At 33.3% G+C, this 118,766-nt stretch overlaps 4 protein-coding genes, 3 long non-coding RNA genes and 1 pseudogene across 29 annotated transcripts; 2 read left to right on the top strand and 6 right to left on the bottom strand.

Moving 5' to 3' along the window:
- Nucleotides 1-14,263: 14,263 nt before the first annotated feature.
- Nucleotides 14,264-15,651, top strand: LOC133668702 (uncharacterized). The gene is made up of 3 exons (XM_062088651.1): nt 14,264-14,383; nt 14,498-15,112; nt 15,469-15,651. The coding sequence occupies exons 1-3, from the start codon at nt 14,264-14,266 to the stop codon at nt 15,649-15,651; spliced, it is 918 nt and encodes a 305-aa protein (XP_061944635.1).
- A 7,514-nt stretch (nt 15,652-23,165) lies between these two features.
- Nucleotides 23,166-25,373, bottom strand: LOC133668701 (uncharacterized; annotated as a pseudogene).
- Nucleotides 25,374-41,893: 16,520 nt separating this feature from the next.
- LOC133668421 (uncharacterized) lies at nt 41,894-68,862 on the bottom strand. The gene is made up of 26 exons (XR_009833706.1): nt 67,994-68,862; nt 67,769-67,883; nt 67,626-67,661; nt 67,491-67,511; nt 67,123-67,380; nt 66,990-67,010; nt 66,853-66,878; nt 66,580-66,655; nt 66,349-66,505; nt 66,042-66,077; nt 65,415-65,449; nt 60,692-60,776; nt 58,968-60,179; nt 58,650-58,826; nt 58,334-58,543; nt 57,593-58,223; nt 56,682-57,482; nt 56,451-56,607; nt 56,144-56,179; nt 55,517-55,551; nt 47,475-48,802; nt 47,322-47,392; nt 45,196-45,285; nt 44,150-44,555; nt 42,573-43,879; nt 41,894-42,222 (listed from the first exon to the last, which is right to left on the bottom strand). It is a non-coding gene; the product is annotated as an uncharacterized LOC133668421 (long non-coding RNA).
- A 91-nt stretch (nt 68,863-68,953) lies between these two features.
- On the bottom strand, nt 68,954-85,841 carry LOC133668422 (uncharacterized). The gene is made up of 14 exons (XR_009833707.1): nt 85,666-85,841; nt 85,365-85,536; nt 84,863-85,254; nt 83,952-84,752; nt 83,721-83,877; nt 83,414-83,449; nt 77,218-82,821; nt 76,309-77,107; nt 76,078-76,234; nt 75,771-75,806; nt 69,720-75,178; nt 69,584-69,604; nt 69,264-69,440; nt 68,954-69,157 (listed from the first exon to the last, which is right to left on the bottom strand). It is a non-coding gene; the product is annotated as an uncharacterized LOC133668422 (long non-coding RNA).
- A 5,030-nt stretch (nt 85,842-90,871) lies between these two features.
- On the bottom strand, nt 90,872-109,732 carry LOC133668416 (uncharacterized). Of its 20 annotated transcripts, none has more exons than XR_009833693.1 (16): nt 109,497-109,729; nt 109,238-109,402; nt 109,003-109,110; nt 108,784-108,918; nt 108,591-108,659; nt 108,418-108,514; nt 108,220-108,322; nt 107,633-107,843; nt 106,739-106,852; nt 93,651-93,764; nt 92,829-93,005; nt 92,567-92,647; nt 91,697-92,369; nt 91,328-91,585; nt 91,195-91,215; nt 90,872-91,082 (listed from the first exon to the last, which is right to left on the bottom strand). XR_009833693.1 is itself a non-coding variant. In XM_062088252.1 (13 exons), exons 1-13 carry the CDS (start codon nt 109,638-109,640, stop codon nt 104,939-104,941), a joined length of 1,599 nt encoding a protein of 532 aa, XP_061944236.1. In that variant the 5' UTR covers nt 109,641-109,729; the 3' UTR covers nt 104,732-104,938. The 20 variants fall into 20 exon arrangements, 3 of the variants coding, with proteins under 3 accessions (XP_061944240.1, XP_061944236.1, XP_061944237.1); XR_009833699.1 differs by having other exon boundaries at nt 92,833-93,005; XR_009833697.1 differs by having other exon boundaries at nt 92,567-92,631; nt 92,833-93,005.
- On the bottom strand, nt 94,545-96,612 carry LOC133668420 (uncharacterized). Its single transcript, XR_009833705.1, has 7 exons — nt 96,402-96,612; nt 96,143-96,307; nt 95,914-96,021; nt 95,695-95,829; nt 95,502-95,570; nt 95,329-95,421; nt 94,545-94,755 (listed from the first exon to the last, which is right to left on the bottom strand). It is a non-coding gene; the product is annotated as an uncharacterized LOC133668420 (long non-coding RNA).
- LOC133668419 (phosphoglucan phosphatase LSF2, chloroplastic-like) lies at nt 100,800-104,189 on the top strand. Of its 2 annotated transcripts, none has more exons than XM_062088261.1 (5): nt 100,800-101,176; nt 102,388-102,593; nt 102,765-102,935; nt 103,162-103,374; nt 103,898-104,189. In XM_062088261.1, exons 1-4 carry the CDS (start codon nt 100,879-100,881, stop codon nt 103,363-103,365), a joined length of 879 nt encoding a protein of 292 aa, XP_061944245.1. In that variant the 5' UTR covers nt 100,800-100,878; the 3' UTR covers nt 103,366-103,374; nt 103,898-104,189. The 2 variants fall into 2 exon arrangements, with proteins under 2 accessions (XP_061944245.1, XP_061944244.1); XM_062088260.1 differs by having other exon boundaries at nt 100,801-101,176; nt 103,875-104,189.
- A 5,803-nt stretch (nt 109,733-115,535) lies between the features above and the next one.
- LOC133668417 (CBL-interacting protein kinase 18-like) lies at nt 115,536-118,652 on the bottom strand. 3 transcript variants are annotated; one of them, XM_062088258.1, is made up of 3 exons: nt 118,308-118,652; nt 118,071-118,124; nt 115,536-117,360 (listed from the first exon to the last, which is right to left on the bottom strand). In XM_062088258.1, exon 3 carries the CDS (start codon nt 117,032-117,034, stop codon nt 115,715-115,717), a length of 1,320 nt encoding a protein of 439 aa, XP_061944242.1. In that variant the 5' UTR covers nt 117,035-117,360; nt 118,071-118,124; nt 118,308-118,652; the 3' UTR covers nt 115,536-115,714. The 3 variants fall into 3 exon arrangements, with proteins under 3 accessions (XP_061944242.1, XP_061944241.1, XP_061944243.1); XM_062088257.1 differs by having other exon boundaries at nt 118,345-118,652; XM_062088259.1 differs by lacking the exon at nt 118,071-118,124 and having other exon boundaries at nt 118,345-118,652.
- Nucleotides 118,653-118,766: the final 114 nt, after the last annotated feature.

Here is a 118,766-nt window from a genome sequence, read left to right as displayed (position 1 = left end):
GAAAGGTGTGCAATATATAATTCCATGGGAGTTGTGCTTTCTTCTTTAATGTGATGTTGGATCCATTAATAATTTTTATGGTAAATATTATTTATGTGGAAGATGAGAGTACAATAAAATTAACCTTCTTTTCCCTTTCAAAAAAAGTTAAATTGATAACCTGTATCAAAATTTTTTGAAAGTAAAACAAAATAGTTTTAGAAAATTATGATGATGATGGTCAATTTTACTTAATTTTTTTTTAAAATCTTGTTTTAAAATTTTTGAAACCATAAAGAGAGAAAAAACTGCAGATGATACTATATATATGGTCCGTTGGATGGCTTCAAATCTTTAATGCAGGACTATTGAAACTGTTGTCATCAATTGAAAATCAATTTATATAAAAATCTGAAATTTTTATCATTATCATGGGTTTTTTTTTTTTACTTTCTTTCTTTGAAAAAATTATCATGCTCTTGATTACATTGAAGGAGCTTGTTAGAAACTTTCGTTGAAGTGTGGCATTTAGTAAGAATTTAATGTTTTATTATAAAAAAATATTAATAACATGGTTTAAAAAAATTATATCATGATCCATTAAGTTTATGAATTATGCTTTCTCTTGATGTATTAAATTAGCATACGTTTATTTAATACAAGGCATTTTATTTTTGAGCTCCTCAATAACAGGATCAATAAGGTTTAATTTATACAGTTTAGTTACCTTTAGTATCCAAAATATAGGATATAAAAATATATTCTTATGTGGTATTTTATATCAATATTGACCATAAAACTACAATTTTGAAGTAAGGGAAGATAACTAACTGCGACTGTAACTACAACATCAATCAATATATAATTTATAATAATGAAATAGATAAAATTATAAGTGTATTTTATGATTAAAACACATGAATTACTTACGTATCAATATATTTAAATTTTAACAAAATAATACTTTCTATATATTATAAAATTAACTTAGAATTTGGATCCTTTAAGTCACATATGTAAATAAAAAAAAATTAAACATTGATACCAAGTTAAAAGAAAAAAATTATGAGAAAAACTTTTAACTAAAATCTTGAATTATAGTTTCCTAGCATAAGTTTATTCTAAAGTATTTTTACTTAAGTTAATATCATAAAATTCGATTTAAGATGCATATTGAATATTTTTTAATAAAATGCAAAATAAAATAAAATGAAAATTATCTCTTAATTAAGATCCTTAAAGTCATTTAAATTTTATAATAGTACGTGGGTAGAGTTATGTATTATTTCAACCCTTATCACTTTGCAACTAAGTCCTTGTTCTTAATAAAATTACAAATCAAGTAATATAATAGTATTTTTTAAAAAAAAATTGACAATGATCAAGTATTTAAATTAATATATATCAATAAAATGAGAATATATATATATATATATATATATATATATATATATATATATGTATGTATGTATGTATGTATTAAGATTTCTATTATTTTTGTATTTTAGTTTTAGAATAGAAATTTTATAAATTCAATTTCAATTAATAATACAAAATTAAATATTGATACCAAGTTGAAATAGATAAAATGCTATAGAAAATATATAAAATTTGGGATTCACATTTTTAATTGATACGAGATATATATTACTATTCTTATTTAAAATTACTAAAAATAATACAAATAAACATAATTATAATAATTATAACAACACACACATGAAATTATGATAATATAATCAAATAATTAACTATATATAAATACTCGAAAAATCATATAACTAGTATATTGATAAGGCCATAACTTTCCTTCCTTCATTTATTTGCATGTTTGTATTTATACTCAATTTTTATCTTTATGGCATAATATTAATAACTTCTCTTTATTTTTTATTGATGAATTTTAATGATATAATTACATTAACTTATAACAACACACACATGAAATTATGATAATATATTCAAATAATTAACTATATATAAATACTCGAACAATCATATAACTAGTATATTGATAAGGCCATAACTTTCCTTCATCTATTTGCATGTTTGTATTTATACTCAATTTTTATCTTTATTGCATAATATTAATAACTTCTCTTTATTTTTTATTGATGAATTTTAATGATATAATTACATTAACTGCATATGGTACATTAAGTGGTATATCATTACTTGAAAGCTAATATATCACTAAAAATAAAATAAAATAAAATAGCTATCTAACTCACACTTTGCTACAGGTTATAAATTTTTTCCTCAGAAAAATATTGGGTATACAAGTTACTTGGATATGTTTTTTTCACATAAAAAATTAAAGTGTAAATTAAAAAGTTTATGCAAACATCTAATTAAATAAATCGATAACCTTTTATGTAAATAAACTAAAAAAAGTCATTAATAATTACAGAAAGAGAAATTGAAACAAATTAAGAGATGAAAATACATTAAGATATTCAATCACACAAAATGAGACATTTACTCGACCGTGTTCATTAAACTTATTTATTTAAATCAATAAAAGATAAATCCACACTATAAAAAACTCGTGACCTAAAAGATAACACAAATAAAACCGACTGAATAAATCAACACTCCAAAATAAAAGATTACGCAAGGCCAAACACATCATAAATATTATTTAAAAAATAAAGTTCATTTGTATATAAAAAAAATTATAGATGAATGAGAGTAATATCTTGAAAAATCAAACACAAACAAAACAATTAAAAAAACTTATATTTTAAAAAGGCATGCAAAACCGGTGATCTAGATCATACGCGCTACTTGAATGATGTAAATGTCACCACTTATTGGCATGTGCTCAACAAGTTCTAGTAATGTTTTTGATTAAAAAGTCAACATGAGAACACTAGTATTTTTACTGTTTACAAGTTTATGAAAAGTCAAAAAAGCCTTTGGTCCATAACTTTATGTTTTGTTGACTCCGGGAGTAAAATAATATTTTTACTATGAAAAAAAATAAAAAAGACCTAGACACCCCTATAACAATCTTTTAATGATCAACGAGTCAGTGAAGAAGATCAAAGTGCCCTCACCCTCAAGGTTTTTTTCCCTACTCAAGGGCAAAGAAATAATTTCACTATAGCAATCAACATTAAACTATATGTATAGTTACAATGAAAAATCCATGCCCTATAATGTTTTGGTTACTATATATATATATATATATATATATATATATATATATCAAATGATGGTATTTGATATTGTGGTCCAACCATATTTTTGAAAAAAACATTTAGCTTCAATTTTTTGTGTGTGTATTTACATCATTTTAATGTATTGATATAAAAAATAAATCTTGAAAAATAAAAAAATTATCTTGATATATTTTTAAATAAAAAATATTTTAAAAAATATCTACTATATTTCTAAATAATATAATATGTTTAAGGAGGTATTAGGGATTTTTTTTTTCTGTGGATGTTAATTTATATACCTAAAACTGATAAGAGTCTATTTGAAATTATGATTGAGGTTTATTTTCTCTCATCCAAAATTTTTAGCTTGTTTGGTTACAAAAGGTAATTGTGGTGCTTTGCATTTCAACCACATATAACATAAAAATACAAAGTGTTTGAAAATATAATAATAATTATTTTTTAAAATATATATTTTTTGAAAATATATTAAAATAATATTTTTTTTATTTTTTAAAAATTATTTTTAATATAAACACATCAAAATGATATATGAAAATACTAAAAAAATATTAATTTTAAAAAATAATTTTTTTTTTGAAACATGAAAATGAAACTTGTTCAAATGGTAGCTTCTCACGCGAAGGTTTGTGACTGCGTTTTGTCCTTGTCATTTGACCATTAAGAAACCACAAATCTTGACAAAAATAACCATTACAAGCAGTTGTTTGTCCAAAAACATAGATTTTATCGCTGATCTGCAAAAACCATGGTTATGCAAGCACCACCATAACCCCTTCCCTAAACTCATCTCCCGACTCTCACAGTTGAAACATGGAAAATGTAACTAATTCAACATTAGCTTGTTGAACTTCCTACCTTTATCATCTTTGGATTGATGTAATGAAATTGAACCCAACTGTTGGAATTTAAATAAATTCCCTTAAAGAAAATCGACGACTCTCTCTCTCTCCCCCCTATTATTTTTTCCTTGAAAATTATCGACATGTAACCTGTTTATACTTCTAATAACTCGCATCTCTTAACACAATTCCGACCCAATCATCCTAGGTTTCAAACCCACAAATATTATCACACCTATCAACCACAAAATTTATGATATACATTATATAACAAAATATCATTATAGAAAGATAAAAATATAAAAACACATACATTAAATATGGTTATATGAACTACAGAGTTAAGTTCATTTAATCAAGTTTAAACATTAATTATACAAATTAAGTTATACAAACATTTCAATGTTTACAAAATATAAGGGTATACTCCCTAGAACCTAGATTACAATAAGGGAACATAAGCTAGGATCTACTCCTGTCATGCATGCAATGGTCCTGAAACAAAATACATGTTATTGAAACATGAATATCACAATCAATATAACAACACGAATATCTAACAATTTAAAAACGGTAACAAGCATTCATAATTTTTTCACTACTCCCTTCTGATTTTAATTAGAATCTCTTCCTTGTTCAACTATTAATAACCATTCCCTCTCCTAACCTCCATTTCAGATTTTATAAGATCAATCATGATTATTTCTACTTAACACATTACTGATATCAATTTCATTGTTATCATCATCATCACCACGTAGGAGTCGATGCAAGATGATCCCCTTACCTGGGATCCAAACATACACTAAATGTATGCTAGCCAATACACGGTGATCCCCTTACTCGGGATCCTAACATACACTAAATGTATGTTAGTCCAAACATGGCGATCCCCTTACCAGGGATTCGTAACATACACTTAAATGTATGCTAGTTCATGCCTCAAATCACACTTCTTATATTTCCTTTGTCAGCGATAATTTCATCACTTGGCAATTCACACAATAACCTTTTACCTTGAATACACATATATTCAGTAATTCACATTTCACATCGGTAATATATTAAATCATGGAATTTAACTAGAAAGTATAAGTGCGATTCACCTACCTGCAATAGAAGCTCTACTTGTGCTCCCCTGCTGCTGCTGTTGCACCATGCCTGTGGTCCCTCCTGCAAATCACAGGTTTATCTCATAAATTTTCCTCACTCAAGGATATGTTTTATAATAACCATATCAACAGCCTATAACTCTTTCTTTCAGTCATTTCTTAATATTTTATGTTTTTCTCATTACACCTATTAATATTGTCGTTCTTTGTCCAACCATAGTTATCATTTATTTCTTTATAATTGAACTGTTTCTGTTTAAATCTTGAATTATTATTATCTAAACATTGAACTGTTATTGTTCGACCTCTCCTCAGATTTTAACTATATCTAGAGTTATAGAACTCCATTTCAAGCGAGATTGGTCTCGTTGGAAAGCTAAGACATAAGGCTAAAGTTCTTTGAAGGACGGAGAACCCAGTTCTGCCTCTAAGACAATTAAAATTGCTCATTAACAAACATTTGGACTGTTACTGTCCAACTGTTACTGTCCAACTGTTACTGTTTTGTTTTTGAACAATTACTGTTCGACCTCTCCTCAGATTTTTAACTATATCTAGAGTTATAAAACTCCTTTTCAAGCGAGATTGGTCTCGTTGGAAAGCTAAGACATGAGGCTCCGAGTTCTCTGAAGGAAGGAAAACCCAGTTCTGCCTCCAAGACAGTTAAAATTGCTTATCAACAACCATTTGGACCGTTACTGTCCAACCGTTACTATCTAGACATTGAAATTTTACTGTCCAACCGTTACTGTCTAGACATTAAACTGTTACTGTCCAACTGTTACTATCTAGACATTGAAATGTTACTATCCACTCTCCTCAGATTTTTAACTATATCTAGAGTTTAGAACTCCGTTGCAAGCGAAATTGGTCTCGTTGTAAAGTTAAGACATGAGGCTACAAGTTCTCAGAAGGAAGGAGAACCCAATTCTGCCGCTAAGATAGTCAAAATTGCTCATCAACGAACCAGACCTACTACCCTACAGGGTCTGTCATGACCCAGTCTCAGTTGGTGACCCATTGCTAGAGTTCTATAACTCCAAATTGAGCAAGATTAATTTTCTTAGTTAGTCAACATCCAAAACTACAATTTCTATGAAGGAACCTGATCCTAATTCCTTCATCCTACTACCCGAAATCCCTATGAAAGTCAAGAGATAAAACTGTCCAGATTCGTCAACCTTTCCATTTACACACAACACAAGAAGTTATTTAATTTAACAACTAATACTTTTTCCTCAATTCAAGTCTAAGAACTCTAATCTATAATTCAACATCCAGACATCAATTCATAATCGACTTTGAAACGAATCATAAAACCATGTTTAGAATACCTTACCCGGTACGAATCAAGGTTTCGATCTTCAACTCCCTTATTTTCTTTCTAATGACAGCTGGCCCTCCCCTCTTCTCTTCTTGTTTAAATTTTCTTGTTAATTCCTTGCCCACCAGTGTTTATTCTACCTATAACCCTTAATCTTGAATGGGTTCTTGAAATTTTGGTGTTTCTCTCTTGATTTGTAAAAATGGATACAAAAACTCCCTCTTTTCTTTCTTTACGATAGCTGCAGATTTTTGGTGAGAAGAGGAGTATATTCTTTAAGTGTATTCTTTTTGCCCCCATATCTTTTTAGTTTAGTTTATTTTCTTTAATTTAATCCAGCCTTGATTTTTCCTGGGATTTACAACTTATCTAGTTCTTAAGGCTGTCATTGAATTAAATTATTAGTGCGGACATTGTGGTTGTTTGATTGTTAAGGTTAGTTATACGGTGGATCTGTTAATTAACTAATGTTAATAAGAGATAAATATTCAGAATATAAATTGATGTTTCGTTTCTATAATCAGTTCTGATTTTCGTAGGTGGATGTGTGCTTGCGATCAAGGTTTGTTCTCTTGATAATTTTTTGATTTTATTTAATTTTGCTTGATAGTTTTTTGTTTTCTTTTGCTTTAGCCTAGATAATGTCCAACCCCTCCTAAATTGCAAATCATTTAGCATAAAAATCTGACTTGAACCTTCCTTATGGGATCGACCCCTTGCTTGCTCTATACTATCTTGTGTGTTGTGTTTCAAGCTAGGATAATTAATTTGTGTGACCGCGACATCACAACACGGTTGGATCAAAAGTTATAGTTCTTTGAAGCTGTTATTCTGGTTTGGCCCGACTGGACCTCCTCGTTGCCGAGTACTGAATGCATAACTACTCCAAGGAAAACATCCTTTCAAAACTCGTGTAAAATTTTGAGGGCAATCCAACAGTCAGATAAAAAATTATTGCCCTTTTGAGCCGTTACACAATGCTAGCTGACAAGACCTCCTCATCACCGAGTAGCGATTTCATATATACTATAAGAAAAACAGGCTATGGAAACTCTTGTAAAACTTTTTGCACGATACAACAGTCAAATAAAAAGTTATGGTCCTTTTGAGCTGTTACTCTAATATGGCCCGACGAGACTTCCTCGTCACCGAGTAGCGATTGCATAGCTACTCCAGGGAAAACGGCTTTCAAAAACTTGTGTAAGAATTTGAGGGTGATCCAATGGTCAGATCAAAAGTTATCACTCTTCTAAGCCGTTATTTAAGTTTGAATGACAAGGTATTCTCGTCACCGAGTATCGATTTCATAGTTACTACAAGGAAAACAGACTATGGAAACTTTTATAAAATTTTGAGCACGATCCAAATTGGTTTTATGTATTCATAGTAATGTAATAAATTCTCTTAAATATTGTTCCAAGATTTAAACAAAAGACTAACAAACCTTCTTAATATATCATCCGGTGAACTTCTCGAGATTAAAATCCTTTTTTTTTGGAATACAATAATGCACTCGGATACATACAAAATTGAAATTTAATCAGTAAAGTTACTTAATCGGTAAATTCAATTTGAAGTTTTTGTTTTGCTAGATTTTAAACAGATTAAATTTTTGCAGACGTGGGAAAATTGGAATAGCGGACCAAATTTAGATAAGCTGATAGATTCGACATTAAGGGCTGGCTCAAGAAATGAAATGTTGAGATGTATCCACGTTGGTTTACTATGTGTGCAGGAAAATGCACTTCATAGACCAAACATGGCTTCAGTTGTTATCATGCTAAGTTCTTACTCCATCACTCTTCCAGTACCTCAGAAGCCTGCATTGTTTGCTCACAGTACGGTACTGCCTGGGACAGCATCAACTTGGACCGAGTCTGATCAATCCCGAAGTGCATCTGTCCCATGTTCAATCAATGAGGCTTCAATCTCTGAACTCTACCCTCGGTAGAGTTTGCGGATGGAGGGTCCACCGTTAAGCATGCTATAATTTGTTCTGTATCTCAGGACTATTCTCTTGTTGCATTGCAATGCTTGAAGTGTTTGCCTTTTCCTTTATTTTTTTTTTGGATTGCTGAGATAAAAGCATTTTATAATATTATAATAAAGTGTTGGGAAGTTCGGGTTGTTTTTTAAAATGTTTTTCGGTCAAAAATATATTAAAATAATATATATTTTTTATTTTTTAAAATTTATTTTTAAGATAGTATAAAAAAACAATCAAAAAATATATAAAAAATATTTTTAACAAAATAAAAAAATTTGACTAACCTTTATTTGTGCCATATATATATATATATATATATATATATATATCTTTTACATAATTTCAGATATACTTTTATAGGCTAACCAGGGGTTTTCAAACTCAACTTTATATTAATTCATGTATTTTAATAGCAGATAGGAACTTCGGGCATAGAAGTTCGGAGTTCAACTTTTGGGGTATGGGGCTAGTGCTAGCTGGACCAGACGAACTCTTTAGAAGGGCCATTTTTATTGAGATGAGACAAGGAATACCCCATGGACTCGTCAAGTGATAATCCTTAACCCAAAGCCTGTATAATGACTGTGGGTTTCTCTAGGACTACATATGAGGCCCACAAAACCAAGCCCGCATGCAGATTCTTGGTCTGGCAGTTGGAATCGAGGAACAACATTAAAAATGATGGATCTTTTCATCGCAAGGGCTGTTCCAAGGAGAGATATATTGATAAGATTTTCACATCGGACCAAGAAAATGAAGCAGATAGACCTACCATGGCTTCAGTTTGTAGCAACTCTGTCGTTGTTCCACTACCATCAAGAACTTCGTATTTTATGCACTCTACCGTGGAGGAACAAACATCAAGGCCAGTACTAGATATTCTCTCGTGTACAGAACAACCTACATCAAACATCGAGGTCATTGACTAACCCTGAATCATCTCCATCAGGTCAATCTGGATGTGACCATCTCAAATTCTCCATTAATGAGCTCTCAATCACGGAGGTTACACCTCGATGAATGATGATTCTTGAGGATGAAGGTTTGCAATTTCTTCATCTTCTTTTGTAAACATTATAGGGCTTTATTTGGAACTTATGCTAGTCAATCCGAATAATCCCTTGCAATTTCATAGAATTTTCCATGTTGTCAACGTCCATCCCAAAGAAAAATGAATTTTAAAAAATTGAATATATCTTAGTAGAGTTTGACAAGAGAGGAATCAGTCTGGATAAATAGATTATTCATGAACTAGATTGTGCATCTAAATTCTCATTTAAAAACATTAAATAAGATTCATTTTTTAAAGTAATAATTGTTGAAACGGTTAGTTGTCAATGTTGGTCTAGTTTTTATGATTTGCTTAGTAGTTTGAATAATTCATAACAAATTGTTAGATTCCTAGTCACTTTCCAATTCCTCATCACTTACCATGTAAATAGGCATGAAAACACATGCACGACAGTTTATTTTCTTTTCTGTTCTCTTTGTAAGGATATATATATATATATATATATAGATGTTCAATAAAATAAGAAAACATCCTCCTAATTTGTTTGTGTTTACCTGAGAATTTCCCAAGTTCTTAACGATAATCAAGTGTATATGACTCAATCTAATTATATGAATTAGTATTCATAAAAAAAAAAAAAAATTTAAGTTTTGCTCTTTTTTCATTTTGATCCTCAAAGTTTTTTAGGATTTTTTTTTAATTTCATACTTTATTTTTTTTTAATTTCATCCTTCATTAGGTTTAATGGATATTGAACTTCATAATTTATTTTAATTTACTTTCTATAGAGTTATTCTAATCTAATGATTTAGGTCGCAAGTTTTGCGGGTTAGCTATATTGACTCATGTTATTTTTTGTTCTTTTTTTAGTTAATTTTTTTCTCAACTTCATCCTTCAACATTAAATTAATTGGAAATTAAGCTTCATAATTGTTTTTTATTTGCTTTCTATGGGGTTATCGTGGTCTTATAATTTAAGTTGCGAGTTTTACGGATTAATCGTGGTGACTCAGATCATTAAAATAAATTAATTCTTTTTTTTGTTATTTTTCTAATTAATTCTTTTCTAAACTTCATCCTTTCAAATTTGGTTGATTGAAAATTGAACTTCAAATTTATTTTTACATTTGTTTTCTAATGGGTTATCACATTTTTATAACCCAGATTGCGAGTTTTGTGGATTAACCAGGTTGACTAAGGTTTTTTATGATCCATTTTTTAATTGATTTTTTTTTAATTTCTTCCTTCAACATTGGATTGTTTTGAAATTGAACTTTATAATTTTTTTATTTGTTTTTTATGGAGTTATTTTGATCTCCTAACCCAGGTTTGGCAGGTTAATATAGGTTGACTTTGGTTATATTATTTTTCTTTTTTAATTGATTTTTTTTTTCAATTTAATCATACAATATTGAGTTAATTGAGAATTGAACTATATAATTTGTTATTTTTTATGGAATTATCTCAATCCCATGATCCGGGTTACAGATTTGATTGATTAACTTGAGTTGATTTGGATCAATCCAATATTTTTGTCTCAATATTTATATATTAAAAATATATATATTGTCTCAATATTTTTTTAGTCAAACTATGCTTTTAATTGTCATCTGGATTATTTTTAAACTTGCCCAGTTGATCGAGTCACATCAGATCAACCCCACATAATTAAATTTTTTTTTTATTAGAAAACACATTAGCAATACCTAAATATTTATTTCGGTTAAAAAAATTTATATGACCAGTATCAATCTATGATGATTAATTATGAAAAGAAAAAAAAATAGAAAAAGAAAAATTTGTCGTGGTCGGATTTGTTCACGGACCAAATTAGTCCCTTAAGACAGTAGGCTTCAAGGATACAAAAATACCATCTTAATCAGATCCCATCTCAACTTGGGCTAGAGGCGGGATCATGAATTTATACCAATAAATTATAAAAATAATCCCTCTTATATACAAAAGAATTAAATAGCCTCTCTATTTTGAAATATAATTAATTAGTCCCTTTTATTCATTTCAAGTTATTTTTCAATTTTTTATGTTGAGAAATAGAAAATTGAAAAAAATAAGCCAATGATATAGAAATAAAGATATTGTTTGAAACAAAATAACACTTAAATTAAATGTAATGAACACTATTGTCATAACCCATTTTTGGGTTCTTCCAAATTACATTTTTTTTCTTCTTTCTTAAAAAAAAAACATAACACTAAAACAGTGCCGTTCTTCTTCCCTACACATGCAGAGGCAGGGAAGAAGAAGATTTTAAATGTTTTTTTTCCACTCTCTCTCTCCATCCCACTTGCCCAGGAAACCCGGCATGACCTATACCCACACATACCATGCCACCATGATGGAAAACCAGGAGAGCCTTGCCCTGTGGACAGCCATGCTCCGCCCCTACCCTACGCCAAGACAGTGGCAGGGTAGCCACCTTACCCTGCTCTATGGCAGAGGTAAGGTGCCCCTCTCTTTGTGCACCTATAAATACAAAGAGGAGGGAAGGAAAAAGGAGAAAAAAAGAAAAGAAACGGTGGAGAAAACAAAAGAGAGCCGGTTGTTTTGAGTAGTTAGAAACAAAAAAAACTGGGGGGACGGATTTGGAAGAGAGGAGGAGAAGCAATATAAGGTGAGAGAGGAGGAAGAGTTGTTTGAAAGAGAGGAGGGAAAATGAAAGCATACGTGGGGAAGAGAAGAACATAGACTGATGGTCTCAGTATAGAGAAGAAGAAGGACCGTTCCTCACCCCTTGGGCGCCACCACCGTGTTTCCTTTCCACCGCCACAACAGCACCGCCATTCCACCACCATCAGCACTGCCAACGCCAACAAAACCAGAGAGGGAGAAGAAAAACAGGTCATAACAGAGAGGGAAGAAAAAACAGAGACCGCGGGCTCTGCACAGAGGAGGAGAAGAAAAGACAGCCGTGCCACTGCCTGGAATCATCGTCATTTCTCCTCCCAGCCGCTGCCCCGACCACCTTCCATCACCGTCAGAACATAAACGGGGAAGAACAGAACAAACGAGGGGGAGGGGCAGAGATAGCAGAAGGCAACAAGAAGAAGAAAAAAAACTGTAACAGCAGCATCACCCCTGGAACAATGCCCGACCGCCACCGCAAGCCGCCGTTAGCTCAGCTACCAGAGCACTTCCATTTCAGGTAACACTCTTCTCTGTCTTCTCGTCTTCTTGGTTGGTCTCTTGCATGCAGAGCGTGTACTGTTCACGTTTCTGCAGCAAGAGAAATAATTAACCGGTTACTGTGCATGAGCATAGTAACCGACCAATTATAATTACGTGGTTACTGTGCTTAGCAGAGTAACCATTATTTTGGTTATGGGCTGGAACATCAGCCCAGCCCACGCGGCTTGGCTGAGTCCAGCCCACAGTATATGGGTCGGGTTAGGCCCAACCCAGAATGGTTGGGCCAGGTCTGGCCCACTTTTTTTTTTAAAAGAAACATTTTAAAAAATATTTTTTGGAATTTTACAATGTTCTCATGTATTTTTTATGTCATTTTGATTAATATCAAGCAATATTTTTTTATGTTGCTAAAAATGAAAAATCCAATATTAACATATCCTTTTTTCGTCAAAACTTCAAAAATACAAAACAATTTGAAAAAAAAAAGTTTTATGCATACGGCCAAGTGTCCAAAAGCTAAAAAATCATATTGTGTTTTTCATACACAAAAAAACAATGTTTTAGCATGCAATTTTGATTTTAATAACCAGTTTATTAAAGTCAAGAGAACATTGGCCAAAATTTCAAAAACAATAAAAATTTTATTTTGTTTGTCTTTTAGTATCCGGGGTATGATATTACATGTAATACGTATTTCGGATATTAATTTTTTTTTCCAACGTTGGAACGGTTAGGTTCTACCCTATTAAGATAAGAACCTCCTTATTGAGGAGGGCTTTTCTTGATTCTTAGATAGATAGGACCAACAATTAGGAAACACGACCAAACCATAGATTTTGATCAGACAAATAAAACAATGGTGCTTACCTTAGGTAAGGTGTATTTGGGGTGCTAATACCTTCCCTTTACGCAACCAGTCTCCGTACCTGATCTCCGAGATCAGTTAAGGTTTTTAGTGACCATAATACTAGGTGGCGACTCCCATTCCATTTTTTTTCCACTAATAAAAGACAAGAATTCCCTGTCTCCCCATATGCTTCAGACACACACATTGAGTGTGGGTGGGCGATCGCCGTGACGCCGCACACGTGCGACAGAATGGCGACTCCACTGGGGACCTTGTGGACTAAGCTTTGTTTTTGTCTGATCATCGTGTTTTATTGTTTGGTTTTGTGTTATTGTTAATTTTCATTCTCATTTGCTCATATGCTTTAAATTTGTATATATTTATTCAAGCATTGTATAAAATTGTTTCATGCATCATTCACATTTTATGAGAGTTTATATTGAGAAAAACTTTAGGTTAAGTGGGGGACTAGCAGCTTACCTTATGACTTTTAGTCAATGTTTAAGTTTGTGTAAACCCCAACTCTCCGTTGAGTGCTTAGACTGGTAATGATTGGTGCATATGCCATCCCATTACCTACTGAGCCCCTACATTGCCTTCACGAGGGTGATCACTAGGACAGCAAGAGACCCTTTTTGAAACCAGGTAGAAAGCCACCCATCATGTAATGGCCCAAACCTATCCTTAGAGTATGAACTTCCTAATACACATCTACATACATTTGCATCGTACATATGCATCCATTCATTGTAAATAACATACATACATGCATTAGGTTGAAATATAGGCCCCCAAAGAGTCTACAACACCCGACTTCGAGCAAAAAACATGGAAGATGAAGAGCGTACTCATCGTGATGCCTATTTTCAAGAAGAGTTGGAGTCTCTGAAGACAAGTGTGGCTCGCCTCACTAGCTTACTCGAGCAAACACTGAGAAATACCTCTAGTGTAGGTCCTTCTAACTGACTGGTCACCTTTAATCAGATTCCAACAATAACTCAGCCCGAAAAAAGAATGAGTGAACATAGACAAGAGCCTCAACATAATCCAACATTTGTGCAGTCAACAACACCTACACCAGTCCCTGCAGTCATGGATGCATTTGCTAACGAGTCCCACAAGGCCAAGTCATCTGATAGCATTGATCAAGATAAGATGGAGGTGCTGGAAGCTAGAATCAGAGTAATTGAGGGGGTAGACTTATATGATCCAGTACGGGTAGCAGAGATGTGTCTGGTCCCAAATGTGGTTGTCCCAAAAAAGTTTCGTGTTCCGGAGTTCATCAAATATAGTGGAACACAATGCCCCATGACTCATCTCAAATCCTATTGCAATAAAATGACAGAAGTAGTACATGATGAAAAACTACTGATGCATTTTTTTAAAGATAGCTTAAGTGGGGCAACATTGAGCTGGTATATGAGATTGGACAACATAAAGATTCGGAGATGGAAAGACCCGGTGGATGTTTTTATCAAGCAGTACAAGTACAACATAGACATTGCTCTTGACGGAACCAACTTGTCCAATCTAGAGAAAAGGGACAAAGAAAGCATAAGGGAATATGCCCAAAGATGGCGAGAATCAGTTGCTCAAGTCCATCCTCCACTTTTGGACAAGGAGATGCTCACTTTATTTGCCAACATGCTTAAACACCATATTATAAGCATGCGATGGGTAGTTCGGCCCAGCAATTCACTGACGCTGTGGTAGTGTGTGAACGTATAGAGCAAGACATCAAGAGTGGTAGAATTTCTGCACCTACCAAGAAAAGAAGCTTAAAAAAGAAAGATGTCAACCATGTTGGAGACGACTATAAGGGCAGGAAAAACTCATCCCAAAACTACCATACTCCATCCCAAGTTGTCGACATCAAAAAACCTGAGCCCCAAAACTTTCAAGCCAAAAGCCAAATTAGAAATTACCTAAGGGTCCAAGAACAACTACCTCCATTACCGCTACCCTTGAATGAGATGTACCAGAAGTTATTAAGCATCGGGCATGTAGCTCTTGAACCTCTGACGCTGATACAGCCACCTTACCCTAGCTGGTACAAGCAAGAGCTCACTTGCGAATACCATGCTGGTGTCGCTGGACATAGTATCCATACTTGCAACACCTTCAAGAGAAAACTTTTGCAATTAATCAAGGCAGGGTGGATAGCATTGGAAGATGCTCCTAATATGAACACGAACCCTCTACCTAATCATGCTTGAAACGGTGGATCAGTAAAGGCACTAGAGGCAGAATGCTCATAAAGCACCAATGGTCAAGGTAAGGTGCGAAAAAGGTAGCATAAATTTTGAAGGACTCGAATTTTGACCACAGTTTTTGTCTCCACTGTCAATGAGACCTCTACAAGAGCTGTTGTGGGAAGAAGATTTATGAAAATAGAAGGATGAAGCCTGCCCTATTATTATATCTTGTTTGATCATTTTTGCTTCAACCTATTTCAGTTTTGTTGGTAATTTTGGCTTATAATACCACAAGATTTTCTTTGTCAAATGAGCCTTTCTTGTTAATAAGATCATGTGTTTTCCTGTGTTCGTGACATGCCTTTCTTTTTTGTTATTGTTTCATACAAATAACACATTGAGCATAACCTTTAAACATGGAACCATTGCATCAAAAATCATTTGGTGTGTTTCCCTTCTCTTCCAAAACTATACATGATCTCACCTGTTCACAAAGATTTTTTAGGAATTCAAAGTTTTTTGATATGAGACAAAAATCATATTGGTGTTTATCCAAAACAAACAAGTTTTGAAAATTCAAGTGATTTCTTAGAAAGGTAAACCATACACCTAGAAAACCCGAAAAAAAACACACACCATGAAGTGACTCCAAAAGCTGAGTTTTATTTGAATGAATAATGAGAACTCACGTTGCATGCTCGTATGAAAGCAAGACTTACCGATCCTAAATGCATGCATTTGAGATGAAGAAAGGCCATCTTGGATAATCCTTTCACGAAGCTAAAAATATATCCTTTGCTGTCCTTTTTGAGCCTAGTAATGTTTTTGGAAATAACCTTGACTAGGATCACACCCCATACTGGGGGGCAAGTGCGAGAGAAAAAACCTCAACGATTGAAAGTGCCCAAACAATACTAGGGGGCATAAAAGAAAATTCTCAATCATCAAAGCTGCCTATGCAAAGCTGAGGCATGATAAAAAAAATCCAAAAGATCCAAAAGGTTTGAGCTTCTCATAAAAACAACTGAGGTGATTATGCTCAACCAAACAAAATGAAGAAAATAAAGAGAAAGAGCCCAAACCCGACACCAGGGGACATGGAAAACCATTTTGGAAAGAAATTCAAAAGAAAAAGGTCAGGAAACAAGCACAAGTGATCCTTAGTCTTAAAATCCCTTAAACACCTTTTGAGCTTGTAAATGTCATTTTTCTTCATAACCAATAGCCCAAGCCTATATTACGTGCCTAATCAAGCCCTTTCTGATCAAAGGCTAGCAATCTGGATTGGTAGGTAGTGCTTTCTCATGCGAACCAAATCAATATTCATGCAAATAAAATGAATGCCTTGAACACTAGTTCTTTGAAACTCTCAAATTAAATCTTAAACCTTTTTGACCAACCAAATGTCACTTCATATTTTTCACCAAAATCAAAACAAAAAGTTTTCATCACTTTTGAAAACCTCTCCATAGGACTCACTTGATTTCTTCAGAATGAGTTTGCTTTGAATCGATGTCAAAATGATTTCTGTGTTTGGAATAGCTTTGAAATTCTAAAAATTCTACATGAAAACAACTCATTGTCAAACCTTCATTCACATAGCCACATCCCCGAACCCGAATTGAACACTTGGGAGCATGATCAGGCTGGAGGGGGGCAATAAAAAACTCTTGGTAGGGCCGGCTCCATGATTCTCTTTCTAAGAAAACAAAATGTTGGGCAGAGCTGACAACCTTTGAGATAAAAGTTGATGATATCAAGCCCTTCCTAGAGGTCAAGATCACAAGAAATGACTTGAGTAAGCAAGAGAGAAAAAGCCATCGAAGTTTACTACCAACACTCCAACTTTTGAGAAAAGAAAGATACCATGAAGAAATGGGGACCTATATTTCTCAGGTAGGTATACATGCATATCAATCATAGTGCATTGTTTTCAATATTTCAGCAAATTGTTAATCATTCATCAAACTTTTTAAGTAGTGCATTTTCTAACCCTACCTCTTTCTTTTTTTTGTACGCCTTTGTGCCCTCACTTTCTTTTGTGTGCGCCTTTGAGCCATCATTTCTTAGGTAGTGTGTTTTCTAACCATACCTCCTTTCAAGTGCGCCTTTGAGCCACTATTTATTAGGTAGTGCGTTTTCTAACCGTACCTCCTTTCAAGTGCGCCTTCGAGCCACCATATCTTCAATAGTACATTTTCTAACCCTACCTCCTTTTGAGTGCGCCTTTGAGCCCTCACCAACATTTTTTCTAGGTAGGTCATCTATTACAACACGACCAATTCTCCATGTTTTTTTTATCTGGGTAGGTCATCCATTACAATGAGCCCATTCCTCTATCTGGGTAGGTCACCCATTACAACATGACCACTCTTTCCTTCTTTCCTTGGGTGGGTTACCCATTATAATGAGACCAATATTTTTCTGGGTAGGTCACCCATTACAATTCGACCATTCTCCATGTTTTTTTTTATCCGGGTAGGTCACCCATTACAATGAGGCCATTCTTCCACTTGGGTAGGTCACCCATTACAACACGACCACTCTTCCTTTTTCCCAATTCTGGGTAGGTCACCCATTACAAGGCGACCAATTCTTCATGTTTTTTTTATCTGGGTAGGTCACTCATTACAATGAGGCCATTCTTCCACATGGGTAGGTCACTTATTATAATGAGACCACTCTTTTCTTTTTTCCTTGGGTAGGTCACCCATTACAATGAGACTAACATTTTTTTGGGTAGGTCACCTATTACAACGCGACCAATTCTCCATGTTTTTTTTTATCTGGGTAGGTCACCCATTACAATAAGACCACTCTTTCCTTTTTCCTTGGGTAGGTCACCCATTATAATGAGACAACTTTTTTCTGGGTAGGTCACCTATTACAATTCGACCACTTCTTCATGTTTTTTTTTATCAGAGTAGGTCACCCATTACAATGAGGCCATTCTTCCGCTTGGGTAGGTCACTCATTACAATGAGACCACTCTTCCTTTTTCTATTTAGTCAGGTCGCCCATGAAAATAGACCAGGGTAAGTGTGAGTGTATGGGCTGGTCGCCCCTAAAAATAGACCACTTTCAGTGTGCGTGGGTGGTCGTACCTGAAAATAGACCAGTGTGAGTGTGAGTGTGTATGGGCAGGTCGCCCATGAAAATAGAACAATGTGAGTTTATGTGGGCTGATCACCCTTGAAAATAAACCACTTTCAGTATGTGTGGGTGGTCGCCCTTGAAAATAGACTATTGTGAGCGTGTGTGGGCAGGTCGCCCAAGATAATAAGATCATTTCCTTTTTCTTTTATTTACAAAGCTTACTATGCAAAACATTGAGGAGTTTTGCTTCGTAAGCATTGTAAAGAGGGGACAACTGTCATAACTCATTTTTGGGTTCTTCCAAATTACATTTTTTTCTTCTTTCTTAAAAAAAAAAGAACACTGAAACAGTGCCGTTTTGAACGACACTATTCTCCTTCTTCCTTGCGCATGTAGAGGCAGGGAAGAAGAAGATTTTAAATGTTTTTTTTTCCGCTCTCTCTCTCCACCCCACTTGCCCAGGAAACCCGACACGACCCATACCCACACATACCCTGCCACCATGATGGAAAACCAGAAGAGCCTTGCAGTGTGGACAGCCATGCTCCACCCTTACCCTGCACCAAGACAGTGGTAGGGTAGCCACCTTACCCTGCTCCGTGGCAGAGGTAAGGTGCCCCTCTCTTTGTGCGCCTATAAATACAGAGAGGAGGGAAGGAAAAAGGAGAAAAAAAGAAGAAAAACGGTGGAGAAAACAAAAGAGAGCTGGTTGTTTTGAGTAGTTGGAAACAGAAAAAACTGGGGGGACAAATTTGGAAGAGAGGAGGAGAAGCAACATAAGGTGAGAGAGGAGGAAGAATTGTTTGAAAGAGAGGAGGGAAAGAGAAAACATACATGGGGAAGAGAAGAACAGAGACTAGTGGTCTCAACACAGAGAAGAAGAAGGACCGTTCCTCACCCCCCGGGCACCACCGCCGTGTTTCCTTTCCACCGCCACCATCAGCGCTGCCAACGCCAGCAGAACCAGAGAGGGAGAAGAGAAACAGGACATAACAGAAAGGGAAGAAAAAACAGAGACCGCGGGCTCTGCACAGAGGAGGAGAAGAAAAGACAGCCGCGCCACAGCCTGGAATCATCGTCATTTCTCCTCCCAGCCGCTGCCCCAACCACCTTCCACCACCGCCAGACCATAAATGGGGAAGAACAGAACAAACAAGGGGGAGGGGTAGAGATAGCAGAAGGCAGCAAGAAGAAGAAAAAAAAACTGTAACAGCAGCATCGCCGCCTGGAACAACGCTCGACCGCCACCGCAAGCCGCCGTCAGCTCAGCTACCAGAGCACTTCCATTTCAGGTAACACTCTCTGTCTTCTCGTCTTCTTGGTTGGTCTCTTGCATGCAGAGTGTGTACTGTTCATGTTTCTGCAGCAAGAGAAATAATTAACTGGTTACTGGGTATGAGTATAGTAACCGGCTAATTATTCAGCACAATAACCAGTATTTTGGTTATGGGCTGGAACATCAGCCCAGCCCACACGGCTTGGCTGAGTCCAGCCCACAGTATATGGGTCACGTCAAGCCCAACCTAGAATGGTTGGGCCAGGCTCAACCCAGTTTTTTTTTTAAAAAAGAAAAATTCAAAAAAATATTTTTAGGAATTTTACAATGTTCTCGTGTATTTTTTATGTCATTTTGATTAATATCAAGCAATATTTTTTTATGTTGCTAAAAATGCAAAATCCGATATTAAAATATCTGGTTTTTGTCAAAACTTAAAAAATACAAAACAATTTGAAAAAAAATGTTTTATGCTACGACCAAGTGTCCAAAAACTAAAAAATCATATTGTGTTTTTCATACATCAAAAAACAATGTTTTAGCATGCAATCTTGACTTTAATAACCAGTTTATTAAAGTCAAGAGAACATTGGTCAAAATTTCAAAAACAACAAAAATTTTATTTTGTTTGTCTTTTAGTATCCGGGGTACGATATTATATGTAATATGTATTTCGGATATTAAATTTTTTTTTCCAACGTTGGAATGGTTAGGTTCTACCCTGTTAAGATAAGAACCTTCTTATTGATGAGAGCATTTCTTGATTTTTAGATAGATAGGACCAATAATTAGAAAACATGACCAAACCATAGATTTTGATCAGACAAATAAAACAATGCAGCTTACCTTAGGTAGGACGTATTTGGGGTGCTAATACCTTCCCTTTACGCAACCAGTCTCCGTATCCGATCTCCGAGACCAGTTAAGGTTTCTAGTGACCATAATACTAGGTGGCGACTCCAATTCCATTTTTTTTCCACTAATAAGAGACAAGAATTCCTTGTCTCCTCATATGCTCCAGACACACACATTGAGTGTAGGTGGGCGATCGCCGCGACGCCGCACACGTGCGACAATTATTCAAAAGACCAATTAATTAGTTTTTAAAACTAAAGATACTATTTAATCCATTTGGCAAAACTAGAATGATTGATTTTTTGATATATAATTTAATATATTTCCTGGTGCTGCAATTACTGCTATTTATAACCCTTCAAAAGTTAGCATAATGTAATTTTTGAACTAATTCTTATTTTGTTTTATACTAGATATTCATGCTATGCTGCGAGCCGAGTTAAATTTTATCTAACATAAACAAAGACATTTAAGTGATGATAATCCAAGTAAACCAAGGTTAATTTGACTACAATGTGATCTGGGATATGAGATTAGGACAACCTTGCAGAAAGAAAAGTGAAAAATATCACAAAACTCAAGACCAAATAACCTAATATCAAATGATGAAAGTGAAAAAAATCAAAGAAAAAAAACATCAAAGAAAAAACTCGAATCAAGCTGAGTTCACTTAACTAACCCACTATTTTTTTTTTGGTAAGTTGACGTATGTATTAAAAGAAGAAGATACAAACATTATAAGGGGCATACCCCAGATTTACAATGATAACAGAAACATAAAACAACAGATGGCTACAGGCTAGCCACCGACCATAAAACTGAAACCTCACTAGATTCGTTAGGGAAACCAATACAACCAGCTAACTAACAAATTAAGAATCTATGGTATTCACCCTCCAAGCTCGTTGGATCCTTTTGTTTTCATTTGTTGGTGCGACATTCCTCATCAAATCAAGCTTATCACGAATGATACATTCGATTTGATTAAAGACCAAATTCGAATGATGAAAAACAATTCAAGAAAGTTTGACCAAGAAAGAAATGTTATGACTGAGGATTTTACTTTAAAAATTGTTGAAAGGCAAACCCAGAAAATTTAATGCATCATGTTAATAACAAGTATAACTCAATGTGTATACATACTAGATATAGACCTACATAACCAAGCTGCAACTCAATGTTTACACTCACTTAAATAGTAAAATAAAAATTGATATACTCGTATAAAAAAATTGAAGGATTCACACATCAAAATATAATTAACTCAATCAAGAAAAATAAATAAATAACAAAAATAAATAAATAAAAGTAGAGATTATATAGAAATTTTCAGCTTTTTTAAAATTTAGAAAGATCATTGGGATAATTAGCTCAAACCGCTTCTGTGTTTTTTTATATATATAAAAAAGATTCAATGTCATTTCACATCAATTAACTTTCTTAATGTTTCCGTTATCTAGTCATGTCCCTCCATCCATTTTAGATGTTAAATGATAATGTGGACTAGCATGAGTCCCACTACTTGATACCTTTTTTTCCTAAAACCGAACTAAACATGCTTTAAATAATTTTATTTTATTTATTTCTTTTTCATAACTTGAAAAACAAAGAAAAAATACATAACATTAAAAAAAAAATTGCCCGACAATCTGCATTTCTTTCCAAGATTGAAGGAGATGGAATCAACTTGAATGGTTTTGCTTTTAGGTAGTGTTTTTAGAAAAACTGTTGATGTACCGTTTCTTTAAATCAATAAAAGTTCCCTCTTGGAGTTGTTAGAATAGCTTTTTAAATTGTTTTTTTATTTTAAAAAATATTAAATTGAGGTGATTTTTTAGGTATTTTGATTCCTTAATGTCAAAAAATTAAAAAAAAAAGAATATTATTTTTTATAGATTTTAAATTAAAAAAAACACCTTGCATTACAAAACACACTTGAAATCAAACAAACCTAGATTAAAGTTTACAAGAAACTTAGTGATATGATTATCTAACACTAAAGATCATATAGATACTCAATCAAACCTCATGATAAGGATGGATGAAATCCAATAGGTTGGACTAATCTTCAAATTATTATGCATTCGCCATTTCACTAGCTTGTTATTATGCTTGATTGAGTTCCTGATTTAATTTGAGATTAACATTGAGGTCTATGTGCTAAAGCTTTTGGCATTTCATAGACTGTTTCCTTCCAGATACGTACACTCTGCAACTTAACGACCTTAGTTTTTAAATTTTTTCACTTGGAAAAAGGTACATCTGAAATGGATGAAAGAATCAATCAGGGATGGATTGGTGATGATGCTTATGGGGATGATCTGCTCACCAAAACTGTATAAAAACAGATTTCCAAATTATAGAGGAGGACAGCACGTGGTTTAATGCTAGAAAAGATCATTCTACTTACCTTCTGGTGTTGTCATTCAAAATAATATCGCCATGCAACTGCAAGTGCAGCCACGAACAAGACTTTTAAGTATTAATTTAGAATTCATCAATGGTGATGAATCTGAAGGTGATTTGGGAGGTTCCTTTGATCTTCCTCTAATCTTGGCAGACATTCTGGACACCATTTCAGAAAGGCAACCAGTTTTTGCAGCAGCTGCAAATAGGGGGAACGAAAAAAAATAAAGATCAGGAGCCAAGCCAAAAGAATTGAAAACTGTTTGAGAGAAGGACACTGTCATTTACTAGGATTGAAAATGATCAGCTCAGAACAAATGTCTTGGATACCACGCACATATTTTAATTTGTGGATATCATCATATAACTAGCATCCAATCCAGCAACTTAAGAGTTTTGTTGATTCACCGTCACCGATATTTAGATTGTAAATATTGAATTAATCCATGAGAGAGGGCCATTCATAGACCATATTCTAGTCACAACAAACACAATCCAAGAGACACAAGTTACCTTTGCTTTCAAGGAATCTTTCCTCCTCCCCAACCCTTCGTCCAAGTACATTGATAAGTGACCCAAAATACAGAGCAAATACAGTGCACGTGATTGTGATGACATTTTACGGCATGCTAAAATCAGGAGTTGTCAAAGGTACAAGTAATACTTCAGTGTAAGAGAGAACAAGACTCTTTTCCTGCATCACAGATCCATAATCAATCAAATAAACTTGAATTGCCATCCAGCTAGATGATCATATCACCTGAAATTTAGACAGCATGGGTGACTTTCTCACAGAGTCATTCATTGCTAGGGAAAAACATGCTTGCATGGAAGTTGGGTAAGCTTATTGCAGCTGACAGAATATCAAATCCTTGATTAGCATCTGGATGGTAATCATCAATGTGCAAAAAATCCCTGTTAACATCGTAAAAAGTAGATGAAAAACACAAATAAAATATAGTTTGGCAGTATAAGAAACTGTTCTGTGTGCATGTGATCATTCATAACAGAATGTTTTTCCATTATGTTAGACTAGTAGTATCTTTCTCTATGCATCAATTTACAAGTTGAAAATCATCAGAATAGCAAGATTCGGTTAAATGGAGCATTTACATGACTTAGTTTAATGCCCCCTTAGGTTCATTGAGAAAGCTATCATAATGTGCTTTTAGTATTGGGCAGATTAACAAAGGATGTCCACGCAAAGCATTGACAAAATTTCAAGTTAATTTTCCAAAAGCTGAGGCTATAAAAAATATCTAGCAGACGGGAAATTATAATCTATTTGTCGTTTGTCACTGTATCCATAGGCTGGTTTCTCACGATATTAAATATTTTACCACACTGAATTCATTCATCAATCCACTCTATTTTTCCGAGTCAAACTAGAAAACAATGAAGTGCTAAGCCTACCTTAAAGCAAACTCTAATATCAAAGCAGCTGATTTCACACCACAAGGAAGCTTCAGAACCATCTCCATCATACCAGGTGATATCTTGTCTTTGGAAGGAAAAACATGCATCTTTTCCACAAAAGCTCCGGCTGCCTTTGGTTTGATCATCCACAAACAACTGGAGAGAATGATAATATACCCTAATATACCAAGGGACAACTTGGAAAATATTAACATGCAATTCATATCTATCACTAGCACTTTTAGCACCCAAGGGACTGTCATTCAGCTCATCAGTAGATTTCAACAAGATTGCAATTGCACCTCTTTCATTCCCACTTCCCATCAAAAACCTACTCGCATGTAATGGTGCTTCTCAAGCAGGGAATTGACAGGTGGATAAAGCACACAGAATTACATGAATATGCTTAATGCAGAGAGCAATAAAAACAAGGAAATGGCCGACCATTTCATCTTCCAAGACATAAAAAGGTATTTCAACATTTATGTAATACCATTGTCAAGCGCAGTGAGTTGACACAATCCATTTTGCGATTTGTACCTTGTAAGATCTCCAAGCTTCTTTGATGAGAAGTTGCTGACTCCAATAGCGCGAGCCTTGCCAGATTCATAAAGTGCCTCAATTTCTCTCTAAGAAGCCAGAATGTCAGGTTAGGCAAGGTTTCGGGTTCATTGCCAACAGAATCTTTCTTCATGCTTACGAGCATGGATCTTCAAGACCAATTACACAGCAGAGTTTTATTTTGTTTTATTCTTTTGAAAAAAGATTGGACTTTTTCAAAGGATTACGTTGCCCACACAAAATTCATGAAAAAAATCTTCAGGCTTTCAGACAATCTACAACGATAACACTAATTATCTAAAACAATAAAAAATCAAATAAAAATAAAGAAAGAATAAAATTATACATTTCAAACCCAAAAAACATATAAAAAAAATTAACGTTAAGATATCAAGATTTCACACGAAATTGAATTCATGAAAACAAACTAAAAACCACAAAAATCTATCTCAGCACATTAAAAAAAATCTCATCGAATGAACAAATCAAAGTTTAAAAAATATAATAATCAAGATTAACATAAATATAACTCGTAAGCTATCCTTGTCTTTATCATCAATGCCATGTCAAGAATTCTCCTAAATCACCACCACCATCTCTGCCACCTCCACAAGAAAGACCAGTACGCCGCGATCAAAAATATTGAAGCCGCCACCGTCAACTAGATCTCCTGGCACTAAAAACTCCAGCATTGCGGTTTCAAACATTCCACCTTGCAGTTTCACCTCTCTTCTAATTTTAGTCGATAACTGAATCAAACAATGGTAAATCCTATAATAATGAGAGAGCAGGAGAGAACGTTTTGAAGAGTAAAAGAGAAAGACTATTTCTAGAGAGAGTGGTATTTTCATTTATTTTTTTAGAGAGAGAGAGAGGATACCGTTGTTGATGGTTGAATTCAACGGAGAAGGTAGAGCTTGGGAAATTTTTTCAAAAAAATTAAGGTTGGTTTTCTATTATGACAGCCCTTGATATTGTTTTGTCATTACAGGATTGTGGAAGCTTTGAAGAGTATGGTTTGGTTGTTTTGGAGGGTAGTTTTGGGAGAGGGAGCTCAACGGGCTAAATGTCAATGCTCATTATTTTATGGATATAAAGGTGGTTTTTATTGTTATTATTATTAATTTGGAAAATTAAGCATTCTGTAATTTGGTTGGAATTATAATTATTAGCTCCAAAAATTACATGACTAAATTAACCTTGTGTATGTTCTATTTTATTTGCTGTTTCGGGTTCAACTAATTTTTTTAAATATTAAAAGTGCTAATAAATTTTTAGTTGTATAATTAAATATGATTTAAAAGATTAATTTTGAAATCATATAACTTATTTACTCTAGTTTTAAACTAAATTGCGTTAGAGCTAGCCCAAACTAAAATAATTGATTTCATGAGTTTAAATACAAACTTGATTACTAGTAAAAACATGACTTAGCTTATAAAAAAACTTCAATGTCATAATTATTTAAAAAAAATTATTGAGACAATAACATATTAAATCTGAATCCCCGAATGACTCATGTCATGGACTCCATTGAGTTTAATAAGTTTTTATACAAATTTTTATTAATTGTATGATAAAAATATATTGTCATAAAATTGAGCACTAGCTTATAGAAATAATCATTATAGAAAGCAAACAAAAATAAATCATGTGGTTTATTTCCAAACCAATCTAATATTGAAGGGTAAAATTGAGAAACAAATTAAAAATAATTAAAGAACAAAAAAAAAAAGCATGTTGGTCTAGTGGGTGAATTCATCAAATCTATAAATCAAGTAACTGAGATTAGCACATCAAACCTGCGAACCGAGGTATGGGCTCCAATGGGATAATAATTTGTTTTTTTTTCAAAATTATTTTTTATTTAACTATATGATAACAAAAATAGACAATCGCAAAATCAAACATCAACCCAATACGATCGCGTGCAAGCCTACTAGTTCAGGCCTGCATATATGGGCCTGTAATGTTTTTTTTTTTAAGTTAAAGGTGCAGATGACATCTCATCTGCCCCAATGCTTTTAAAAAAAAATAAAAAAAGATTAAATGTTGTTTGAAATCCTAGAATCATGCCACTGGAGTGGCCAGAAAATCAAGTTCCATTGTTTTTTTCCTTTCAAAAACTCATTTTCAACTTTTTTTTACCAACACCCTGTGAACCTTGTTAAACCTAACCATGACCTATAAAAACGCAAAAAAACTAGCCTGAAACCTAAAATCAACTTGAGCTCGGATTTTTTTTTTTTATGTTTTCAAGATAAGAAAACACATAATTTTAAGTCCTCTTATTATATGGAACCTTTTAACACAAACACTGAATGTTTTGGTGGCCTAAAGCTTCACCAACAATAACTTTCTCTCTTTAAATCGGGATTTGACGATCCCCTCTATCTCCTCTATAATAAAAGGACTAAGAAAAGAGGAAAATGAAGTTTGGTGTCAAAATATATTTTTTAAAAATTATAGGAACCGGATACCTAAATGTTTTAAAAAATGGTGGACGAAAATGAAATTCTCAAACAAATTGCATACCTGCTATTAATTTTACCCGCTTTTGTCACTTCAGTTTCCTAGCTTTCAATTCAATCCCAACCCCTAAAAAACATGCTATGGAGTTCTAATTTTGGCTCAAAATGGCTCAATTGTGCAAAAGAAAAGCTTTGGGATAAAATTGAAAATTTTAAAAAATTTCACTATTGTAATCCATAGTGAAATGTGAAAAGATAAACGATAATTAAATTACAGTAAAAACACCACACCATTTAGCTTTTCTTATCATAGATATCACTACCAGAAAATTGATAAATACAAACGGAAATACCAAGGGAATATTTTCGTCGGTAAATTTCTGAGGGATTTTACCGATGAAAATATTCCCTTAGTATATACCGAGGGAATTACCATGGGGAAAAAAATTAAAACAAAGCAAAAAAATGATGACGTGTCATTTTTACCAACAGAATTACCGACGGAATTAATTTCGTCGGGAATTCCGTCGGTAAATTTGTTGGTAAACTGTGAACACTGTTCATCATGTTAATTACAAAGAGAATCACCGACGGAATTTTCCATCGGTATTTTCCAGAGAGCTCCAGAACTGTTCACTTTCCACTTGCACTGTTAATTGTTATTCTTTACGGACAAAATCACCGACGGATAGAAAAGTCGTCGGTGTTATTTGGCGGTTTTCTGAAAAAAATCAATTAATTTAAAATTTTCATTTAAATATTACAGACGAAATCACCAACGGATTGAAAAATCATCAGTAATTTTTTGGCGGTTTCTGAAAATTTTTTACGAAATTGAAAATTTAAATTAAATATTACCGATGGAATTACCGACAAAATAATTAAAAAATATTAATATTTAATTATCCGTCGGTAAATCCGTCAGTAAAGCGTCCCAATAAAAAGCCTGAATGCTCTTATTTCACAAGAGACAGACCCGTTTCTTATTATTATTCTTCTTATTCTTGTTCTTCTACTTCTTCTTCTTCTTCTTAACTATATGTAAAAAACATCATTTCTTATATATTTCTTTCTCTTTTGTTCTCTCCTCATCTCCTTCTTTTTTCCTCCATGCTTGGGTATGTCTTCTTCTTCTTTCTTCTTTTATCCTCTTAGTTTTTTTTTTAATTAATATGCTTAATGAAATTTTTTTCTCTCCTTAGCTTCACTTGCAACTACATTAAGGTAAGATTTTTCTTTTTTCTTCTTTTTTCATGATTTTTTTCACTATATTTGTTTTTTATTTTATTTTTAATTTTTTTGTTCTTAATAATTGTATAAATGTTGTTGTGAGATTTTTTTTTTCATATGATATCAATTTTTAGTAGATTTATTTATAGGATTTTTAAATTTTTAGCAATTGCAACTTAATTTTTTTCATATGAATTTTTTGAGTTGAATTTATTTTTTTATTTTATTTATTTTTGCAAATTTGTTTGAGTTGATTTTCTTATTCTTTTTTCCAAGCATTTTGAGTATATATTATACAGTGTTAATTTATGTTAATTTAATTATTTTATGATTTTATAAAATGAATTTTTTAAAATTTTTTCAATAATTACCGATGGTAATTCCGTCGGTAATAAAAAATTATTATCGAGGGATATACCGACAAAATAAAGCAGATAAATTTATTTTTTTATTACCAACGGATTTACCGACGGAAAAAAAATTACCGACGAAAGATTCATCGACGGAGCATTTCCATCTGTGATTCCATCGGTAAATTAATTACCGACGGAATATGTGTCTTACGCCGATGGAAAAATTCCGTTGGTAAAATTGTTAAATCTTGTAGTGTATATCATAAAAATCAATTAGATGAAGTTTCTATCTTTAAACACTAATCTTCTCTTCTCTTGGTTATCTAAACCTAAATTAATGAGATATGTTGAAAGCTCATAAATCATGGAAGGAGAATTCCAATTTTGGAGTTTTATTTCTTTGAGTGAGTGACCTTTTTTTAGTGATACTATGTAAAGCCTGGGAACCGGGGAGGGGCAGAAAGTAAAAGAATAATAGCTAGGTGAATTAATAGTGAAAAATGACATGTGGGAACTCCTAAAAAAGCTAGGTTTTTCTATTCATTTTCATATGCATGAAGTATCTATGTTTTTTCACCTGCTTTTTTTTTATTGAGCAATTATGATGATTTTTTAGATGTCATTGGTTAATTGGTTTTTTGTGTTTGTTGGGTGGAGCTCTCCTAGTGCAAGAAAATAGTCATCAGAAAGTGGTTCAACATCACCAAGAGAAAAAATAAAAAATTTCAAGCTGATGATGTTTACAAAGGTGGTCATTTTCATTTTTTTTCTTGGGATTTTGTTGATGGACGCATAACCACTTTGCATATGGCAACACTAAATTGACATGTTGAAAGAGTGCAGCAACTACTCTTGGACTTGGGAGCTTATGTTTATGAGGTCATTATAAAAGATGGATCTTGTTAAAAGCATGGACTTGGGAGCTTCTGTTGTGGCAATTAAAGGCACTGTCATATTTCAAATCCAAAGGTAAAGGCAACACATGCAAGAAATGGTGATCATATTAACCAAGCAACATCCATGGCCAGTATCATCTCTTGGAAATTGCAATAGTTTGCTCTCTTCCTCGACAAATTAAGTTAATCATGCCCAATGATTTGATTTAATTTTGAGGATTCAAAATCATGGAGTAGTGATAAAGGGTGCTAGTTTGTCCATCTTTTTAGGTTTGTGTTGTTGAAAAATATGAAATTGGAGTTGATTTTGTATTGCCCGCGCACGCAAAATACCAAGTTATAGTTCCTTTATATATTTTTTTGGCAGAGTTTAATATTAATTTGATGGCAAAGTTGTCATATTAATATTGCAAGGGCTCTTTAATCAATAAAAAAAATAATGTTAATTTTGTAAATTCTCATATATTTTTTGTTGATTTTGTTTTCTTGCAATGATATTTAATGTTACCACGAGTATACAAGTACAAGATGCGCAATCCATACAAAACTTGTCAAGGGTGATTTTTTCTCATTGTTATGGTTAATTGGTTATTAGAAGATTTAGGCAAACCTTGGAATAAATCCCTTAATTAATTATCAACTTTTTTTTAACATGGTCTATATAGACTAAATTCTTTCTCATGTGAGTCCTCTAACTATCATGCATTTTTCATCTTTCGAACTTTTTTTATAAGAAAAACATTAATTTTACATTTATATTGGAGGATTACTTTAAATGTAAATATTAGTACTTTTGGTTACAATTTCTTGGACGCACTCAATTTCTCCATTCATACATGCTGTTATGGAGGCTTTCCTTTTTATTCTACTTTTCTTCTGAGTGTGAGCGGTGGGTCTGTGGAAGCGTTCCTTAAAGTGAGTGTGTTAGTTTGCATATTAGCGTTTGTGTTTATTCATATTTCTATACGTAAAGACCTTTAAAATCATTTCAAGTGTCTTATCCAAATCTAAATAATTGTAGCATATATGTATATATATGCATCTAAGATATTTTTAATAATGCTGCATTAGGTGATATGAATTGCATATAAATTAGAGGTTTTGTATGTTATATGAACATTTGGATGTGTGTGTATGCATGCACTTAGACCGTGTTTGGTAGTATGGTTGCGAGTGCTTTTCAAATAACTTTTCGTTCCAAAATGCATGCCAATGATGTTTTTTCATTTTTTAAAAATTATTTTTAACATCAGCACATCAAAACGATCCAAAACATACAAACCATATTAAATTTTAGCAAAAAAAAAATTAAAATTTTTTGGGAACGCAGTCGCAGCCGCGTTTCCAAACGTTCCCTTATACAAAATAGCTACCCTTGGTTTAGTTGTTAATTTGATGCTAGTTTTGCAATCATGGAGTGTTTATTCTTAGAGGACATCACTTGTAAAAATGTCAATTTAAGTGATTTCAATGTATTTTTGTATTTCAATGTTAATTTAAAAACTTACATCACTCGTATGAGCAGCTCTGTAAACCCCTTAAAAACATGAAAATAAAATAAATACCAAGTAAAAAAAGTGAGCAAAAAAAGAGAAAGGGTGGAAAAATATTGACCGGGGTTAACATTTGAAGTTCATTTGATTGTACGGTAAGGAGTTTTAAACTCAATTGTGCAAGTTAAAGTAGAGAGAAATGAATTTTTATGTAAAATTCTCAAATTTCAATTAGGATTCTTGGATGAAAATTGAGGGAATTATAAAATTATAGTGGAATGATGTAATTGGAGAAGATTAGAATAGGAATGACTAGAACAAGATTTTGGTATTTTGGTTAAATTATAGCCGACCATAATAGGTAAAAAAGTGAGGAAATTATGGAGCTAAAATGAATGTTTAATTATTGTATGTATTTAGCATATGAAGATGCATGGATGATGATTATAATTGGATTAAATTAATTGTCAAATTTTAATTGATTTTCTTGTTGGTATATTGTGAATTAGGGTACATGTACAAAGATTGAAAACTACATTAATAGTTTACAATTGATAAATTGAGTTAGATTAATATGTTTAATAAAAATTCATAAACAATTGAAGATCATATTATGGAAACAATTTAACCTTATATAGGGTTGGCCATGTATTGTTTGCGGAAGAATTGGATAATTGTGATAATTTTTGTGTGTGTGTGTGTTACTAGGATGGTGATAATAGAGAGAGAATAGTTAGTTATAAACATTTTGAAATTGATGTTAAGTATGTTTACGTATTAAGAATTTTTTATAAAGATTGGCATATAAGAATTTTATCTTAGAATTTATAAATGAACATAAAATTTATAAAATTTAGGTTTGACTTAACCCAAATATGAATATAAAACAACATGGAAAGTTAATTTAATAAAATTAAAAGTATGTGTGGAGAATAAATTTGAATGCCGGTAGCGTTAGGGAATTTAAGAACTAATATTTGAATATATAAGTTAGTTGTTAGTAAATAAATAGTGGAATGTGAAATGAATAGAGGATAACAAAAGGGAATTGATAAGAAGTAAATATCTCTGATGGAGGATTTATAAATTAAGAAATTTATGTAGTTAAATTCATATTGATATAATGATGTGTCAATGAAAGGAAAAAAAAAATAATGATGCTGAATTGTACAAGTGAGATTAAAGTAATGTGAAAATTTACATAATGTGATACTTATTAGCATGTTTATGATAATCAGGAGAGGCATCTAGGAGAAGACCAACTGCTAGTGGAGTTCGTATGACCGGAAGAGTAGGTAGGTATTTTGTTATACACCTTATTTTGTTAATTTTACGGCACCTTGGATTTCTAGGGTTAGTAAGTCCCGGTCTATCAGGACTCGTGTAGGTAAGTATTTTGCCTTTCATTTTTAGGGTTAGTAGATCTCATTTCAGGAAAGCTCGGGTGGGTAGGTATTTTACATTGGATTTCTCAAGTCAGTAGGTCCCTGGCCTATCGATACTCATGTTAGTATATATTTGCCCTGGATTTATAAAGTCGGTATGTTTCAGCTCGTCATAGCTTAGGTCAACACATATTTACCTTGGATTTTTAAGTTCGGTAGGACTCAGCTCATCTGTGCTATTTCACCACCCTCAATTACCGAGAGTCAAAGACTTCTAAATTACGATTCTAGGCCTTTAATCTTGATGTTACTTTCAATATGTGTCTGCCTAACTAGGCACATAGAGATAAACAAGAATAATACAATTCAGTTCAGCTCAAATTGGTGCATTGCTTGATTCAATCAAACTTTTAGTCTATTTTATTTTTTCAAACTTAAAGAGATGAACTAGTGATACCATCATTACCGACTGTTAAAAGCAAAAAAAAAATTAGAAAAAAAAATAATGAGTCCCTTGAAATGATAAAAATGCAATGCAGGGAAATAGAACGAGAGTTAGAAATATATATTTTTATGATTATATAATAGTTGATGAGAAAACAAGTCAAAATCTAGAAGAAGAAAATCATCAGCAACAAGATTTAAAACGTATTCCTTCAAATTATATGGTCTTTTCACTAAAATTATACCATCTGGATTCACAAGTTAATCTTAACAATGAGAGGCAACATAAACACCTATGAACCCATCTATCTACAAATTGAATCTCTTACAATTTAAAATATCAAAACCCTAACCTTAATTCTAATCCTATATAGCAAAATAATTAGAGAGAATAGTGATTAAGAGATCAAATAATTATGTTTGTTGTGATGCATCACTAATAAGAGAGAGAGAGAGAGAGAGAGAGAGAGGCAAATGTTTTTCTTTGTCCAGTGCATTCACGAGGTACATACATGTTCGGTTGACTAGAATTTCCAGATATTTTTCTTTGTCCAATGCCGGTAGTGTATGAGACAAGAAGTGTCAAACAAAAAAAATATATCGTAACATAAAGAAATTAGTTTATAAATAAGATACACATTTGTGAAACATGCCAATAAGATCATCAATGAAATAAGACTCATATTTGAGAGTTTAAGCTCTCCACGAGAGCAAAGAAACAAGTGAGGTCAACCTTCTTTGGAATTCCTCTTCAATTTACATTTTTTTCAGTTCATTAATATTCAAAAACAATTCCCAATAAATATTAATGATCTCAATAAAAATATAACATCTGAATATATAACGATGTGAAAACAAAACAAGCAGATTTTAATGAATCAAGGAACAATTTCCACATCAATTTCAATGCATCCCACAACATAAAAACCAATGAAAATAACACTATATATATATATATATATATATATATATATAATTTTGTCTTCTTAAGAAACATGAATCAAGGAAACAATTTCCACATCAATTTTAATGCATCGTACCATCATTGGGCTTGGATCATAAAGTGAGTCGGCACCCTTTAATCAAGGAAACAACCAGATTCTTCCCACAACATCATAAGCAATATTCTAGTTATGTTCCTTGCCCTCAACTGTCGACAATACTTTTTTTCATTGTGCATAAACATAAATTCGAGTGGTGTTTTCGTGAAGGGAAATGAAAGCAAGTGTAAAATGAAACTTCAAGATCCACTAATTCAATCACAACTCTCCTAAAGCTTTGTACAAGAGAAAACAACTAACCTAGCAAGTTGGGTGCATTTAAAGCATTATCATTGAACCAACTAAATTGGCAACGTAGTAGATCCACAAAGTGCTAGAAATAGAGTTGAATGGGGCCACTCCTAACATTGCTATTCCTTTTTTTTTTACCATAAGTAATGAGATAAAAAAACACATCAACACTCATACATAAAGTAAGAATGGGCATGTAAATAGAAAACAATAAAAAAGTTTACTTTCAGGATCCTATTTGTAATTTGTAAATAACTACGCTATGTAATCTTTTCAGGATCATTCCTATTATATTTAATTAATAGACTACATCTAATACATTTAATTTATATAATATTTTTAAATATTTGATCTTTTATTCCATTTTATTTGAATAGAATTCAAATTGATATTCATTTAGAATTAATTAAAAAAATCTAATTTATGATTTCTTAGAATTTAGAATGATTTACTATTATTATTGAAATAACAATAAACATAAACCAAATTTGAAGGATAAAATTAAAGACCATATAAACTTTGACAAAAGGACATAATAATAATAAAAAATCCAAAGAAAAGAAACCAAATTGAAATTAGTATTATTCTTATTGAAGAAAAAATTAAAAAACCTGTTATGATCGATAAAATTGAAATCCATAAAAACTTTGATAAAAGAGCAAAAGAAAAAAAAATAAAGAATTAAAACTAGAAGGACCGAATTGAAAAACTTACATTTAGAAATTAAAATTGAAGGATTAAATTGAAAAAAAATAAAACTTTAATAAGGAAAAAAAGAGAAAAATGAAAAAAAAATTAGAACTGAAAAGACTAAATCTAAAACATCAACAACCATAGGGATTGGAGTTGATTTTTTAGGCTAGAAGAGTATGAAGGGGGAAAATAGAAAGGGTCATGGGCGACAAACCAACCACCTTTAGATGTCATGGGCCACCAATAAAGGAAGAGAACATGAAGGAGAACCAAATGAGATGAAGAAAGCTTATTTTACACTACCAGGAGATGGTGCACGCGTCGCCCAAAGTGTGGAGCGTCGTCCACACACCAACAACTTTTTGCATTTAAAAATCATGAATTAAATGGTAAATTACGTTACAACTATCAACCAAACCAATAATTAAAAAAAAAACAGTGAGAAAAGGACACCTAAACCCTTGTTTCAATGGCATCATATTTATGTCCTTAAAGTTATACACGTAATCTTATTATATTCTAAAAAAGAAAAAGAAAACACCCTTGCCTTACAATGCTAGTTTTTCTTCTTTTTTTTATCCCAGGGGTATTTTGGTTCTTTTATTATTCATAAATATATTGAATAGACAGAAATACCCCCAGACAAATCCATAATGACTAATTATTGTATGAAAAGACAAAAATACCCTTGGCTTAAAGGCAAACAATATATCATTGAATAAATACATGCATACTTCAAATATATGTATTCCTATTTTTTCTTGAATATTGAATAATAGTTGAATAATGGATACCCAAAACCCGATCCGTGAATATCTATTATCATCCCTAATTTCAAGCTCAAATTACACACCTTCCCAATTGAGCTTTAATAGGTGAGAGATTGAGCTTGATCTTAATTTTCTAATCACATGCGTTAGAAAGGGCCTAATAAATACTTTACAATACTAGGATAGAAGCATGGACACTAATCAGACTAAGATAATGAATTACATGACCAGCCATAATCAGTTAACTAAACATATTTTCGTGCGTTTCTTATTTCCTTTAATTATCAATAATTACCCACTACCTCTATTATTATGGATTGCGTCTGTTTCTTTTTTTTCTTTATTTGTCAATAATTGCCCACTTTCTCTTGATTTATGAACAAGTGGTGGAACATGGGTGTTGCTTTATGTAACGGATAGTTAGTCGTTTAATCTTTCAATTTTAGTTATTTGTAATTCGGCTATTTAAAGCCTGATTCTGACTAATAGAAGCAGATTAGTTTTATGAAGTTTTTGTTCATTATTTGGAGAGATTCCAAGTGAGCTTTCAGATATTAGTGAGATTCTAATTTTCTGAGGGCTACGCTATTTGTGTCTATAGTGTCATCATTCTCATAAGCTAGAAAATAAGTGGTAACCTCCTTGAGGGCATGTTAGGGTGACCATGGTCTCTCACCCTCTTAGCCAAAACTCTAGGCACTTATTTCATGATTGCACAAAGAGTCCGGTGTGATAACATGATGACTCTACTAAGGAATGAAGGTTAAATCCCATGTTTTTCTTCTTTTTAGAAATTCATTCTGGATCTTTTGATATCCTATGATGTATATATATTATGTGCCTTTTCTGTACCATTTCTTAGTCTTTAGCATGTATATGAAGTGTTTCCCCCTTTGCACACACCTACAATCCACATTTAAAGAAATTTTGAGTTGAACACACCTTGGACCCTTATCCTAAGATTAAAGACAGGAAGGTGACACTAGAAGGTCTTAAAGCTCGCACAACCAATTCTCAACTAAATGGGAAATTTGCTCTCATATATAGGACTACAAAGGGAAACCTGGTAGCCCAAGTAGAGTTTCAATTAACTTATTATGGTTGAACTTGAGCCCACAATAACAACCTATTATTGATGAAGAAGTTAGATTAGCTATGTCATAACCCAATTATGAGTTATTCCCCAAAAATCAAAATTTTTTTTTCAAAATAAAAATAATAATAAAGGCTCGTAACATGGAGAAAGCAAACCAGAGAATCAAACTGCAATTTTGAAGGAAATTAAAAACCTAATTGTACCCCCATTATGCCCCAAAATAGAGAAGCATCAAATTCAAGGTCAAATTAAATGATTATTGGATGAATTTGCATAAAAATTAAATCCAAGGACATAATTAAATTTTTAAGAGGCCAATTTGAATTAATCATGGGCCAAATTGAATTTTAATTATGTTTAAGAATTAATTTGGGTCCAATTGAAGGATTTAATTAAGTGCAAGGACTTAATTATACTTTAAATGGGTCAAATTAATTTTATTTGGGGCTTAATTGGTGAAAAATTAAATTTGGGAACCTAATTTGGGCTTAATTGAGAATATTAAAATTTTAAAAGACCAAATTTAATTTTTACCAAGTTAATTGATTGAAATCAGGGGCAAAATTGCAAGAAATTTGAAGTTTTGGGTTAATTAGGGGCTAAATTGAAGAAATTGACAGCCATGGACGTTTTTATAAAAGGCGTCAAACTATAGGGGTGAAATTAACAAAAATCAGGGGTTAAATTGAAGAAATTGAAACTTTAATGGTCAATTAGAGGTTTAATTGAACGAATCCAAAACTAAGGACCATACCGTAATAGGCACTTAACTTCGGGGTTCCAATTGAAGTTCATCGGGGGCTTAATTGCATTAAATCAAAAGTTTAGGGTTAATTAGGGGTTCAATTGAAAGCTAGAGAACTACATTGAAAATCAGTAATAATCCCTAATTCAACCTAAAATGGCGCCATTTGAGTAAAAAAAAAAAATACAACCAAACGACACGTGTGGTCACTGTTCATTAGCTTCTGCATTTTTTTTCCCGAAAAAGCTGGTCTGGTCAAATCCTTTATAAGTGCATTTAATGCACCTAACATCCACCAAATTTGCCAAACCCTTGAACCAATGGTTGGAATCCTTCCCAACTGAATCAAGGGTTGCAATTTTTCCCCAATGTAGACATGATTTTCCTCTTCCACCACCTATAAATAGAGGTAGATTTCATGGCTTGAAGGAGGAGAAAATCAGGTCCAAAGGCCGCCAAAACCAACCATTTTCCCTTGTTTTTGCAATCTCTCTCTCTTTCCTCTCCCTCCCTCTCCACTGTGGCCTTCGGCCACCACCATTCCAACCACCGTCATTTTGTCACTGTCTCCACTACCAGTGGTCGGCTGAACTCCTCACCAGCGGCAAAGCATACATCGCTGATCCCTCTCTCTCCCCTGTAGATTTTCTTCTCCTTCTTTCTTCCTGCTCTGCCACCTGTAACCAACTCCAATCGTCGGCCTCACCACCGCATGTCGTCCTCCACGGCCAGACCACCACTACGCCAGATAGCTTTCTTCTCTTCCCTTTCATCTTCTTCTTCTTCTCCATTGTCTCTGCTCACAGCGTGAACAGTGGGTATGAATTACATAATTCACGTCCATTGTTCATGCAGTGGACTATATTTATTTAAAAAAAAATCCAAAAATTTTCAAAAACAAATCATTTCAAAAAATTGTGATTTTCTCAAATATTTTTCTAGAAATTTTGCATAATATCATGTTGTATATTTACATTGTAAAATACAAATTCGGTATTAAAATAGCCGGTTTTCTTCGAAATATTTCAAAAAAAAATTAAAACATTTTTTAAAAAAATCTCAAAAATGTTTAAATTAATTTTCCCTTTAAAAAAAAAAGTATTTTGTTTTTTTGCGTACGGTCAAATCCTAAAAATTTTTCAAGCAAATTTTCATTAAAAAATTGCATCTTTTTCATGTTTGAAGATAAAAAAAATGAATATCATAACCAGTTTATGATCATAATGAGTTTGGCCAAAAAATCAAAAACCTTTTTCCAATCCTTTTTTAGGGTCCAGATGTAGACTTTAATATCTTTGGGGTGTAAAATTACATGATAAAGTTAAAGATATAAGGTGTAAAAATGCGATGCTAAAATTCAGATTTTAGAACGGTTAGGATTTAACCCAATAAGGTAGAGACTTTCTCGTGAAGAGAGATCTGCCTTAAACCTTAGGAAAGACCAGCGAATAGAAACCCGGGCTAGAAAAACAATCAAACAACAATGCAGCTTACCTTAGGTAGGGTGCACCGGGGGTAACGCCTCTTTCCCTTGCACAACCAGTTCCTTACCTAGACTCTCACAGACCATAGGTTCCTAGTGACCATAATACTAAGTGAAACCTCCTAAACATTAATCATAATTTTAGAATTAAATCCAAAAAACCTTCCCAACACACAACACCTCACAACAGGAGGCACAACAAAAAGCCTTCGTCGTCGCCAGACAATGTCGCGTCAACGCTCGCGCATCCCGCGACAAGCTAGATTACCCATTCACATATAGATGAAACTTAAACCTATCCTTTGGTTACCTTTAGGACATGGGGCATACAACCATGTTTTTTTTTTCTTCTTTTATGCAGTGTTAAAGTTGACAGACCATTCTTGATGTTTTCAAATAGGTTAGTGTCAGCTTCTAACAAGGCTAAACTGTTAATGGTCCTTTGTGGATTTCCTAGTTGAATATGAGACTACAACATCGTGAGGAGCATTGTCTAAACTTGGAAAATGCATTAACTTCATCACTTAATGTTACTAGGACAACCAATGAAATCACCACGCTAAGGGCTATTTTGAGAGGTTAAGCATGAAAGACCAAAGTTTATTTAGTGAATGTTAGGACGTTATAGCTAATCTGTTAAGGGTCCTTGTACAAGATGATGCTATCAAAACCATGGTTCTGTATTGGAAAATAAATTTGTGGTAATTTACATAGACCTAACTCCTATAATGGAGAAATATCAAGCCTTGCTAGAATTTCCAAAGTGACTATACTGAAACTATACATATATCCAAGTGATGAAACACCACATCTCCTAGAAGTTCAATTAGGCTTGCAAGCTACTAAGTTGAAGGCTAACATTAGAGACAAAGCTAAAGGATGGCTTTGGTCACAATGGAAACCAAGATTTTACACACACACATGCTCAAAGTTGAAGTGCATGAGGATAGCTTTGAAACAAACAATGCTTTTTTTTTAAAAAAAAAAATTAAACTCAAATTGTTAATTCCATATTATTAGTTATTTCAAAAACCATTCGAAGCTTTAAACTACATAACAAATGAGACTGGTATAATAATACTTAGCTTTTACATATCTTGATCGTAAGTCATTTACGGCCTATAATGCTAGCATTTTCCCTATATGGGATATACGAAAGGAATAACATCAATGACTTTCATTGTCATCAATGGACTAACATGACCTTTGAGAAATAAAAGAGAACGTATCATGAGTTGAAAATATTGGATTAAAATTTAAGGTCAATTATAGAGTTCGAGAATATCTTGCAATACAAGCAAGCAAATACAACATGAATTTTGTTATTTGTTGTCTTTTTTTATCTTGTAGACTTTCTATTTGAAAAAGATTTTTTTGCTAATAATGCAAGGATATTTAACAACTAATTTTGAGAGATTTTATAATTATACAAGGACTCTTAATGGCATAAATAAAGGTTTCATTGTATGGTAGGGATTATTTAATAAAATCCTAGCTACAAAAAAAACCTTATAAACAGCAATAAAGGGAAAACAACCTCAATATTATTTGTTCATTTTTTGCAAGAATTTCCTAACATAGTTTATTATGGGCAACTACGATCAGTAATTAAATTTAAAAGTTTTCATGCTTGGAGAGGGCATTATTTGTTATTTGTTGTCTTTTGTCTATTTAAAAAAGATTCTTGTTATAATAGGAATCCAAAGCGTTATGTAGTTTTTTTTTTGCCTTTTTTCTCAGTTATTGATTTTTTTATTTTTAATTTAGTCTTTCCAATTTGTGTTAATTGGTATTTAAAGTTGATAATTTATTTTAATTTGCATTTTATTTACTTATCTTAGTATAAAAAAAAAACTCCAACATCAAATTGGTACTCGATTTTGTAAGATATTGTTAAATTCTTTACTTTTCTAAAGATTGAGAGTCAAGTAAAAGGATCCCCCACACATACCTATATGATGACAAAGTGATGACATATATATTAAATATTCATAATTCTAATAAATGACAGGCTTATGGAACTACCATAATTTCTAAACATGAATCTCAGTGCACTAGATTACAAGACGAACAATTTCTTTTAGAAGAATTCTATATTTTATGGGAAGAAGTTTTTGATCCAGTTACATTTCTCTAGTAGTTGCAATATAACAGTAAACACTCATTTGAAAATCTTTGCCACAGACCATAGAAATGCCCTAATCCATGTAGTTTTTTAGAGGGAAAGTTAAGGGACCCTAGAACAAAAGCTCGTTAAGTGCATTGTTTGCTTGGATAGCAATGCAAGAGATAAATTTGACTATTAACACATAAAAAGGGAATAATCCTTCAGTCCATAAATTTAAAATACTCATCACTCAATATATTATATAGTAGACACACAACAAATAAATAAGATTACATATATAAAAAAATAATAAATCATAATGAAAAACTAACTTACAAACACAATTAACTTTCGAACTGAAATGGGTTAGGTGTATGGGGTTGCGCAATCCAAGTTTTGGATAAGGAAATCCTTACAGACCAAACACACTCTCTTACCAGTCCTGCAAAATACGCTTTTCAAGCATATAATAGCCAAGCCCCTCCCTCTTTTCCCTAATGAATGCAGCAATTCAACAAGTTAACCTACAAAACATAAGATATTAGTGATAATGTTTCCTTGTCGAGAAAAGAACACATAAGATAATCAAGAAACCCTTTTCTTTGAAGAAACCCAATTGCCATTACCCCAATCTAAGTGAACCCTTAAACTTGGAACATGGTAAGCAAATAAAAACAATAATACCAATGGGATACCCGATACATGATATTCCAGAAAATAGAACACCACCAGAAAAAAAAACAATGGATTAAACCAAACAACAAAGCTGAGCAACAAAAAACAAATCCAGAAATGCTCTTAAACTGCAGATAAAATAAAAGATTATTAGCCATAATGGATAACCAAAATCCATAAAGTAATGGTATAACAATACCTTTTCTAACTGGCAGCAGAGATCATGATTATTAGAGGCCTCTTGACAAGATTTATGAAGATCATGATGCTCTAGTGCAGTGACTTTTACACGTAAAGATGTGAACTCCTATTAAATCGAGTTGAAAAGAAGAAGGATTAGAAATTTATTGTCAAAACATGTTGTGCTTCGAGGAAATCATTCCACAAATTGCAACGAAAAAAACAAAACCAACTATAAAATCTAACAAATTACAGGAATTTTACAAACATGAACAATTTAAAACCAAATCACCGAACTGATACCTCTAAAGATGAGCAATCACCATTTTAGAAGTGCTCTTTGGGCCAGCTATCCTATGTAATGAATATATGTCATTCTAGACAAATTTATAGAGACCACATGCGTACAACTCTCAACATTAAGTTGCAGAGTAGCAGTTCAATATGTATGACAAACATTTCTAGTTGTGCTCTTTTAGTGGCCTTTGCACCCAAAGTATAACGGGTTTAGACAACAAATTTAGTTCCTTACAATCAATTACAAAAAAATTTATCAATGCAATAAGCAACAATGAGTTCCAAAACGAAACTTGCCACCTAAAGATCCATAGGAACAATGATAAATGGCCTCCAAACCAAATTCAATTCAAGCATAACAAAAAATAATATTCATAACTATTTTCATGATGTCATTTACAAGTCACTGCAATCTCTTCTCATGGTTATGATAGTAAACATTAAATAAATAGCAAGTGTTATTAAATACAATGATGGGTTTGTTTTGAGAAAAAAGAAATATGAGTATACTTAGATTGGTCTATTTAATAAAACATAAGAAAGTCATTGCAAAATAAAGTTTTAAACTAAAATATAATTGGAGAAACTCACTAAAACCATATTTTATTTACCAAAAAACCATGAGCCTATTACTAAACCTCTCTCATAACCATGAACCAACTATAGTCACAAACAACTAGCACAATTTAACAACCTAGAAGTTAAACAAAGAAAATTTTGCATTACAATAAAATTTCTTATCTATTTTTTTTCCTTGTTAAATGATGTCCATTTCCTTTTTGGTTACAAATGGTTGATGATATCCAAAACCATTCATCAATAAGTTGTGATTAAGTTGGAAAGAGTGCAATTAAGGCATCATGTTACATAATATCCTTTTTTTATTTCTATCTCCTTGTTTCTGCAAAAAAATAAACACATATAACATAGCGACAACATATTCATACCTTCATTTTCACAGTAACATATTTCCCTCCAAATTTGCTTGACATCCATCATCGTCACAATTATCATATTCGTGATCAACATCTTGTCAAGATACCATAAAATTTATAGAACTGTTTCAACGGCTATCTAGATTAACCACAAATGTATGACATGAAACTTTAAAATGCACTCATATGGTTATCTCAAAATTTCAACTTAAAAGACCAAAAAATATATTGATTAAACTTGAAGAACTAAAAAGACAAAGGAAGAACGTCAAGGCATTGCATAAGACTAGCAAGGGAAAAATGAACGATAGGAGTAAATAAAAGAACAAATGAAACAAAGACATAAAAGGCTCCTTTCACTAACCTTTTTCTTCATCATAACAAAATGAGCACGACCACCTTGCACAAGTTCAAAGAATACTTCGCTAAAGTGCTCAACAACTCCTTTGACAGTGCAATATTCATTGTTTCACTGATCTAAAACAAATATCAGTTCTATGATTTTCTGCACACAAGCATTGAAGTAATAAAACATAATCTCATTGAAGTAATGATACATAAATCTTAATCTCACGTTAAAAACAATAAGTACAACATAAGACATTTAAGCAATAAAATCCAGCACCATAGTTCAACTTGACTTTTCTGGAGTTTCTCCTGTTTCTCAGTGATATTTACATGATGGTCTAATGTCTTCTTGTTTACATGGCTGAAGTTGCTCATTGCACCTATGAAGCATTTTACGCAACTCTTTCACACTCTACTTATACCTATATGTTCCAATAAAAGAGAGCATGTCACTTCTCAAAAGATGAAAGCTTAAGTGGAAGCATGCAAACATGACCTATCTCAGTAAGTACCAAGTACATGTAGAGGCAAGACCAAAACATCATCTTCTAGGATTTCAACATAGATATTGGCTGGCAAATCAGGCAAGATAAATAGATTTCAAATAATGATTACAAGACAATAGTTTAACAATACACAAAAAGCCAAGAACAAAAAATTGAAACTCAGACTAAAGCGAATTCATAGTTAGTCATTTACCACATAAAAACAGGATAAAGCAAATTCACAATTCAGAGTTCCTATGAACTTGAACAAATAATATGCTAGAAAGGCTAATCATTTCTTTAGATATAACTCTTGTTAAGTCTAGTTTACTAAAGATACCCAAACAATTCAAAAAAGAAAATAAAAAAGAAAAAGCCTTAACATTGTGTTTTGATCATGGAATTATCTGATAAGAGGGCCTGGTCCTTTCCTAATTAAATGATAAGCATGAGATAAGAAAGTGCCACCTATAGAAAGATTCTGACAACACCAGCATACATCAGCATTGATGTTAAAGTATCAGAATAGACTAATCTAAACTCTTGCTTGAGCCAAGTTGAAGAAAAAAGATACAACCTTTTGTCACGAATAGCTTTGCTGGAAAATGGGTTGCCCAACCTTGTTTTTTGATAAAGGATGCTCAGTTGCTTTTCACGCTCCATTATACTGCAAGTTGCCAAAACCGTTTATGAAAGAAAGACACTGCACAAAGAAAAATTCCTTCTACCAAATAAAAGTGTTATTTTGGCATAGAAAGAACCATCAAGATAAGGAAAGAAAATACAGCTCTTGACCTTTGAGAAAAGTTTTCAATTGAAAATCCCAAGCAGTATAATCTTTGCTAATGAATGACACAAACATTATTTGACTTCTCCATAAGGACTAAGACTATTATTGAGAGAGAAAACTATGAGTGGGTGCTTTGATATCATGATAGAATGGTTAGAATTCAAAATGAATTAATTTTCACCAGGTAACCATTACATAAAGGGTCAACTACTGGTTTGTACAAGGAACTAATTACACAGGAAAACCAGGCTAGCTGCTAGTTATAGAAGGAAACTAGAGTCTTTCATCAATATCAATGATGGTATCTATCATCAATAACAAAAGGTTCAAAGAGTCGAACCATTCCTTAATGCACTACATTGTATGGATTGGAGTGAGAGAACCCACCACTATCCACTAAATTCGTAACTTACGTTTTCCTAAAAATTATTAGACTTTCTGTCATTGATCTTCTAGAAACAGAGCAAAAGGCAGTGAGAAATAGAGTGCATAACGAACATTGATTCTTTTCTACGGAGAAGCAATTGTTCTACGGAGATGCAATTCCTCCTTATCAACATGTTGATAGGTGAAAACATGTTAACAAATGAGAGGACAAGAAGAAAACAAAAGTTGAACGCAAAATAGTCATTTCATAAAGCATTGTATAAAGCATTTTGCAGTCATATTAAAATAACATAGCAACATTTGCACTAATCATATTTTTCCTTTTACATAATTCTCTCATAACACACACACAACAATATATAAACTTCAATAACAAGCTAACCCATAAAAAGTGTATCATCCATTTACTATCACAAAATAGCCATGCCAGCAACTTGCTATTTGAGTTGGCCATCAACAGTGAAGATGGTCCTGGATGGTTGATTTAGACACTAAACAAGTGAAATAGAGACTTCCAAACCAACCCATTTAGCTTCCATGAGAGTGAGGACTAGACATGACATCAGTTAAGTTTAAACGACGCGTCGAGATCGATAAAGTTGAAGATTCCAAGAGGTAGTAATTGAAGACAACATCTATGTGATAACAATATTCAAAAAGAACAACACGTAGATTGAGCACTTTCGAATAAGAAAATAGTAATCAGGTTTCCTTTCATCTTTTGACAGTTGGGAGGGATGAAGAAAATAGATAAAAAAAATTATATGCCTGCAAATATAGAGCATTTTGCAGTCATATTAAAATAACATAGCAACATGGAAGCACCAATCATATTTTTCCTTTTACAGAATTCTCTCATGACTCACACACAACAATATATAAACTTCAATAACAAGCTAACCCATAAAAAGTGTATCAACCATTTACTATCACAAAATAGCCATGCCAGCAACTTGCTATTTGAGGTGGTCGTCAACAGTGAAGCCCGGTTGGTTGATTTAGACACTAAACAAGTGAAATAGAGACTTCCAAACCAACCCATTTAGCTTCCATGAGAGTGAGGACTAGACATGACATCAGTTAAGTTTAAACGACGCGTCGAGATCGATAAAGTTGAAGATTCCAAGAGGTAGTAATTGAAGACAACATATATGTGATAACAATATTCAAAAAGAACAACACGTAGATTGAGCACTTTCGAATAAGAAAAGAGTAATCAGGTTTCCTTTCATCTTTTGAAGGTTGGGAGGGATGAAGAAAATAGATAAAAAAAATTGTCTGCCTGCAAATATAGAGCACTTCCCCCACCCCCCCTCCCCTCCAATTTCATGCATGGATGGAAGGATAGTGGCAGGATCCTAGATTGTTATCCCAATCAATGGTTGCCACAATTTGACTTTCTAAACTACTCAAATAAAATTATGCCTCATTACATAACAACTAATTCTCCTTGCATAATAAGATCTGGACCATTATTTACACTCCATACTTCAGAAAAGAAAAGGAAGTAGGTTATGAAGTATTACCAAGATGTGATTGTCGGAATTATCAACACAATCTCAACGAAAGCAGATAAAACTTGATCCCCTGCACCTTCCTGTTAAATAACAGCAATCATTAGAATACAAACTTAAAAGAGTGACATTGAGAAAATACCTCAATCTCATGATGAAACATACATCGATTAGTTGATGCCCATCATCATTGCATAGGTTGTGGAAGAGATCACTCAATACAAAACAAATGGCTACTAAAGAAACAAACTGTAAGCCCATAACATAATTTTGATATCAATATATTACATAAGAAAATCCGTATAGACCAAACACTCTTTTACCAATCCCGTAAAATACGTTTTTCAAGAGCATAATAGCCAAGCCCCTCCCTCTTTTCGCTAATGAATGCAGCAATTCAACAAGTTAACCTACAAAACATAAGATATTAATGATAATGTTTCCTTGTCGAGAAAATAACACTTATATAATTAGCAAACCCTCTTCTTCGAACAAACCCAACTGCCATTACCCCAATCCAAGGGAACCCTCAACTTTGAACATGGCAAGCAAACAAAAACAATATTACCAATGGGATACCCGATACATGATATTCCTGAAAGTAGAACACCACCAGAAAAAAAAAACAATAGATTAAACAAAACCACAACGTTGAGCAACAAAAAAAAAATCCAGAAATGCTCTTAAACTGCAGATAAAATAAAAGATTATTAGCCATAGTGGATAACCAAAATCCAAAAAAGCATGAGCCTGTTAATGAACCTCTCTCACAACCATCAACCAACTATAGTCAAAAGCAACTAGCACACTTTAGCAACCTAGAAGTTAAACAAAGAAAATTTTGCATTACAATAAAATTTCTTATATATTTTTTTTCTTGTTAAATGATGTCCATTTCCTTTCTGGTTACAAATGGTTGATGATATCCAAAAAATTGATCAATAAGTTGTGATTGAGTTGGTAAGAGAGCAATTAAGGCATCATGTTATATAATATCCTTTTTTATTTCTATCTCCTCGTTTCTGCAAAAAAATAAACACATTTCCCTCTAGATTTGCTTCATGACGTCCATCATCGTCACAATTATCATCTTCGTGATAAACATCTTGTCAAGATACCACAAAATTTATAGAACTGTTTCAACGGCTATCTAGATTGACCACAAATGCATGACATGAAACTTTAAAATGCACTCATATGGTTATCTCAAAATTTCAACATAAAAGACCAAAAAATATACTGATTAAACTTGGAAAACAATAAAAAGACATAGGAAGAACGTCAAGGCATTGCTTACTATTAAGGGAAAAATGAACGATAGGAGTAAAGAAAAGAACAAATGAAACTAAGACATTAAATGCTCTTTTAAGTAACCTTTTTCTTCATCATAACCAAATGACCATGACCACCTTGCACAAGTTCAAACAATACTTCGCTGAAGTGCTCAGCAACTCCTTTGAAAGTACGATCTATCGATTCATTGTTTCGCTGATCTAAAACAAATATAAGTTCTATGATTTTCTGCACACAAGCATTGAAGTAAAAAAAAAACATAATCTCGTTGAAGTAAAGATACATAAATCATAATCTCACGTTAAAAACAATAAGTACAACATAAGACAAGCTCACTTTAGAGTTCTCCAGTTATGACTTCAGCTAATGAGTTAGCATCATTTAGTTCCTGCCCCTTCAATATAGCTTCACCATATAACATTTCAAACTTTGCGAAGGATATTATGGCTTCTAACTTTTGTTTTTGTCATTTCAGATTAGTTGTGAAATTAGTCTCTAGAATCTATCTGAAATAAGTTGCTCGAAAGACATACTGATATGAAGTACATCATTCAAACGATAAAGTGTCCATGGCAGAAGGTCAAGAGACTGCTAGTGATTATGTCATATGGTCTAGCAGATTGGGAACACAACTATAAGAGAGAATTTAACATAATAGAATAGACTAGGTAAATTACTTGCGTGATGTCACGGGTTGTTATAGGAATGATGCAACAAGCCAAGTGAGGATTACTTGAACTAATCCAAGAAGGCAAGCAGACAAAGAACCTAGTAAAAATGGGAAAAGAAAAATCAACAGTGTTTGGGCAAAATGTGCAACCATACAGAGAACCTCTCTATTAAGATGACTTAACAATTAAAAAGGCCAGAGCACAAAACATTCAAATCAATAATCATGGTTGTTATCCAAGTACATTAGTGACTAAAAGTGATGTAACAAAATGAGCCATGAGGAATAGAAGCAAAAGAGCTTAATGGGGTTCCTAAAGGTAAACAATGTTGGAACGGTATGAATGTTGCGCAGGTGTACTCACCAAAAGATCCCAAACTCATCATTTGGCCTTAACTACTCAAATGCACTCAGGTCATATATTCTCTCAAGATAAAAATTAAATAAATCAATGGTTGCATGTAGAAAGCGACTCAATGAAAATGTAAATGAACCAACACAATTGTGCAGAAACCATCCATCACAAAGGCATCTCCAATGGAAATGAATTCATCAGATAAGGCATCTATAAGGGAACCCATTCAATCCACCATGCATAATAAAGTAGAAAAACAGTCATTGCATGAATAGAATGGAAACTAGTTTTGTTAAAAATAAAGGCAGTCACCAAATCAATCATATTCTCAACTGATTTCTCCAATAGGTGTAGTCAAGTTGCAGCAGCAAGAATTTTTTCATAATTGAATAATGCTCATAATGCTTACCAGCATCCATTACAGAAACGCTAATAAGAGCATCGCACAGACACAGCATGAAGAGACATCAAAATTTAAAAACAAACTATCATTACCAATCGAACACGTAAGAGCCTTATTGGCAGCCTAGGAAAGCACGAAAATGATCTGGAAAAAAATTATAGGCAGCAGCATGTGTTAACACAAAACAAGGGCATAAAGGGCAAATTATGTGAATTATATGCATCTATTGATAAAAATAACGCTCATAATCCTCACCAGCACCCATTAAAGAAACGCTAATAAGAGCATCGCACAGTCACAGTACAAAAAGACATCCAAGGTTTAAAAACAAACTATCATTGCCAGCAAAACATATAACAGCCTTATTGGCATCCTAGGAAAGCACGAAAAAGATCTAGAAAAATATAACAGGCAGGAGCATGTGTTAACACAAAACATAGGCATAAAGAGCAAACACGTGAACGATGTGCATCACTATTGATAAAAATAATTGTGCCGACATTCTGAAAAGATGAAACAACAAACAAAATTGAAATGCTGATTAAAATCACGCATATCAAAACAAAAGACTGCAACGCAAGCTTACCAAAGGATTAAATGAAAACAAAAACAAAAAATCACCCAACAATTAGTGAAGAAAAGAAGAAACCTAGAAATCCACAAGAAGCTTTCTTGAATCTACAAGGAAAGTAGAAGTCGACATATCCACAAGAGCAAGGAAACATGCAAAAAATCAAATTTCACTCGACAAGCATCTAGCATTACAACTCGAAAAAAATGGGTGCCTCTTCAGGTCCCCAAATCCTACACTAGGTCATACCAAAGTAGGAAATAAAATACCCAAATAATTCTTAAATAATTGTGTTCTCTAGACCATGTTTTATTATTATGTGACATCTCAGCTGTATGAATTAGTTTAATGTGAGGGAAATTTTCAGCTGAAATCATAGCTTATGTAATAATATGTAGAAACTTTTAGTTGAGGAGATACCTTACATTTTAGCCTATTTTAAGCTACACCCTTGTAGTATTCAAGAAGTGTGTTGATGACAAGATAATACAAGAGAAACTCTAAAATGTTTTCTGATTCTTTCACTAAGAGAGTCACACACACAGACACACACACACACCAAGAATGATCTAATCCCTTAATTCTAGGGTCTAATAAACATAATCAGATCCCTTAATCCTAGGCCTAAACAATAATGAAAATCTAAGAGAGATAATCAAGGGATATACAGCTATGAAAGAAGAATAATCAACGACATAACCATGCAGCCCATTGCAGGGGTCATATCAACATCACTAACAATTTAGATCATGTAAATTTTTAAAAAGCATATACATTTATAGACAAGCCCTAAGGCACAAACAATGCGCCACGAGTATCCAAGAACATGTCGATCAAATAATTTAAGTTACTTACAACTACCACATCAAGGAAAAAGGCTATATGTAGGTACTTTATAGCCTTGCTTGCTTTTATAGCTGGGACTAATGGACCACAATTATCAAATTGAAACTTTTTCTCATAACTGTCCATCCATGGATTTCAAAAGCAATAAATAAAGAGTCCCACCAAAAGCTTTCAACCCAAATTTGCAGAACAAGCTAATGAAAACATCAACAATCAATTAACAAAACACGTAGAGATATATAGCACAGGTAATTACGGAGTTTTCAATTGTGTACTAGAGTGATCTTAGGAAGCTATACATGGTAAGCTAAATCACCTTTTCTATTTACGAGAGTATATAAAGCTAGTATGGTAAGCTAATTATAAACATGTATATAGCTAAGGCAATATAAAGATCATCATGTAAAATAATATATAAGATTTTTATCGTAACTATCCATAATTTTACAGACCACACCATCAATTTATGGACACATCCAAATCTCCACATATCACAGTTTAGGTAAAAACTTAGAAGAATAAGAAGAATAATCAACGATATAAGCATGCAGCCCATCACAGGATTTCTATCAACATCACTAACAATTTAGCTCATGTAAATTTTTAAAAAGCATATACATTTATAGACAAGCCCTCGGGCATAAACAATGCTCCACGAGTATCCAAGAACATGTCGATCAAATAATTTAAGTTACTTACAAGTAGCAAATCAAGGAAAAAGGCTATATGTAGGTACTTTATAGCCTTGCTTGCTTTTATAGCTGGCACTAATCGACCACAATTATCAAATTGAAACTTTTTCTCACAACTATCCATCCATGGATTCCAAAAGCAATCAATAAAGAGTCACACCAAAAACTTTCAACCCAAATTTGCAGAACAAGCTATTGAAAACATCAACAATCAATTAACAAAACACGTAGAGATATATAGCACATGTAATTACTGAGTTTTCAATCGTGTACTAAAGTGATCTTAGGAAGGTATACATGGTAAGCTAAATCTCTTTTTCTATTTACGAGAGTATATATAGCCAGTATGGTAAGCTAATTATAAACATGTATAAGGATCATCATGTAAAATAACATATAAGATTTTTATCGTAACTATTCATAATTTTGCAGACCACACCATCAATTTATGGACACATCCAAATCTCCACATATCACGGTTTAGGTAAAAACTTAGAAGAATAAGAAGAATAATCAACGATATAAGCATGCAGCCCATCACAAGAGTCCTATCAACATCACTACCAATTTAGCTCATGTAAATTTTTAAAAAGCATATACATTTATAGACAAGCCCTCAGGCATAAACAATGCTCCACGAGTATCCAAGAACATGTCGATCAAATAATTTAAGTTACTTACATCTACCACATCAAGGAAAAAGGTTATATGTAGGTACTTGATCACCTTGCTTGCTTTTATAGCTGGGACTAATGGACCACAATTATCAAATTGAAACTTTTTCTCACAACTATCCATCCATGGATTCCAAAAGCAATCAATAAAGAGTCCCACCAAAAACTTTCAACCTAAATTTGCAGAACAAGCTAATGAAAACATCAACAATCAATTAACAAAACACGTAGAGATACATAGCACAGGTAATTACTGAGTTTTCAATCGTGTACTAAAGTGATCTTAGGAAGGTATACATGGTAAGCTAAATCTCCTTTTCTATTTACGAGAGTATATATAGCCAGTATGGTAAGCTAATTAAAAACATGTATATAATTAAGGCATCATAAACATGTATAAGGATCATCATGTAAAATAACATATAAGATTTTTATCGTAACTATTCATAATTTTGCAGACCACACCATCAATTTATGGACACATCCAAATCTCCACATATCACGGTTTAGGTAAACACTTAGAAGAATAAGAAGACTAATCAACGATATAAGCATGCAGCCCATCATAGGAGTCCTACCAACATCACTAACAATTTAGCTCATGTAAATTTTTAAAAAGCATATACATTTATAGACAAGCCCTCAGGCATAAACAATGCTCCACGAGTATCCAAGAACATGTCGATCAAATAATTTAAGTTACTTACAGCTACCACATCAAGGAAAAAGGTTATATGTAGGTACTTTATCGCCTTGCTTGCTTTTATAGCTGGGATTAATGGACCACAATTATCAAATTGAAACTTTTTCTCACAACTATCCATCCATGGATTCCAAAAGCAATCAATAAAGAGTCCCACCAAAAACTTTCAACCTAAATTTGCAGAACAAGCTAATGAAAACATCAACAATCAATTAACAAAACACGTAGAGATATATAGCATAGGTAATTACTGAGTTTTCAATTGTGTACTAGAGTGATCTTAGGAAGCTATACATGGTAAGCTAAATCACCTTTTCTATTTACGAGACTATATAAAGCTAGTATGGTAAGCTAATTATAAACATGTATATAGCTAAGGCAATATAAAGATCATCATGTAAAATAATATATAAGATTTTTATCGTAACTATCCATAATTTTGGAGTCCACACCATCAATTTATGGACACATCCAAATCTCCACATATCACGGTTTAGGTAAATACTTAGAAGAATAAGAAGAATAATCAACGATATAAGCATGCAGCACATCACAGGAGTCCTATCAACATCACTAACAATTTAGCTCATGTAAATTTTTAAAAAGCATATACATTTATAGACAAGCCCTCGGGCATAAACAATGCTCCACGAGTATCCAAGAACATGTCGATCAAATAATTTAAGTTACTTACAACCATCACTTCAAGGAAAAAGGCTATATGTAGGTACTTTATAGCCTTGCTTGCTTTTATAGCTGGGACTAATCGACCACAATTATCAAATTGAAACTTTTTCTCACAACTATCCATCCATGGATTCCAAAAGCAATCAAAAGAGTCCCACCAAAAACTTTCAACCCAAATTTGCAGAACAAGCTAATGAAAACATCTACAATCAATTAACAAAACACGTAGAGATATATAGCACAGGTAATTACTGAGTTTTCAATCGTGTACTAGAGTGATCTAAGGAAGCTATACATGGTAAGCTAAATCACCTTTTCTATAGCCAGTATGGTAAGCTAATTAAAAACATGTAGGCATCATAAACATGTATAAAGATCATCATGTAAAATAACATATAAGATTTTTATCGTAACTATCCATAATTTTGCAGACCACACCATCAATTTATGGACACATCCAAATCTCCACATATCACGGTTTAGGTAAATACTTAGAAGAATAAGAAGAATAATCAACGATATAAGCATGCAGCTCATCACAGGAGTCCTATCAACATCACTATCAATTTAGCTCATGTAAATTTTTAAAAAGCATACACATTTATAGACAAGCCCTCGGGCATAAACAATGCTCCCCGAGTATCCAAGAACATGTCGATGGATTCCAAAAGCAATCAATAAAGAGTCGCACCAAAAACTTTCAACCCAAATTTGCAGAACAAGCTAATGAAAACATCAACAATCAATTAACAAATCAAGTAGAGATATATAGCACAGGTAATTACTGAGTTTTCAATCGTGTGTAGACCAAAACTCAAAACTCAAATCAAAGTTTTTGTTGTATCAATACTATTTCAGTTAGAACAAGCTCGATGGAGAACTATCCTGCACAAATCCTAGGGGAAAATTAGGAGAAAACTTCAACTTCTTTATTAAAGGCACCACGTCAGAACCATGTGGATAAGTTACGCAAGGATACTTTATCCTTACCTGTTCAGTGGGATAAAAGTGGCTTGTCCTCATTTCAAAGCATTAAGGTGCCTAATTATTAGACTTGATATGTTATTATACCCAACCACCACATGAAATAAGTTGCTCAAAATGCATATTGATATGAAGTGCATCATTCAAATGATAAAGTGACCATGGCAGAAGGTCAAGAGACTGCTAGTGATTATGCCAGACCGTCTAGCAAATTGGGAACACAACTCTAAGAGAGAAAATATTTAACATAATACAATAGACTAGGTAAATTACCTACGTGATGTCACGGGTTGTTATAAGAATGATGCAAGAAGCCAAGTGAGGAATACCTGAACTAATCCAAGAAGCCAAGCAGACAAAGAACCTAGTAAAAATGGGAAAAGAAAAATCAATAGTGTTTAAGTCAAAATGTGAAACCATATGGAGAAGCTTTCTATTAAGATGTCTTAACAATTGAAAAGGCTAGAGCACAAAACATTCAGATCGATAATCATGGTTGCTATCTAATTATAGTAGTGATAAAAAGTGATGTAATAAAATGAATTATGAGGAATCTACAACGAAAGTAGAAGAGTTGATATCCACAAGAGTAAGGAAACAAGTAAAATTACAAAAAATCAAATTTCACTCGACAAGCATATAGTATTAAGACTCAAAAATATGTGTGCCTATATAGGTCCCCCAAATCCTACACTAGGTCAAATGAAAGCAGGTATAAAATCCCTTACAAATTAATTTAAGTAACAAAATATCCAAATAATTCTTAAATAATAATGTTATAATTACTTATTTGCAAATTCTTCATCTACTAGACTGTGTTTTATTATCATCTACCATGTTATTTGTATGCATTAGTTTATTGACAGTTGAGGATAAAAACCTAATGTGAGGCCCTTTCAGCTGAAATTATAGCTTAGATAATAATGTGGAAAATTTTAGTTGAGGAGATACCTTACATTTTAGCATAGCACACGCTAAATCATAGCATCATCCTGAAAGCAAAGCACATGTTAATAAAAGCATTCAACATTCTTTATCCTCAAAAAATAATTAGCATTTTTCTCTTTGCTAGAGTTTGATAACTTGGCTTGGATATGTCCTGAAATTCTCTCTAGCAGGTCTTTCACATCAAGCTCAAGCTCAGTCTGCTTTTTTTCGGCTTATGTTTGTCGTTGAAGTAAAGATAAGTAAATTATAATCTCACGTTAAAAACAATAAGTAAAACACAAGATATTTAAGCATTAAAATCCAGTACCATAGTACCTCGTCACTCGCCTCAAGTTCAGCTTGCCTTTTCTGGAGTGCCTCGTCACTTGCCTCATGTTGATCTAGTGCCTTCTTGTTCATATGGATGACCTGCTGAAGTTGCTCATTGCAACAATGAAGCATTTTATGCAACTCTTTCACACTCCACTTATACCTATATGTTCCAATAAAAGAGAGCATGTCACTTCTCAAAAGATGAATGCTTAAGTGGAAGCATAGAAACATCACCTATCTCAGTAAGTATCGAGTACATGTGGGGGCAAGACCAAAACATCATCGTCTAGGATTTCAGTAAAGATATCGGCTGGCAAATCAGATAAATAGATTTCAAACATTAATTACAAGACACAACAGTTTAACAATACATTAAAAGCCAAGAAAAAAAAAACTGAAGCTCAGACTAGTCATTTATCACATGAAGAAACAATAAAGCAAATTCACAGTTCAGAGTTCTTGTGTTGTGACTTCAACCAATAAGTCTATCCATCATATCAAAAACACCTGGAAGAATAGCCATGAATTACAAGCTGCATAAAAAAAATGGAAAAGTTTGTAAAACAAAGTCTACAAATTTGCAGAAAATTCTGTATTCATATGGTCAAATGACACGACAAGAAAAACAGACATCCCTTTCTTACCATTGGGTGGCCTTGAGCAGTCTTAAGTAAAGAAAGAGGAACCAGCAGTTAACACAAGAAAAAAAAATAAGATTGTCAAAAAAACAGGAGAAAGATAGAAAGTTTTCAAATCAAAGACAGTTGAGATGCTTACAATGTTTTTTAGAGCCAAAAAGAAAAATCAAGCAACCTGCAAGAAAAGCCAGGGTCAAGAACATAAAATGAAAGAATGGAAAGAGATGGGAAATTTTGGAATCTAAAACAGATCAAGGATATTAGGGTTAAAGAAAATTAAAACTAAACGGAGATGGATGTTCATCCAAGCATCACAATTGACCAAATGCCCATTGTAAGTCTCTCCTTTTTTCAATTCCACCAACAGTTACAGCATAGAACCACCATGAATTACAAGCTGTATAAAAAAAAAGAAAAAGTTCGTAAAACAAAGTCTAAAAATTTGCAGAAAATTCGGATTCATATTGTCAAATGACACGACAAGAAAAACAGACATCTCTTTCTTACCATTGGGTGGCCTTGAGCAATCTTGAGTAAAGAAAGAGGAAGCTACAGTTAACACAAGAAAAAAAAGTTGTGGCAAAGAAAACAGGAGAAAGATAGAAAGTTTTCAAACCCAATACAGTTGAGATGGTTACCATGTTTTTTAGAGCAAAAAAGAAAAATCAAGCAACCAGCAAGAAATGCCAGGGTCAAGAACATAAATGAAAGCATGGAAAGGGATGGGAAATTTTGGAATCTAAAACAGATCAAGGATATTAAGGTTAAATAAAATTAAAGCTAAACGGAGATGGATGTTCGTCCAAGCATCACAATTGACCAAATGTCCATCGTAAGTCTCTTCTTTTTTCAATTCCACCAACAATTACAACATAGAACCACCATGAATTACAAGCTGCATAAAAAAAACAAAAAGTTCGTAAAACAAAGTCTACAAATTTGCAGAAAATTCTGGATTCATATGGTCAAATGACACGACAAGAAAAACAGATCAAGGATATTAGGGTTAAAGAGAATAAAAGCTAAACGGAGATGGATGTTCATCCAAACATCACAAGTGACCAAATGCCCATTGTAAGTCTTTTCGTTTTTAGAATTCCACCAAATGTTACAGCATAGAACCACCATGAATTACAAGCTGCATAAAAAAATGAAAAAGGCGGTAAATCAAAGTCTAAAAATTTGCTGAAAATTCCGGATTCATATGGTCAAATGACATGATAAGAAAAACAGACATCTCTTTCTTACCATTGGGTGGCCTTGAGCAGTCTTGACTAAAAAAAGAGGAACCAGCAGTTAACACAAGAACAGATCAAGGATATTAGGGTTAAAGAAAATTAAAGCTAAACAGAGATGGATGTTCATCCAAGCATCACAATTGACCAAATGCCCATTGCAAGTCTCTCCTTTTTTCAATTCCACCAACAGTTACAGCATAGAACCACCATGAATTACAAGCTGCATAAAAAAAAAAGTTCGTAAAACAAAATCTAAAAATTTGCAGAAAATTCTGGATTCATATGGTTAAATGACACGACAAGAAAAACAAACATCTCTTTCTTACCATTGGGTGGCCTTGAGCAGTCTTGACTAAAAAAAGAGGAACCAGCAGTTAACACAAGAACAGATCAAGGATATTAGGGTTAAAGAAAATTAAAGCTAAACAGAGATGGATGTTCATCCAAGCATCACAATTGACCAAATGCCCATTGCAAGTCTCTCGTTTTTTCAATTCCACCAACTGTTACAGCATACAACCACCATGAATTACAAGCTTCATAAAAAAAAAAAAGGCTGTAAAACAAAGTCTACAGATTTGCAGAAAATTCTGGATTCATATGGTCAAATGACACGACAAGAAAAACAGACATCTCTTTCTTACCATTGGGTGGCCTCGAGCAGTCTTGAGTAAAGAAAGAGGAAGTTGCAATTAACACGAAAAAAAAAATTGTGTGTCAAACAAAACAGGAGAAAGAAAGTTTTCAAATCAAAGACAGTTGAGATAGATACCATGTTTTTCAGAGCCAAAAAGAAAAATCAAGCAACCTGCAAGAAAAGCCAGGTTCAAGAACATAAAATGATCGCATGGAAAGGGATGTGAAATTTTGGAATCTAAAACAGATCAAGGATATTAGGGTTAAAGAAAATTAAAGCTAAACGGAGATTGATGTTCATCCAAGCATCACAATTGACCAAATGCCCATGGTAAGTCTCTCCGTTTTTCAATTCCACCAACTGTTACATCATAGAACCACCATGAATTACAAGTTGCATAAAAAAAAATGGTAAAGTTTGTAAAACAAAGTCTACAAATTTGCAGAAAATTCTGGATTCATATGGTCAAATGACACGACAAGAAAAACAGACATCTCTTTCTTACCATTGCATGGCCTTGAGCAGTCTTGACTAAAAAAAAAGGAACCAGTAGTTAACACAAGAACATATCAAGGATATTAGGGTTAAAGAAAATTAAAGCTAAACGGAGATGGATGTTCATCCAAGCATCACAATTGACCAAATGTCCATTGCAAGTCTCTCATTTTTTCAATTCCACCAACTCTTACAGCATACAACCACCATGAATTACAAGCTTCATAAAAAAAATGAAAAAGGCTGTAAAACAAAGTCTACAAATTTGCAGAAAATTCTGGATTCATATGGTCAAATGACACGACAAGAAAAACAGACATCTCTTTCTTACCATTGGGTGGCCTTGAGCAGTCTTGAGTAAAGAACGAGGAAGCTGCAGTTAACACAAGAACAGATCAAGGATATTAGGGTTAAAGAAAACTAAAGCTAAACGGAGATGGATGTTCACCCAAGCATCACAATTGACCAAATGCCCATTGTAAGTCTCTCCTTTTTCAATTCCACCAACTGTTACAGCTTACAACCACCATGAATTAACCTTCAAAACATAAGATATTAATGATAATGTTTCCTTGTCGAGAAAAGAACACTTATATAATCAGCAAACCCTCTTCTTGGAACAAAACCAACTGCCATTACCCCAAACCAAGTGAACCCTCAAACTTGGAACATGGCAAGCAAACAAAAACAATATTACCAATGGGATACCCGATACATGATATTCCTGAAAGTAGAACACCACCAGAAAAAAAAAAACAATAGATTAAACGAATCCACAAAGTTGAGCAACAAAAAAAAAATCCAAAAATGCTCTTAAACTGCAGATAAAATAAAAGATTATTAGCCATAGTGGATAACCAAAATCCATAAAGTAATGGTATAACTAAAACCATATTTTATTTTACCAAAAAAGCATGAGCCTGTTACTGAACCTCTCTAACAACCATCAACCAACTATAGTCAAAAGCAACTAGCACACTTTAGCAACCTAGAAGTTAAACAAAGAAAATTTTGCATTACAATAAAATTTCTTATATATTTTTTTCCTTGTTAAATGATGTCCATTTCCTTTATGGTTACAAATGGTTGATGATATCCAAAAAAATTGATCAATAAGTCGTGATTGAGTTGGTAAGAGAGCAATTAAGGCATCATGTTATATAATATCCTTTTTTATTTCTATCTCCTCGTTTCTGCAAAAAAATAAACACATTTCCCTCTAGATTTGCTTCATACCTTCATTTTCACATTAACATATTTCCCTCTAGATTTGCTTCATGACGTCCATCATCGTCACAATTATCATCTTCGTGATAAACATCTTGTCAAGATACCACAAAATTTATAGAACTGTTTCAACGGCTATCTAGATTGACCACAAATGTAACATGAAACTTTAAAATGCACTCATATGGTTATCTCAAAATTTCAACATAAAAGACCAAAAAATATACTGATTAAACTTGGAAAACAATAAAAAGGCATAGGAAGAACGTCAAGGCATTGCTTACTATTTTTATATATAGCCAGTATGGTAAGCTAATTAAAAACATGTATATAGTTAAGGCATCATAAACATGTATAAAGATCATCATGTAAAATAACATATAAGATTTTTATCGTAAGTATCCATAATTTTGCAGACCACGCCATCAATTTATGGACACATCCAAATCTCCACATATAACGGTTTAGGTAAACACTTAGAAGAATAAGAAGAATAATCAACGATATAAGCATGCAGACCATCACAGGAGTCCTATCAACATCACTAACAATTTAGCTCATGTAAATTTTTAAAAAACATATCCATTTATAGACAAGCCCTCAGGCATAAACAATGCTCCACGAGTATCCAAGAACATGTCGATCAAATAATTTAAGTAACTTACAGCTACCACATCAAGGAAAAATATGTAGGTACTTTATAGCCTTGCTTGCTTTTATAGCTGGCACTAATCGACCACAATTATCAAATTGAAACTTTTTCTCACAACTATCCATCCATGGATTCCAAAAGCAATCAATAAAGAGTCACACCAAAAACTTTCAACCCAAATTTGCAGAACAAGCTAATGAAAACATCAACAATCAATTAACAAAACACGTAGAGATATATAGCACAGGTAATTATTGAGTTTTCAATCGTGTACTAGAGTGATCTTAGGAAGGTATACATGGTAAGCTAAATCTCCTTTTCTATTTACGAGAGTATATATAGCCAGTATGGTAAGCTAATTATAAACATGTATAAGGATCATCATGTAAAATAACATATAAGATTTTTATCGTAACTATTCATAATTTTGCAGACCACACCATCAATTTATGGACACATCCAAATCTCCACATATCACGGTTTAGGTAAACACTTAGAAGAATAAGAAGACTAATCAACGATATAAGCATGCAGCCCATCATAGGAGTCCTACCAACATCACTAACAATTTAGCTCATGTAAATTTTTAAAAAGCATATACATTTATAGACAAGCCCTCAGGCATAAACAATGCTCCACGAGTATCCAAGAACATGTCGATCAAATAATTTAAGTTACTTACAGCTACCACATCAAGGAAAAAGGTTATATGTAGGTACTTTATCGCCTTGCTTGCTTTTATAGCTGGGATTAATGGACCACAATTATCAAATTGAAACTTTTTCTCACAACTATCCATCCATGGATTCCAAAAGCAATCAATAAAGAGTCCCACCAAAAACTTTCAACCTAAATTTGCAGAACAAGCTAATGAAAACATCAACAATCAATTAACAAAACACGTAGAGATACATAGCACAGGTAATTACTGAGTTTTCAATCGTGTACTAAAGTGATCTTAGGAAGGTATACATGGTAAGCTAAATCTCCTTTTCTATTTACGAGAGTATATATAGCCAGTATGGTAAGCTAATTAAAAACATGTATATAGTTAAGGCATCATAAACATGTATAAGGATCATCATGTAAAATAACATATAAGATTTTTATCGTAACTATTCATAATTTTGCAGACCACACCATCAATTTATGGACACATCCAAATCTCCACATATCACGGTTTAGGTAAACACTTAGAAGAATAAGAAGACTAATCAACAATATAAGCATGCAACCCATCATAGGAGTCCTACCAACATCACTAACAATTTAGCTCATGTAAATTTTTAAAAAGCATATACATTTATAGACAAGCCCTCAGGCATAAACAATGCTCCACGAGTATCCAAGAACATGTCGATCAAATAATTTAAGTTACTTACAGCTACCACATCAAGGAAAAAGGTTATATGTAGGTACTTTATCGCCTTGCTTGCTTTTATAGCTGGGATTAATGGACCACAATTATCAAATTGAAACTTTTTCTCACAACTATCCATCCATGGATTCCAAAAGCAATCAATAAAGAGTCCCACCAAAAACTTTCAACCTAAATTTGCAGAACAAGCTAATGAAAACATCAACAATCAATTAACAAAACACGTAGAGATACATAGCACAGGTAATTACTGAGTTTTCAATCGTGTACTAAAGTGATCTTAGGAAGGTATACATGGTAAGCTAAATCTCCTTTTCTATTTACGAGAGTATATATAGCCAGTATGGTAAGCTAATTAAAAACATGTATATAGTTAAGGCATCATAAACATGTATAAGGATCATCATGTAAAATAACATATAAGATTTTTATCGTAACTATTCATAATTTTGCAGACCACACCATCAATTTATGGACACATCCAAATCTCCACATATCACGGTTTAGGTAAACACTTAGAAGAATAAGAAGACTAATCAACGATATAAGCATGCAGCCCATCATAGGAGTCCTACCAACATCACTAACAATTTAGCTCATGTAAATTTTTAAAAAGCATATACATTTATAGACAAGCCCTCTTGCATAAACAATGCTCCACGAGTATCCAAGAACATGTCGATCAAATAATTTAAGTTACTTACAGCTACCACATCAAGGAAAAAGGTTATATGTAGGTACTTTATCGCCTTGCTTGCTTTTATAGCTGGGACTAATGGACAACAATAATCAAATTGAAATTTTTTCTCACAACTGTCCATCCATGGATTTCAAAAGCAATCAATAAAGAGTCCCACCAAAAGCTTTCAACCCAAATTTGCAGAACAAGCTAATGAAAACATCAACAATCAATTAACAAAACACGTAGAGATATATAGCACAGGTAATTACTGAGTTTTCAATTGTGTACTAGAGTGATCTTAGGAAGCTATACATGGTAAGCTAAATCACCTTTTCTATTTACGAGAGTATATAAAGCTAGTATGGTAAGCTAATTATAAACATGTATATAGCTAAGGCAATATAAAGATCATCATGTAAAATAATATATAAGATTTTTATCGTAACTATCCATAATTTTGGAGTCCACACCATCAATTTATGGACACATCCAAATCTCCACATATCACGGTTTGGGTAAATACTTAGAAGAATAAGAAGAATAATCAACGATATAAGCATGCAGCCCATCACAGGAGTCCTATCAACATCACTAACAATTTAGCTCATGTAAATTTTTAAAAAGCACATACATTTATAGACAAGCCCTCAGGCATAAACAATGCTCCACGAGTATCCAAGAACATGTCGATCAAATAATTTAAGTTACTTACAAGTATCAAATCAAGGAAAAAGGCTATATGTAGGTACTTTATAGCCTTGCTTGCTTTTATAGCTGGGACTAATCGACCACAATTATCAAATTGAAACTTTTTCTCACAACTATCCATCCATGGATTCCAAAAGCAATCAATAAAGAGTCCCACAAAAAACATTCAACCCAAATTTGCAGAACAAGCTAATGAAAACATCTACAATCAATTAACAAAACACGTAGAGATATATAGCACAGGTAATTACTGAGTTTTCAATCATGTACTAGAGTGATCTAAGGAAGCTATACATGGTAAGCTAAATCACCTTTTCTATAGCCAGTATGGTAAGCTAATTAAAAACATGTAGGCATCATAAACATGTATAAAGATCATCATGTAAAATAACATATAAGATTTTTATCGTAACTATCCATAATTTTGCAGACCACACCATCAATTTATGGACACATCCAAATCTCCACATATCACGGTTTAGGTAAATACTTAGAAGAATAAGAAGAATAATCAACGATATAAGCATGCAGCCCATCACAGGAGTCCTATCAACATCACTATCAATTTAGCTCATGTAAATTTTTAAAAAGCATACACATTTATAGACAAGCCCTCGGGCATAAACAATGCTCCCCGAGTATCCAAGAACATGTCGATGGATTCCAAAAGCAATCAATAAAGAGTCGCACCAAAAACTTTCAACCCAAATTTGCAGAACAAGCTAATGAAAACATCAACAATCAATTAACAAATCAAGTAGAGATATATAGCACAGGTAATTACTGAGTTTTCAATCGTGTGTAGACCAAAACTCAAAACTCAAATCAAAGTTTTTGTTGTATCAATACTATTTCAGTTAGAACAAGCTCGATGGAGAACTATCCTGCACAAATCCTAGGGGAAAATTAGGAGAAAACTTCAACTTCTTTATTAAAGGCACCACGTCAGAACCATGTGGATAAGTTACGCAAGGATACTTTATCCTTACCTGTTCAGTGGGATAAAAGTGGCTTGTCCTCATTTCAAAGCATTAAGGTGCCTAATTATTAGACTTGATATGTTATTATACCCAACCACCACATGAAATAAGTTGCTCAAAATGCATATTGATATGAAGTGCATCATTCAAATGATAAAGTGACCATGGCAGAAGGTCAAGAGACTGCTAGTGATTATGCCAGACCGTCTAGCAAATTGGGAACACAACTCTAAGAGAGAAAATATTTAACATAATACAATAGACTAGGTAAATTACCTACGTGATGTCACGGGTTGTTATAAGAATGATGCAAGAAGCCAAGTGAGGAATACCTGAACTAATCCAAGAAGCCAAGCAGACAAAGAACCTAGTAAAAATGGGAAAAGAAAAATCAATAGTGTTTAAGTCAAAATGTGAAACCATATGGAGAAGCTTTCTATTAAGATGTCTTAACAATTGAAAAGGCTAGAGCACAAAACATTCAGATCGATAATCATGGTTGCTATCTAATTATAGTAGTGATAAAAAGTGATGTAATAAAATGAATTATGAGGAATCTACAACGAAAGTAGAAGAGTTGATATCCACAAGAGTAAGGAAACAAGTAAAATTACAAAAAATCAAATTTCACTCGACAAGCATATAGTATTAAGACTCAAAAATATGTGTGCCTATATAGGTCCCCCAAATCCTACACTAGGTCAAATGAAAGCAGGTATAAAATCCCTTACAAATTAATTTAAGTAACAAAATATCCAAATAATTCTTAAATAATAATGTTATAATTACTTATTTGCAAATTCTTCATCTACTAGACTGTGTTTTATTATCATCTACCATGTTATTTGTATGCATTAGTTTATTGACAGTTGAGGATAAAAACCTAATGTGAGGCCCTTTCAGCTGAAATTATAGCTTAGATAATAATGTGGAAAATTTTAGTTGAGGAGATACCTTACATTTTAGCATAGCACACGCTAAATCATAGCATCATCCTGAAAGCAAAGCACATGTTAATAAAAGCATTCAACATTCTTTATCCTCAAAAAATAATTAGCATTTTTCTCTTTGCTAGAGTTTGATAACTTGGCTTGGATATGTCCTGAAATTCTCTCTAGCAGGTCTTTCACATCAAGCTCAAGCTCAGTCTGCTTTTTTACTGCTTATGTTTGTCGTTGAAGTAAAGATAAGTAAATTATAATCTCACGTTAAAAACAATAAGTAAAACACAAGATATTTAAGCATTAAAATCCAGTACCATAGTACCTCGTCACTCGCCTCAAGTTCAGCTTGCCTTTTCTGGAGTGCCTCGTCACTTGCCTCAGGTTGATCTAGTGCCTTCTTGTTCATATGGATGACCTGCTGAAGTTGCTCATTGCAACAATGAAGCATTTTATGCAACTCTTTCACACTCCACTTATACCTATATGTTCCAATAAAAGAGAGCATGTCACTTCTCAAAAGATGAATGCTTAAGTGGAAGCATAGAAACATCACCTATCTCAGTAAGTATCGAGTACATGTGGGGGCAAGACCAAAACATCATCGTCTAGGATTTCAGTAAAGATATCGGCTGGCAAATCAGATAAATAGATTTCAAACATTAATTACAAGAGACAACAGTTTAACAATACATTAAAAGCCAAGAAAAAAAAAACTGAAGCTCAGACTAGTCATTTATCACATGAAGAAACAATAAAGCAAATTCACAGTTCAGAGTTCTTGTGTTGTGACTTCAACCAATAAGTCTATCCATCATATCAAAAACACCTGGAAGAATAGCCATGAATTACAAGCTGCATAAAAAAAATGGAAAAGTTTGTAAAACAAAGTCTACAAATTTGCAGAAAATTCTGTATTCATATGGTCAAATGACACGACAAGAAAAACAGACATCCCTTTCTTACCATTGGGTGGCCTTGAGCAGTCTTAAGTAAAGAAAGAGGAACCAGCAGTTAACACAAGAAAAAAAAATAAGATTGTCAAAAAAACAGGAGAAAGATAGAAAGTTTTCAAATCAAAGACAGTTGAGATGCTTACAATGTTTTTTAGAGCCAAAAAGAAAAATCAAGCAACCTGCAAGAAAAGCCAGGGTCAAGAACATAAAATGAAAGAATGGAAAGAGATGGGAAATTTTGGAATCTAAAACAGATCAAGGATATTAGGGTTAAAGAAAATTAAAACTAAACGGAGATGGATGTTCATCCAAGCATCACAATTGACCAAATGCCCATTGTAAGTCTCTCCTTTTTTCAATTCCACCAACAGTTACAGCATAGAACCACCATGAATTACAAGCTGCATGAAAAAAATGAAAAAGACCGTAAAAAAAGTCTCCAAATTTGCAGAAAATTATGGATTCATATGGTCAAATGACACGACAAGAAAAACAGACATCTCTTTCTTACCATTGGGTGGCCTTGAGCAGTCTTGAATAAAGAAAGAGGAACCAGCAGTTAACACAAGAAAAAAAAATTAAGATTGTCAAAGAAAACAGGAGAAAGATAGAAAGTTTTCAAATCAAAGACAATTGAGATGGTTACCTAGTTTTTTAGAGTAAAAAAGAAATATCAAGCAACCTGCAAGAAAATCCAGGGTCAAGAACATAAAATGAAAGCATGGAAAAGGATGGCAAATTATGGAATCTAAAACAGATCAAGGATATTAGGGTTAAAGAAAATTAAACCTAAACGGAGATGGTTGTTCATCCAAGCATCACAATTGACCAAATGCCCATTGTAAGTCTCTCCTTTTTTCAATTCCACCAACAGTTACAGCATAGAACCACCATGAATTACAAGCTGTATAAAAAAAAAGAAAAAGTTCGTAAAACAAAGTCTAAAAATTTGCAGAAAATTCGGATTCATATTGTCAAATGACACGACAAGAAAAACAGACATCTCTTTCTTACCATTGGGTGGCCTTGAGCAATCTTGAGTAAAGAAAGAGGAAGCTACAGTTAACACAAGAAAAAAAAGTTGTGGCAAAGAAAACAGGAGAAAGATAGAAAGTTTTCAAACCCAATACAGTTGAGATGGTTACCATGTTTTTTAGAGCAAAAAAGAAAAATCAAGCAACCAGCAAGAAATGCCAGGGTCAAGAACATAAATGAAAGCATGGAAAGGGATGGGAAATTTTGGAATCTAAAACACATCAAGGATATTAAGGTTAAATAAAATTAAAGCTAAACGGAGATGGATGTTCGTCCAAGCATCACAATTGACCAAATGTCCATCGTAAGTCTCTTCTTTTTTCAACTCCACCAACAGTTACAACATAGAACCACCATGAATTACAAGCTACATAAAAAAAAGAAAAAGTTCGTAAAACAAAGTCTACAAATTTGCAGACATCTCTTTCTTACCATTGGGTGGCCTTGAGCAGTCTTGAGTAAAGAAAGAGGATCCAGCAGTTTACACAAGAAAAAAAAAATTAAGATTGTCAAAGAAAACAGGAGAAAGAAAGTTTTCAAATCAAAGACAGTTGAGATGGTTACCATGTTTTTTAGAGCCAAATAGAAAAATCAAGCAACCTGCAAGAAAAGCCAGGGTCAAGAACATAAAATGAACGCATGGAAAGGGATGCCAAATTTTGGAATCTAAAACAGATAAAGGATATTAGGGTTAAAGAGAATAAAAGCTAAACGGAGATGGATGTTCATCCAAACATCACAAGTGACCAAATGCCCATTGTAAGTCTTTTCGTTTTTAGAATTCCACCAAATGTTACAGCATAGAACCACCATGAATTACAAGCTGCATAAAAAAATGAAAAAGGCGGTAAATCAAAGTCTAAAAATTTGCTGAAAATTCCGGATTCATATGGTCAAATGACATGATAAGAAAAACAGACATCTCTTTCTTACCATTGGGTGGCCTTGAGCAATCTTGACTAAAAAAAGAGGAACCAGCAGTTAACACAAGAACAGATCAAGGATATTAGGGTTAAAGAAAATTAAAGCTAAACAGAGATGGATGTTCATCCAAGCATCACAATTGACCAAATGCCCATTGCAAGTCTCTCCTTTTTTCAATTCCACCAACAGTTACAGCATAGAACCACCATGAATTACAAGCTGCATAAAAAAAAAAGTTCGTAAAACAAAATCTAAAAATTTGCAGAAAATTCTGGATTCATATGGTTAAATGACACGACAAGAAAAACAAACATCTCTTTCTTACCATTGGGTGGCCTTGAGCAGTCTTGACTAAAATAAGAGGAACCAGCAGTTAACACAAGAACAGATCAAGGATATTAGGGTTAAAGAAAATTAAAGCTAAACAGAGATGGATGTTCATCCAAGCATCACAATTGACCAAATGCCCATTGCAAGTCTCTCGTTTTTTCAATTCCACCAACTGTTACAGCATACAACCACCATGAATTACAAGCTTCATAAAAAAAAAAAAAAGGCTGTAAAACAAAGTCTACAGATTTGCAGAAAATTCTGGATTCATATGGTCAAATGACACGACAAGAAAAACAGACATCTCTTTCTTACCATTGGGTGGCCTCGAGCAGTCTTGAGTAAAGAAAGAGGAAGCAGCAGTTATCACAAGAAAAAAAAAATTAAGATTGTCAAAGAAAACAGGAGAAAGATAGAAAGTTTTCAAATCAAAGACAGTTGAGATGGTTACCATGTTTTTTAGAGCCAAAAAGAAAAATCAAGCAACCTGCAAGAAAAGCCAGGGTCAAGAACATAAAATGAAAGCATGGAAAGGGATGCCAAATTTTGGAATCTAAAACAGATAAAGGAAATTAGGGTTAAAGAGAATTAAAGCTAAACGGAGATGGATGTTCATCCAAACATCACAAGTGACCAAATGCCCATCGTAAGTCTTTTCGTTTTTAGAATTCCATCAAATGTTACAACATACAACCACCATGAATTACAAGCTGCATAAAATAATGAAAAAGGCGGTAAATCAAAGTCTAAAAATTTGCTGAAAATTCCGGATTCATATGGTCAAATGACATGACAAGAAAAACAGACAGCTCTTTCTTACGATTGGGTGGCCTTGAGCAGTCTTGAGTAAAGAAAGAGGAAGTTGCAATTAACACGAAAAAAAAAATTATGTGTGTCAAACAAAACAGGAGAAAGAAAGTTTTCAAATCAAAGACAGTTGAGATGGATACCATGTTTTTCAGAGCCAAAAAGAAAAATCAAGCAACCTGCAAGAAAAGCCAGGTTCAAGAACATAAAATGATCGCATGGAAAGGGATGTGAAATTTTGGAATCTAAAACAGATCAAGGATATTAGGGTTAAAGAAAATTAAAGCTAAACGGAGATTGATGTTCATCCAAGCATCACAATTGACCAAATGTCCATGGTAAGTCTCTCCGTTTTTCAATTCCACCAACTGTTACATCATAGAACCACCATGAATTACAAGCTGCATAAAAAAAAATGGTAAAGTTTGTAAAACAAAGTCTACAAATTTGCAGAAAATTCTGGATTCATATGGTCAAATGACACGACAAGAAAAACAGACATCTCTTTCTTACCATTGCATGGCCTTGAGCAGTCTTGACTAAAAAAAGAGGAACCAGTAGTTAACACAAGAACATATCAAGGATATTAGGGTTAAAGAAAATTAAAGCTAAACGGAGATGGATGTTCATCCAAGCATCACAATTGACCAAATGTCCATTGCAAGTCTCTCGTTTTTTCAATTCCACCAACTCTTACAGCATACAACCACCATGAATTACAAGCTTCATAAAAAAAATGAAAAAGGCTGTAAAACAAAGTCTACAAATTTGCAGAAAATTCTGGATTCATATGGTCAAATGACACGACAAGAAAAACAGACATCTCTTTCTTACCATTGGGTGGCCTTGAGCAGTCTTGAGTAAAGAACGAGGAAGCTGCAGTTAACACAAGAACAGATCAAGGATATTAGGGTTAAAGAAAACTAAAGCTAAACGGAGATGGATGTTCACCCAAGCATCACAATTGACCAAATGCCCATTGTAAGTCTCTCCTTTTTCAATTCCACCAACTGTTACAGCTTACAACCACCATGAATTAACCTTCAAAACATAAGATATTAATGATAATGTTTCCTTGTCGAGAAAAGAACACTTATATAATCAGCAAACCCTCTTCTTGGAACAAAACCAACTGCCATTACCCCAAACCAAGTGAACCCTCAAACTTGGAACATGGCAAGCAAACAAAAACAATATTACCAATGGGATACCCGATACATGATATTCCTGAAAGTAGAACACCACCACAAAAAAAAAACAATAGATTAAACGAATCCACAAAGTTGAGCAACAAAAAAAAAATCCAAAAATGCTCTTAAACTGCAGATAAAATAAAAGATTATTAGCCATAGTGGATAACCAAAATCCATAAAGTAATGGTATAACTAAAACCATATTTTATTTTACCAAAAAAGCATGAGCCTGTTACTGAACCTCTCTAACAACCATCAACCAACTATAGTCAAAAGCAACTAGCACACTTTAGCAACCTAGAAGTTAAACAAAGAAAATTTTGCATTACAATAAAATTTCTTATATATTTTTTTCCTTGTTAAATGATGTCCATTTCCTTTATGGTTACAAATGGTTGATGATATCCAAAAAAATTGATCAATAAGTCGTGATTGAGTTGGTAAGAGAGCAATTAAGGCATCATGTTATATAATATCCTTTTTTATTTCTATCTCCTCGTTTCTGCAAAAAAATAAACACATTTCCCTCTAGATTTGCTTCATACCTTCATTTTCACAGTAACATATTTCCCTCTAGATTTGCTTCATGACGTCCATCATCGTCACAATTATCATCTTCGTGATAAACATCTTGTCAAGATACCACAAAATTTATAGAACTGTTTCAACGGCTATCTAGATTGACCACAAATGTAACATGAAACTTTAAAATGCACTCATATGGTTATCTCAAAATTTCAACATAAAAGACCAAAAAATATACTGATTAAACTTGGAAAACAATAAAAAGGCATAGGAAGAACGTCAAGGCATTGCTTACTATTTTTATATATAGCCAGTATGGTAAGCTAATTAAAAACATGTATATAGAGTTAAGGCATCATAAACATGTATAAAGATCATCATGTAAAATAACATATAAGATTTTTATCGTAACTATCCATAATTTTGCAGACCACGCCATCAATTTATGGACACATCCAAATCTCCACATATAACGGTTTAGGTAAACACTTAGAAGAATAAGAAGAATAATCAACGATATAAGCATGCAGCCCATCAAAGGAGTCCTATCAACATCACTAACAATTTAGCTCATGTAAATTTTTAAAAAACATATACATTTATAGACAAGCCCTCAGGCATAAACAATGCTCCACGAGTATCCAAGAACATGTCGATCAAATAATTTAAGTAACTTACAGCTACCACATCAAGGAAAAAGGCTATATGTAGGTACTTTATAGCCTTGCTTGCTTTTATAGCTGGCACTAATCGACCACAATTATCAAATTGAAACTTTTTCTCACAACTATCCATCCATGGATTCCAAAAGCAATCAATAAAGAGTCACACCAAAAACTTTCAACTCAAATTTGCAGAACAAGCTAATGAAAACATCAACAATCAATTAACAAAACACGTAGAGATATATAGCACAGGTAATTATTGAGTTTTCAATCGTGTACTAGAGTGATCTTAGGAAGGTATACATGGTAAGCTAAATCTCCTTTTCTATTTACGAGAGTATATATAGCCAGTATGGTAAGCTAATTATAAACATGTATAAGGATCATCATGTAAAATAACATATAAGATTTTTATCGTAACTATTCATAATTTTGCAGACCACACCATCAATTTATGGACACATCCAAATCTCCACATATCACGGTTTAGGTAAACACTTAGAAGAATAAGAAGAATAATCAACGATATAAGCATGCAGCCCATCATAGGAGTCCTACCAACATCACTAACAATTTAGCTCATGTAAATTTTTAAAAAGCATATACATTTATAGACAAGCCCTCAGGCATAAACAATGCTCCACGAGTATCCAAGAACATGTCGATCAAATAATTTAAGTTACTTACAGCTACCACATCAAGGAAAAAGGTTATATGTAGGTACTTTATCGCCTTGCTTGCTTTTATAGCCGGGACTAATGGACAACAATTATCAAATTGAAATTTTTTCTCACAACTGTCCATCCATGGATTTCAAAAGCAATCAATAAAGAGTCCCACCAAAAGCTTTCAACCCAAATTTGCAGAACAAGCTAATGAAAACATCAACAATCAATTAACAAAACACGTAGAGATATATAGCACAGGTAATTACTGAGTTTTCAATTGTGTACTAGAGTGATCTTAGGAAGCTATACATGGTAAGCTAAATCACCTTTTCTATTTACGAGAGTATATAAAGCTAGTATGGTAAGCTAATTATAAACATGTATATAGCTAAGGCAATATAAAGATCATCATGTAAAATAATATATAAGATTTTTATCGTAACTATCAATAATTTTGGAGTCCACACCATCAATTTATGGACACATCCAAATCTCCACATATCACGGTTTAGGTAAATACTTAGAAGAATAAGAAGAATAATCAACGATATAAGCATGCAGCCCATCACAGGAGTCCTATCAACATCACTAACAATTTAGCTCATGTAAATTTTTAAAAAGCATATACATTTATAGACAAGCCCTCAGGCATAAACAATGCTCCACGAGTATCCAAGAACATGTCGATCAAATAATTTAAGTTACTTACAAGTATCAAATCAAGGAAAAAGGCTATATGTAGGTATTTTATAGCCTTGCTTGCTTTTATAGCTGGGACTAATCGACCACAATTATCAAATTGAAACTTTTTCTCACAACTATCCATCCATGGATTCCAAAAGCAATCAATAAAGAGTCCCACAAAAAACATTCAACCCAAATTTGCAGAACAAGCTAATGAAAACATCTACAATCAATTAACAAAACACGTAGAGATATATAGCACAGGTAATTACTGAGTTTTCAATCGTGTACTAGAGTGATCTAAGGAAGCTATACATGGTAAGCTAAATCACCTTTTCTATAGCCAGTATGGTAAGCTAATTAAAAACATGTAGGCATCATAAACATGTATAAAGATCATCATGTAAAATAACATATAAGATTTTTATCGTAACTATCCATAATTTTGCAGACCACACCATCAATTTATGGACACATCCAAATCTCCACATATCACGGTTTAGGTAAATACTTAGAAGAATAAGAAGAATAATCAACGATATAAGCATGCAGCCCATCACAGGAGTCCTATCAACATCACTATCAATTTAGCTCATGTAAATTTTTAAAAAGCATACACATTTATAGACAAGCCCTCGGGCATAAACAATGCTCCCCGAGTATCCAAGAACATGTCGATGGATTCCAAAAGCAATCAATAAAGAGTCGCACCAAAAACTTTCAACCCAAATTTGCAGAACAAGCTAATGAAAACATCAACAATCAATTAACAAATCAAGTAGAGATATATAGCACAGGTAATTACTGAGTTTTCAATCGTGTGTAGACCAAAACTCAAAACTCAAATCAAAGTTTTTGTTGTATCAATACTATTTCAGTTAGAACAAGCTCGATGGAGAACTATCCTGCACAAATCCTAGGGGAAAATTAGGAGAAAACTTCAACTTCTTTATTAAAGGCACCACGTCAGAACCATGTGGATAAGTTACGCAAGGATACTTTATCCTTACCTGTTCAGTGGGATAAAAGTGGCTTGTCCTCATTTCAAAGCATTAAGGTGCCTAATTATTAGACTTGATATGTTATTATACCCAACCACCACATGAAATAAGTTGCTCAAAATGCATATTGATATGAAGTGCATCATTCAAATGATAAAGTGACCATGGCAGAAGGTCAAGAGACTGCTAGTGATTATGCCAGACCGTCTAGCAAATTGGGAACACAACTCTAAGAGAGAAAATATTTAACATAATACAATAGACTAGGTAAATTACCTACGTGATGTCACGGGTTGTTATAAGAATGATGCAAGAAGCCAAGTGAGGAATACCTGAACTAATCCAAGAAGCCAAGCAGACAAAGAACCTAGTAAAAATGGGAAAAGAAAAATCAATAGTGTTTAAGTCAAAATGTGAAACCATATGGAGAAGCTTTCTATTAAGATGTCTTAACAATTGAAAAGGCTAGAGCACAAAACATTCAGATCGATAATCATGGTTGCTATCTAATTATAGTAGTGATAAAAAGTGATGTAATAAAATGAATTATGAGGAATCTACAACGAAAGTAGAAGAGTTGATATCCACAAGAGTAAGGAAACAAGTAAAATTACAAAAAATCAAATTTCACTCGACAAGCATATAGTATTAAGACTCAAAAATATGTGTGCCTATATAGGTCCCCCAAATCCTACACTAGGTCAAATGAAAGCAGGTATAAAATCCCTTACAAATTAATTTAAGTAACAAAATATCCAAATAATTCTTAAATAATAATGTTATAATTACTTATTTGCAAATTCTTCATCTACTAGACTGTGTTTTATTATCATCTACCATGTTATTTGTATGCATTAGTTTATTGACAGTTGAGGATAAAAACCTAATGTGAGGCCCTTTCAGCTGAAATTATAGCTTAGATAATAATGTGGAAAATTTTAGTTGAGGAGATACCTTACATTTTAGCATAGCACACGCTAAATCATAGCATCATCCTGAAAGCAAAGCACATGTTAATAAAAGCATTCAACATTCTTTATCCTCAAAAAATAATTAGCATTTTTCTCTTTGCTAGAGTTTGATAACTTGGCTTGGATATGTCCTGAAATTCTCTCTAGCAGGTCTTTCACATCAAGCTCAAGCTCAGTCTGCTTTTTTTCGGCTTATGTTTGTCGTTGAAGTAAAGATAAGTAAATTATAATCTCACGTTAAAAACAATAAGTAAAACACAAGATATTTAAGCATTAAAATCCAGTACCATAGTACCTCGTCACTCGCCTCAAGTTCAGCTTGCCTTTTCTGGAGTGCCTCGTCACTTGCCTCATGTTGATCTAGTGCCTTCTTGTTCATATGGATGACCTGCTGAAGTTGCTCATTGCAACAATGAAGCATTTTATGCAACTCTTTCACACTCCACTTATACCTATATGTTCCAATAAAAGAGAGCATGTCACTTCTCAAAAGATGAATGCTTAAGTGGAAGCATAGAAACATCACCTATCTCAGTAAGTATCGAGTACATGTGGGGGCAAGACCAAAACATCATCGTCTAGGATTTCAGTAAAGATATCGGCTGGCAAATCAGATAAATAGATTTCAAACATTAATTACAAGACACAACAGTTTAACAATACATTAAAAGCCAAGAAAAAAAAAACTGAAGCTCAGACTAGTCATTTATCACATGAAGAAACAATAAAGCAAATTCACAGTTCAGAGTTCTTGTGTTGTGACTTCAACCAATAAGTCTATCCATCATATCAAAAACACCTGGAAGAAGCCATGAATTACAAGCTGCATAAAAAAAATGGAAAAGTTTGTAAAACAAAGTCTACAAATTTGCAGAAAATTCTGTATTCATATGGTCAAATGACACGACAAGAAAAACAGACATCCCTTTCTTACCATTGGGTGGCCTTGAGCAGTCTTAAGTAAAGAAAGAGGAACCAGCAGTTAACACAAGAAAAAAAAATAAGATTGTCAAAAAAACAGGAGAAAGATAGAAAGTTTTCAAATCAAAGACAGTTGAGATGCTTACAATGTTTTTTAGAGCCAAAAAGAAAAATCAAGCAACCTGCAAGAAAAGCCAGGGTCAAGAACATAAAATGAAAGAATGGAAAGAGATGGGAAATTTTGGAATCTAAAACAGATCAAGGATATTAGGGTTAAAGAAAATTAAAACTAAACGGAGATGGATGTTCATCCAAGCATCACAATTGACCAAATGCCCATTGTAAGTCTCTCCTTTTTTCAATTCCACCAACAGTTACAGCATAGAACCACCATGAATTACAAGCTGCATGAAAAAAATGAAAAAGACCGTAAAAAAAGTCTCCAAATTTGCAGAAAATTATGGATTCATATGGTCAAATGACACGACAAGAAAAACAGACATCTCTTTCTTACCATTGGGTGGCCTTGAGCAGTCTTGAATAAAGAAAGAGGAACCAGCAGTTAACACAAGAAAAAAAAATTAAGATTGTCAAAGAAAACAGGAGAAAGATAGAAAGTTTTCAAATCAAAGACAGTTGAGATGGTTACCATGTTTTTTAGAGCCAAAAAGAAAAATCAAGCAACCTGCAAGAAAAGCCAGGGTCAAGAACATAAAATGAAAGCATGGAAAGGGATGCCAAATTTTGGAATCTAAAACAGATAAAGGATATTAGGGTTAAAGAGAATTAAAGCTAAACGGAGATGGATGTTCATCCAAACATCACAAGTGACCAAATGCCCATCGTAAGTCTTTTCGTTTTTAGAATTCCACCAAATGTTACAACATACAACCACCATGAATTACAAGCTGCATAAAATAATGAAAAAGGCGGTAAATCAAAGTCTAAAAATTTGCTGAAAATTCCAGATTCATATGGTCAAATGACATGACAAGAAAAACAGACAGCTCTTTCTTACGATTGGGTGGCCTTGAGCAGTCTTGAGTCTTTAAAGAGGAAGTTGCAATTAACACGAAAAAAAAAATTATGTGTGTCAAACAAAACAGGAGAAAGAAAGTTTTCAAATCAAAGACAGTTGAGATGGATACCATGTTTTTCAGAGCCAAAAAGAAAAATCAAGCAACCTGCAAGAAAAGCCAGGTTCAAGAACATAAAATGATCGCATGGAAAGGGATGTGAAATTTTGGAATCTAAAACAGATCAAGGATATTAGAGTTAAAGAAAATTAAAGCTAAACGGAGATTGATGTTCATCCAAGCATCACAATTGACCAAATGCCCATGGTAAGTCTCTCCGTTTTTCAATTCCACCAACTGTTACATCATAGAACCACCATGAATTACAAGCTGCATAAAAAAAAATGGTAAAGTTTGTAAAACAAAGTCTACAAATTTGCAGAAAATTCTGGATTCATATGGTCAAATGACACGACAAGAAAAACAGACATCTCTTTCTTACCATTGCATGGCCTTGAGCAGTCTTGACTAAAAAAAGAGGAACCAGTAGTTAACACAAGAACATATCAAGGATATTAGGGTTAAAGAAAATTAAAGCTAAACGGAGATGGATGTTCATCCAAGCATCACAATTGACCAAATGTCCATTGCAAGTCTCTCGTTTTTTCAATTCCACCAACTCTTACAGCATACAACCACCATGAATTACAAGCTTCATAAAAAAAATGAAAAAGGCTGTAAAACAAAGTCTACAAATTTGCAGAAAATTCTGGATTCATATGGTCAAATGACACGACAAGAAAAACAGACATCTCTTTCTTACCATTGGGTGGCCTTGAGCAGTCTTGAGTAAAGAACGAGGAAGCTGCAGTTAACACAAGAACAGATCAAGGATATTAGGGTTAAAGAAAACTAAAGCTAAACGGAGATGGATGTTCACCCAAGCATCACAATTGACCAAATGCCCATTGTAAGTCTCTCCTTTTTCAATTCCACCAACTGTTACAGCTTACAACCACCATGAATTAACCTTCAAAACATAAGATATTAATGATAATGTTTCCTTGTCGAGAAAAGAACACTTATATAATCAGCAAACCCTCTTCTTGGAACAAAACCAACTGCCATTACCCCAAACCAAGTGAACCCTCAAACTTGGAACATGGCAAGCAAACAAAAACAATATTACCAATGGGATACCCGATACATGATATTCCTGAAAGTAGAACACCACCACAAAAAAAAAACAATAGATTAAACGAATCCACAAAGTTGAGCAACAAAAAAAAAATCCAAAAATGCTCTTAAACTGCAGATAAAATAAAAGATTATTAGCCATAGTGGATAACCAAAATCCATAAAGTAATGGTATAACTAAAACCATATTTTATTTTACCAAAAAAGCATGAGCCTGTTACTGAACCTCTCTAACAACCATCAACCAACTATAGTCAAAAGCAACTAGCACACTTTAGCAACCTAGAAGTTAAACAAAGAAAATTTTGCATTACAATAAAATTTCTTATATATTTTTTTCCTTGTTAAATGATGTCCATTTCCTTTATGGTTACAAATGGTTGATGATATCCAAAAAAATTGATCAATAAGTCGTGATTGAGTTGGTAAGAGAGCAATTAAGGCATCATGTTATATAATATCCTTTTTTATTTCTATCTCCTCGTTTCTGCAAAAAAATAAACACATTTCCCTCTAGATTTGCTTCATACCTTCATTTTCACAGTAACATATTTCCCTCTAGATTTGCTTCATGACGTCCATCATCGTCACAATTATCATCTTCGTGATAAACATCTTGTCAAGATACCACAAAATTTATAGAACTGTTTCAACGGCTATCTAGATTGACCACAAATGTAACATGAAACTTTAAAATGCACTCATATGGTTATCTCAAAATTTCAACATAAAAGACCAAAAAATATACTGATTAAACTTGGAAAACAATAAAAAGGCATAGGAAGAACGTCAAGGCATTGCTTACTATTTTTATATATAGCCAGTATGGTAAGCTAATTAAAAACATGTATATAGAGTTAAGGCATCATAAACATGTATAAAGATCATCATGTAAAATAACATATAAGATTTTTATCGTAACTATCCATAATTTTGCAGACCACGCCATCAATTTATGGACACATCCAAATCTCCACATATAACGGTTTAGGTAAACACTTAGAAGAATAAGAAGAATAATCAACGATATAAGCATGCAGCCCATCAAAGGAGTCCTATCAACATCACTAATAATTTAGCTCATGTAAATTTTTAAAAAACATATACATTTATAGACAAGCCCTCAGGCATAAACAATGCTCCACGAGTATCCAAGAACATGTCGATCAAATAATTTAAGTAACTTACAGCTACCACATCAAGGAAAAAGGCTATATGTAGGTACTTTATAGCCTTGCTTGCTTTTATAGCTGGCACTAATCGACCACAATTATCAAATTGAAACTTTTTCTCACAACTATCCATCCATGGATTCCAAAAGCAATCAATAAAGAGTCACACCAAAAACTTTCAACCCAAATTTGCAGAACAAGCTAATGAAAACATCAACAATCAATTAACAAAACACGTAGAGATATATAGCACAGGTAATTATTGAGTTTTCAATCGTGTACTAGAGTGATCTTAGGAAGGTATACATGGTAAGCTAAATCTCCTTTTCTATTTACGAGAGTATATATAGCCAGTATGGTAAGCTAATTATAAACATGTATAAGGATCATCATGTAAAATAACATATAAGATTTTTATCGTAACTATTCATAATTTTGCAGACCACACCATCAATTTATGGACACATCCAAATCTCCACATATCACGGTTTAGGTAAACACTTAGAAGAATAAGAAGAATAATCAACGATATAAGCATGCAGCCCATCATAGGAGTCCTACCAACATCACTAACAATTTAGCTCATGTAAATTTTTAAAAAGCATATACATTTATAGACAAGCCCTCAGGCACAAACAATGCTCCACGAGTATCCAAGAACATGTCGATCAAATAATTTAAGTTACTTACAGCTACCACATCAAGGAAAAAGGTTATATGTAGGTACTTGATCGCCTTGCTTGCTTTTATAGCTGGGATTAATGGACCACAATTATCAAATTGAAACTTTTTCTCACAACTATCCATCCATGGATTCCAAAAGCAATCAATAAAGAGTCCCACCAAAAACTTTCAACCTAAATTTGCAGAACAAGCTAATGAAAACATCAACAATCAATTAACAAAACACGTAGAGATACATAGCACAGGTAATTACTGAGTTTTCAATCGTGTACTAAAGTGATCTTAGGAAGGTATACATGGTAAGCTAAATCTCCTTTTCTATTTACGAGAGTATATATAGCCAGTATGGTAAGCTAATTAAAAACATGTATATAGTTAAGGCATCATAAACATGTATAAGGATCATCATGTAAAATAACATATAAGATTTTTATCGTAACTATTCATAATTTTGCAGACCACGCCATCAATTTATGGACACATCCAAATCTCCACATATCACGGTTTAGGTAAACACTTAGAAGAATAAGAAGACTAATCAACGATATAAGCATGCAGCCCATCATAGGAGTCCTACCAACATCACTAACAATTTAGCTCATGTAAATTTTTAAAAAGCATATACATTTATAGACAAGCCCTCAGGCATAAACAATGCTCCACGAGTATCCAAGAACATGTCGATCAAATAATTTAAGTTACTTACAGCTACCACATCAAGGAAAAAGGTTATATGTAGGTACTTTATCGCCTTGCTTGCTTTTATAGCCGGGACTAATGGACAACAATTATCAAATTGAAATTTTTTCTCACAACTGTCCATCCATGGATTTCAAAAGCAATCAATAAAGAGTCCCACCAAAAGCTTTCAACCCAAATTTGCAGAACAAGCTAATGAAAACATCAACAATCAATTAACAAAACACGTAGAGATATATAGCACAGGTAATTACTGAGTTTTCAATCGTGTACTAGAGTGATCTAAGGAAGCTATACATGGTAAGCTAAATCACCTTTTCTATAGCCAGTATGGTAAGCTAATTAAAAACATGTAGGCATCATAAACATGTATAAAGATCATCATGTAAAATAACATATAAGATTTTTATCGTAACTATCCATAATTTTGCAGACCACACCATCAATTTATGGACACATCCAAATCTCCACATATCACGGTTTAGGTAAATACTTGGAAGAATAAGAAGAATAATCAACGATATAAGCATGCAGCCCATCACAGGAGTCCTATCAACATCACTATCAATTTAGCTCATGTAAATTTTTAAAAAGCATACACATTTATAGACAAGCCCTCGGGCATAAACAATGCTCCCTGAGTATCCAAGAACATGTCGATGGATTCCAAAAGCAATCAATAAAGAGTCGCACCAAAAACTTTCAACCCAAATTTGCAGAACAAGCTAATGAAAACATCAACAATCAATTAACAAATCAAGTAGAGATATATAGCACAGGTAATTACTGAGTTTTCAATCGTGTGTAGACCAAAACTCAAAACTCAAATCAAAGTTTTTGTTGTATCAATACTATTTCAGTTAGAACAAGCTCGATGGAGAACTATCCTGCACAAATCCTAGGGGAAAATTAGGAGAAAACTTCAACTTCTTTATTAAAGGCAACACGTCAGAACCATGTGGATAAGTTACGCAAGGATACTTTATCCTTACCTGTTCAGTGGGATAAAAGTGGCTTGTCCTCATTTCAAAGCATTAAGGTGCCTAATTATTAGACTTGATATGTTATTATACCCAACCACCACATGAAATAAGTTGCTCAAAATGCATATTGATATGAAGTGCATCATTCAAATGATAAAGTGACCATGGCAGAAGGTCAAGAGACTGCTAGTGATTATGCCAGACCGTCTAGCAAATTGGGAACACAACTCTAAGAGAGAAAATATTTAACATAATACAATAGACTAGGTAAATTACCTACGTGATGTCACGGGTTGTTATAAGAATGATGCAAGAAGCCAAGTGAGGAATACCTGAACTAATCCAAGAAGCCAAGCAGACAAAGAACCTAGTAAAAATGGGAAAAGAAAAATCAATAGTGTTTAAGTCAAAATGTGAAACCATATGGAGAAGCTTTCTATTAAGATGTCTTAACAATTGAAAAGGCTAGAGCACAAAACATTCAGATCGATAATCATGGTTGCTATCTAATTATAGTAGTGATAAAAAGTGATGTAATAAAATGAATTATGAGGAATCTACAACGAAAGTAGAAGAGTTGATATCCACAAGAGTAAGGAAACAAGTAAAATTACAAAAAATCAAATTTCACTCGACAAGCATATAGTATTAAGACTCAAAAATATGTGTGCCTATATAGGTCCCCCAAATCCTACACTAGGTCAAATGAAAGCAGGTATAAAATCCCTTACAAATTAATTTAAGTAACAAAATATCCAAATAATTCTTAAATAATAATGTTATAATTACTTATTTGCAAATTCTTCATCTACTAGACTGTGTTTTATTATCATCTACCATGTTATTTGTATGCATTAGTTTATTGACAGTTGAGGATAAAAACCTAATGTGAGGCCCTTTCAGCTGAAATTATAGCTTAGATAATAATGTGGAAAATTTTAGTTGAGGAGATACCTTACATTTTAGCATAGCACACGCTAAATCATAGCATCATCCTGAAAGCAAAGCACATGTTAATAAAAGCATTCAACATTCTTTATCCTCAAAAAATAATTAGCATTTTTCTCTTTGCTAGAGTTTGATAACTTGGCTTGGATATGTCCTGAAATTCTCTCTAGCAGGTCTTTCACATCAAGCTCAAGCTCAGTCTGCTTTTTTTCTGCTTATGTTTGTCGTTGAAGTAAAGATAAGTAAATTATAATCTCACGTTAAAAACAATAAGTAAAACACAAGATATTTAAGCATTAAAATCCAGTACCATAGTACCTCGTCACTCGCCTCAAGTTCAGCTTGCCTTTTCTGGAGTGCCTCGTCACTTGCCTCATGTTGATCTAGTGCCTTCTTGTTCATATGGATGACCTGCTGAAGTTGCTCATTGCAACAATGAAGCATTTTATGCAACTCTTTCACACTCCACTTATACCTATATGTTCCAATAAAAGAGAGCATGTCACTTCTCAAAAGATGAATGCTTAAGTGGAAGCATAGAAACATCACCTATCTCAGTAAGTATCGAGTACATGTGGGGGCAAGACCAAAACATCATCGTCTAGGATTTCAGTAAAGATATCGGCTGGCAAATCAGATAAATAGATTTCAAACATTAATTACAAGACACAACAGTTTAACAATACATTAAAAGCCAAGAAAAAAAAAACTGAAGCTCAGACTAGTCATTTATCACATGAAGAAACAATAAAGCAAATTCACAGTTCAGAGTTCTTGTGTTGTGACTTCAACCAATAAGTCTATCCATCATATCAAAAACACCTGGAAGAATAGCCATGAATTACAAGCTGCATAAAAAAAATGGAAAAGTTTGTAAAACAAAGTCTACAAATTTGCAGAAAATTCTGTATTCATATGGTCAAATGACACGACAAGAAAAACAGACATCCCTTTCTTACCATTGGGTGGCCTTGAGCAGTCTTAAGTAAAGAAAGAGGAACCAGCAGTTAACACAAGAAAAAAAAATAAGATTGTCAAAAAAACAGGAGAAAGATAGAAAGTTTTCAAATCAAAGACAGTTGAGATGCTTACAATGTTTTTTAGAGCCAAAAAGAAAAATCAAGCAACCTGCAAGAAAAGCCAGGGTCAAGAACATAAAATGAAAGAATGGAAAGGGATGGGAAATTTTGGAATCTAAAACAGATCAAGGATATTAGGGTTAAAGAAAATTAAAACTAAACGGAGATGGATGTTCATCCAAGCATCACAATTGACCAAATGCCCATTGTAAGTCTCTCCTTTTTTCAATTCCACCAACAGTTACAGCATAGAACCACCATGAATTACAAGCTGCATGAAAAAAATGAAAAAGACCGTAAAAAAAGTCTCCAAATTTGCAGAAAATTATGGATTCATATGGTCAAATGACACGACAAGAAAAACAGACATCTCTTTCTTACCATTGGGTGGCCTTGAGCAGTCTTGAATAAAGAAAGAGGAACCAGCAGTTAACACAAGAAAAAAAAATTAAGATTGTCAAAGAAAACAGGAGAAAGATAGAAAGTTTTCAAACCCAATACAGTTGAGATGGTTACCATGTTTTTTAGAGCAAAAAAGAAAAATCAAGCAACCAGCAAGAAATGCCAGGGTCAAGAACATAAATGAAAGCATGGAAAGGGATGGGAAATTTTGGAATCTAAAACAGATCAAGGATATTAAGGTTAAATAAAATTAAAGCTAAACGGAGATGGATGTTCGTCCAAGCATCACAATTGACCAAATGTCCATCGTAAGTCTCTTCTTTTTTCAACTCCACCAACAGTTACAACATAGAACCACCATGAATTACAAGCTGCATAAAAAAAAGAAAAAGTTCGTAAAACAAAGTCTACAAATTTGCAGAAAATTCTGGATTCATATGGTCAAATGACACGACAAGAAAAACAGACATCTCTTTCTTACCATTGGGTGGCCTTGAGCAGTCTTGAGTAAAGAAAGAGGATCCAGCAGTTTACACAAGAAAAAAAAAATTAAGATTGTCAAAGAAAACAGGAGAAAGATAGAAAGTTTTCAAATCAAAGACAGTTGATATGATTACCATGTTTTTTAGAGCCAAATAGAAAAATCAAGCAACCTGCAAGAAAAGCCAAGGTCAAGAACATAAAATGAACGCATGGAAAGGGATGGGAAATTTTGGAATCTAAAACAGATCAAGGATATTAGGGTTAAAGAAAATTAAAGCTAAACGGAGATGGATGTTCACCCAAGCATCACAATTGACCAAATGCCCATTGTAAGTCTCTCCTTTTTTCAATTCCACCAACAGTTACAGCATAGAACCACCATGAATTACAAGCTGCATAAAAAAAAAAAAGTTCGTAAAACAAAATCTAAAAATTTGCAGAAAATTCTGGATTCATATGGTGAAATGACACGACAAGAAAAACAGACATCTCTTTCTTACCATTGGGTGGCCTTGAGCAGTCTTGACTAAAAAAAGAGGAACCAGCAGTTAACACAAGAACAGATCAAGGATATTAGGGTTAAAGAAAATTAAAGCTAAACAGAGATGGATGTTCATCCAAGCATCACAATTGACCAAATGCCCATGGTAAGTCTCTCCGTTTTTCAATTCCACCAACTGTTACATCATAGAACCACCATGAATTACAAGCTGCATAAAAAAAAATGGTAAAGTTTGTAAAACAAAGTCTACAAATTTGCAGAAAATTCTGGATTCATATGGTCAAATGACACGACAAGAAAAACAGACATCTCTTTCTTACCATTGCATGGCCTTGAGCAGTCTTGACTAAAAAAAGAGGAACCAGTAGTTAACACAAGAACATATCAAGGATATTAGGGTTAAAGAAAATTAAAGCTAAACGGAGATGGATGTTCATCCAAGCATCACAATTGACCAAATGTCCATTGCAAGTCTCTCGTTTTTTCAATTCCACCAACTCTTACAGCATACAACCACCATGAATTACAAGCTTCATAAAAAAAATGAAAAAGGCTGTAAAACAAAGTCTACAAATTTGCAGAAAATTCTGGATTCATATGGTCAAATGACACGACAAGAAAAACAGACATCTCTTTCTTACCATTGGGTGGCCTTGAGCAGTCTTGAGTAAAGAACGAGGAAGCTGCAGTTAACACAAGAACAGATCAAGGATATTAGGGTTAAAGAAAACTAAAGCTAAACGGAGATGGATGTTCACCCAAGCATCACAATTGACCAAATGCCCATTGTAAGTCTCTCCTTTTTCAATTCCACCAACTGTTACAGCTTACAACCACCATGAATTAACCTTCAAAACATAAGATATTAATGATAATGTTTCCTTGTCGAGAAAAGAACACTTATATAATCAGCAAACCCTCTTCTTGGAACAAAACCAACTGCCATTACCCCAAACCAAGTGAACCCTCAAACTTGGAACATGGCAAGCAAACAAAAACAATATTACCAATGGGATACCCGATACATGATATTCCTGAAAGTAGAACACCACCACAAAAAAAAAAACAATAGATTAAACGAATCCACAAAGTTGAGCAACAAAAAAAAAATCCAAAAATGCTCTTAAACTGCAGATAAAATAAAAGATTATTAGCCATAGTGGATAACCAAAATCCATAAAGTAATGGTATAACTAAAACCATATTTTATTTTACCAAAAAAGCATGAGCCTGTTACTGAACCTCTCTAACAACCATCAACCAACTATAGTCAAAAGCAACTAGCACACTTTAGCAACCTAGAAGTTAAACAAAGAAAATTTTGCATTACAATAAAATTTCTTATATATTTTTTTCCTTGTTAAATGATGTCCATTTCCTTTATGGTTACAAATGGTTGATGATATCCAAAAAAATTGATCAATAAGTCGTGATTGAGTTGGTAAGAGAGCAATTAAGGCATCATGTTATATAATATCCTTTTTTATTTCTATCTCCTCGTTTCTGCAAAAAAATAAACACATTTCCCTCTAGATTTGCTTCATACCTTCATTTTCACAGTAACATATTTCCCTCTAGATTTGCTTCATGACGTCCATCATCGTCACAATTATCATCTTCGTGATAAACATCTTGTCAAGATACCACAAAATTTATAGAACTGTTTCAACGGCTATCTAGATTGACCACAAATGTAACATGAAACTTTAAAATGCACTCATATGGTTATCTCAAAATTTCAACATAAAAGACCAAAAAATATACTGATTAAACTTGGAAAACAATAAAAAGGCATAGGAAGAACGTCAAGGCATTGCTTACTATTTTTATATATAGCCAGTATGGTAAGCTAATTAAAAACATGTATATAGAGTTAAGGCATCATAAACATGTATAAAGATCATCATGTAAAATAACATATAAGATTTTTATCGTAACTATCCATAATTTTGCAGACCACGCCATCAATTTATGGACACATCCAAATCTCCACATATAACGGTTTAGGTAAACACTTAGAAGAATAAGAAGAATAATCAACGATATAAGCATGCAGCCCATCAAAGGAGTCCTATCAACATCACTAACAATTTAGCTCATGTAAATTTTTAAAAAACATATACATTTATAGACAAGCCCTCAGGCATAAACAATGCTCCACGAGTATCCAAGAACATGTCGATCAAATAATTTAAGTAACTTACAGCTACCACATCAAGGAAAAAGGCTATATGTAGGTACTTTATAGCCTTGCTTGCTTTTATAGCTGGCACTAATCGACCACAATTATCAAATTGAAACTTTTTCTCACAACTGTCCATCCATGGATTTCAAAAGCAATAAATAAAGAGTCCCACCAAAAGCTTTCAACCCAAATTTGCAGAACAAGCTAATGAAAACATCAACAATCAATTAACAAAACACGTAGAGATATATAGCACAGGTAATTACGGAGTTTTCAATTGTGTACTAGAGTGATCTTAGGAAGCTATACATGGTAAGCTAAATCACCTTTTCTATTTACGAGAGTATATAAAGCTAGTATGGTAAGCTAATTATAAACATGTATATAGCTAAGGCAATATAAAGATCATCATGTAAAATAATATATAAGATTTTTATCGTAACTATCCATAATTTCGCAGACCACACCATCAATTTATGGACACATCCAAATCTCCACATATCACAGTTTAGGTAAAAACTTAGAAGAATAAGAAAAATAATCAACGATATAAGCATGCAGCCCATTACAGGATTCCTATCAACATCACTAACAATTTAGCTCATGTAAATTTTTAAAAAGCATATACATTTATAGACAAGCCCTCGGGCATAAACAATGCTCCACGAGTATCCAAGAACATGTCGATCAAATAATTTAAGTTACTTACAAGTAGCAAATCAAGGAAAAAGGCTATATGTAGGTACTTTATAGCCTTGCTTGCTTTTATAGCTGGGACTAATCGACCACAATTATCAAATTGAAACTTTTTCTCACAACTATCCATCCATGGATTCCAAAAGCAATCAATAAAGAGTCACACCAAAAACTTTCAACCCAAATTTGCAGAACAAGCTAATGAAAACATCAACAATCAATTAACAAAACACGTAGAGATATATAGCACAGGTAATTACTGAGTTTTCAATCGTGTACTAGAGTGATCTTAGGAAGGTATACATGGTAAGCTAAATCTCCTTTTCTATTTACGAGAGTATATATAGCCAGTATGGTAAGCTAATTATAAACATGTATAAGGATCATCATGTAAAATAACATATAAGATTTTTATCGTAACTATTCATAATTTTGCAGACCACACCATCAATTTATGGACACATCCAAATCTCCACATATCACGGTTTAGGTAAATACTTAGAAGAATAAGAAGAATAATCAACGATATAAGCATGCAGCCCATCACAAGAGTCCTATCAACATCACTAACAATTTAGCTCATGTAAATTTTTAAAAAGCATATACATTTATAGACAAGCCCTCAGGCATAAACAATGCTCCACGAGTATCCAAGAACATGTCGATCAAATAATTTAAGTTACTTACAGCTACCACATCAAGGAAAAACGTTATATGTAGGTACTTGATCGCCTTGCTTGCTTTTATAGCTGGGACTAATGGACCACAATTATCAAATTGCAACTTTTTCTCACAACTATCCATCCATGGATTCCAAAAGCAATCAATAAAGAGTCACACCAAAAACTTTCAACCCAAATTTGCAGAACAAGCTAATGAAAACATCAACAATCAATTAACAAAACACGTAGAGATATATAGCACTGGTAATTACTGAGTTTTCAATCGTGTGTAGACCAAAACTCAAAACTCAAATCAAAGTTTTTGTTGTATCAATACTATTTCAGTTAGAACAAGCTCGATGGAGAACTATCCTGCACAAATCCTAGGGGAAAATTAGGAGAAAACTTCATCTTCTTTATTAAAGGCACCACGTCAGAACCATGTGGATAAGTTACGCAAGGATACTTTATCCTTGCCTGTTCAGTGGGATAAAAGTGGCTTGTCCTCATTTAAAAGCATTAAGGTGCCTAATTATTAGACTTGATATGTTATTATACCCAACCACCACATGAAATAAGTTGCTCAAAATACATATTGATATGAAATGCATCATTCAAATGATAAAGGTCAAGAGACTGCTAGTGATTATGCCAGACCGTCTAGCAAATTGGGAACACAACTCTAAGAGAGAAAATATTTAACATAATACAATAGACTAGGTAAATTACTTACGTGATGTCACGGGTTGTTATAAGAATGATGCAAGAAGCCAAGTGAGGAATACCTGAACTAATCCAAGAAGCCAAGCAGACAAAGAACCTAGTAAAAATGGAAAAAGAAAAATCAATAGTGTTAAATCATAGCATCATCTTGAAAGCAAAGCACATGTTAATAAAAGCATTCAACATTCTTTATCCCCAAAAAATAATTAGCATTTTTCTCTTTGCTAGAGTTTGATACCTTGGCTTGGATATGTCCTGAAATTCTCTCTAGCAGGTCTTTCACATCAAGTTCAAGCTCAGTCTGCTTTTTTACTGCTTATGTTTGTCGTTGAAGTAAAGATAAATAAATTATAATCTCACGTTAAAAACAATAAGTAAAACACAAGATATTTAAGCCTTAAAATCCAGTACCATAGTACCTCGTCACTCGCCTCAAGTTCAGGTTGCCTTTTCTGGAGTGCCTCGTCACTTGCCTCATGTTGATCTAGTGCCTTCTTGTTCATATGGCTGAACTGCTGAAGTTGCTCATTGCACCAATGAAGCATTTTATGCCACTCTTTCACACTCCACTTATACCTATATGTTCCAATAAAAGAGAGCATGTCACTTCTCAAAAGATGAATGCTTAAGTGGAAGCATAGAAACATCACCTATCTCAGTTAGTACCGAGTACATATGGGGGCAAGACCAAAACATCATCGTCTAGTATTTCAGTAAAGATATCGGCTCGCAAATCAGAAAAATAAATTTCAAACATTAATTACAAGACACAATAGTTTAACAATACATTAAAAGCCAAGAAAAAAAAACTGAAGCTCAGACTAGTCATTTATCACATGAAGAAACAATAAAGCAAATTCACAGTTCAGAGTTCTTGTGTTGTGACTTCAGCCAATAAGTCTATCCATCGTATCAAAAACACCTGGAAGAAGGGCCATGAATTACAAGCTGCATGAAAAAAAATGAAAAAGGTCGTAAAACAAAGTCTACAAATTTGCAGAAAATTCTTGATTCATATGGTCAAATGACACGACAAGAAAAACAGACATCTCTTTCTTACCATTGGGTGGCCTTGAGCAGTCTTGAGTAAAGAAAGAGGAACCAACAGTTAACACAAGAAAAAAAAATAAGATTGTCAAAAAAACAGGAGAAAGATAGAAAGTTTTCAAATCAAAGACAGTTGAGATGCTTACAATGTTTTTTAGAGCCAAAAAGAAAAATCAAGCAACCTGCAAGAAAAGCCAGGGTCAAGAACATAAAATGAAAGAATGGAAAGAGATGGGAAATTTTGGAATCTAAAACAGATCAAGGATATTAGGGTTAAAGAAAATTAAAGCTAAACGGAGATGGATGTTCATCCAAGCATCACAATTGACCAAATGCCCATTGTAAGTCTCTCCTTCTTTCAATTTCACCAACTGTTACAGCATACAACCGCCATGAATTACAAGCTGCATGAAAAAAATGAAAAAGGTCGTAAAACAAAGTCTACAAATTTGCAGAAAATTCTTGATTCATATGGTCAAATAACACGACAAGAAAAACAGACATCTCTTTCTTACCATTGGATGGCCTTGAGCAGTCTTGAGTAAAGAAGGAGGAACCAGCAGTTAACACAAGAAAAAAAAAATTAAACATGCTTTAAATAATTTTATTTAATTTATTTCTTTTTCATAAGTTGAAAATGATCAGCCCAGAACAAATGTCTTGGATACCACGCACATATTTTAATTTGTGGATATCATCATATAACTAGCATCCAATCCAGCAACTTAAGAGTTTTGTTGATTCACCATCAACCATGTTTAGATTGTAAATATTGAATTAGTCCATGAGAGAGGGCCATTCATAGACCATATTCTAGTCACAACAAACACAATCCAAGAGACAAAAGTTACCTTTGCTTTCAAGGAATGTTTCCTCCTCTCCAACCCTTCGTCCAAGTACATTGATAAGTGACCCAAAATACAGAGCAAATACAGTGCACGTGATCAGCCCAGAACAAATGTCTTGGATACCACGCACATATTTTAATTTGTGGATATCATCATATAACTAGCATCCAATCCAGCAACTTAAGAGTTTGTTGATTCACCATCAACCATATTTAGATTGTAAATATTGAATTAGTCCATGAGAGAGGGCCATTCATAGACCATATTCTAGTCACAACAAACACAATCCAAGAGACAAAAGTTACCTTTGCTTTCAAGGAATGTTTCCTCCTCTCCAACCCTTCGTCCAAGTACATTGATAAGTGACCCAAAATACAGAGCAAATACAGTGCACGTGATTGTGATGACATTTTACGGCATGCTAAAATCAGGAGTTGTCAAAGGTACAAGTAATACTTCAGTTTTAGAGAGAACAGGACTCTTTTCCTGCATATCCATAATCAATAAAAATAAACATGTGCAGAAACATCTACTAACCTTAGCTTTGTATTTCTCTTCTTGAGTGACCACAGCAAACAGAAGTTCTCTTCCAGGCCTGGTCACTACATAAGTAACCACCTGCAAGTAAGGGTAAAACCAAACCGTGAGGCCTCAAAATGAATGGGACATACTTCCAGGTGTTCTCAACAATTTAAGAGGAAAGTGCATTCACCCAAATAATACTCTAGATAATTGGATACATAAGCATTCTTATATTCAAATAGAATAACTAGGAAAGGAAGAAAGAAAGAAATACAACCCACAATGCTGTTTCACTGCAGGCAAGGGACCAATGGTGACAAACCTTCCGTACAGTCTCACAGATGGCAACTGCTACCCAAGTTGGCCAAACAGCAATAGCAACCAAATTTGAGAAGGCAGCAACCGGAGCAGAGCATATTGCTGCAGTAACCCCAGCTAAAGTAAGGATGCGTCCCTGTGTTTGATTTGATAAGCGAAAGCACAACAAATTATAAACAGGAACTCTAATAATGTGAAATGCAATGAACACTGCAGTTTTGTCCCCAGAGATGCACAAACACAGAAAATATTACTTGAAGAAATTTATCAAGCAGAATTAAGGAAAGTAATTGCAGATCCCAATGAACAGACAGTAATAACCACCAGAACCTGACATAATGAATTTCTCTGCTACAGATCATGCAATTTGTTAAAGATTCAAGATTGAATTAGTGTAAAAGAATATCATTTCTAAAAACATTTTGGTACCGGAATTCTTCTACGAAGCTTCCTTCTTTACATTTTTTACGGGGACAAATTTCAGATTCAATTGCATAAAGGTACCATGCATGTTCTTTGTATCCACCACATCCAAACAAACCATGAGATTATTTTATTTTCAGAAATTACCCTCTCCGAGGCTTGGGAATACAAAGATTAAAATTGCTTCAGGGGAAACTCAGTAACAACTAATCAGAGCAAGACGCCTGTTAAATTTGATCATAATTCTGCAACTGATTTCCTTAATAATGGAACTCCAGTAAGTATTATCTATTTTCTTGGTTTTACAATCAGTCAGAACATCAAAACATTGAAGAAATATATTTGGTTATTAGCTTACTGTTAAAGTAAGTTGTCCAGCAAGGATAAAAACAGCAATGAAGCTATTTATCTGGGCAAACAATTTTCTTCTTCCAAGAGAGCTTGAAACAGTCATGGCAATTACTGTTACTTTCTACAAAAGAAAACAAGGATTCATTAGTGAGAGGAAATACGCATAATTCATGTATAGATGAGGATAAATCATATCTAGAGCAATGGCAACAAATCAAATCATTTTTTATCAATAGTCAAGCCTACAAAGTTTAAGCTCCCTAAATTTGAATTTACTTGTAGTGGAATCCCAGCTCCAATAATTACTTATTCTGGTTCATGTTACTTGTACATATTCTATGCGGGTATATAAATGTTTAAGAAACAAGTTTCAGATATCAAAAAATAAAATTAGTCAGCATATGACAGCAAAATTGGCAGATATTCCGGCTATCATAGTGGTAGTCACTTGGCATGAACCGTCATACAGTAAACCTGAGATTAAAATCCCAGTCATACCCAAGATCGGAAGGGTTAAGAGTGGAAGGGAGCGACACTTAGTTATGTTGCTAAGTTTTAAGCCATAAGGATTACAAAATAAATAAATAAAAAGCCGAAAAAAATTGATAATGTGAGATCCACTGAGTTATACGATAAGGATAAGCGTTATCTCTGACCAACTGAGAAACAGAGTGCATGTATAAAAAACACGGTCTGATCCCTTTCTTACTTTCAATCCACTCTTCCTCTTCCCTCTTGCTTTTCTCATGGTTAATAATAACAAAATCAACAAAAAGCAAGATAAATTATAGATAGTTCTCTAAATTAGTTTACTTCCTGTTCAGTCAAATCATAAAATCTGGTTTGGAAAGGGTGATTTAGAAATTCAGAGTACATGAACAGGAGCAGAGTTCCATTTTACCTGAAAATAGAAGAATGAAGAAATAACTGCACTCAGCCACAGGAATAGAGACACATTCAACAAATAAGTTGAAGATAATACAAGCCGAAACCCATCTAAGATGACCCAAAGCTGAGGCCTCATCCTGGATGAAGGAGACTTTGGAGAAGAGACTTTGAAAGCTGGTGATGATCGTCCATCAGCCTCACTATGCTGATCAGCATCAACTTTTCTAAAAAGCAAAAGCATCCCAATAAGCTACATGAAAGCACCTGAAAAGCTCTTTCACTCTTCCAGAGATGCAAAATAATATGACCTACATGAATACATTTTTTTTTCTTGACAGGTGAGTAGCATGTAGTCTAAGAAGCTAAAAAAGTACTAGTGGATCATCCAGACTGTTCAAATGTATTGACTAGAAGTGAAAGCTCCATAGAGAAAGAAAAGGGTAAAAGAAATGTATCAGATACAAACAACAAGAATTTGCATTCACTCCGAAAGAACAGTTCGTACAAAACTAGGACATTGATTATCCATGAACTAAGAGACAGTAACAAGTCATCACTACTAAACAGACAGTAACAAGTCATCACTACTAATGGCTGACCTTATGGGAGATAATTCATGAGGAAGATGGGATACATCCTTGTCGATCCCTTTTGATGACTGTGCAGCTAGTTCCATCAACAAAGCAGCAAATAGAAGTAAAACTGCAATTGCATTGAACCAACCAATCATTTAAAACCAAATTCAAACAAACAGAAACTCAGACACTAAACAATCTCATTTTCCGAAGCATACATACAAGGACCCAACCAAGCCATTGATGTAGCAAACAACGATCCAAATAGCTGACCAAGTGTAGCACCAGCACCAATGAACCCAAACAATCTTGAACCTGACTGAATACAACCGAAATGTCAAATGCAGAATATAAAACCATGATGATTTTAAGGTCTCCACGTTGCAGCATCTAACCTCACTATCCATCACATCAATAACCCTAGCCCAAGTCGACGATATGGTAATAAGATTAAGCAGCGCAACCTTCAAAAAAAAGAAAAAAATTCCAACCATAGAAGAAACTCAAAAAGTCAAATCACAAGGCAATCAGTCGACATTTAATTTAGGAAATAACTAAAACCAATAGAAGCTTTCAAACTCATCATACCCAGAGAAACAATCCAATTCTGACAGAAATATAAAACCATCCATGATCATCCCAACTTCAAGAATATGTACTGCTGGTTCTGTCAACATCAACCTTCAAACCCTCTTTCAATTCAGTTGATATAGCAACAGTACCCTAATCATTAAAAAAAAAGAGACGATTTACTCAGAAATTAAGACAAAAAAACTGTTGGTAATTAAAAATAATAATAAAAAATACCTTTGACTTGAAGAGCGAAAACTCAGCAGAAGCAGAGGAAGAGAAATGCCATGGAAAGAACAAGAGAACAAGAGAAACGCTAAAAAACCTGTGTATCAAAAACAAAGCCTGGTGGTGGTGGGGGGCATGAAATCTCAAGAATTAATGATTGAAAATCAAAACCCATTTCAGTGATTTTATTATTACAATCACAATAATAATGAAAGAAAAAAGGGAAATGGTAACCAACCTTGGATTTAGAGAAATTAGGGAAAGAGAAAAGGAGAGTTGATAAAGGAGCAGCAATCAAGGTGAGGAATAAGGATCCGATAAAGAGAGCTGGAAGCTTCGATAAACCTAGAGAGATTGCACCTTCATCCCGCAATGGTAACACTACAAAAGATGCACTCAAAATCTGCAACGAGAAACACTAAAATTAATTTATGAATTCTTGATATTGATTTAAAGAACAAAACAAAAGAAGAACAAGATTTAATTATTATCATTACGAAGAAAAAGCAGGAAGAGGAGTTAAGGAGAGGTGAGGTTTCGTGAGGGTAGATGGACACGAAGGTGGAGAGGATCGCATCTAATTGAGGCCTCCACCTATCCATTACCATGTTCAGTACTGACATTTTCTTCTTCCTTTTCATTCACTTCCAAACCTTCTCTTCTTTTTCTTCTTCTTTTTTCTCCTCTTTCCTACATTTTTCTTTCCTTCCAATTACACATTGTTTTATTCCATGGGTTTGTTTTGCCTTTTGCCTTTTGCCGTCACTTTCAAATGGTCGCACAAAAGCAAAGATAACGTTTTAAAATTTACTTACATGACCGTTGGAGTTTTATCAGTGATTAAACAAACTCCCATTCAACCTAAATAATAATAACAAAAACAACAACAAATGATATTCTAATTATAAAATCTAAATTCATCATATTGGTTAACTCTAGATTCCAACTGATTCGAGACTTAAACTAATCTAAATTAAAAAAAAATTATAAAAAATAACTTTATTTAACTCGGATAAAAATTTAAATTGATTTGGGATAAAACTAAGACCTTAAATTGTTAATATTTTGATCAAAATAATATCATTATGATTAAAAAAAATACACTTAGATTATCCTCCCAAACTATGACTCAAGCATTGCTTCAAAACAAGTTTTATATCTATAATTCGTCAATACAGGAACAAGATTGTTTTAGTTTAGTACTATAGATAGTTTAAAACTTATCTGAGTTGGAGAAAAAAAAACAGCTCACCATAATTTAATTTTGTTAAAAATCTAGGTTGATTCAGGATAAAACTTAAATTTTAAATCGTTAATATTTTAATAAAAAATAATATTATTTTGATTAAAAATAAAATAAATACACTTAGATTTATCCTCTCAAACTACAATTAGGTTTTGTAAGTGTAATTTACTCGCCAGTACAGGAACAAGATTCTTTTAGTTTAGTACTGTAGATAGCTTATTATAAATGTGAGTCCATTCCCTTTGTTGAATCATTGTGGAAAGAACCACCCTCTTTTCTTGTCCTTGACGGAGCTTCAATGGGTCCTGTAATCACAGGCGAACTTATCTAATTGGTCGGTCAGCCAGCTAAGCAAACCCGCATCGAGCACATGAGAGACACCAAGCAAGACCCAACTAACTCAGACTGACCTCACAATTTTTTGTCTAACAACTTAGTTAATTATGCCTAGGCAAAAGGCAAAAGCAAACCCAATTACACATTACACGAAGGTGGAGAGGTGAGTTTTATTTTGTTTTATTCTTTTGAAAAAAGATTGGACTTTTTCAAAGGATTCCGTTGCCCGCACAAAATTCATGAAAAAAATCTTCAGGCATTCAGACAATCTACAACGGTAACACTAATTATCTAAAACAATAAAAAATCAAATAAAAATAAAGAAAGAATAAAATCATACATTTAAAACCCAAAAAACATATGAAAAAAAATTAACGTTAAGATATCAAGATTCACACAAAATTGAATTCATGAAAACAAACTAAAAACCACAAAAATCTATCTCAGCACATTAAAAAAAATCTCATCGAATGAACAAATCAAAGTTTAAAAAATATAATAATCAAGATTAATATAAATATAACCCGTAAGCTATCCTTGTCTTTATCATCAATGCCATGTCAAGAATTCTTCTAAATCACCACCACCATCTCTGCCACCTCCACAAGAAAGACCAGTACGCCGCAATCAAAAATATAAAAGCCGCCACCGTCACCTAGATCTCCCGGCACTAAAAACTCCAGCATTGCGGTTTCAAACATTCCACCTTGCAGTTTCACATCTCTCTCTAATTTTAGTCGATCACTGAATCAAACAATGGTAAATCCTATAATAATGAGAGAGCAGGAGAGAGCGTTTTGAAGAGTAAAAGAGAAAGACTATTTCCAGAGAGAAAGTGGTATTTTCATTTATTTTTTTAGAGAGAGAGAGAGGAGACCGTTGTTGATGGTTGAATTCAACGGGGAAGGTAGAGCTCGGGAAATTTTTTCAAAAAAATTAAGGTTGGTTTTCTATTATGACAGCCCTTGATATTGTTTTGTCATTACGGGATTGTCGAAGCTTTGAAGAGTATGGTGTTGTTGTTTTGGAGGGTAGTTTTGGGAGAGGGAGCTCAACGGGCTAAATGCCAATGCTCATTATTTTATGGATATAAAGGTGGTTTTTATTGTTATTATTATTAATTTGGAAAATTAAGTATTCTGTAATTTGGTTGGAATTATAATTATTAGCTCCAAAAATTACACGACTAAATTAACATTGTGTATGTTCTATTTTATTTGCCGTTTCGGGTTCAACTAATTTTTTTAAATATTAAAAGTGCTAATAAATTTTTTATTTAATTATACAATAACAAAAATAGACAATCGCAAAATCAAAACATCAACCCAATACGATCGCGTGCAGGCCTACTAGTTCAGGCCTGCGCACATGAGACTGTAATGTTTTTTTTTAAGTTAAAGATACAGATGACATCTCATCTGCCCCGATGCTTTAAAAAAAAACGAAGTGTTGTTTAAAATCTATTTGAAAAATTAAGCATTCTGTAATTTGGTTGGAATTATATTTTTTAGCTCGAAAAATTACACGACTAAATTAACCTTGTGTATGTACTATTTTATTTGCCGTTTCGGGTTCAACTAATTTTTTTAAATATTAAAATTGCTAATAAATTTTTGGTTGTATAATATATTAAAAAATCATGTCTTTAATTCTCTGGTGTTTTCTGATTTATGCTTTGCATGAAATTGAGATTACACCTTCATTTTAGGTAAGATCTACCCTCTAAACCACAATTTAAGAAAGACAATTGATAAAATCCAAGCAATACTAAAAAATCTGTTAGAAGTTCTAGTTGGTCTAGAGATAAAATTTAGAACCAAAAGGTTCAAAGAGGGTTGTATTTGACTTCTTCAAGAAACATGTGCTAAGGTGGACTTCAAGAAGATGTTAAATAATGAAGTCTTGATTAATTTAATTCATATTCAAGAAAGGCTTGTCGATGGACATTCATAAATTACAAAAAGATTCAAATCTACCTTTTGACCTTTCTCTACTATTTTGGTAAAAATTGGAGCTATAAAAGGGATTTTAATTCAATTCTAGTTGGATTAATCAAGGCTTTTAATGATGCGATCCAAACAATACCAAGAAATACGTTAGAGGTTCCAGTTGGTTCAATGACAAGACTTAGAGCTATAAAAAGGCTTTCAATGGCTTCAAAACACTTAGGCTAAGGTGGATTTCAAGAAGATAATAAATAATAAAGTACAAGCCTTGATTAATTTATTTCATGTTCAATAAAGACTTGTAGGTGGTCATTTAGACATTATAAAAACATTCAAATTTGTCAGTTTGACTTTTTGATATTGTTTTGGCCATAACTTGAGCTACAAAAAGAATTTTAATACTATTCCAGTTGCATTGGAAAATAGACACCCATAAATTTCCATTGATGCATGAAAAACCTTTTAATTCATTAATACGAGGGAAAACCATGAATTTGAAGTTAAACTTTGATTTTTCTAATAGATCATAAAAAAGATTTTAGTCTTATTTAAATTAATTAGGCTATTATTTTATTTATCTTTTAGTTGTTATTAGGCCTTTAGAGATATTAGAGCCTTTAATTAAATTTATGTTCATAGAATTATTATTATTTATTAGGTTTATCCATTTTTATTAGGGATATCCTATTGGACTTAGAGTTATTTTTAGTATAAATACTATTTTGTAGAAACTTGTTTTTTTTAAAAGATTATTTTTAAGAAAAAAAATTAACATTCTTGTTATTTTTTGTATGGTTGAGTGATTCTCATACTAAATTTTTTATTGAATTTGCAAATTCTTCAAATAATTAATCAATTTCGTCACCTTCATTGTGATTTAATTTTACTTATTTGCATTTCTTATAAACGTAAAGTGATGATGATCATTATGTATAATTTTGATTTTTCAAGAAAAATTCTTGATGGGTTAAGTCACAATCCATTTAAATCAAATTCTAGAAGGTGTCTGCATCAATTAAAGTTACCAACGTATTTTAAAAGGAGTCTGCATCAACAACCAAACAGTAATATTTGTAACCGAGAAGAAAAACGACAATTGTCATGCTTTCAAACAATCACTTAATAGATATAAGCTAACGCAAATTTAGCTGGATAAAGTATATAAAACAATTGAAATAAGAGGGGAAGTTACTGTGCGCCATGTACTTGTGGTAAAAATTAATTGCAAACAAATACACGAACTTGATTGCAAAAAGGTAAGGAAAAACACACACATGAGGATTCAATTGCACATCTTACAATAATCTGAGTACCAAATTGACGTAAAACTCTCTTTTTTTTTCCTCCTTAAAATTTCATCTGAAGGAAGTCACGAGTGGCTTAAGTTGATAGTAGCAAATCTAACGCCCACGAATTCCTATTCGGAGAAACATCAGGAGAGAAAATATGGTTGGTATTAGCAGCAACATTTCCCTCTCAACAGTTTCGACATACCCACTTGAAAATAGAATTTTGTTGTTGATGAGAAAGAAACCCACATGCAATTTTATGGTCTTTAAGAGTTGCTTTAAAATGGGCAGAACTGGAATCCATTGTAAGTTACCAGCTCATAGTCATGGGAGTGGAGTTGAGGACAACCCCACAGGAAAGAACTTATCATTGACCTCAACAAACATGATGGAAGAGTATAATATTGCCATGAAAAGGATGATGAGGAACCCATACGAGTATCATCATGATCTTGGTTAGTTAGTTTCCCTTTTACCTCCATGTTCCTAATTATTTCTTGCTCTTGATCTTCATCTTTCATTTCCATCTAAGATTTTGGTACTGTGTTTGTTCATTCGTTTCTGTGTGTCAGTGTTTTGTGTTCCTTTTATACTTTCAGTTTGTTTTTCTCTGGTGGATTGCAAGTAAGGAGAATGTGCAGGTTGGCGGATATGTTTTTCTGGGTTCTTCTTGCTTTTGCCATACAATGAAATTTCCATAATACTAAATACTTTAAGTTGTGTTGTTGAATTCAATTCTGAAGTAATCCAATAACAACCCATTCTGTGGTTTTTAATTTTTTGAAATGGTCAATGACTATATAATTTAGGCAGCATCTGAATCTGGATGGCATCCTTTTATCCTTAATTTATTTAATTTTATGTTGTCAGTTCATTCGTAAGTATGAAGCTTAACACAAAAAAGGTTGTTACTTTTTCCATGAATTCTCTGCTCTCTATCTTTTAATGGAGTTGACCATGCTCCCGGTAATGCTTCCACTGTCACCCTCTAATTTCGGATGCAAGTTATTGAGAATCACAAATCAATAGTTGTATAGACACACTTTAGGGAAAAGCTTGAAAAAATAATCCTGATCTGCGTCACTTCTGAGAAAGATGACTTATCATTGCTATTATATTACCTTTCAGCTGAATGAAAGCATTTTATATATGTCTAGATCTTATGGAAAAGGGTTGGGATCGACCCAGCCATTTTTTTAAAAGAAAGACTTTTGATACAAAATTTGTATCAGTTTTATTTATTACAGCCCGACATGCATGGGTCTAAAGGTGTAGGGATTAAAATAAAAGGTTCAAGTTTTGAAATTGCTTAACCTTTTGACTAACTTGGAAATAGAAAAGTCTGAAGCCACACTGTACAAGTATTCTTTTGAATGGCTACAGAAATCATTGATAAAGATGTGTGTGAGTGTGAACTGTAGACACCCATATCAACTAGTTTGTAAATGAGGTTTGGTTTTGTTGATAGAGCTACTACCATCATCAACACAAGTCTAAAATCTAAACGATTGCAAAGAAGTTATGTATCTTGCAGTATAGGCTCCACCATTAGCATTCCACTTTTGGCTCCCCTGCACCCCAACTTTTTATGGTAAATGCATTCCAGTTTTCTTACCGTGTGTGTTGTGTTCCTTAATTCAGTCGATAACTGACATGCTATATTCAGGTATGAACTACACATTGATAACTGATAATGTGATTGTGGGATCCCAACCTCAGAAACCTGAAGATATAGAACATCTAAGACATGAGGAGAATGTGGCCTACATTCTAAACTTGCAGCAGGACAAGGACATCGAGTATTGGGGCATTGACTTGCTGTCTATTATACAGAGATGTCAACAACTTGGAATCCGTCATATGAGAAGGCCTGTAAGAAAGTGCTACTCATTGAAAATTGAAACATGTAGAAGACTCGAATTTCCAAAATTAGTTATTATATGTTTCAACCATTTTTCATGTGTTCATGCCTGCGTTTTATTTTTTTACCAGTGTTTTCTTGGTGCTAACTGGATGAATTTGCAAATATAATTCTTTCTTCAGGCTACAGATTTCGATCCAGATTCCTTGAGAAGTGCATTACCCAAAGCTGTTTCATCGTTGGAATGGGCTATTTCTGAGGGAAAAGGCAGAGTGTACGTACATTGCACAGCTGGACTGGGAAGAGCCCCTGCTGTTGCTATAGCTTACATGTTCTGGTTTTGTTGCATGAATGTTAGTTCTCAACTCTTCTACTATTTATTTTTGTCAAAAATTATTATTTTAAATTTCGGACTTGTATTGATATGATTTCTTACAAAACTGTGGGCTATATTTGGTATGGATATCATGATATTATCGGACTTCTAGAGTGATTGTTTTGATACAATTTCTTGATTGATTGATTCGCTAACTGGAACATATTTTTCTGATTGTCATTTTTGCTACTGGTATGGGACAGCTTAATACAGCTTATGATACACTAACTTCGAAGAGACCTTGTGGACCCAGTAAGAGATCGATACGAGCAGCTACTTATGATCTAGCCAAGAATGATCCATGGAAGGAACCCTTTGAGAGTCTACCAGAATATGCTTTTGAAGATATGGCAGATTGGGAGAGGCACTTGATTCAAGATCGTGTCTGTTCCCTCCGTGGAACATAAGCATTTAAGGTAAACATTTTGTTGTCTTGCAAAGCATTTAAGGTAAACATTTCTAGTTCAAGGTTCTGAGGCTGTGATCTGATAAAGTAAGGGATCTCTCCTGGAGGTTATTTTGTCTGATCATTACTAGATGGATTAGCAGCGCATCTCGCTATTCAGCATATCCATAAAAATGTGAAAACAAAATAATTATATTTTAATCTGGTGAAATTACTAATACCTGCCTTGACCACGTGTGAAACGCAAGCAAACCTGATGAAATAAATAGGAGACACAGATTCATCAAGCCCTGACACCCTCTAGTGCCCTCAAAGTCTGAAGGGCGACTATCATCCTGCACAAAAGTCAGTTATTTGCATGCATGGTAGGGACTAATTTCAGTTATCCTTCTAGCCATTGCCAAAACAAAGCATGCATAATTTATATAATTATACTCCCCCTTATTTTATCATATGAAAGTTGAAAACTTGCTGATGTACATTCTGACTGGTTGAATCATGTTAACCCAGGATAATTTCATTTGATAAAGCAGCTACGAGGAGAAACTCAAATCAATCAACTGCAAAGGGCTGGTTTCATGGGACGAGGGAACTTGCAGGGGAGGCAAATGGTAGTTCATGGCTAGAGATGAGCTTGGAACCTGTGCACTTTGTTAAAATAAATGAAAAAAAGTGAAGCAGAGGAACTCCGATTAGCACAGTTTAATAGCAGTAATGGAAGCTTTACCTGCATCCAAATGTACAATAATGGTACTTATGTACCTAATATTGGGAAACTCCGTGAATTAGTGCAGGTGTAATAATAATCTTGGAGGATTTATCAAATATCAATCTTCAGTATCCCTCCCCGACAATGTTACTTCATTGTTAACTGGGAGTAGGGACACGCTCTTGTTGAGGTATTGTTCACTGTTCATAAAAAGAATCGATGTTCGAGCTTTACAGTGGATAGCTAGCGAACGAGAAAACCGCCCTGGACAATGTCTACGGCTATCCCTGTTTATGGCCTGGGATCTTGGGTGTTAGGTACAAATCTTTTTTATTTTATGTTTTTTTGCGCCATGATGACAGATAATCTGGTTCTTGGTCACCCCAATTGGCGCTAGATGGGAGGAAAAGATGACAGGTGAACAGCTCTTACAAAGATTGAAATCCTATTTCAGAGGTGCAATCTTGTGTCTTGAGCTAAGTTGATAGAATCAAATTTATTCACGACTGTGTAACCACCACACAGCAGCACTTTTTTTCCACTGATACAATTGCCTGTGATCTGCACAGATCAACCAACTGCAACTCAACTTAGCATTTAGTAAAATTGCAATGTTTTGCTGGTGAATTGTGTTCTAAAGAAGTCGAGTTACCATGCCTTGAACCGAGTAAAGTTGGAGCAGTATTAGCACAAGGAAACATCATCGTACATGCATTTGACATAGTGAGACATGCTCTACCAGCCATTAACTATCAGCCTATAAAATTATAATCCCAAAGAGGAAATGATACAAAGGAATTATTTATCTTTGTTTCCTTTGTTCAATAACTGTACATAAAATCATTCTTCAAAAACCTAAAAAAGTTTAGACGGCCTGGAGCTTTGCAAGTTGAGCTTGCCGCTGTCCTAAATGGAATGCTGTAAAAATCCAAAGTAAACAGATCTGCAGCACAAAGACGATTAACAAAACCTTGCATTATTCTTGGTTGAAAAACATAATCATAACAAATGAAATGGCATTTTCAGAGCATTACTTGATGTGGTGCAGAACTACGTTGGAATTAAAAAGGTTGGATCAATAACCACCATAATAATTAATCTATAAAATTTGATGGTTATATACGTACAGGCAGAGCATAAAGAGACACAGTTGATGTCCTCCCATGAAGAGTGCTGAATAGTAGTTTGTACATTCCTGCAGCTGTAGCATCTCCAAGCCGTTGAACAATGACATCTATGCAAACCTGTGGTAAGACATAGTGCTGGTTGACATAATGCAGTAGAAGATATGCAAGCAATTATTCAAAATCTAATGGTAATATCAAACAAGAAATGCGTGAAATCCATGTTATTTGCATCAATTGCAAAGGTAAGTGTACTCATCATGCATGCCTAAAAGAGTCTCAAGGGATTTCATAAAAATGACATCAGACATGAAATGAAATTTCTGCCAAAAAGGGAGAAAAGATTGGAGATCGATAAGTAAGCAACGACATTACTGCTTGTTAACAAAATCTGGTATTAATAGCCCAATTCAATCAGGGATACATAAAACTTACTAGTACAGAAACATCTACTAACCTTAGCTTTGTATTTCTCTTCTTGAGTGACCACAGCAAACAGAAGTTCTCTTCCAGGCCTGGTCACTACATAAGTAACCACCTGCAAGTAAGGGTAAAACCAAACCGTGAGGCCTCAAAATGAATGGGACATACTTCCAGGTGTTCTCAACAATTTAAGAGGAAAGTGCATTCACCCAAATAATACTCTAGATAATTGGATACATAAGCATTCTTATATTCAAATAGAATAACTAGGAAAGGAAGAAAGAAAGAAATACAACCCACAATGCTGTTTCACTGCAGGCAAGGGACCAATGGTGACAAACCTTCCGTACAGTCTCACAGATGGCAACTGCTACCCAAGTTGGCCAAACAGCAATAGCAACCAAATTTGAGAAGGCAGCAACCGGAGCAGAGCATATTGCTGCAGTAACCCCAGCTAAAGTAAGGATGCGTCCCTGTGTTTGATTTGATAAGCGAAAGCACAACAAATTATAAACAGGAACTCTAATAATGTGAAATGCAATGAACACTGCAGTTTTGTCCCCAGAGATGCACAAACACAGAAAATATTACTTGAAGAAATTTATCAAGCAGAATTAAGGAAAGTAATTGCAGATCCCAATGAACAGACAGTAATAACCACCAGAACCTGACATAATGAATTTCTCTGCTACAGATCATGCAATTTGTTAAAGATTCAAGATTGAATTAGTGTAAAAGAATATCATTTCTAAAAACATTTTGGTACCGGAATTCTTCTACGAAGCTTCCTTCTTTACATTTTTTACGGGGACAAATTTCAGATTCAATTGCATAAAGGTACCATGCATGTTCTTTGTATCCACCACATCCAAACAAACCATGAGATTATTTTATTTTCAGAAATTACCCTCTCCGAGGCTTGGGAATACAAAGATTAAAATTGCTTCAGGGGAAACTCAGTAACAACTAATCAGAGCAAGACGCCTGTTAAATTTGATCATAATTCTGCAACTGATTTCCTTAATAATGGAACTCCAGTAAGTATTATCTATTTTCTTGGTTTTACAATCAGTCAGAACATCAAAACATTGAAGAAATATATTTGGTTATTAGCTTACTGTTAAAGTAAGTTGTCCAGCAAGGATAAAAACAGCAATGAAGCTATTTATCTGGGCAAACAATTTTCTTCTTCCAAGAGAGCTTGAAACAGTCATGGCAATTACTGTTACTTTCTACAAAAGAAAACAAGGATTCATTAGTGAGAGGAAATACGCATAATTCATGTATAGATGAGGATAAATCATATCTAGAGCAATGGCAACAAATCAAATCATTTTTTATCAATAGTCAAGCCTACAAAGTTTAAGCTCCCTAAATTTGAATTTACTTGTAGTGGAATCCCAGCTCCAATAATTACTTATTCTGGTTCATGTTACTTGTACATATTCTATGCGGGTATATAAATGTTTAAGAAACAAGTTTCAGATATCAAAAAATAAAATTAGCCAGCATATGACAGCAAAATTGGCAGATATTCCGGCTATCATAGTGGTAGTCACTTGGCATGAACCGTCATACAGTAAACCTGAGATTAAAATCCCAGTCATACCCAAGATCGGAAGGGTTAAGAGTGGAAGAGAGCGACACTTAGTTATGTTGCTAAGTTTTAAGCCATAAGGATTACAAAATAAATAAATAAAAAGCCAAAAAAAATTGATAATGTGAGATCCACTGAGTTATACGATAAGGATAAGCGTTATCTCTGACCAACTGAGAAACAGAGTGCATGTATAAAAAACACGGTCTGATCCCTTTCTTACTTTCAATCCACTCTTCCTCTTCCCTCTTGCTTTTCTCATGGTTAATAATAACAAAATCAACAAAAAGCAAGATAAATTATAGATAGTTCTCTAAATTAGTTTACTTCCTGTTCAGTCAAATCATAAAATCTGGTTTGGAAAGGGTGATTTAGAAATTCAGAGTACATGAACAGGAGCAGAGTTCCATTTTACCTGAAAATAGAAGAATGAAGAAATAACTGCACTCAGCCACAGGAATAGAGACACATTCAACAAATAAGTTGAAGATAATACAAGCCGAAACCCATCTAAGATGACCCAAAGCTGAGGCCTCATCCTGGATGAAGGAGACTTTGGAGAAGAGACTTTGAAAGCTGGTGATGATCGTCCATCAGCCTCACTATGCTGATCAGCATCAACTTTTCTAAAAAGCAAAAGCATCCCAATAAGCTACATGAAAGCACCTGAAAAGCTCTTTCACTCTTCCAGAGATGCTAAATAATATGACCTACATGAATAAATTTTTTTTTCTTGACAGGTGAGTAGCATGTAGTCTAAGAAGCTAAAAAAGTACTAGTGGATCATCCAGACTGTTCAAATGTTTTGACTAGAAGTGAAAGCTCCATAGAGAAAAGAAAAGGGTAAAAGAAATGTATCAGATACAAACAACAAGAATTTGCATTCACTCCGAAAGAACAGTTCTTACAAAACTAGGACCTTGATTATCCATGAACTAAGAGACAGTAACAAGTCATCACTACTAAACAGACAGTAACAAGTCATCACTACTAATGGCTGACCTTATGGGAGATAATTCATGAGGAAGATGGGATACATCCTTGTCGATCCCTTTTGATGACTGTGCAGCTAGTTCCATCAACAAAGCAGCAAATAGAAGTAAAACTGCAATTGCATTGAACCAACCAATCATTTAAAACCAAATTCAAACAAACAGAAACTCAGACACTAAACAATCTCATTTTCCGAAGCATACGTACAAGGACCCAACCAAGCCATTGATGTTGCAAACAACGATCCAAATAGCTGACCAAGTGTAGCACCAGCACCAATGAACCCAAACAATCTTGAACCTGACTGAATACAACCGAAATGTCAAATGCAGAATATAAAACCATGATGATTTTAAGGTCTCCACGTTGCAGCATCTAACCTCACTATCCATCACATCAATAACCCTAGCCCAAGTCGACGATATGGTAATAAGATTAAGCAGCGCAACCTTCAAAAAAAAGAAAAAAATTCCAACCATAGAAGAAACTCAAAAAGTCAAATCACAAGGCAATCAGTCGACATTTAATTTAGGAAATAACTAAAACCAATAGAAGCTTTCAAACTCATCATACCCAGAGAAACAATCCAATTCTGACAGAAATATAAAACCATCCATGATCATCCCAACTTCCAGAATATGTACTACTGGTTCTGTCAACATCAACCTTCAAACCCTCTTTCAATTCAGTTGATATAGCAACAGTACCCTAATCATTAAAAAAAAGAGACAATTTACTCAGAAATTAAGACAAAAAAACTGTTGATAATTAAAAATAATAAAAAAAAAATACCTTTGACTTGAAGAGCGAAAACTCAGCAGAAGCAGAGGAAGAGAAATGCCATAGAAAGAAGAAGAGAACAAGAGAAACACTAAAAAACCTGTGTATCAAAAACAAAGCCTGGTGGGGGGGGGGGGGGGGGGGCATGAAATCTCAAGAATTAATGATTGAAAATCAAAACCCATTTCAGTGATTTTATTATTACAATCACAATAATAATGAACAGAAAAGGGAAATGGTAACCAACCTTGGATTTAGAGAAATTAGGGAAAGAGAAAAGGAGAGTTGATAAAGGAGCAGCAATCAAGGTGAGGAATAAGGATCCGGTAAAGAGAGCTGGAAGCTTCGATAAACCTAGAGAGATTGCACCTTCATCCCGCAATGGTAACACTACAAAATATGCACTCAAAATCTGCAACGAGAAACACTAAAATTAATTTATGAATTCTTGATATTGATTTAAAGAACAAAACAAAAGAAGAACAAGATTTAATTATTATCATTACGAAGAAAAAGCAGGAAGAGGAGTGAAGGAGAGGTGAGGTTTCGTGAGGGTAGATGGACACGAAGGTGGAGAGGATCGCATCTAATTGAGGCCTCCACCTATCCATTACCATGTTCAGTACTGACATTTTCTTCTTCCTTTTCATTCACTTCCAAACTTTCTCTTCTTTTTTCTCCTCTTTCCTACATTTTTCTTTTCCTTTGTTTCCGCAGCATATATTAATTACATTATGCCCCTCTACTCTTAGAGATTGCATATCATCTCCTCAAAGAAATCATTTTGTTAGTCCCTATTATATTCCATCATTATCAATTGAGTTTCAAATCTTTTGGCGTTTTATCAATGTTGTTCAACTTAGAATATTGTCTTGTATTATTGTATATACTTGCAGCTTGTTGGAACCATGTAAATTCAAAGGGTTAAATTATTTTTTATGTTTGAGAATTCTTTTAAATGAATTGATATGAATTTTAAATGGAATTTAATTTATAAAAAAAATAAAAAAATAAATTAGGAAAACTCTCTCATTTATTATATTATTGTAATTTCTCTTGAAATTAACTTTTAAAACAATATTCTAAAAATATTTATATGTTAACACAAACATTATTTTTGCTTAGTCTCTAATATACTTTTTTCTTTTCTTTCAAAAATCTTTGGGAGCAAATATCTTTTTTTTCTTCTCAACTTCGCATCAATTCTCAGCAAGATATTTTTATTCCTCATAAGATATGTTATTAATATTTCCTTTAAATTTTTTTTATTTTTGCCTGAATCTTTTTTTCTCTCTCTCTTTTCTTTTTGTTTTGTTCACCCTATTATACATGAATGACAGGTTTTTTTATAATATGTCTAGAAAAGATTTTGATTGAATTTTTTTTAACAAATATATATTTTTTAATTTTTTTTAAGAAATATTTAATAAACAATTAATATGAGATAGTTCTATTTATATCTTCTTTAAAACGCCTATATTTTATGTCATTTTAAATAAATATAAGGGTCCTTGAAACAAAAAGAAATTGAATTATGTGTTTTAATGTTTTATTTCAAACATATGTTATCAATTGAATTATAAATTTTTTATGAATTTCAATTTAGCATGTGATTTAGTTTCAAATGAGATGTTAATGATATATGTTAGTTAACATTTCATTTGTCTTAAATGATTCAAAAATGACAGTTGAAATTAACTTTAACCATCTTAGTATAATGAACTTGACTCCAACACTTTGAATATTAACATTTCAACTCAAACAAATCATAGATGACTATTAGAACTGATTTAAAATTAACCTTAATCATTACTTATTAGTTCTCTCATTAGGAACAAAGATTGATTGATTATTCAAAGGAATATAATACATATTTTGCTTATGTTTAGCCATAACTTGCTCAAACTCGAGTGTTTTACACCATTACATTCTCCATGATTTAATGTACTCTTAGGTCTATCTATATCTAAAAAACATAGATATACCATTGCCTTTCAAAAACACTAACACAACAATATTTACATCTCGAACATCTTACCCTTCATATTTCTACCTTAATTATAAAGTCCTAGACACCAAGAAGAAGAGGGATGAATCAGGTGAATAATTAATTTTTTTATTCAATCTTCAATAAATATAATCTCCAAATCTAAATTCACTCAATTATAAGTTGCAATAAATACAACGCAATCAAATTATAGTTTAAACAAATCAAACATAGAAAAGAAAAGATTTGTTCCTAAAGATCTAGAACTTTAATATACACTCCAAACATCCAACAACACAATTCAATCACGAATCAAATTTCTAGCAAAGAATGAAGGATGGTACGAAAGAGAGATTAAACACCTTGATTTTTATAATGGTTCAACTTAATTGATTATTCCATTTCCCATGTTATAGGTTCGGGCATTTCTATTCATCTTCTTCAAGAGTGAAACTACACCTTTTCAAAATAACAATCCTTTCAAATACTCAAAATCACAACCCTTATAATTCAGATATTTTTTTCTGGACTCAAGACTAAAACCCTTTAGATTCCATTCTCAAGCTTAATCTGAGCTTTTTACATAATCTCAAGTGTTTGTTTTCATAATAATACAATTCATTTTAATTTACAAAATAACAACTCTATCAAAAAAATAAATTCACAAATGCAAACACATAAGTTTAAGTGGTTCAATTTAGCTTTAATTTCCTCATTAATAATTGTATATAAGTGATTTATAAAAAGTGAGAGAATCAAGAACTTAAATTTTAGCCCAGAGTGGATTGGTGTTAAAAAAAAGTGATACACATCTTTAAAATAAGAGTATTTGGTTTATACACTCAAAATTAAAATGTATGAAAGCATAAATCTATATTTAATGTATTTATACATGAATAGTATATAAAAAAATTGCATGCTAAAATTAAATCACCTAGACCAACAAATAAATAACAAACAAACAATCAACAAAGCTTAGTCCAACTAGAGATTTTCCCGTGTAGAGTTGTCATCCTTTCGTGGCGTGCATGACATCAAATGACAAGTCATCCTCCTGGATCGAAAGGGGTTTTAGATGTGTTAGTATTAATTATGAAATTATGATTTGAAAGGTTGAGGAGTCACAACCCAGTATTATGGTTACTAAAAAACCTATTAGTCTTCAAGAGTCTAGGTAAAGGGACTAGTTGTGCATGAGAAAGACTTATCACTCCAAGTGCACCACATTCTACATATGATAAGCTGCATTATTGATTGATTTTTTTTTCCAAGTCATGTTTCTATTCATTGGTCCGCCCAAGACTTAAGAAAGGTCTTTTTTAGTAAAGAAGTTCCTATCTTATGGATTTGAGGTTGATCGATTTCAGTAAAGAGGTCTCTATCTTTAAAGGGGATCAAGATAAATTCCCCTTAGTGAGGAGGTCTCTGTCTTATTATGTTAAAATCTAACCATTCTAAGGTCTAAATTTAAATGGTGTATTTATTTCTATTTTGTATCTTTAATACATGAGAATATAGTTTACAACATAATTTTATACCTGGAATCAAACATCCCAAGGGTAGGTTCTAGTCATTACATGAGGGGTAGGCTTATTATCTAGTCTTAAAAAGGGTCTATGATCTACACAATGACTACCTCTCATGAAGGCAATATAAGGGTTTATAAGGAATAATTGGGGCACACAATATGATTGTCATTACCAAATAAACACTTAGATTATAGTTAGGTGTTTTACGAATCTGAATCCTGACTGAAAGTCATGAAGTAGACCTATAATCCCCTACCGAACCTAGAATTGAGTTTACACTCTTATAATTAAAATGCATGAAGGCATAAATTCACATTCAATGTTCTTATGCATGGATAATATATAAAAAATACATGTTAAAATTAAATCACCCATACCAAAAAATAAATAACAAACAAACAATCAACAAAGCTTAATTTAACCAGAGATTTCCCCAGTGGAGTTACCGTCTTATCGTACCGTGCATGACATCAAAAGAAGTGTATACGAGAGATCAAGCAAAAATAATGTTTGTGTTAACATATGAATATTTTGAATGTATTGGGATTAATAATGAAATTATGATTTTAAGGGTTGAGGAGTCACTACCTAATATTATGGTCACAAGAAAATCTACTAATCTGTATGAGTACAAGTAAGGGGAATAGTTGTGCATGGGGAAGACACATCACCCCTAATGCACCCTACCTATGGTAAGTTGCATTGTTGATTAATTTTTTTTTCCCAAGTCATGTTTCTATTAGTTGGTTTATCTAAAGTTCAAGAAAGGTTCTCGGTAAAAAGATTTATATCTTATGGATATAAGGTAAATCCTCCTTAGTAAAGAGGTCTTTATCTCTAGGAGCTTAAGAAAAATCCCTTTTAGTAAAGAGATCTCTATCATATCAGACTAAAACTTAACCATTTTAAGGCTCAAATTTTAATAATGCATTTATTTCTATTTTGTATCTTTAATACATGGGAATATACTTTAGAGTGTAATTTTATACCCCTAAATATTAAAGTCTATAATTAATTCCTAACATTTTATTTTTTTCAATTCATTTAATTTAATATCGGGAACATGCATTATATTGTAAAATTCATACTCCAATTATTAATTAAACAAATTGATTTTTGTGATGTTTTTGAGATTTTAGTTAACTCTTAATGGATAATCACAAACTTGTTATGATATCCATTAATTAGTTTTTGTGTTTTTCAAACTATGATAAAAACACAATTTTTTTTATATAAAATATGCATGAAAACTTTTAGAATTTGGCTATATGAAAATTAAAATATTTAATGTATTTTTTGAAAAAAAGATTTTATTGTTTGTCTGTTTTTTTTTAAAACTAGTTTATTTATTATTAGAAAAGCATCTCGCAAGATGGAAGCTCACATACACCACCTCAATAACATTACTCTCGTCAAGAAGAGCTTGTTGATACTAAAATCAACTTTTTTATTGCTAGAAAGTGACCAACAAACTACTTTTCTCTTATTAAATTCTAGGAACTAAAATAGAAAACAAATGAAGTTTAGTACTAAAACGAGAAAGCATTAAAACATAGGGAATAAGAATGAAGAATTTTAAAAATTCAAGGACTCACGGGTAATTTTTTTCATCTCATGAACATAAAAAAAAGAAGTGATTGCTTCTTTTTTTCTATGTTAAATTGTTCCCTGTTATTTCAATATTTTCTAACTAATAAAATTAAATTTTATTTTGTAAAATTAAGCATAATCAACACTTCAAATACAATATATAACACAAACCAAAATGAATTATTAGACTTTAAATCATGTTGAATATAACAAAAAGATGAGGGGATAAAATTAAAAAAAAAATAAGTGACTAAAACCAATGATTGCAAAAGGATAAAATAAAAATAAAAATGAGAGAGAGCCTTACCAAGTGCACTGTAGTGATCAATAGTGAACTTGGATCTTTGCCAACAATAAAAAAGAAGCAATGAAATAACTTCTTTTAGTTTATAACTAGGTAGTTTTTAAAATTTATTTTTATTTATTTCTTACAATTAAAATAGATATTTGTACGTGATACTATGATTTAAATTCTTAATAAAACAAAATATTTTATTAAATAAATTATTCTTTTCTTACACGTGAATTTTTTTTTATCAAAACATATTTTATTAGTAACATGTTTTTTGAATTAAAAGTAAAGGAAATTAAAATATTTTCTTATAAAAGTTTTAATAATTTTGAAAAAGTTGGAAACTAGACGTCCCTTCTCTTTAATTTAAACAACATTTTCTTATTGATGCATTTTTCAATGAAAATATTTGACAAACAGAATATTAAGGCTTAAATTAGACCCACACACTGCAAGCTACAGTGACAGAAAACAGTAGGCGTCGGGTCATGGACAAGAAATTCAAGGAAGAGATAGAACGAAGGACAGTTAGTGGAGACCTAGGCATTTACATGATCACCAAGAATTTAGGAGTATAAAAGCCAAGATCGAAGGAAGCGAGACATCAACAACAAATGTAAAACCCACTTCGGAGCCCTGTTTCAACTACTGAAACTCTTAGTAGGGCTTCTAACAGTGCACTGTCAACTTCTTAGGCTTGGTTAGTTTGGTTTTCATGGAGATAAGGTCCTTTGTATGCTTGGTTGTATTTGCAGTAGCTTCCAATGGCTGGAAAATTTCCATTTTACTGCAGCCTTAATTTCCATATTCATATTTTTTTTTTATTGTGCATACAATAGTAGAATATTAAGTATTTGAGTGTAAAAACATGGAATCCTAGCAGTTAAGCTACCCTACAGGCTACAGCCTGCTACTCAATTGTTCAAGTCCTCGACTACAAAACAACCGTCAACAGGTCCTCATGTAAATAATACCAAATTGAATACATGTCACAGCCACCCTACATTTAACAAAAAACACTGCGATTTCGGCATTAACACAAGCAGTGGTGACAATAATGTGAAGCCCTATATAATCTACTCGTTTGAAGAAGCACGGGGAGCAGCAGCAATATCCATGATGAAAGCAAAATTCTAAGAAAACATGATAAAGAAAATAAATTGAGCACCAAACCACTAAGAATGTTGAATGATGGTTGTTTACAAGCACACGTAGGCCGTGACAGGTCCCAAATAAATAAATTTATGACTAAAATTCGAAATTCAAACAACAAAACAATAACTCAAAATGCTGGCATAACTAGGAAGAAAGTATGTGTTGCTGCCGCTACTCACCTTGCCATGCCCAAACAATGTCCTTTAGAGCTGGTCTTATACCATTTTCCAGTATCTGTAGGTATTCCAGGGTATCACCACTAGAACTTTTCACCTCTACCAAATGAAAAGATGGAGTGAACTCAAATATTTCTGTATCAATGGACAACGCCCCTTTCCTACCTTTCTCCGATCCCTCCAACTTCAACAGCCCTCTATCTTTCTTCTTTACTTTTAGCTTCAGAAGCCTAGCAATGTCCTCCAGCTTGGATGTAATAGTTGAGGCAGAGTGCATTGATATGAACTTTTTTTCTTTCTTCTGGTTATCTTTCGCAAACAAACCAGATAAGTCAAATCCAGATGAAAGAGATATGATATCAAAGGCATTCAAACTGGTAGGCTGGCTCATCTCTTTCTTGGCTTCAGCAGGAGCACTATCATTCTCACAAGAATCAAATGTCACATCAGCAGCCAAAGGATCCAATCCAGTAACTTCATTTTTAATTGTAACAGCATTAGAATCGAATCCTTTTCTAAACCAGGAATTTTCCATTATTTTTGTGATGGATATTCTAGTTTTTGGGTTAGGATCAAGCATCCTTGATAGCAGCCTGCACATTTCAGGTGAAAACCAGTTAGGGAACTTGTACTCTGCCTTTCTTATTTTTCGGTACATCAAAATCAGATTTGCATCATGAAATGGGAGATAACCGGCTAGCAAAACAAACAAGACCACCCCACAAGACCAGATGTCAGCTTTAGCCCCATCATAGCCTTTCCTATAAATAACTTCAGGAGCCACATATGCAGGAGTTCCACAAGTTGTGTGCAGCAAACCATCTTGACGCCTAGACTCAGCAGCAGCACTCAAACCAAAATCTGACACCTTCAAACCTTCATTCTCATCCAGTAATAAGTTTTCTGGTTTCAAATCTCGGTGAGAAACACCTCTGCTATGACAAAAATCAATTGCACTGATTAACTGTTGAAAATACGTCCTCGCAACATCTTCCTTGAGCCTCCCTTTTGCTACCTTATTAAAGAGTTCGCCACCTTTAGCATATTCTATCACAAAGTAAATTTTGTTTTTGGTGGCCATAACCTCGTATAGTTGCAGTACGTTTGGATGTTTAACCAATCTCATGACAGATATCTCTCGCTTGATCTGATCCATCAGTCCTACTTTCAGAACCTTCTCTTTGTCAATGACCTTGATGGCCACACTCTGGCCAGTTTTCAGGTTTCTCCCATAGTAAACCTTAGCAAAGTTTCCTTGGCCAAGCAATCTCCCAAAATCATACCTTTCCATCAACACATTCCCTTTATTTTCCATTGTCAATAAGAAATCTTAATAGACTATATTTATAAATTATAATTCACAGGATGGGAATCTTTAGAGCTTAAAAACTCAATCGTCTGCGCCAAGGCAGTGCTTCAAAACAACAGCAATTCTATTTCTGATTTCCTTGTCCGTTCGAATCCCAACTGTGAATCTGTCAAGTGTTGAGTATCCAACCTCATATGGGATGGATAAGCGCAACCTAAATGGCAATTGAATTTCACAAGCTCCACAACATGAATTACCAGAGATCAAGCACATTTTTCTGCATTCCCAGTTGTTTTTCTTTTGGTGCTGGAAGGGAGAGATGGAACACCAAGCTAGCAACAAGAACAATAATAACAAACGTAAGTTCATTGCTCGGGCATAAAAGAAATGAATATCATATCAGAATCATTTGATTGGAGAATCAAAAAATCATAAAGGGGATCTAGAAATTGTCAACAGCCAAATCCACAAACAATATGAATTAACAAGTCAGGTACTATTTATAGAATAACGGTGCCATCAATGCATGCATGGTTGCTCAGAAAGCCCAGATTGCAATTATTCAAAAAATTAAGCATAAGTGAATAAAACTTCCGATCCGAATAAGGGTCCCTTCATTTTGCATCCATGTCTAATGTATATATAGTTTCATCCAGTGAGAATATTAACCAGTCAAAATCCAAAAGATAGACCCAATATATTGGAAGAATTAAAGGCTGCAATGCAGATCCTAAATCAGAAACAAAAACAAGCTAGAGTAAAACTACCCAACCCCATTGCTAGCTTTCCATGACTTTTTATATACCAACTCCTGTACCAAATTGAAAATAATGAACAAACAAAATTAAAAGCAATGAATTCCTAAACTATCTAGTGAATAAGTTCATAATCTTAAATGCAGATTTGCCATTAAATTTGAAACATGGCAAACTATTCAGAAATCATAATTAAGATTTACAATAACAAGAGAAATGCATAAATTAAAGGGAAAGAAAACATAAGCAACAAGGAAAAAAGGAAAAAAAGAACCGTTGAAACTCACCCAATACTTGACAGAATACAGATGGCGGTACGCTAATGAAGAAACAGAATGAACCTAAATTCAAACAGAGAAATTCATTCGTTAAGAACACGTAAGAACACAGCATCAAAACCCATTTATATATTTTGTTTGATTGACATCAGCAAAACAACAAATCCCATATCCAAGGATATGAAAAGATTAAACATTTGGATAAACATGGGAAAAGTAAGCAGATGAAGAGACAAAAGATCTTACAAGGATTACGAAAAAGAATACATGGAACATTGATTACCTTTGAAGCAAAGAAAGAAAGGAACAACTAGCCTTAGCAAATCTTAACGTTCGAGAGGAGACCAAAATGAGTGAGACAAGTGCAATGTATGTAAGTGATGTTGACGATGGGCTGCCCTTTCTTTCTTTTTGGCTATTATTATACCGTTGTGGTGGCTCTATAATCAGAGAGAGAGAGAGACATAGCATCAGAAATAAAGTGTGGGAGGAGAAAAGAAGGAAAGAAGCGCCCCCCCACCCCCCTGGATTTTTGTATTAGCATATGGAAAGGAGTCTTCTTCCTTGCTCCCTAGTTTTTCAAAATAACCACATTTTATTCCTTTCTTTGTGTTTCAAAATATATTAACTCTTGTTTAGGAATAATCAGTATTTTGTGAAAACATTTGCTGGATTTCTTTCAAATTGGAAATGGAAATCTGAAGA

The sequence above is a fragment of the Populus nigra genome, chromosome 11 (assembly GCF_951802175.1).
Source record: "Populus nigra chromosome 11, ddPopNigr1.1, whole genome shotgun sequence".
NCBI classification, from domain to species: Eukaryota; Viridiplantae; Streptophyta; class Magnoliopsida; order Malpighiales; family Salicaceae; genus Populus; species Populus nigra.
Note: the sequence above shows the minus strand (reverse complement) of the source record. Positions and strands in the feature narration are given on the sequence as shown.

Excerpts from the sequence above, each read along its gene's own strand:
- LOC133668702 (XM_062088651.1), top strand. The coding sequence starts at position 14,264 with ATGGAAGATGAAGAGCGTACTCATCGTGATGCCTATTTTCAAGAAGAG. Across the intron at positions 14,384-14,497 it reads CACTGAGAAATACCTCTAGT|TCAACAACACCTACACCAGT; the intron begins GTAGGTCCTTCT and ends ACATTTGTGCAG. Across the intron at positions 15,113-15,468 it reads ATATTATAAGCATGCGATGG|CCACCTTACCCTAGCTGGTA; the intron begins GTAGTTCGGCCC and ends ACGCTGATACAG.
- LOC133668417 (XM_062088258.1), bottom strand. The coding sequence starts at position 117,034 with ATGGAAAATAAAGGGAATGTGTTGATGGAAAGGTATGATTTTGGGAGA.
- LOC133668416 (XM_062088252.1), bottom strand. The coding sequence starts at position 109,640 with ATGAAAAGGAAGAAGAAAATGTCAGTACTGAACATGGTAATGGATAGG. Across the intron at positions 105,736-105,916 it reads GCAGTGAAACAGCATTGTGG|GTGGTTACTTATGTAGTGAC; the intron begins GTTGTATTTCTT and ends CCTTACTTGCAG. Across the intron at positions 105,017-105,200 it reads TGTCTCTTTATGCTCTGCCT|ATCTGTTTACTTTGGATTTT; the intron begins GTACGTATATAA and ends TTTGTGCTGCAG.
- LOC133668419 (XM_062088261.1), top strand. The coding sequence starts at position 100,879 with ATGGTTGGTATTAGCAGCAACATTTCCCTCTCAACAGTTTCGACATAC. Across the intron at positions 101,177-102,387 it reads CGAGTATCATCATGATCTTG|GTATGAACTACACATTGATA; the intron begins GTTAGTTAGTTT and ends TGCTATATTCAG. Across the intron at positions 102,594-102,764 it reads TCCGTCATATGAGAAGGCCT|GCTACAGATTTCGATCCAGA; the intron begins GTAAGAAAGTGC and ends TTCTTTCTTCAG.